This window comes from Neomonachus schauinslandi, chromosome 3, assembly GCF_002201575.2.
Source record: "Neomonachus schauinslandi chromosome 3, ASM220157v2, whole genome shotgun sequence".
Classification (NCBI taxonomy): Eukaryota; Metazoa; Chordata; class Mammalia; order Carnivora; family Phocidae; genus Neomonachus; species Neomonachus schauinslandi.
The window spans coordinates 127985464-128129642 of NC_058405.1; the positions used below are offsets into that span (position 1 = coordinate 127985464).

The 144179-nt window shown below is 37.1% G+C and overlaps 2 protein-coding genes across 2 annotated transcripts in view; both read right to left on the reverse strand.

The window, feature by feature from the left end:
* Positions 1-20546: 20546 nt before the first annotated feature.
* TTC21B (tetratricopeptide repeat domain 21B) lies at positions 20547-96977 on the reverse strand. Its single transcript, XM_021703143.2, has 29 exons — positions 96845-96977; positions 93224-93353; positions 93022-93132; positions 89769-89935; positions 87103-87225; positions 84009-84166; positions 79024-79108; positions 77567-77665; positions 75468-75660; positions 74700-74797; positions 74175-74375; positions 70397-70526; positions 66942-67099; positions 65031-65252; positions 63039-63277; positions 61358-61430; positions 60767-60877; positions 59906-60044; positions 55843-55949; positions 48562-48750; positions 47025-47135; positions 45722-45803; positions 38035-38185; positions 37675-37836; positions 35477-35672; positions 31510-31734; positions 26319-26439; positions 22636-22703; positions 20547-21202 (listed from the first exon to the last, which is right to left on the reverse strand). Exons 1-29 carry the CDS (start codon positions 96863-96865, stop codon positions 21125-21127), a joined length of 3948 nt encoding a protein of 1315 aa, XP_021558818.1. The 5' UTR covers positions 96866-96977; the 3' UTR covers positions 20547-21124.
* Positions 96978-118767: 21790 nt separating this feature from the next.
* LOC110592180 (sodium channel protein type 1 subunit alpha) overlaps positions 118768-144179 on the reverse strand; it is a 144736-nt gene continuing 119324 nt past the window's right edge. Inside the window, exons 19-27 of the mRNA XM_021703128.1 lie at positions 142702-142856; positions 140543-140716; positions 138091-138213; positions 130744-131025; positions 128306-128359; positions 126649-126786; positions 124460-124564; positions 122655-122925; positions 118768-120532 (exon numbers count right to left, since the gene is read on the reverse strand). Of these exons, the coding sequence (XP_021558803.1) occupies positions 119355-120532; positions 122655-122925; positions 124460-124564; positions 126649-126786; positions 128306-128359; positions 130744-131025; positions 138091-138213; positions 140543-140716; positions 142702-142856 (2480 nt within the window). The 3' untranslated portion in view covers positions 118768-119354. The remainder of the gene's footprint in view (positions 120533-122654; positions 122926-124459; positions 124565-126648; positions 126787-128305; positions 128360-130743; positions 131026-138090; positions 138214-140542; positions 140717-142701; positions 142857-144179) is intronic.

The following is a 144179-nucleotide window of genomic DNA, read 5'->3' on the forward strand; positions in this document are numbered from 1 at the left end:
ATTTGAGGTCCCCCAAAAGACAACTAGAAATGCTGTGGAATGAAGCTTTATTATTATTGGCTAAAGACCTTATGTTGATCTGGGATATTTGAATTTAAAAATGGGTACCCAACTTTTTACTGGAAAGAAGAGTCACATCAGGATAATGCACTCTCAAATGCTGAGGGAAATAGAGATTTTTTTTTTTTCTAAAAATAAAGTGGGCAATTTCTTAGATTTGTACTTGGAGAAAACACAGTGACAAATATTTTGGCAAGGTGTTAGAACTTGTGCATTAGTCTTGTCTTAATGGAAGAGAATCTGATGAAATCATTACATTTAAGCAGAGCAATCTTATAGTAGATGACGCTCTATCTATGTATAAACAGCCAAAAGAGACTTTCAGCCTAGGTTTCATGGTGCATCCCACTTATATACTCTCTAACCAAGGACTGTGGGAACATACTCAGGTCTATGTGAATATCCAGCTCAACAAGGCAGGGCACACCAATGGAATTTTTTTTTAATCCCAGTCAATCTGAGTTCACAAGGAAGAAATTACAAGGAATAGTTGACATATGTCTTTTCCAAACAATTACACATATTTGACATAGTTTAGACATGTGATTCAGAATACATTTTCAATCTAGCATTTTAGAACTCACTTAGGAAGTCACAAATTATAAATGAATGAATGAATAAACAAATAAACCAACGAAAGCAAGGCAAACAAAAATAGAAAATACAAGGTACATGTCTTTGCTATAAATACAATTATCACCATTGGCTATGAATTTGAGGGAGTATGTCCCACAATAAATGCTATCATTTGGCTGAAAATGATTTTTGCCTATTTTGAAAAGTAGCAGATAGATGGAGGATAAAGAAAAGGTGAGTAAGAAATTTAATGACACAGAGAACATTAGCATGGACACTATGCAAGGATGACACATAAATTCGCAAGTGTCCCATATTAAAAAAAAAAAAAGGAAATTACTCCATTTATCTATACCTTTGGGGCATGATGAGATGTTTTATGTAAGTGATTGATCACTTAACCTGATGACTACTTTTTTTTTTAGTTCACCCACCTCTTTTTCTTAATGTAAACACTTTCTGTGGAATATTCTAGTTTGTACAGTGGATAGAAATTAATGATATACCTTTAGGCATAAGATCTCCAGGTATCCATCAACTCTGATGTAACACAGTAATGTCTGTAAGGGCCTTCGGGGTGTAAAGCCTTAGCATCATATATATAGCCCTGAACTCCACGTTTACAAAACTAGTCTGCCTTTTATTTGTATCTTCCTTCTCAGTCTTCTGTCGTTTCCTCCTGCCATGATTGTTTTAGCTGTTCTACCCTTTCTTGGCCATCCCCATGCCTACCACATTCACATCCTCTCCCATCGGAAAAGAATCCACGGACTTTGTGACAACCATGTAGAGTAGCTATTCTCTTCTTACTTCCTGGTGTGTGTATCCAACTCGAATACCCAAGGCAAATTCTAAAAGCGTAGTGGTACCCAGACTAGAAAATCCTTTCTGACTGAAATTATTTTAAATCAAACTGTCATGGTTTTTATTAGGATTTTCCTGTCTACTAATAGGTAAATGTGTCCCATTTGGAGTTTATAGTTCATTTCATTCTACAAGGTGATCCACCAAAACACCAGATATAATTTTATCCATACCTATTTTATTGTGCTCCTCCTGCATTTTACTAGGGAGTTCGAGATAAGTTTTTTTTTCCTCTTTGCTCTCTTCTGCTAACTCCAAAATTTCCCAGAGGCTAATAAAATCTGAAACTTAATAAGTTCCTAGTTATAGCAACAGCAAAATTTTAGCATAGCTTAAGAGATATGAATAAAACTTCCCAGGCTTTTTTCTCATTAGAATGCTACTCTCCAGATACATAGAATAAGCCTCATGAATGAAGCTATGCTTAACAGTAGAACTGTAACAAAATTTCAGCGAGCAGCTTTTCATTGGAGGCCCTCTGAAGTTGAGCCTTTCACATGGCCCACAGTGTATAAACTATGACCTACAAACATAAGCCTTTCAAACACTAAATACAATGCCCTGTTCCTAGTAGGTACTTTATAAATAGTAGAGCACCATTTCCCTCTCTTTACTCCTTAAAATAACCTTAACCAGTAAACATTTCAACCCCATTTTTCTGAATGGAAATTAAAAATAACAATAACCACTTGGCCCTACTTGGTCAGAATGAAAAAAGCTACATCTGCCTACCCAGGCTGATTACAGAAGCTTAGCGGTAAAACTATTTCTGAACTGGTCTGCGTTCTTCCAACTTAGAGGCCTCCTTAAGTATCAGCCACCATCCTGCTTTGCAGGACTGTAATTGCTCGAGTTGAGGAAGGGTTGGGTGGTCTGGGCTGTGCACCATGTCATGCACTGCCAAGTCAATCAAACGGCCATCAGGACAGTGTGAGGACAACTGAATGCCTATGTGAGTAATTCGGAGTCTGTAAGCACAGAGTGTACACAGGAGAACAACCCTTAAACGGCCTAAAAAGCATAAACTGCAATATGCTGGACTCCCACAGTCACACTCCAATTCAGTAATGTTTTCAATCAGTATTAATGAAAGGTCCTTTTTTCAGGGGCTCACATGTTATTTTCCTGAAAGGAACAAAACATGCTAGAAGACTATCTTCTAATTCCTATCTTTGTTTCTTTAATATTATTAAATAATAATGTACAGTAAAATCTGATGTCATACTGAGACAATACTTCTGTAAATCTAACATTTTTATTACACTCTCAAGGCACAAATATGGTCATATCACAAATTTACATGTAATGCATAGTCCCCAAAGAAAGAACTCCATTCCCTAAAAAAGCGACAAAGCATTTGGGCATATTTCTGAGCAAGAACATTCAAATCAAAATTATCAACAAGTGGAAAGTGACCGTTTTCAATGAAGAAAACTATAGAAAATAATCGAATCAGTTTACCATTTATAGCAAAAATAAAATAATCCATACCTGATGCATTCTGTGATACTTTAGAAACTTTCCAATCATGGCATTTGCAAAAAGAAACCTATGTGTATCTAATATTTTTCTTCTGATATACATATAAAGTACAAGAACAATCATGGCAATCAAAAGTTTTATGTAATTTTTAAATTTGATTTAAGAATGTCCAGTGGAAAGCCACTTTTAAAGCATATCACAACAATTAAAACATCTACAGTTCATTAAATTTAAAAATATTCTTTTACTTTCCACCTGAAAGGTCAACAATTAATCCATGTTATTATAATTTATTTTGTAATCTACCTCAATTTAATACTTGCAGGATTAACTTATCTGCAACTTTTCTTTAATATTCTGGGATTCAAAGTTCTTTCTAAAAGATTTCTGAAAATATTGGTATCTTTCTTCCCCTTGTATAAGAGGAGTTACTTTTTTTGGAAGGGGGGCAGTTGCTTTAAAAAAAACCACATGAAATGTGAGTGGGCACCCAGTTACACACTGTTTTAGTTTTAAAATAGGAGGGGATGGTGGTAGGAAATACTCACAAAAAGATACCTGTGATGCAGACTCTTCAATTCGTTCATTTTATGTTTTCTTTCTTTTTTTTCCTCCTTAATGAATGAGAGGAAAATAAATCTTTGACATTCCAAGGAAGTGATTCTGAAGTGTAACCTCCATCAGATCATCTAGAAGATCAACTGTCCAACAACATTATATTAAAGGCAGTAAGTAAGGTTGTTCCAAAGACCAGTCGAAAGCTGGAGCTTCTGTCAATGGCCATGACTGAAGCTCATCATGGTTTGGACGCTGCAGTGGAAACCTCAAGCCTTATGCCCTGAGCAACAATGAAGATATTGTACAATCAACTAGGATTACAGTGAAGAAAAACAAAGTGCTTTCAGATCATAAAAGAAATGATTATCACGAGGAAAGAGAAGGGACTGTTGGATTTAAAAGGCAACCAGAGAAAAATAAAAACAAAAGTAAATATAAAACATCAGCACCCTACCCCCGAGGATGTTAAAATCACAAAGAATTTCCAAAGGAAATATAATAAGCTCACAGATGAAAAAGCATTTACACAATCCATTTCAGGATGTACACTTTGCTAAATGGTCTGCAAAATAAGAAAAAGAAACTGATTCATTGTAGAGGTGCATTATCTGAAGAGTACACAGTGTCCAGAAATTCTGTTGCTTCTTTCATAAGAATCAGTGTGAGGTTTGCATTAGTAAAGACGGTGAAGTCATTTTATAAGAAGGAGGAGGAGGAGGAGGGGAAGGAGGAGGGGGAGAAGGAGGAGGAGGGGGGAAAAGAAAGCTAGAGAACTAGTATCAAGCCAAGAAGCAAAAGGGAGTGTCAGCAATGTTTATTTCCAAATATGGAGAGGACTTATTGCAATATAATAAAGTGCCTCCTTTTTCCTTCAACTAAGATGGAAAGTTAAAAATCTCCAGTATTCCTGAAAAGAGATGGTTTCTGCAAATGATGCACTTTTTAAACACCTTTCAATAGCTACTGTTGAAATTTGGCTCAGGAAAAAGTTGCCAGAGGGGAGGGCAAAAGAGGTGAAGAGGAACCGGAGGTACAGGCTTCCAGTTAGGGAATGAAAAAGTCATGGAGCTCCAAGTCACAGAGTAGGGAATATTGTCAATGGCATTGTAACTGCGCTGTATGGTGACAGATGGGAGCTATACTTATAGTGAGCATGGAATAGACTTGTCCAACCACTATGTCGGACACCTGAAGCTATTATAACATTGCGTGTCAACTATTCTTCAGTATAAAAAAAAAGGTAAAAAAAAAAAAAGCTGCAGTTACATTTTTCATGAGGCAAATGACACTAGGCACACCAGTTAGTTGTGCAATGTCTTGCCACTGTTTTGTTTCAGGTACACTTGTGTCAAAATTTGTAACAGTGTTTCTTATCCTCTTATGTCCCAATACACCTGATGTAAATGTTATTCTCCTATCAGTAACAGGCATCACTGCAGTAATCATGAATCCTTTCAGAGAAGATGATGTTGAGTGTTAAAACGCTTCTCTAGTGGGAAGCTGAGAAGGGGCCACAGCTTTAAACACCTTGTTCAGGAGCTTCTGATAGGACCCCCAGGGGGTGTAAATCTCTTCCCCTTTTGAGAATCACTAATCTTCTCAAAGGTTTATAAACTCCTTTCCCCCTTAAGAATAACTGATCTTTGAATGAAGATAAAGAATTTATAGATTTTTTTCTCCATGCCAAGTTAGCAAGCTTCCAAAAACTTATACAGTCGAATAAGCCAAAGGTCATACACTCATATGGTGTATATATGCTGGATTCACCAAGGTCATTCAGTAACCCACATTTGGTAGGGCTTGCACTTTGAGATATACATATATATATATATACATATATATATATATATATGTATTTTTTTTTTTCCCTTGTAGCAATGAAAGATTTATACCTATCCATCACTTTATTGTGATCACCAGCAGAGGAAAGTTGTCTGGGGTTAAGGGTGTAGACAGGCCATGGGATAGAGTGAAGTTTCACTTTGGCTTATCTGCTCAGCAATTCTTACCAAAGCTAATAAACCATAGATCAAAGTCATATGTTTACAGTAATATTAATGGCAACCTCAGTTTTAAGTAAATTATCTGGGCCTTTCACTCAGATGTGTGGATCTTAGGAAGATGAAGGAGGTCAGACAAGCCTTGGCCGTGACAACATTCACTAGTATGACTAGCAACTAACACAATTAGCTTTAGTAGCCACGTAAGTCTTTAAGTGCTTAATGACTATTTTTCTATCCCAATGACTGAAAAACTATATAAAAAAGTAATCTCCTTATACGTAGGCATTGCATCCCACCAGTGGATTCTGTAGTAGGCACCGTCTTCCTCTTCAGGATCAAAGCATTCCTTCCCCCAGCTGCAGGATGTTGGCTGCTGGTGGCTCACAGCTAAGCCCTTTTTTAGGAATTATCCTTGGCCAAAGATTATACCCCTTACTGGAGTGGGGGAGGGATAGCCTGCGTACAATGCAGGGCCAAGAGGAAGGTGGAGCAAGTGAGGAATGGGCCTTGCCACAAAACTCAGTAATCAAGCGAAATAGTATCTTCATGCGCTATTTTTAAAAATAAAAAATATGAAGAATCCACGGTGATCAAATATGACAATTTTAAATAAAGACAGCATCGGTAAGAACCAATTTCTCTTTCGGCCTGAGGCTCCAATGTGGGTCCACACAACACTCCTACTGATCCCATCTTTATTTAATATGGTTCAATATTTTGTTCTTTGTGGATGTTGTATTAATTTAGATTTCTAGAAATAGTGCATTAAAATATGTATCTTGGTTACTGAGTTTTTTGGCACCCCTAAATTTTATCCTTGAGCAGAGCGCCGCCCTTACCTCACCCTAGTCCCAACCCTGGCAGGTGGTACCATTGCTTGGCTCATCTGCCCTATGGAGGGACAATGTTGAAGGGCCATCCCAGCAACAGAATCCCTGTGGGACTGGCTGAAGCCTTTCTTGTGACTTCATTGAAGTCCAATCCTGTTTCTCTCATTCCCTTCCCAGTGTTATTCCGAAGAACACCCTTACGGGCAAGTCTCTGTCTCTGTGTGTGTTTCCCCTAAAACGTCCCCATAGAAGAGAGGTGAAAATCAAAACTCAGAGAAGCTGTGGGACTTGCCCAGGTTCTCCAAGCTCCTGAGTGGTGGAGATGAGAACCCAGATATGTCTAACTTGAAGCCAGGGCTACTCTTTGTAACACCCATAGACTAAGACCAGAATTTAGGACTACAGTCAAATAAGCCAAAGGTCAAACCCAGATACCAACAATCCCCATGCATTTACCTGATAGTGAACTGGAAATCGGGCTGATTTCCAGGAAGTAAGCCTCTGCTTATGTCAGACGCTGCAGCATACAGAATAATGCCCGCCCCACCCCACAACAAAGATATCTACCTCCTAATCCCTAGAACCTAGGAATATGTTAACTGACATGGGAAAATGGATTTTTCATCTGTCATTAAGTTAAGGATCTCGAGATGGGCAGATTATACTGCATTTCCAGGTGGCCCAATATAAGCACAAGGGGCCTTTTAGGGAAAGAGTTGTGAAGATGGAAGCAGAGGTCAGAGGGGTGTGACCATGAGCCAAAGAATGCGGGCATCCTCTAGAATCTGGAAAAGTCAAGGAACAGATTCTCCCCTAGAGCCTCCAAAAGAAACACAGTTCTCCTTGACCTTGATTTTAGCCCCATAAAAGCCATTTGGACTTCTGACCTCCAGCAGTATGAGAAAATACGTTCATGCTCTTTCAAGCCACTCCGTTTGTGGTAATTTGTTACAGCAGCAATACGAAAGGAAAACAGATCCCAAAGGTGGCATCTTTGCCCTCACATCATGGCCCTGCTCACCACACTCAGAGGTGGAATGCATCCCTAACAGAAATCACACAGAACCAGCAGTGGAATTTAACAAATGACTTCTCAGTCGTGTTATATAGAAACAAAATTTTTTTAAAGAACTTGGATATGTGAAAGGATTGATGATCTTGTTCTGGCTCCAGATGGTCATGTTCTCCTAATGACAGATGGAAGTCAGGACAGGCGGGCTCCTCTACATGGAAGAGAGAAATGATTAATATAAGAAGGCCAGCAAGATCCAAGATCTCTTTAAAGCAAGCTTCTTTCTTTTCAGATTCTTCATTAATTCTCTTTGAATTGTGAATATTATATTCCTAATATTTTACAATGGAACAAACTACTCTTGTTTTTCTTCTCTTTATTTGCTGCACTTGAAGAGTTTAGAGTTTAAGCTTCTGCACTGAAACAACAACAGACATTTTTGTTGTTCTTGATGATCAGATTTGGGGTCTGATGTGCCATCAATTTTATTATAAAAAAGCTGAATATTGGGGTGCCTGGGTGGCTCAGTTGGTTACACCTCTGCCTTCAGCTCAGGTCATGGTCCCAGGGTCCTGGAATGGAGCCCTGCATGGGGCTCCCTGCTCAGCGGGAAGCCTGCTTCTCCCTCTCCCACTCCCTCTGCTTGTGTTCCCTCTTTCGCCGTGTCTCTCTCTGTCAGATAAATAAATAAAACCTTAAAAAAAATTTAAAAAGCTGAATATTAAAGAGGTTTTTGTTTGTTTTTTAAGACTCATTAGAAGAAAGGGACAAAATAGCTCAGCTAGAAGCCAAAACAGGAGAATTTGGGGCACCAAGAAAATATCTTGAACAGAAACAGAAAACAGTAGGGCTTCACTACAGGTAGGAAAGGGGTCCTGTCATGGGGACAGACAAGAAGAGAGAGGAAAGTACCAGTACCTTGTGTATGTAAATCAGGGGTGGGACGGGGAGGAAAAGGGGCAAGGGGAGGCAGTTATACCTAAGCAGATGGGACCTGGAGCAGCCTCGCCATCAGAGTCTTGCATCAAGTGTGTCCCCACGAGATGCAGTACCACGAGCGACCTCACAGGAGCAGTCCTCGCTGGCGAGTGTTAGCTTTCAGCCAAGTGAGCGTCTCCTGCCTCTGCAGCCCCCCTTGGCTTTACTAACTTGCCTTCCGCTTCAGCTGAAGATTTCGCTCCATCAGCTAGCATCTTGTTGGCGGCCACCCTGAAGAAATGATGCAGATCCATTTCCTTAAATTTTGCTTGGTTTCTGCCTAATTGGGTCTTACCTCACATTGCCTCAGGACATAATGTGAGCCCAAGAGAGGTAGGCTGGAGTCCTGGAGACTTAATGGGATAGCACAGCAAAAAATCCTTGGGAGCTAAATGGAACCAGCTTAATTTGTTACCCCCTCCCCCAGTACGTCTTTCACATGAGATGGGATAATGTTTAATGGCCTCCTTTTACACGATAATAGATTAACGTGTAAATATAAGGGCCATCCTGCACAGAAGGAATATGCAGGTCAAAGGTCTTGTTATAGATCAACATGGTCTTTGAAATAGCTTACTCATCAGTATGGAGGAGCACTGGTCATTATGGTTGTTTTTCCCCTGCTGTGGAAAAGCATCGGCCTGGACAGTTATGGAGTCACTGAGACTCTCAGCAAGGTAGGCCCCCTGCACTCCTAGTTAGCACTGAAGTGGTGCAGAGCTTGGTAGGTCCTCGGCTGGGTTTTTTAGACATCTGGTAGAAAGCAACCAGATGAAAGAATTATGATTTTTTTTTTTAAAGATTTTATTTATTTATTTGAGAGAGAGAGGATGAGAGACAGAGAGCATGAGAGGGGGGAGGGTCAGAGGGAGAAGCAGACTCCCCGCCGAGCAGGGAGCCCGATGTGGGACTCGATCCCGGGACTCCAGGATCATGACCTGAGCCGAAGGCAGTCGCTTAACCAACTGAGCCACCCAGGCGCCCCAAGAATTATGATTTTGAACAAATAATTTACCATGTTAAAAATTAGTTTATCAGTGGGGCGCCTGGGTGGCTCAGTTGGTTAAGCGACTGCCTTCGGCTCAGGTCATGATCCTGGAGTCCCGGGATCGAGTCCCGCATCGGGCTCCCTGCTCGGCAGGGAGCCTGCTTCTCCCTCTGACCCTCCCCCTCTCTCATGTGCTCTCTGTCTCTCTCATTCTCTCTGTCTCAAATAAATAAATAAAAAAAAAAAAAAAAAATTAGTTTATCAGTGAAACTTGAGGACTTTTTCCCATTATTTAACTGAAGTGTGTGCTTTTTTATGTAGATGGTCAGCTATGCTAGTGTCCGAATGACTTTTAAAAAAATATACTGTATTAAATACTATGGAGGGAGATGCGCAAAAAGATCAGAGGGCTGCCTGCCCAGAGCTTTCTGAGCCAAAGAGGGAGACTTGGGTAGCCTGTTTCACTGGGCGACCTCTCTCGTGGCCAGAATGGGAGAGAGATGGGACCAAGGGGCTGTATGTCCGTCCCTGCATGTGGCTAAATGTGGACCACGGGAGCAGGGAAATGTCCCTGAGAAATGGAGAAGAGCACGTCTGCTCTGTTTGACGTTCTCTTGCCTGGCGCAGAAGATGTCTTCAGTGAGCATTTGTTGAATGTCTTGAATTAGTAAATGGCTGGATGGAAGGATGAATACAGACATGCAGAAAAGAGCAGAGGAAAAGGGGTAGAGTCCTGCCCACATTCCAATTCATGGTTCCAGTTCCTTCCCACCTCCTAGCTCCGGTGCTGACCTTCATAGCCCTCCATGAGGTCCTAAGAACCTCATGTGTAACTTGGGCCATTCTGTGTTGGTTTCTGTTACTTGCAAATTGTAATCACTAATGATAATGGGGAGTTTGGAGTCTCCTTTGAGACAAACATAAAAAAAAAATCTGTAAGACTTATTCTCCTTATATATGTGTATATTTATATGAGTGTATGTGTGTGCATGTGTATGTATATACAGCATCATGTACATATATAGAGCTCCAAATGAGCTGGATCAATTAATCAGTGTCCCTGAGCTCTCTTCCTTATATGTAAAATGAAGGGATTAGACTAAATGATCTGAATTTTTAAGAGGTAATGCTTTCTAGGAATTATGCCAATGATTTGTATAGAAGATATAATGTTGCCAGAAAACAGTGCCCAAGAGAGGCACTTGGGAAATTCTTACACTTTCCATGTTGTGTCGTTGCTGAAAACAGTTTGGCGGCTCTTTTGGAAGTGCATTTGGAGGTGGTCGCCCACTATTTGAACTCCCTCCACTGAGACAGACCTCCAGTTTGATGAAAGGGTGACTGAGGGTGTTGGCAACACCAATTTGGGCAGAAAGCAATATCTGGCTGTACAATAGCAGTTTTCCCATGACCTGGCCCTGGAGGCAGACCCCAGGGCGAGCCGTGTCATAGGGATGGAGTATCCGTGACAATGACAAACCAAATTGGAATGTCTGGAGGCGGGAAGGGGGATAACCTGCAGGCGTCACTCACACGTGGCTGCCCTCTTTCCGGCTGGGGCCTCGGGATCCCTCTCACATTGAGCATGATGCTGGGCCCATACCGTGTGTTCAATAAGTGCCGGGTGATTGACGGAGCCAGATTCATAGCGACAGCCAGGTCGCTTTACATAGATTTTCTTACTTCACACTGTCAACAGTCTCCTTTTTAGGCCCATTTCAAATGTTAGGAAAGAGACGTCAGGGACTTAAGCAACTTGTCCCAAATCCCACCACTAGCAAGCGGCAGAGGACTGAAGCCAGGCTGTCTGACTCCAGAGCCTGCTATGGTCTCCTGCCTCCCCCTTCTCGGCCATAATTGGAGGCAAGCGAGAATGGCACAAGGCATTTTACCCTCTACCTGATTTAACTAGCAATCATGAAGACTCTCCATTAACTAATATTGATCTGAGCCATAATATTCTCCTGAACAGCATCGTCTGCCTAGAAAATAAAGTTAGGGGATCATAAATGGTTCCAAACATTGCCCGTCAATATTTTCACAATGTGAAAATAACATGCATTTCTAGCTGTTATTTTTATTTTCCGAATGTCTGAAAGGGCAGCGTATCTTCTAGAATACTCTTCTCTACGTGTCTCTGCTGCCCATGTGGGCTTACACTGGCATTGCATTATCGTCCCCTCCTTCTCTTATGTGCCTTCAGTTAGGGCAATTCTGCCACCCATTGAAGTTCAGTTCTAAAAAGCAAATAGCTTTGGCAAAACAGCACAGAGGGGTTAGTTATTTTTTTTTTCAAGTTAGTGTGGAGAAAAGGGAATAGAACAGGTTCTTCCCAGCTGCCTGATTTCCAGTCAGCAAGCTGCATGAATCCCTAGTTGAACACATTTCAGCCATCCTGTGCCTAAGGAGAAAACCACCACTCTTGCCTGCGTCGCTATGGTAACTGATGCTCAGCAGGCAGTTTCATTTAACATAACTGGCTTTTAGAACTTGAGGGGAAAGTATGCTTTCATGTAAGAGAAAGGGAAAGGCGAGTGGTTTAATTAACGTGTCTCGATTTAACATAGGGATACAGGTCACTTCCACTGTTTGACCATAGCGTGTGTAGCTCTGTTTTATATCTGTACCAGATCTAAGGCATCAAAGGATGGAATATTGCTCTCATCATGTGTGAAGTGTACAAAGTGGGCAGAAAAGCAGAGACGGGTTGTGTTGGACCCTTTGCGAAAGGTTTTTCACTTTATAAAACCATCTCGGCTTGAGAGTGTATAGAAGAATTGCTTCCTCTTCTCGCATCCACAAAGGAGGCCTGAGAGATGGGTTGCTAGGCAACCTCACACCGAAGACTGGGGCTCTTTGAAATTAACATAGCTGACCTCCCTGTCAGCTCTGCAGCTCTGCTATTCAAAACCATTTTGTGAGGCCGTAGGACGCAATAAAATAGCTATAAAATGTAAATACAAAAATAAAGACTAAGGGAAATACATCTAACTTTTTCCAGCAAAGACCAGGATTCTCTCAATGAAAAAGGCAACAGTATGAAAGGGCAGGTTGAGGGGAAAAGGGTGTTAGTGGCTATAAATCTAGAAACTTGTATTTTGAGTAATCTAGGAAGTAAAAGTAATCTAGGAAGCAAAATCTGTTTTTAGAGATGTTTATAACTGCCACATAAACTATCATAGCAAAGGGTCTGAAAATACGTGAGGGCAAACACAAATCAGTTTATGATAATAAGATCTGCTACGTATTTTTAACAAAACGCTCAACTCTCAGTCCTCAGAACGTGATGTTTTGCTGAAGCTCCAGAGTCTCCTATTCTCCTTCCTGCCACTACATCATTAATATGACACTGGTTAGTGTGGGAAGGGATGGCATTTATTTTCCAAGTAGATGAATATTTGGAGGGAGATTGCAAAGCTGGTTTATGGAGCAAAGCATACACTCTTGTCAGCAATAAATTATTTAGTTTGATTTTTAAAATACCTCATACCACTGCAAAATGCTTATGGCAACACTTTAAGATAGGTTGTTAAATTTATCAACATTAAAATCAATCAAAATTGGTGGTGCTGAGGAAGGTGGGGGACAGCAAACAAATCTTGAGGTCTTTAGTAGGTTTGTTTTCTGTCATGAGTGTTGGGTGAAGCAATTCTGAAACTATTTTAGATGGATTATAGGATTGAAGAAATGAACAAATATGTTGAGGTTGCTGGGACTCAAGGTCTCACTGTGGAAGAAGGGAGGTACAAATGAAGACTGGGGGAAAACAAGAAAGAACCCAAGATGATAAATCGGAATTGGAGAAATGGATGTAGTTTTGTGATTTCTAAAATATGTGTGTATTTATTTGTGCATTCATGTGTATGTGCACACATATATGTGTATACATGTGTACGTGTGCATATGCATGCATGTTTTTTATTTGCTCAAAGTGTTTACATTTCTTTTTAGAAGATTTATTTATTTGAGAAAGAGAGAGAGAGCAAGGGGAGGGGCAGAGGGAGAGGGAGAGAATCTCAAACAGACTCCCCGCTGAGTGCAGAACCTGACACAGGGCTCTATCTCATGACCGTGAGATCGTGACCTGAGCTGAAACCAGGAGTCAGACACTTAACCGACTGAGCCCCCAAGGCGCCCCTGCTCAGAGTGTTTAGAAACAATTCACCCTAGTAGCAGTGAGCACTTTAGCAGTAAGATCTTGATCTCTAACACCATCCCCTCACTAAAGGGAACCAGGGCTCCTTGGAGAAACTGCTGACTGCAGGGCTGGGGAAGGGCAATTAGAAGTTCAACCTAAGACATTTTGTTATACTAGAAAGTAGGGAAGTGCTCAAAAAGAAAAAAAAAAAAAATGATGGGGGCATGTCCCAAGGCCAGAGGAGCCAGCTTAATGCAGGTCCCGCTGGCCAAATCTGAAACAATTCAAGCACCAAAATAAGGACATTAGTGACTTATGAGTCATTGGGGGGGGGGGAATAAAAAGAATTCATGAATCCATAAATAATAGATTAATTCATAAAAAGTAAAAAATAATAAGTAAGAAAGGGAGGGGCTCTTGCTTACAGTAAAATGCTGAGGGCTGACTGGCTGGTACATGTGGAGAATGTGCTGATGACAGACGGGACTGTCTTTTATAACCATCATGGTTAAGAAGAGATCAGGAAAGAATCATGCTAACCTAGGGAATATTTTTGAAGAAGAGTAGACTATTTGTATGATCTAAAAGTATCTCCTCACAGATTGGTTACTAGGTACAAGGGAAAACACTAACAACTCCAGAGTGGGAAAATTTGACTGGGTAATCAAAATTAATGTCATCAACCAGGACAGATGGACACTGTGTGCTTCCAGAGGATACCCTAAGGACAAGGCATTACTTATATAGGATTATGGCCAGGTGTGCTCAATGTAAATCTAACCGTGAAGAGCTATCAGACTATCCCCAAATGAGGAACAACTCTACAATAAAGAAAAGGGCTGGATGACTGTATCCTTCAGACATGGCTGTGTTACAAAAGACAGAGAAAGGTTGTGGGAATTGCCCCAGCTTTAAACAAGACTAAAGAGGCATGACAAGCAATGCAGTCCCCGATCCCAGAGTGGAACCGGATTGGAGGAAAAGGATGCTATGGGATAGAGGACATTATGGCACCAACTGGCAGTAGAGTGGGAGATTAAAATTCCTGTGTCGATGTTAAATATACTCAAGCTCACGACTGTACTGTGACTGGAGAAGGATTTCCATTCTTGGGAAATACATAAGAAAGTACTTAGGAGAACAGGGGCATGTATAATATATGCAACTTACTCTCAAAATGCTCAGAAAAAAATTCTATGTATGGGTATGAGTATCTAAGTGTGTATGCATCAACGTATACAGAAACATACGTAACCACACAGAGAAGGCACACAGGATGGAGCCTTGAGGTAAGACAGTGGCAATATTTTTATATCTGAGTAAACGGCAGGTGGGTAGTCTTTGTACTTTTCTTATTCATGCAACTTCTGTAAGTCTGAAAAGATTTCCAAATGAAAAGTTAAAGTCAACCAAAAAAGCAAAAAAAATTCTCTTTTTGTGAAAATAAAAACAATCTGCACTGGAACTAAAATAATGAATATTTGACATTTTAAGAAATCTATGAAAACAACAATAACAAAAGCATACAAAAAGATCCGACACTATAACTTAAGAGTTATGTGTTTAGCACAGAGAAGTGCTAGCAGGATCCAGACACACCCTGTTTGTAACATTTCTTCCTCTTGCCTCTTTGTGGGGCATATGTTCAATCATTTTAACTTTGCTCTTGGGTGTTCTCAAAATCCTGGACTTTCCCAATTCCTAAATTCCCCTCCAAATGTCCTCTGCACTTTGTGACTTAAGTCAATGTGAAAAATCGGTCAGACGTTTTTCAAGAAATTGTATGTCAGGGGAGAAGTTTTTATTCATTAACTAGAGCAATTTCAAGTATTTAACTTAAAGTGTTTGAAAAGAGCATTTATATAACTGCTTAGCATTTTAGCACATTTTTTTTCCTTCCAAGTTTTTAAACTTAGTTTTTCAAAGAAAGTTTAATATCTAACTGGGGAGCAGAACCTCTTACCCTGGCCCATTAAAAGTGAGCATACTACTACTTCCCAGCTCTGTTTGTGATTTAAAAAAAAAAATTTTTTTTTAAACTTCTTACATCATTTACCCATTAAAAATAAAAGTAGCCTGCCTTTGGCGGAAACTGAAATAGTAATTACCTTCTTAAAATACCCTTATTTTTTTTTTTTTAAACAGAATTTCTTTTACGTTGCCAAAACAATTTGTTTGAAGAAAGATAAAAATAACATGCACACTATTTGAAAACAGTTTGGTTTAAAGATTGCCATAGCTTCTAAGGTTATACCACTCGGAAGGAAGACATTTAGAACCTGCTCATTACTCAGCTTTCATTTATGGGATCAAATTGCTTTTGTGGGCATGGTGCCAGATTCATTTATGTGCACTGTAAGGCAGATTGTAGAGTGAAGCATTTTTCTAGAAAACATCTGGTTCTTAAGAAGAGTATTAAAAGGTGGGTAGCACTTTTTTCCGCCCATAACTATGATTTATTATGTTACAGTAACCCCCCTCTAATCTGGCAGGCAGACTTCCAGCAACCACCACCAGGAACCTGGAAGTAAGTGAAAAATACTTCAGAGCCCAAGGAAAACAGAGGCCCCCAAATTCCATGCATATGAAGCAGTGGTACTGCATTTAGGTCAAAGTCCATTTTATTTATTACAAAATTATTGGAGCCAATTAGCATAAGGGCTCCCGAGGCCACCTTTATCTGTCAGACCTCTTTTCTGCAGTTTTTTGGTTCTGATATTCTCCTTACAAAAATCACACATCCCTGCAAACTCTTATTCTTCTAAACGCCCCCGGACCCTCACCCTTTTCCTACTCCAGTTTTCCCCTCTTCTCTTTCTTGTACCTTCAATATCTGTTGGCTTTAAATATTCCAAGATGCTCAAGTCGCTCCTATCTTAGAAACCAGAAAAACGAAGCAAGACACTGGTCACGTCACAGGGCTCTGCAGCCGGCATGCCCCCCAAGCCCTTACCCTCAGCTCTGTATCTGAACATTTCCTAGGCTGTCTGCTGTCTGTAACTCCTCACCTTCCATTCACAGGGCTGTTACTAACCTACAAGGAATCTTTGTTCAGATTAGAAGAGGGGGCCCTCTTCCTCCAAGGGGGGGGGAGGTTCAGGACACAAAACTGAACCACCACACTTTGTGGCCCTGTGTGAGTTCAGTTATTTCCACTGGCTTCTTATTAAATTTGGTAGGATCATCACTAGAACTTTATTAGAATATGAGCTAAAACTGCAGAGAACTGTCTTTGCTCTCAATTTTTCTGCAGTTGCGAGACTGTGCTCTTTACCCATTTTGACGAGAGAAACTTCTAGCCTCTTTAGTAATCCCATGTTCTCCTATTATCATGGCTATTACCACCCCTGTTAACATTTCCCGCAGTCTTTTTTTATCTTCTACATCCTGAATCTTTTCCTCTGACAAGTGAAATAAACCAGATTACATTCTGCATAAACAATTAGTAGTAAAGTGTGGGTGTTAAGAGTTGAAAGAATGTTAGCTTTTGTTTAGTTTTTCCTACTCATCTTTGCTCAGCTAAAGAACTTTAAACAGTCAGCAAGAAGCAAGTTTGAGAACGTTATTCTCTAAAAAAAAAAAACCACAAACTTTTTTAGTGTATATGTTCATTGCAGCTAACTTGTAAAATAAATACATTTCTGATTATTACAGCACTCAGATATAATGAGTTAAAATTTGGGTTAATTTCTTTAAAAAAAAAAAAGATTTATTTATTTGAGAGAGAGCATGAGTCGGGCAGGGGGGGGGGGGGGGTGGAGGGAGAGTTCGGAGAAGCAGAGTCCCCGCTAAGCAGGGAGCCTGACGTGGGGCTCGATCTCAGGACCCTGGGATGATGACCTGAGCCGAAGGCAGACGCTTAACTGACTGAGCCACCCAAGCGCCTCCCCAAAATTGGGTTAGTTTCCTCTGGTTTTGTATGTATTTATATCCATGCATCTATTTTTTTCCAAGTTAATATTTTATATGGAGTTATGTTTCCTGCTATTTTGCTTATTATTTTGTGAGAACTTTAGCAGTTAAAAATCTTTGAGAAGTTTTAAAAAACACATAAAAACATCTTTGAAAATAGTTTTGATGACTACATAGTATTCCATTATTGGGTAAACTTTAATATATTTGACCACTTCCTTTATGTTGAGTGTTTTGGTAACAACAACAACAACAACAACAACAACAAACCCAAAAAACAAAAAATAAGCTTTCTGCTGTTACATTTTTTTTAACTGAAAAATTTTGAGAAATTTCTGAATATCTCCCATGAAAAACTTTTCTAAGTGTCATTACTCAAAGGACAAGCTCTTAATTCATGCTGCCGAATGCCCTTCAGGAAGGCTGACTACACTGTGCCAGCAGAGTATGAACGTGTTAGCTTCCCCGCACCTTTGCCAGTCCTTCATGTATTACTTCATCAGCGCTAGCAGTGCTATATAATCCTATTATAAGGCTAGTCTCTTGTCTCCAGTCCCAAACTAAAAGTTTCTGTCAGTCTTAATTGGTCATTTGGTTTCCACAGCGACTCTACTACTCTAGTAGGAACTAGATGTACCCTAATGCAAGGTTCAACGTAGCTTCCTCAGCTGTGCATGCGGAAAACCTTTCCAGAACTGCTCTAGGTTCTTGACTTCTAGGGAAGAAAGCTATTTCTTCTTGGGACCCAGTTCATACTAGCTGGCTTAAGGTCAAAGTGCATTAAACCTGTAACTGCTTCCTCACCATGAGGGGATGCTATTCTGATCCGAGGTTGATAGAAAATTCTTTCATGTTGTGCTCCTCTGCTCTCTGTCCTTAGCACAGCCCCCAAACTCTCATTTCACCTGATTCCTTCAACTAGCAGTTTGAGTTCCCGCTTTCCTCGATATGTGATCTTGGGTATGTCACCTAAGGCCTGGTCATAAACCACGCCTCAGTGAACAAGAAGACATCAGAGACTGGTTAAGCGCTAAACAGTTTAAAAAGGGTGATAAGATACAGCATGACAGGATGGCTACTTTAGACTGTGGGCCCGGACGTGGACATGGCCTCTGATGAGGTGACAATAAACTGACACCTGAAAGAAAGAAAGAATAAGCCTAGAGCAGGAAGCTCGGAGACAGGAAGCAGGGTAAGGGAGAGGAGAGCAGGGAGAGAACCCCAGGTTAGAGGAGGCTAGAGCAAAGGCAGAGATGGATGAAAAGAGATTATGCATGTAAAGAGTACAGCACAGTGTTTAGTGTGGGGAGGGGAGAGGACAGAGGGGAAAAAAGAAGGAGTAAGGTGGGGAGGAGGGCGAGCATGAATGAGAACCCTGAATCCCGTTCAGCTGAGCGGTCTTGGGGAACTCACTTGTCCTTTTTATCTCACCTTGGACTTCATTTTTTTCTTCTGTGAAGGTTTTTCTCAGTTGCAGTTACTACTTGGCCCTGTTCCACTCATAAGAAATAAGTAGAGCCACTGTTCATTAAGAGCCTAAGTGAGTCAGGTTCATTACACGTTTTATGTATGTTTTCTCATTTAATCCTCACAACGACCTGAGGCAGATTATCCTTATACGCTTCTTTATGGATGAGAAAACAGAAGCTCAGAGAACCTACATAACTTGAGAAAGATTAAACACCTAGTAAGTGGTAGAGCCCAGCTGAAACCCAGGCTGGTCTGATTTCAAATCCATGTACTTAACTGCCGCACTACACTACTCCTCAGCTAGACTTCCTTTCGGTAATTTCACGTTTGTAAGAACTGTTCACTCCACTCAGTTCATCTTGTTCCTCATTACTTGACTAGCTCTGTGATAGAACACTTAGTTTCTTCTGCTGGCCAGATGTAGACAAGAGAATTTTTTCTTATAGACACAATCCCTCTTACTGATGCAAAATGTCCTAATATAGGAAACAGGGCGTGAGCTTTGAAGTTGTCTGGGTCAGTATGGCATCCAGATTCTGACACTTTTTCTGTGACCTTGGGCAAATCATTTAGCTTGAAACTCCATCCTCCTCATCTGAAAAATAAGAGTATTATTTCTCTGGGAAGCTGAGTGTGAATTAGAAGACATAATGTAAGTAAAGTTCTTAGAATAGTACCTCACAAATGGCAGGTGCAAAATATTAAGTGGTTGCTAAAGAAACAAAAACAAACTCCCCATTTTACAGATAGGAAGACTGATCTGGAAGTGTCTTGCTGGGAGAAGAGATGTTCTACTTTCTCTATCCAATTTCCAGGACTCTAGCATTCCATGATGCAAATTCACTGGAACTACTTAAGGTACTCTGTTATATAATATCCTTAACAACGTCCATTCAGGCTGAATTACAAAGAAAGAGCTAATCTGCCGCAGTTCCAGAATCACACATTCTAGGGTTCTGGTGATCAACTGTAATAAGACACATGAAAGTGTTCTAACAGATATGAAATGCTTCATAAATGCTCTTAAATATTTTCATGAAATGCCATAAATAAGGTAGGTGAAAAAGAAGAATGATGAGAATTTTATGACGTATAACTGGAATTAGAAGGACTTTGGAAAATTGCAGAAGTAGTCAAAAACAAGAGAATATAGCTCAAAAAAAATAAACATAGGACACTTACAAGCAACAAGCGACTTAAAAATACTCTGTATTTATTGGAAATGCAAATGAAAGAGTAGACCCTATTTATGGTATTCTTAAAGACAACTGAAAAAGATGTAGACAACAAGTCAGAAATAATGCTGAACACTGAGTTGATTAAGATTAGGTTAAATTTAACCTGAGAGGCTGAGAGCCGCTATGCCAGAGGGTGGCAGGCATGGTAAGGGAAGCAGCTGTTTTCACAGGGTGTGCCTGGGAGTCCCTGCTGACCAAAACTGTCCTGTCGCCCTTCCCGGCCAGATGTTACCGTGTCTCAAGTGCCATCAAGAGATCTAGTCTTCGGGCTAAGGTGAATTATTGCTCTGAGAGTTTACCTATTTCAACTGATTTCACATTCAGATTATTTCTTAAGATCACACTGGCATCGAAAGCAGAAAGAATGAGTTCAACAAAGGGAATGGAAGCTCCCATTCTTTACACTTTTCCAAAAAGATTTTTCTAGGAATGTCACATATTCCAACTACTCATTAACAGTGCAAATTGTTTAGGGGGCTTACCCTGATTTTGCAAAACTTACCACGTCTTTTGAGTTCCAACAGCAATACAAACCATACATTTATAAAGTTTTTATTAAAATATACTTCTTCTTTTCATACATTATTTACAAGAACATTTTCTCAAACCTTTCAAACAACAGAGAATGTTACAAAAAATTTTAACAAAGAACAAAAGCATTTTGAATGTATTTCCTGAAATAAACAACTAATATTCCTTAGAAAAGATATAGGATACTTAATTACCTCGTATTTAACAAAATATTCTTTATAGAAATGGGTTATAATCTTTACCACAGAGACACCAAATCTGCTCCTAATCAAGAAAGTCAATCAAATAAACCAGCTCCCACTGACCTTCTCCATCAGAAACCCAGCCATTTGACATAGCATTTCTCTTTATATACAATAGCAGCCTCTGCTGGAGAAAGAAAAGTATGCTTCTGTTACAAAGTTTTAGCTCAAACCTATTCTGAACTATAAGAACTGAGACCTGTCATCTCCTGCATAACCAACAAACTAAATTAAACTACTTTTCAAGGCCTCAAAGATATACGGGCCTTATCAAGTATATCCTTCCTGATTTTTGGATAAGTTGGATGTGCTTCAAGAACCTGCAAAAACAAAAAAACAAAAAACAAAACTAAAGCACGAGAACTTGTAAATGATTACTGAGAACTGGAGAGCTACAAAACTTGCTGGAAATGAGCATTACAGTTGAGATTTCATTGTATTAATACTACAAATATAACAACCCTTCTTAAAGGTGACAGCTGAAATGTGACATAACTCATAGTAATAGTAATTAGATGACAACAATAGAATACAAATACATGTGGGAAATACAACAAATATACTTACTTCCTTAATAGATCAGTTGCAAAAAAACAAGTATGTATCAATGATTTTAAGTATTTAGAAAATTTAGGCTATTCATATGATATTTAAAAAACCCTTACAGAGTTATTTTTGACCAGGAGCACACATCAGATGTACCTGGAGGGATTTTGAAACATAAATTTCCAGGTCTACTGAGTCTAGGAGTGGGGAGATAGTCATTTTTAAAAGAATTCCACAAATGATTCTAATGTATAACTTACATTAATGCACAACCTTAACCTTAATGTGAAATACTGCCTTACAGAGTTCAGTAATCAATAGCAATCACTGAAGCCACGTATTTGCTATAATGATGCTGAGACAGCGATCTGGGGTAGGAGACATTACATAATTCTTTTCTAAGGAGCTTTTCTTGGAGCTCCTAACCATGTTGAATATAATGCCTTATCTGGAACAATGGGGCAATGCCTTATATATCAGCGAGACAATGTATATATAAAGAAGCTGCCAATTCTAGGGGCGCCTGGGTGGCTCAGTCATTAAGCGTCTGCCTTCGGCTCAGGTCATGATCCCAGGGTCCTGGGATCGAGCCCCGCATCGGGCTCCCTGCTCGGCAGGAAGCCTGCTTCTCCCTCTCCCACTCCCCCTGCTTGTGTTCCCTCTCTCACTGTGTCTCTCTCTGTCAAATAAATAAAATCTTTAAAAAACAAAACAAAACAATGTATATATAAAGAAGCTGCAAATTCTAGAAGTGTAACTTAAGTATTTGTCATTTTAGTAAGGGATCGTTTAGTTAGGGATCAATTACAGAAATGTAATCGAATGACTTCTAAATAACAGAAATACCTCTTATCTCTAATTTATAAATCTGAATTCTCTACTAACCAGACTTGGACACATTCACAAGAACTTCATTCAGAACAATGGCTTGGAGAATCAGTAGTTTTATTTCACATGCTTCTCCTCTAGCCTCTTTCACTTGATAGAAACATTTTATTATTGGAGCCCCACCCAATTAAAAACATGTTTAAGGAAACTTGATCATTTTCTAAACTTGGAAAGGTGGTAATCTCTCTCAGATGTATCTGATGAGTCATTTAACCAAAACACAACATCCTCTACCTCTATTCATGTACATCTTGAGATGAACTAAAAGTAGGAAATCGTGCAGCTGAAAAGTTTTAAGACATCTAAATTGAAGTGTTACCTGGTGACATATGTCAATGGCATCCACATATCTTTTTGCTTTTAAGTAATTAAATGCCAGTTTGTATCCTGTTAAGACAAAAAAAAAAAAAAAAGAAAACCATAATGATGTAGTACTATTTACAGAGCACACGGCTAGCATCACCTTTTTTGCCTCCTCCTTTGTTTGCTTACTCACGGGAGAAGTCTAAAAGAAGGCTGGTGAGCACACTAGAAGAGAGAGGTGGTGGGATGATGGGAGGGAGAACAGGTACAACAGAAAATGGAGCTGGAAAAAGGCCTGCAGTGAGAAGACTGTCATCCTGCAAGATGGCTTTTGTAACTTACTAACAAAGTCCCATTTATGTCAGGTTACAGTGCAGACTCATCACCGGACAGTAAACGATACCACAGCTATCCATTTGGATAGCACAGATTTGTTTCGCCCTTAACATGTCAGGCACACTGTTCCGACAGGCAGGAGGTTTGCAGTCTATTAGGAAATAATGTAGGTTGTTTAAATAATCACGCAAGTAAGTTACCACTTTCAAAAGTGAGATAAATGGTATGAAAGCAAGGTACGGGCCAAGACCCCTTGAGTAGGAAACCTGGATGGGGAGAGGGCGGGTATCAGGCAACGCTTGCAGTCAGAAGGAGGCGGCCCGCACTGAAGCGTGAACACTTTTAGGCAGAGGAAGCTGCTCTGATAACAGGCAGTGGTGGGAGCCACAGGAATGGAACGGACCGGAGCACAATGTGACGGGGCAGAGCAGTTAGGACAGCCGCCCAGAAGAGGGGAGAGTAGTCGCCAGACATTCCACATCAACCATAAGTGACAACTATCGCAAGTACTGATACTGAAGTGCCAGGGTTCAAATACATTTAAAATGAGGTTTTAAGACAGTCTTAAAGGACTGCTGTTTTTCCATAAGAACGCGATGAGAGTTAGCAAACAGAAGGAGATAAGAAAGTAACAGTGGCATTGTACCCCACAAATGCGAAGTGATTGATATACCACGGTGTAAAATAATATGTAAAAATTCATAAAGTTGGTATTTCACTTTACGTCTTACAAATATAAATTAGGTACATTTGAATGCTGCTCCTGGGCCCTAATAAAAGTACCAAAGCATTTTTTTTTTTAATTTCAAACAAATATTTGAAAAGAATTACTGGCTAATGTAATCATAAGGTAGTGAACAGTAAGAGAGAGGAATTACCTAAAATTCATAATATTTGATATAAACACACATAAACATACATGCCTATAAAACTGTCAATGATGAAAACAGTAAGTTTCAGAGAGTTAAACTTGGTATCATTACCAAGGAAATGTAAAACAGGCTAAAAATAAAGTCGGTGACATTTAAAAAGGAAAACAATTTAAGATGTCATGCCATGTCAATCATACTTTACATGGAAACTAGAGCCAAAAAGTCTGGATTTCAGTTTTGGCTTCTGGCTTCCTGACTAGCTTGGAGACCTGAGCAAGTCAGGTGAGCTGTCAATTTCAAGTTTCCTCACCAGAACCCCACCCCCAACTCCTAGTGCGATTTTAAGATCAAATGAAATACTTGTGAAATGCTTTTAAAAGTTTTAGAGTGCCACACATATATTAGCAATTTAGTCAATTACTAAATTGGAAGCACAAAGTTTTAATGTTGGAAGAAACTTGATGGATCATCTTGCCCAAAAAATCTGAGAGAGGAAATAAAGGGCCAGAAATGGCGAAAAAAATGTGCACTGCTGTCACATTACACCTGTCAAGCTTATAAAAATTCAACACTATGTAATCGGCGGGGGGGGGGAAGGTAGCAGGGGAGGGGAGTGGAGAGAGGAACATGAACACTGCGAACAGTCTCGTTAGTGGTGCCCTGTGCCCCCAGAATGGGTGCAGAGGGGCAGACACAGATGTGTTTTCTTCCTGGCTCTCCGTTCCTGGTGCTTCTCACAGTGATAGCACTCAAGCCTGAATCTTACGGAAAGAACAAGACCATGATTTGAAGGATTTCCTGACAACTGAAAAAGTGAAATGCACTGTTAACTTGGCCAGGCAACTGCGGGTGTTAGATGTAATGACCACCTTAAGGAAGAAACTAAAGAATGAATTAAGAGCCTCAGAGAAAACTTACCAATGAGAAGTCCCCAGGGAAATTGATAAAATCATCTATAAAATACACAGATGACACAATGGAAGAACTAATGAGTTAGAATCTCTATATTTGCTGAAGTCTTCCAAGGAATAGAATGTTTAAATAATTTAACTTCTAAATGTATACCTTCTATGGAATAAAGTATCAAAATTACATATATTTTTAAAGACATTTAGGGAATTTTCATTTTACAAGCTGACTTGATTCTGTAGGATACAGGATACTTGAGAAGGAAAAATACCATCAACAAATGGTACTGTATTAGTTCCTCTGCCCTATACAAGTCTAGTAAAGTAACAGAACCCAGAAAAATACATGGTGGGGGAAGTCCTGAACTAACAGCAGTTAATGTAAAGATGACCTATCGGACTGCAAATTAAATCTGAGTCCATACCATGACATGGCTACTAAAGACAGATGCCACCTTAAGGCCGAGTTAACAACTACTAAAATGCCTGATAAAAAAACCAGCTTGATTATACATAATCTTAAGTATAATTCAGGAACTTGTTCATTTCTAGTACAACAGGTCAGGAGGGGCATGGACCAGTAAAACGGCCTTTTCCAAACTCATCTGGCCATGAAATCTAATCTCCTCATACTCAACTCTCTCTTTTCATTTGTTCTTTTTTGTAAAGAAATAACTATTAATATCTCACCAAGTATTCCAAAGCACAGATTGGGAAGCACTATTTTAGAGTTTCCAGGAGACAGCAACAAGGAGGGTGAAAGATTTGGAAGCAAGTCTCAGGAAAAATGGGCGAGTAACTGAGATAGTTTGAAGAGATGCGTTCGGAGAGACAGGACAGAAAGCTGAATTAGAGTATACCACACGTGTAAGAAGGAAAGGGCTCTGTGGGTTGCTCCAGAAAGAAGACCTGGCAGCTTCAATGCAGCACATTTCAGCTCAGTACAAAGAAAGGGAAGAACATAGGGATGAGCTCCCTCACAATGTGGGGGGAGGCTAGTCACTAAGTATATCCTGGATCTGCCTATCTGGTAGGGATGTTGGAGAGCGCATTCCTTGAGTCTATCACTGGAACAAGCTGATGTTTCTCGATGCTCAGGAAAAAAAAAAAAAAATGTCTATGGTCATACTATCAGGGGAAACATGTTCCCTCTGTGACATCCATCACCATTTACATTAGTGTATAAAAGCACAAAGAAGTCCTGCAATAAAGAAACCTACAGAACTTGATTTAATGAAATGTTTTCCTAACTGACCTGACACGGGAACACTTCTCCCCCCCCAGCATTACCATTCAGAAATGGCTGAGGGTTAAGGGAGAGAAAGGGGCAGAATTAGATTAGATTTTTTAAGGCTTTAAGGTGACTGAGGACCAGTTTGAATCTCAAGAAATTATACTTAATAACTATTAAGTTAATAATCTATTATGAATATAAAATTTATTTTTTCAGAAGGACTAATAAAGGAAGTTGGCTCTTAATGTATATTTTGTTCTTAAAAAGAAATCAAATGCATTTAAATGAAGATTTACAAACAGAACCCAAGTTTCCAGTGAAAACCTTGTACCTAATTTGTTAAACTCACCGACTGTTGGATTTGTCTGATTGCCATGTTTCCACGCCATCTCATAGTTTAAGGCAGCATCTGTGTATGCTTGCTCTTTTTCCATAATGTACCCCATATATTCATAAGCTTTGCAGCAAGACTGAAGGAAAATGGAAGATGTATTAATAGATTAAACTTGATTTGATGGGGTGCTTAGGACTGTAGAGGTCGACCACATTAAGTCATTTAATGGGCTCATAAAACAATGTTTTTCAACCTTGGCTATGCAATCAAATCATCTATGGGACTTAATAAAAGATTCTAATCAAGCCCGACTCCCATTCCCCCCAGAGTCAGGATTTTTAGGGGACAGGCAAGGGAATGTATATTTTACATATATACATACACAGTTTTTATTACAAATAATTTCAAGTTAAAATTTACAGTGTAATGAACCCCATGAACCTCTATCTTCAACAATTAAATCACGACTAATACTGTTTTAACATCTACCTCCCCATACTCGTCCTTCTGTATTAGCAAATAAAAAATCCTCAGATACTGTACCATCTCATTCATAAATATTTTAGTATGCTTCTTTAAATATAAGGACTTCCTTTAAACAGAACCACAGTTTATCATACCTAAAACGTAACAACTCCTTGGTATTACCAAATATCCAGTCATTATTCAAATTCCAACTGGTCTCAATATAATTTTGTTTTGTCTTTAGTTTGTTAGGATGATGAGCCAAACAAGGCCCACATGTTGTGACTGGCTAAAATGTCTCTTAATTTTCCTTTGAGTTAGAGGTTTCCCTTCATTTCTCTCCAGGTCTCCTTTCTTGCGGTTAAATGTAGCAAACAAGAATTTTTATCCTTGAGTTTGTCACAGCCCAGATTTAGTTGAGTGCATCCTTGCAGTGCTTATGTAATGTATTCCCATGTCACCGATATCTGGAAATTATAATTAGACCTAGAGGTTTAAATTTGATTTCGATCTTTGGGGACAGAGGTGAAAGGACTTCAGAGGTCAGTTGCCCTGCTGAGCCACATTGGAGCCTGAGGCAAAAGGAAAAATGTATACATGTTTTTGTGATTTTTTTAATTGCTAATTTTTTCCCAATCATTAATTTTTACAAATCAAACTGAAAAGCGGGGATGTTGAAATTCACATTTTAAATCTGGATATTTTCTTTATACCCAGACAAAATTTATTATTTTATTTTCCTGCCTTTAATGGGAGTAAATATGTCAATAATATTTTCATTAAAATCATTACCCATTGAAAAATACATAAAAACATGGATATGGAGGCATACATTTCCCCTTTTGTTTCTGGCTTCAAAGCGTTCAGCACAGCACCGTCAGATGCTATTTATTTGCCATTTTGATTTAAAAAATATTGCATTAAATTATTTATTAGGGGCGCCTGGGTGGCTCAGTTGTTACGCGTCTGCCTTCGGCTCAGGTCATGATCCCAGGGTCCCAGGATCGAGCCCCGCGTCGGGCTCCCTGCTCGGCGGGGAGTCTGCTTCTCCCTTTGACCCTCCCCCCTCTCGTGTGCTCTCTCTCATTCTCTCTCTCTCTGTCAAAATAAATAAATAAAATCTTAAAAAAAATTATTTATTATAATAATTTTTATTATAATCTGTTATAATATTCTATAATAATCTTGATTAAATGCTTATCTACAGTGGACTGGATGTTTAAAAAATTCATACATTGAAACCCTCACCTCCAGCGTGATGGTACTAGGAGACGGGGTCTTTGTGAGGGAATTCGGTCGCGAGGATGGAGCTCTCACGAATGGGACCAGTGTCCTTACGAAAGAGACCCAGACAGTTCTCTCACCCTCTCCTTCCACCATGTGAGGATAAAACAAAAAGTTGCTGGTCTGCAACCCAGAAGAAAGCCTCACCAGAACTGAACCAGGCTGGCATCCTGATCTTAGACTTCCAGCCTCTAGAACCGGGGGAGAAATCAATTTCTGCTGTTTATAAGACACCCGGTCTATAGGACTTTGTTATAGTAGCACCAGCTGCTGAAGATAATTCCTGAGACTTAAAGTGCCCTTTTAAATTCTGGACCCCAAGTGAGGGTTTGACTTGCTCACCCCGGTCCGGCCCCGTCAGAGATGGCATGTTCTTCCCTCAGGAGGCACATAGTACCAGATTCTCTTTTTATGATGTTAAATCCATTCATTAATTTATCAGGGATGGAAAATGGTGATAGTCTATCACTCTTCATTTATTAGCTGGAAAATATCTATCATGAGAAATGTCTCCTTTTATGCTCTATTGTTGCCCAGTAGTATAGTTCACACAGAAAAGGTAGGCTAAGTGCTTAATGCCTTCCCTTTATTTGCTGGCTTCAGAAATATCAGTTCATGAGCATAGTTCAGTGGTGACCAATTAGGTTTTTGATTTCTTTTTTTCTTTTTTGGATCTTTGTAAACTCATGGGATTTAAACTTATTTGGTGTGTTTCAATCCACTGCAGTTACTATTCTTACTGATAGTTAATGTGTTCCAACTTTGAGTGTGAGTGTCTTCAAGTTGGCTCCTAAGTCCTTGACGTGACTCTAATCATCTTCGATAGCTTCCTTGCCATCTGGTATGACAAGATGGTCTAGTATCATCTTGTACATTTCTGTCCCAGATCTGGATGATCTCCATCTTTTAATTATACAATTCAAGGTTTCTAAGCTCTAGTTCCTGAATCTCATGCTTCCAATATTGACATGTCTAATCAGCCAAACTGGCGCCTCTGAAGTAGCCATCGTGTTCAACCATGCAATATATCGCTGTCAGTGTTCTGGCAAACTGAAATTCTATCTGTACTGAAACCCTAATTCCCCCGTAATCTTGCTTAATCCTAGACTAGGCATGTAAGGGTCAGCCATCTGGCAGTTTACATTTTTCTTTTTCCTTTTTTTTTTAATTGAAGTATAGTTGACCCACAATGTTACATTAATTTCAGGTGTACAACAGAGTGATTTAACAAGTCTATACCTTATGCTATGCTCATCACAAGTGCAGCTACCATCTGTTATCATACAATACTATTACAATATCACATATTCCCTATGCTGTACCTTTTGTCCCCATGACTTATTCATCCCATAACTGGAAGTCTGTATCTCCCATTTCTCTTCACCCATTTTGCCCATCCCCTTACTCCCGAGCCCTCTGGCAACCATTAGTTTGTTCTTTGAACTTATGAGTATGTTTATTGTTGTTGTTGTTTGTTTAGATTCCACATATAAGTGAAATCTATGGTATTTGTCTTTCTCTGACTTATTTCACTTAGCATAATACCCTCTAGGGTCATCCATGTTGCCACAAATGGCAAGGACTCATTCTGTTTTATGGCTGATAATATTCCATTGTATATATATGCCACATCTTCTTTATTCGTTCATCTATCAATGTACACTTGGATCACTTCTTTTTATTTTTTTTTAAAGATTTATTTATTTATTTACTTAGAGAGAGAGAGAGAGAGAGAGAGAAAACATGAGTGGGGGGAGGGGCAGAGGGCCTAGAGTGGGGGGGAGAGAGAGAGAGAGAGAGAGAAGCAGACTCCCTGAATTAGTACTTTCATTTTCTTTGGGTAAATACCCAGTAGTGGAATTATTGGATCATATGGTATTTCTACTTTTAATTTTTTTGGGAACGTCCATACTGTTTTCCATAGTGGCTGCACCAATACACATTCCCACCAAAAAAAAAAAGGAAAAAGAAAAATGTAAACTGACAGATGGCTGACCCTTACGTGCCTAGTCTAGGATTAAGCAAGATTACAGGGGAATTAGGGTTTCAGTACAGACAGAATTTCAGTTTTCCATAGTGGCTGCACCAATACACATTCCCACCATCACATTCCCACAAGAGTTTCCTTACCTCCACATACTCGCCAACACTTGTTATTTTTTGTCTTTTCGAGTCTAGCCATTGTGACAAGTATAAAGTAATATTTCATCATGGTTTTGATTTGCATTTCCCTGATGGTTAGTGATATTGAGCATCTTTTCATGTGTCCGTTGTGGCCACCTGTATGTCTTCTTTGGAAAAAATGTCTATTCAGATCCTCTGCCCATTTTTAAATTGGATTATTTGGGGGTTTTTTGGTGTTGAGTTGTACAACTTGTCTGTATCTTTGGATAGTAATCTCTTACCAAATATATCATTGCAAATATCTTCTCCCACGTATAGACTGCCTTTTTGTTTTGTTGATGGTTTCCTTCTCTGTGCAGAAGCTTTTTATTTTGGTGTGATCCCAACAGTTTATTTTTGCTTTGTTTCCCCTGCCTGAGGGGTCTGGGAGTTTAGATTTTTGAAAACCTATTAATGAGAATCTGTTTTTCAAGCACAATTTAACTTAAAATTAGATGTACAGACTCTAAATTGATAAATGGCTTGATGTTTTAGGTTTTTAAAGTTCCTAAGAAAATAACTTAATAGCATTAGATGATCATAACTCTTTAAAAAACAAATGATCCACTTTGTAATCTAATATGCTGAAAATAAAACAGATTTACTATGATTAAAATGTTGAAGTAATTGCTATGAATCTGTAAAGATAAATATCCTCAAGTTTCTAAGTTAAGTACAATTATTTTTCAACAAATACTAACAAATTCTTAAAAAATGATAAAATAAAACCTTTTTTTGTGACTAAACACCAAAATGCACTGTTACTAAAAGGCCTTGGATTTCCACAGACTTGAAGATTTTCAGTTTCATACCTAAAGATAAGGACTTTTTAATAAACAAATTAAATGCTGAAAATACTTGTACCCACAAAATGTATTATGCATAGTGGATTCTAATAATGTGAAAACAACATGCAGCTGCGGTAAATTCATCTAGAGTATTTCTTAATAGGAGGGACAGACGTCCGCAATTAACATTCTTCTGCAATTTTCATTAGGTCTGGGATGAGCTCGATAATCACAGGCAAATGCTTGACATTCCATAAACACTCTCTGAAAGTGGGGCATACCACAGCTGAAACTTGAAACTGCATAAATCTCTATCTTTATTTTCAAGAGCAAACGGCTTCTTTCTTCTTATTAATGTTTATTCCCTGATTGTGGTAAGAATAAACATTTAATTTTCAAAAAACACACAGGAACCCTTAGAAATAGACCATCATTCTATAATAACCTATTACAGAAAACTTTTACTTCGAAGGTTAACAGTAATTTTTTACTCTTCGGTCACCTACCTTATTATGACGCAGGCACCGTTTCAGCAGCTCTTCCGCCATGTCGTATTTTGCTGATTGAATATAAATATCGGCAAGCAGCAGCCAACCCTTCTCAAAGTCCTCAGCATCAATAGGATTCCAGTTCATCTTCGCAATCCGCTTCAACTGGTTTCTGGCTCGTGGAGTCTGTTTCAAGATCATATAAGCTGTTGCCATTCCCAGAAGTGCTGGAATATGATCCTTCTGTAAGAACGCAAAACTTCAGACCCCCAGATCCACAAACACAGATGTCCTATGTTTAAAAGGAAACATGGCAAGTAGCAAGGGCCTGTGGACTCCGTATCTGGCTCCTCATAGATAACTGTGATATGGTCATTCTTTAATGCACCAAGTAACCTCAAGCTACCATGAAGAAACTTGGTCAGGCACCACGTGGTCAAAATAATCCAATAAATACGCAGATGCCATAACCACACGATTCAGACAATTAGGGCGACTTGATCTTTAATGGGACTGACTAGCTATTATGGTTTTATATAGAAACAGAAAAAAACAAAATTCTATTTCAACATAATCCTAACTGGAACATTTGTGTTTCAGATTCAGCATTTTGGCTTCTTAGTTCTTTCACTTGTAAAACAAGAATGAGATTGATTTACCTGCAAATGATATTCCTTACCTACACGAACTTGTACTGGCTTATCTATATTGACTTTTTATCAAAACTGACTTCTATTGCTCCTTTTCCCTTCCTACTTGTTTTATTCAAAAGCTTTTTCACTCGGGCGCCTGGGTGGCTCAGATGGTTAAGCATCTGCCTTCGGCTCAGGTCATGATCCCAGGGTCCTGGGATCGAGTCCCGCATCGGGCTTCCCGCTCCTTGGGAGCCTGCTTCTCCCTCTGTTTCTCTCTGTCTCTCATGAATAAATAAATAAAATCTTTAAAACAAAACAAAACAAAAACACAAAAGCTTTTTCACTCAATAAAGTTTGACCAATGAAATGTTATAAACAAGGCATGCGATTAATTAATCACTTGGAAATTATGAAATAAATTCATGCCTTAAAATACTTGTAGACTTGGAGTGCAGCTTCTTCATAGTGTCTGTAAAACACAATGTTCTTTTAGAGGGGAGTTCAGTGTCAGGAAATGTCACTCTGTGAAACCAACAAACTAATAAGAATTGGTATAAAATGGAAGCTATTGGTAATCTACCCAGGAAACCAAATTACCTAAGCAATATGTGTATATCCCTGATAAAACAAGGGTGGCTTCTTATATTTCAGCAGAGGGACTGTGATGTTTTTATAAAGGGGAAGGCTTCAGGTTAAAATACAAATAAAGGATGAGCAACTGTGATATAGAAATTATAATATCAAGACTATAATAAAGGTACACGGTGAGATAGAAAGTTTGGGTAACCAATAAGGAACACTGCAAAAGGAGAATAGAGCAGTTTGTTCATTGTCCAACACCAACCATGGTTGGAAGTCAGAAAAAACCCTGGAATAGAGAAGGACAATTCCTTAGAGCTTGATGAAAATAATTTTTCAGAAGATAAAACTTCTTTGGTTGTAATTCTATGCCTACCCACAAACTTCCAGTATGTGATTTGTCCTTCTAATTAAGGAATGGCAAAAAGGTTTGAGTGCCAAATCCAGCCAACTGGTAGTAGGTTTCGGAGACACGAGGGGTATATCATCCATTTATTGAGGACCCTTTCCCCCTGCCTCCTCCTGTAGAAAGGAAAGAAAGTAGAGGCCTGCTCTGAATTTGTCAGCCAGGTCCTAGAACATTCCAAGCCAAGAAGGGTCCTGTAAACATGTCCAGATCTAGTCACATGCTAAAAATATCCCACACTATACATTTAAAAATAAGCTCTCTGATTTTAAAATCCCACACCCTGAGTTTGAGTAGAATTACTCAATACCTCACAGCTTGATCACTACTGAATGAACTCAAGAATAGTTTCTAAAAGTACAAACCCGAGTTCCAACCCCTGCATTAGACCCGCGTGTCTTTTCTGGTGCAGACATCCTAAGGTGTTCAGCTGGCTTTCCTCTGTCTTTCTCAGTCACTCTGAGCTGCAACAACTTTAGATCACAGAGGACAATACAGCCATGTTATAAACAACACACCCTTCAGGTTCAAGGTGATAGGATGAAAGCAGGTGGAAACATTTTGCTTGGGTTTAAGGTATCTTGCACTGCTTCCTCCCCTGATTTCCTGTCACGTAACTCTTTTTCAATCAATCTGAATGCCACATAGTGTCGTGAACAGACAGGATGCATCCCTGCCTGCGTGCTTTTGTTCCTATCTTCCCCTGCCTCTAGAATGTATCTTCTCCATCTCTGCCTGTGGAAATGCAATTTATTGTGGTTCTTCTTAAATCATACTTCTCCACAAAAGGGCCTCCCCACTCTCCTAATATTGTTTCCTACAGCACTTTTACCTGCAACTCTAGAACAGAATGTAATAGATTTTGGTTTGTACACAGTCAGTATGCTTTGCCTCATCTTCCCTGGATTGTGATAAACTTGACAAAAGAGACTGTCCTTGGTTTATCTTTATGATTCCCCCACTGTCCTTAGCACCCACTGGCTGCTTAACGAATATTCATTATATTTAATACATGTAGCTTATGAGTTAAAAGGAAAAAATGCAAGATAAAATTCATTGTTTCTAAAACTTCATGCATCAGTCTTTGGCTGGTATGGTCAGTTGACAGATTTGAGGATAGCGTATTACTAATCACATATGTAAGAATGGTAAAAAAATAATGCAGTCTCATCAACACAAGAAACCGGTATTTCTAGGAAATAGCCACAATGTCACTCACAGCTTTTGGTGTTCTCTCAAACATCACACTTTAAACTCTCTCTCCTACTTCAGGTCTCCATTTGCCAGCCACTGTCATCCATCCGCTGCCCCGTGGCCTGCCCCCTGAGAACATGACTTCACAGGCAGCAGACGGGCCCTGCTCTAGGATGTCGTTGCTGCGGGAGCTACCTGCTGTTTAGTTCCAAGGTGGCTTACAGTGCTGATAAAATGCCATCTAGGATACATGTTCCGAAATGGCAACAGGAGCTGCAGGTTCCCCAAAGCTCTCCCGGGTCCCAGGAGGCAGGAGGAAGGGGCCCCGGTAGGGAGTTTTTAGTAGCTTACTGCCACCACTATGACCAGCGAACCGCAAGGAAACACAGCAAAGTTCTGTATATCCTCTGAGAGACACAAATTTTGAGTTTTCGGTGGCCTACAACACTGCTGAGTGGAAGAACACGAAATCCAGTGAGTACGCTCAGACCTAGCTATCGCCCACTGCTCATGGAGTGGGCACCTAGAACCCCTTCCTTAATATCAAGCCACTGGAGAAATACAGCACTATGTGAGGGAAGGAAAAACAGAGCACCCAGAGAGTGAGAAGGTGGATCTGAGTGAGTTGGAAAGAGAAGAAAGCCTCTGCTCTAATTATTATTATTGTTGTTACTACTATTATTATTGCAGGGGGTTATTTCAGTGTTGCTAAAAAACACCACCATTATTCGCATGACTGAATTATAAGCTGTCAGTACTGATCCCATTTAGCCTTAGAGCTGGAAACATTTCAAGTTTGCCTAAGTGAAAAAGGTGAGCTATCAATGCAGCCAGGCGTTTATTTTCACTTAGTCACTTAAGCGAAACAACACAGAAATTCTCCAGACAATAAAGCCATTCCTTTGAGAGTTAATTTATGCCCTTTTGAAGAAGAATTTTCCTTTCTCTAGAAGTTACCATTCTAATAGAAAAAATATATCAACATATCAAAATAGTAACAAAATACTATCTTCTAGAAACGAAGGTACGTTATGTAGAATTATGCCAAGGTATAGAGACAATTTTTACTTGTAATTAAGTCAATCTTCAGAAAATACACAGCTCATCGCAATACATATTTCTATACTGCCAAGGAAAGAGAATATAAAGCTGAAAAACAAAATCTACTGACCTCAGATGTTGCTATCTTGGTGAAGGTATTCAATGCTTGCTCAACGTTAGGCTTCTGTTTGGTAGCGACCAGGCAATAGTTTTCCAGGATGCGAAGCTGTACGTGACCCTGAATGGTCTGAGGTTTTAGTTCTTTAAGGAGTTTTTCTGCTGTTCTCACTGCTAACTGCACAGACTCTTGCTTTTCAGTTGAATTACTGTATACAATTAAAAATAAATCTCTTATGTCTATTACTCATGAAGTAAAACTCACTGAGATTAGACTGAGCCCCAGGGTACACTGGTTTCTTTTCTGTCACTAATTTGAAGTAATCCTTTTGCAGAATATCACTCATTCTCTTCTAATACAAAGCGAACCACAGATGTAATGCATTACATTTAAACAAAATTAATATAGCTTTAATAAAACACCATTAAACATTTACTCACTTTAGACCGAAGACAAAAATTGGACAGTATCTACATGTGGTAAGTGTGTTCATTTCTGCTAACATAAAACTAGAATTCAGGATAAGTAGAATCATATAATTATCAAGTAGTAGATCTACTCAGAAAATGAAAGAAAGGAGGGAGTAAAAACTGACCTTGCTAAAGCACCTACTATGTGCCAAGCACTGCAATATTTTTAGCTGCCTATCCGACTCTCAGAAGAGAAGCTCTGTATCTGGGGTGCCTGGGTGGCTCAGACAGTTAAGCATCTGCCTTCAGCTCAAGTCTCGGTAGCATCCACTTCTTGCTCAGCAGGGAGCCTGCTTCTCGCTCTGCCCCTCCCCCTGACCCTGCTCCTGTGTTCTCTCTCTCAAATAAATAAAATCTTAAAAAAAAAGAAACTATGTATCTGTCAAAAGGTTGTAAATTTCAAGTGCAATAACAATTCGAATATGTAGTATCAATTTTCTTATTTTTTTTTAAATATATAAATCAATTAATAAAAGGAGACTAAATTCTCAAAGCCCAATCACTAAAGCTGCTGGTCTTTTTCTTAGGCTTTAGGCTTTATCTTCTCTAAAACATTTCACACTGTTAGGTACCTTCTTCAAAGTTCCCCTCCTTTGCCTTTTGTAACATTACACGGTTCTGGGTCTCTTTCTACCACACCGATTGCCCTTTTCTGACCTCCCTTCCCCCTCCAATCCCCTTAAATGTCAGCATGCCCAAAATTTAGTTCTCAAACGTCTGTCACTGCATTCTATTTGCAAAGAGGCCATTCACTGGGTTCCAACTATCTACTCTGAGGATCCGTCCCCAAAACCTGTATCTCCAGCTGTGACCTCCCTCTTGTTTTGTTGTTTTGTATTTTCAACTATTTGCTAGAGATTTCCAGGAGGACAGCCTATAGTTGCACAACAGTACGTTACCCTAACGTACCCAAATCTGTCATTAAAACCTCTCAGCAGTCTGGTTCCAATTTTCTCTCACTCCTCTGTTCATTTTCCCCCGACTGCTTGGCGGCACTGCTACGATTTCTATGAATTCCTGTAACACTTAATATCCATTTTGCCCATTTCTGTTTTGTCAGAGACTGGCTTCAGATATTGTCTTGCCTCCTAGGTAAATTACTATGCTCCTGAAGGCAGAAACTACCTTATATACCCTGTACATCTACATCTTTACATACCCCCTATCATGCTTTGCCCAATTCTGGGAACAGCAACAAACATAGGTTGATAGCAATAACACCATTTATCTGCAGTGCACTACAGGGGCTCCCAGCAGGGGCTTCACGGTAACAGAGAAATTAATCCACATCTTGCCCCCACCCTTGACTACTACATTAGGTTAACTCTGAGCTTAGTTCACAACGCTGTTGCAGGGAACAAGTAAGACAATGCATATGAAGTATGAAGTGCAGGGTATGGCAAAGAACTACCATTTGCTAAGGGGTTACTATTATTGTGTGGGTAACTTTTGCTAACATAGTCACATTCTACAATTTACCCTGTTCTCAACAGAGTAACTAGGGGAGCGTCTTCGTAACATGCTTCTGATTTCGGAAACCTCCTAAAAGCATTTCATGCTTGTTTCAGAGAACAGCTATTCTAGCTATGATTTTTTCTTTTTTTTTAATTTTAACTACGATTTTTTTCATCTGACCTTTCATTAGTGCTGTCCTAGAATTGAGCCCTCTTTTAGAAGGTATCCTTGCCGATTATCCCTAGTGTTTCCAGAAAAGGGATAATTTGTCAAACGATAACTCACCCCAGGTCTCCATCCAGATTTTCAAATACTTCACCTCCAACAGTTTCATTATCTGGATTCAGACATATTTCTATCATATTATAAAGGGCATTTTGGCCCCAGTCACTGTCCTTCCGAGCTTTATTAAAATGTCGAAGGGCATCATTTGGTTCTCCAGTATACCTTGTTAGATGTTTAAAAAAAAAAATCACTTATTTCAATTGTTGACTACAAACTTTAAGTCATTTATAATCTCTTTGGTAAATAAAATTATTAACATTTTTTAAAATGTAGATCTATCTTAAGACAAGGAAATTTATTCTACTTTATTCACAATGAGAAAAAATCTATTACATAGGATTTATTCACCAACAGATTTACCAAAGATATAGTCCTTTACAGTATTGAAATCCTGGCTCCAATTTTGCTCTGGAGTTACGTTTTTCAGCCATTAAGAAAAATCTTGGTACATCCTCAAGTTTTCCACATCGTCTCAGGAAATCAATTAAACGAGATAATGTCATATAATTATCTAGAAACAAAGAATATTTTGGATATAGACAACATTTTTTACCTCTTGTTTTGACAGTTATAATCCTACTTCATTCAAGTATAGTTTACTTCAAATGAAGTAGAATTTAAATACAATCAAAAGGAATGCCTTAGGGGTTATAAATCCCTAAAGAGACTATATGGGCAACTGGATAAGGGTTTGGTTGGTCTGGACAGTGAAAGAAGCTAATCTATAAAATACAATCCAATCTATAAAAATGTACATTTGTTGTAACTTAATTTTCAACTGTTCCTGGGAACAAAACCTAAAAACAGTCTCTGCATTGGTCATCTAAACTCTTAACTGTAAAATTCAGGAGGGTTGATGAGATTGCACAGGCTGAGTCTATCTCTGACGTCCTTATTCACTGCAGCCAGGAAGGGGGTGAGAACACTACCTTTTGATTATAATGTTTGGGGTAGGCAATTAGAAATTTTACTCCAGACTTTCCTTAATATGCGTATGTGACTAATGTACTAGATGCTAGCTTACCATAATATAACTGTAATAAATTAGTCCCAGTATTTTTTTTTTAAAGATTTTATTTATTTGACACAGAGAGAGACACAGCGTGAGAGAGGGAATACAAGCAGGGGAAATGGGAGAGGGAGAAGCAGGCCTCCCGCTGAGCAGGGAGCCCGATGCGGGGCTCGATCCCAGGACCCTGGGATCATGATCTGAGCTGAAGGCAGACGCTTAATGACTGAGCCACCCAGGTGCCCCTAGTCCCAGTATTTTAATCCTATTTTATCTTCTCCTAAGAAAAAAGAATTAATTTAGTTCTTTGCTGTCAGGTATAATTTCCTGGCAGTTTCCTAGAAAGCCTTCTTCTCCCAACTCTATCTAGTTCTTTTGCATCACTAAAATACTAAGTTTTGAGAAAAAATTAGTATTTTTAAGATTGTAAAAATAATGCAGACACTTTAGAAAATTTGGAAAAACAAAGAAAAGGAGAAGTATAAAGAAGAAAAAAAAATCACTCATATTCCCACCAGCTAAAGATTACCACATTTTGGTACGTTTCCTTTCATATAGTTATGAGTGAAAATCATCCTATCGATCTTTAAAACATATTTCTTTGCTTATATATATACAAAGTTGAAGTCACACTTTGGGTTTTAATTTTGGCTCAACACTGGTACAGTAAACGTTTCCCAAATGTCAATAAATGGTCTTCAAAAACATGAGTTAAATGGCTGCATAAGAGTCTATTATATTGATGACTCACATTTTATTTCTCTGTAGTTGTCCTTTGTAGATAATTTGGGCTCTCAAGTTTCAGTTAGCACAGGATTCATAATAGGGGATTTGCAAAAATTCTCATTATATAAGCTATGCTGATCTTGTTTGTAGGGTTAGAATTAAAACACACAAAAACTTCTTAAGCAATTTATCTTTGATTTTATGTTCTAAGAGAAAATATCATATGATCCAGCAAGTCCACTTCTGGGTATATATTCAAGAGAACCGAAAGCAGGGAATCAAGCAAACATTTGTGCACCAGTATCTACAGCAGCATTACTCCCAGTAGCCAAAAGTAGAAACAACCCCGAGTTCATCATCAGATGAATGAATAAATAAAAATATGGTGTATATATACACAGCGGGATATTATTTGGCCTTAAAAAGGAAGGGAATTCTGACACATGCTACAACACGAATGAACCTTGAAAACATTCTACTAAGTGAAATAAGCCAGGCACAAAAGGACAAATACCATATGGTTCCACTTTATATAAAGTATCTATAGGAGTCAAATTCATAGACAGGTAGAATGGTGGTTGCCAGGGGATGGGGAGAGAGAAGAGGGGGAGTTAGTGTTTAGCAGGTACAGAATGTTAGCTTGGAATGATGAAAAAGTTCTGAAGATGAATAATGGTGATGGTTACAAAAATAATTTGAACGTACTTAATGTCCTTTAACTGTACACTTAAAAATGGCTAAAATGGGAAACTTTATGTTATGTATTTTATGTTATCGCAATAAAAAATATTTAAAAAAAGAACTTCTGTAGGCTTTGTATCTACTCTATTGTATGATGTCAAGATAATCCAGGTTATGATGACAACATCATCATTCATCTTCCTTGACCTATAAACTTGGGTATCAAGATTTTGTTCTTCCTGCCTCCTGGCATCACTAAAAAGCAGAGGATGATAAGACTATAGCTTCAGAAAGAGAGGATTCAAATATCGGTCTTGTATTTTAGCTATGCAAATTCCAGCAAATTATTCAAATTCTCTGAGTCAAGAAATACTTATTTTCTTAAAAGAGAATTATAATCTTGACCCTCAAAATGTCATTGAGACCAAATAAAATAAGGTCATGAAAGAGCTTTAAAAATACAATGGTCATTAGGAATATTTACAACTCCAAAAGTTTTGATAGGACCTAGGGATAACTACCTAGAATAAAGTCACAGAAACTAGAAGCTGTACTGGATTAGGCAGGACATAAAGGTTAAAATTTCAGGCTAAAGTTTTTTTGTATGATATTGCTAATATGTGCGATGCATGATATTGCTAATATTATCTAAAGTCAACCTTGGGAGGCCAGGTAATAATTATCACCTTCTAATATTACTGAAATGTATTATTAGTTTAAATTATAATTACCACTGGTAGATTAAATTACATTAACTTGTCTCTTAGTTAACCATGAAATTTGACAGCAGGCAAATTTCTGTACTTAAGGAATCCATTGAAGACTGAAATGTATTACATTCTAAAAAAACATAGCCCATACTTATTGATGGATAGTGAGAAAATATCAAAATACAGTGTGATGTGATGCAGCAGGAATAAAGTGCGAGGGAATTACAACGCATGGAATTCTTCACCTTTGCCTGGGGGAGGCAGGAGGTTTCGCACAGAATCAGACTTGCGGGCAGCCTGAAGGCTAAGAGGAGGATCTTGCCAGACAAAGACATTCCAAGAGGCAGATGGTGTGTGCAGGGACAGAGCAGCAGAGCCCAGGGAGTGCTGCTAAGTCCAAGGTTACTAGATATTAAAGTGGAGGAAGAGGGCTGAGAAATACAAATGGACCAATAATTTAGGGCCATCTTATTTTCAAAATAATGCTATGATTTTAGACTCTACCCTGGAGAGCCATCCTAATTTTTTAAGCAAAGGACTAGCTTCTGATTTATAAAAGTGATATGACAGTCCTATGAAGGTGTGGGGCAGCAAGAAACGAGAGGCTGGAAGGTGAATGGGGGACTGCACCGGGCTGGGTCAGAGGGGATAGTGGCCCTAATTTGAGCCAGGGGCTAGGACAGGGTGGCCTGCGTGTGACAGCAGGCTCTTCAGCACAGAGAACTGATGGGACTTGTTCAGCAGTTAGTGTCGGGGAGGGAAAACCCAGGATGATGTGGAGATTTTGAGAGAGAAGAAGTGTCACCTGTCAAGAGAAGAGTAATTCTACCTATAAGAAGGATTCTCTACTAGCTAGGTTAAGTCAAATTAGACAGTACATTTCTGAAGTAAGCTAAAATACAGCATTAACTTAAGGTATAACATGTGCTGCTAAGGATGACCTATAATTCATGCAGAAAGTATAGATACATAATTCTGATAAAACAGATCTGTGAATGGAGTCCTATTAGGAATAAAGCATAGACTACATAAAATATGACATAGACGACAATCTTAACATTTTGTATTTTTAAATGACTAGGTATTTGAGTCATTCATTGATCCATGCAACCAATTAACATTTCTTCTGCACCATCTTACATGTCAGGCAATGTGTCTGACGCCAGGGATGTAAGATGGGTATGACATGATCCCTGCAAACATGAGGAGTTTGCAGTCTCATGGAGAAGACAAATGTATGCATACATATTTTCAGAAAAACGCTAGAAGAGATAAAGAGGTATGGATGAAGTTTCCAGGATTGGGGTGATCCACTCCTCCCAGGTGGTTGAGACTTTCCTTCTTTTAGGATCAGAAGTCCTGCATTGTCCAGGAGATCCCCCCCCGTCTCAGGCAAATTGAGGCATCGCATAAGGCATCTTAAAACGTCGTAGGTGATGGAAGTAAGACCTAGGCTTCTGTTTTTGGCAAGGGGTGAGTAGATTTTAGATTATGTGTTGGGAAAGACAGAGAAGAAGAAGGAAGGCAAAGTACACTAAGGGCAAGAGGAAACAGAAACACGCAAAGATTGGGAGGGGTGGATGGATGTCATTTGATACTTGATATTTCTGGAGTACAAGATCCTTACACTGATGAGCTTACAAATAATTTACTTCGTATTTGTTTATAAACAGTCCAAAGTTTCCAGTCGACTAAGCCAATTTGACTATTGTTTATTTTAAAAGAATGCTGATGCTAAGTTACCTGGCTGAGACGAAATTCACACAACAGATGAGGGCTTCTTCAAATCTTCCATGTGAACACACACTAGTGTCATCAATGGCTTAAAAGATTTGCAAGGGCGGAGGTGTGTTTTTAAAGAAGCCAGGTTGGATTATTCTCTCAGAGGGAAGTGCTACAATATGCGAACAGCTTAAGACAGAATGTAAATAGTATGTATATCCCCTTAAGAGGCAATTCAGAGAAGAAGAAAAGGACACAACTGAGTCTGGAACCCAGGAGAGGAATGCACGAGAAAAATAACTTAGGCTTAGAGAAAGCAAGAATCCACTTTGGGCAACTGGGCGGGTAGGACAGGCCTGTATTTTGGAGTCCTAGAGAGTAGAAGAGGTAAGGTGCTGATGTAATCAACACGGAGCAGAAGCTGGGACCAACGAGGCCAAGAAACAACCGCATGGCCTGAGGCAATCCAGAGGTGGGCGAACATTTAAAAAGACAATAAAAATAATACAAAGAAAAATGTTGATATTACTACAAAGACAGATAGGACCTTTTTCCTTTCAATCTTGACCCTAGCTAGGGGTACTTTATTCGTAAGCAGAAAGTGTTGTTCTCAAATACAAACTTTTTTAAAGGTATAAACATTAGTAAGTACAACACGGAGAGGACAGCTGGTGCTTTGAGTTGCCCTACTTGAAGGAGATAATGTGTGTCCCATGTGTCCACGCCGCCTGAACCAGGCAGCTCTGACTGCCCGATCATCCCGCCACGGAGGCGTCAGGGTTTACAAGAACTGAATGACAGCTCTAGGGCTCCTCTGGGACTTCAAATTCTCCTTGGTAAAAACATAAGTAACGCACATGACTGTTTCTACCTTCCTTTCCTGTTTTCCCCTTCCTTCCCCTCGCTCCTCTCCTTTGCTCCTTCCACTCTTCTTTCTGTTCAATATTCACTGAGCACCGAGCCAGCCAGATACGGTTCTAAATCCTGGAAACACAGCAACGAAGACAAACTTCGTGGCCACTTGATGCTTATGTTCAATGATTTATAATTTTTGTTTTGTTTTGTTTTACAAGGGTGATATAAGACAACAAAACGCAAGATAGAGAGATGGAGAGCAGTAAGAGGTGCTGTTGATACAGGATGGCCGCGGAAGGGCGCTCTCAGGAAGTGGCATTCTGGCGCCACACCCTGAAAGAACGAAGTAGCCGCCACCGGGCTGTTTGGGAGAAGCATATTTCAGGAAGGGGGAAGGGCAACTCTCAAGTCTCTGGGCACTAACCTGCTCAGACTGTTGCCTACCTAACATCTACTATCCCTTTCTTCCTCACTACCAGAATTCTGACTTTATACAACGTGGCACTGGGTTCAGGGAAAGGATGACATTTCCCACCATCTTTGGCAGCCATGGAGGTGCTTTTAGAAAGGAGTTTTTTAAAGAAAAAAAAAAAAAAAAGATGGTTCACTGGGGAGCTCTGCCTTTTGGCCCACCTCTATCCCAGCCTTCCTTCCCCACCCAGGCCCTGGAACATTGACGCTAGAGCTGCAGTCATCCTGGACCGTGAGGTGATCCTCGGAATGGAAGTTAGGCTGGTGACGACTGAAGAAAAAGGCAGAGGACTCAGGCGTCCTGATGATACTGTGGAACCTCCGTGCTACTCCCTACATAACCTACTTTTAAATTTCTTTCACATAAGAGAAAGACAAAAAGCCATAATTATTTAGGCCACTGGAATTTCGAGGGGGGGGAGGCTCTGCTACTTTCAGCTGAAAGCATTTCTAAACTGTCCAGAGGCAAGGAACAGAAACTGGGTGCATTACGAGAACGGAGCAGTAATAATCGACAGGAGAGCTGATGATGGGCAGCTGAGCCCCGGTGGCAGCAGCAGCACAGGAGGTAAAAGGTGATGGGATCCCAGACAGACCCTGAAGGTAGAGGAAAGAGGGATCTGCTGACAGGCGGCATGTGGTACAGACAAAGATGAGCCAAAGGCCACTGTAAGAATTAGGGCCTGACAAAGTGGGTAAACGGTGCTGCTATTTACTGAGGTGAGAAATGGAGAAGGAGCGGATTTGAAGGGACAGAAAGATCAACCGTTCTCCGTGGGCATGTTAAGCTGGAGATCCTCCGGGACAGCTAAGTGGGAACGTAAACAGACGGTGGTGTGTGTGAGGCAGGACGGGAGATGCACATCTGCAAGACACCAGCACGCACACAGGACGTAAAGCCACGGGCCTGCATGAAGTCACCCAGCGGGCTGAATGTATAAAAAAAGAGAAAAAGTTCAAGAGCCGAGGTCTAGAACGTTCTGAGATTTACAGGTCACAAAGAGAAAACAGATCGAGCAAAGGGGTGGGGCAGCGGAAAGCAGAAAACCCAGGGAAGCCTAGCACCCCGGCAGACAAGTGGAGAAAGTCCTTCCGGAGGGCGGGGAGAATAATAAGCACGACGGCAGGCCGAGCAGGCGGACAGCTGAGACCTGAACGTGGGCCTGGCAGCACGGAAGCGGCTGGCTGCCCTGCAGGAGCAGCTTCCCTGGACTGTAGGAGCGGAGCAGACTGAGGGGACGCAGCTTCGAGGCAATTTGCTGGAAAGGGAGATGGAAGAATGGAGCCATCATTGGGAGGAGGGTTAAGAATTGGTTTTTATTTATTAACGTATTTAGCATGTTTGTGTGCGGACAGGGGAAACAATGGTGGTGCAGGAGAGAGAGGTGTCAGGAGAGAAGCGCTCTAGGAGGTGAGGGGTGGCGTCCCGAGCCCACGGGGAGATGATGGCACACCTGGGGAGGGCGATGGCTGGGAGCAGGCAGACTTTGTGACAGGTGGATGCAGACATTCTCTTTCAGTTGCTCATATTTTCCTACTCAAGTAGGAGGCAACATTTTTAGCTGAGGACAAGGAAGGGGCAGAGTGGACTGGAGGCTTGAGGAGGGAGGAGAAAGTGTAAAAAGTACTTAGAGGGAGCGAAATCATTAGAGAAATACAGCAGGACGGCCAGGCAGCATCTGAGGGCCCACTGGGGTCTGTGGTCATCATTTAAGGCGAGGCCAGTCCATGCTGTTGCATTTTCCTTACAGCTATTTCTGCTGCTCAAGGGCAAGTGTGGACTAAGTAGACAGTTGGATTCAACCGAGGTTTCCATAATAGCCAAAAAGAGGCTATTATGCATTAGAAAAAAACATAATCAGTGGATATTTACCTGGTTTGCGTTCTAAAAGCTGCTGTAAATGAAACACTGCTTGTTCATAATCCTGTTTTCTGAACATGAGATCTGCCATCATCTGTAAAGGTAAAAGTTGGTTCTAAAAATATTGCCATTATGTTTTAGAAAACACATCTTTCCTATCAAATAGATTTAGGGCTATGCAAACACATACAAAAAACACGAGGGGGGCAAAGATTATAAAAAGGAGCCATTTAAAATTCAAGTATACCTTAAGCAAATTAGCACTGATATCAGCCTAACAGAAGATAATTAAGGATGTGAAACAGATCGCTCTATTCACAAAACTTTATTTTCAGCAGAAAATATGTTCCAAGTAGTTATTTTAAAAACAGAAATTTGAAGGGAATTGCACACTCTATGTGTTATCATTGAAAAGATGCCTCCCTGGACTTGGCTAAAATGACGGGAAGATTTAAAAAAACCCAAAACACTCTTAAACCCTCAATATTTCAAAAGAATTTAAAATGAGCAAAATCTACTGAGCCTTTCTTATTGTGTGTTTTAAAAGGGATACTTTTTATATTTCTTTTTAGTTATAACTTTCAGTGAACCTCACACACTGTCATCTATGTAGCTGTTTGAAAGCTAATGAATACCTCAACCCAGGCAAAACTGAGAAAGCAAAAGCAAAACTCTGAAACACACCATCTTAGAATGATATATGAAGTCTTCCTCTGAAACTCCAAAGTCCCACAGAAACTTTTAACTGAGTTCAGCATGTCTGGGTAAGTACTTAAGACCTAGTCTTTTGCAAGTTATAGCTTTATCACATGAACTCCTCCTGACCAAGTATATCCTCTTTATATCCTCTTCGGCATAAAGAAAAATTAACTAGGCCCGCCAGGGCAAGTAAAGATCTGATCAGGTTTACCATTCTTTTTTTTTTTAAAGATTTTTATTTATTTATTTGAGACAGAGAGAATGAGAGACAGAGAGCATGAGAGGGAGGAGGGTCAGAGGGAGAAGCAGACTCCCTGCCGAGCAGGGAGCCCAATGCGGGACTCGATCCCGGGACCCCAGGATCATGACCTGAGCCGAAGGCAGTCGCTTAACCAACTGAGCCACCCAGGCGCCCCAGGTTTACCATTCTTATAAAACAAAAAGACTCTTGGTCTTTACTGGTAAAATGAACTAATAATGTTAAAAATATTATTTCCTCCAAAAGCCAACATGAGCTAGGTCTCTCTAGTATTAGTTTTATCTGGTAAAACTGAAAACTTCCCCATGGAATATAAAACACAACGGCCCTTATGGCACTGAAGTCTCGTGGACTGACCATGGTGGCAGCCTCACTGTCCTGGTCACTCTGGAGAAGGAGGGTACAGTGCCGCAGGCAGGCATCGGGGTCATCCTGTGCCAGGTATAATCGTGCCAGCTCCAACAGTATCTACAGAAAAAGCGCAACATCAGTCAGAAACTGTCTGGAATAAAACATGAGTAAGGAAAATGTCTGGACACAGATTACATCTTAGTTGATCAGAACTGATTGCAATAAAAATGCCAAGCCTGAGAGGCAGGAAAGCTATGGCTATGTTCGGCTCTACTTTCTCTTATACTGGAAAAGAAGGGGAAAAACAGGTAGCAACTCACTCGAAAGGCAGAGAGACACAAAGCACTGTGAAAAGAACACTGGTCTTAAATCAGGGATTAGATTCTGGTCCAGGCTTCTCCACGATGGGCGTAAGTCCCTGTTACCTCTCTAAACCTGTTTTCCCATTTGAAAAATAAAAAGCTTGGAGCAGATGATTTCCAAGGTATGCTTCCAGATTTCAAACCATGATTCCAACTTCCTCAGCCACCACTAAACAAGGTACCTGTTTGGTTATGCCTTAAAGGTTACTTCTGCCTTACATCTGAGTTGTATTCATTTTAAAATATTCAATTTAAAACCTTAAATTCTAACATATGGCTGTCTTTTGTTCCACACCATGAAATAAGTCAGTCAGAGAAAGACAAATACCATATGACTTCACTCATATGTGGAATTTAAGAAACAAAACAAACAAGCAAAGGGAAAAAAAAGAAGAGAAAGAGGAAAACCAAGAAAGACTCAACCACAGAGAACACACTGCTGGTTACCAGAGGGGAGGTGTGTGTGGGGGGGATGGGTGATGGGGATTAAGGAGGGCACTTGTTATGATGAGCACAGGGTGACGTATGGAAGTGTTGAATCACTGTATTGTACACTGGAAACTAATATTACACTGTATGTTAACTAGAATTTAAATTTAAAAAAAAGGAAAAAAGAAGTATTTAGCCATATATAAGTTTTTTAAAAAAATTAATCTATCAAGATCTGAAAGAGTAACAGGATTTTAATTTACATAAGCAGAGACGTAAAGAAGTTTTCTATACCAGTATTATCCTTACATTATTCTCATGCTGAACCACTTGAGGTAAGAGATTCAATCTAGTCACCTTTTTTTGCATATCCAGCACCAAACAGCAATTGAAATACAGAGGTATACAACAACAGTTTAGTAAAGTGAACCGAATCATCTAGATCCAGATATTCGAGATTGAGAAATTGTTTTAAAGTGATTATTAAAACACAGATTAATATCAACAAAACCAAAGAGCTTGCAGATTTACTTTATATCACTTGTTCTATAATAACCTTAAAACTCTAACATTATTAAGGCATCGTATAAGTATTTCAAAGAATTTCTAGAAACGATATTTATTTTTTAGCTTATGTTTTTATTACATTTCCTTTTTTACAAATAAACTGGTAAGAATTTTACATTTGGGGCAACAATGTAACAGATGACATCTGGAATAAAAGGTGGTGAAAACTGTATAAAGGTACTGACCTTATTATCTGTTTCACAATGAACAAGAGCCTCTCTATAAAACTTAATTGCTTTTTCATAGTCTCGCTGAGCAACAGAATGTTTTGCAATCCCTGCACAAATTTCAGCCGCTAAGTGTTTCTGTGCAGGAGCTGCGTCTGGCTGTTCCATCTGAACACGTTTTAGTACCCGAGCTTGTAATTCTCGAGCCTAGAAAAAAAATAAGGATAAAAAAGAATTTAAAAAAGAAAGAGAAAATAAATGATTCTCAATAACTCACACATAGCATAATTGTACAGAAGATGTATTTAAGCATTACTGGCCCTCAATCTAACAAAGCCTGATCCAAAGAAAATGTCTTAATTAAGGTCTTAAACATGCGCTTGTTTGCAAATGAGCCAGCGTGCACGTATCTTTCCAACCAAAGTATAAGAACATTACTGGGTCTTTTCCCACTGTTAGAAGGATTATGTACAGAAAGCTCATGAAGGAGGAAATGCCGCCATGAAACAAGTATTTGAAAAAGAATCTAGATGCTGTAATTAAATAAGTGGAAATGTAAAATGTTTATTAAATTAATAAACTAGTATCTAAAAATTATTAAATCAAATATTGGCAGGTTTCAGAGAGTAAGTACATCCACATATTGTTAATGGCATACGAATGAGTCCAATCTTTCTAGAGAGCACCCTAAACAAAACATGCCAACTTGATAAAACTAACCAGACTATTGAACTTAGTTGTTCCACTCTTAGGAAGGTATTATGGAGGGGCACCTGGGTGGCTCAGTCATTAAGCATCTGCCTTCAGCTCAGGTCATGATCCCAGGGTCCTGGGATCGAGTCCCACATAGGGCTCCCTGCTCTGAGGGAAGCCTGCTTCTCCCTCTCCCACTCCCCCTGCTTGTGTTCCCTCTCTCGCTGTCTCTGTCAAATAAATAAATAAAATCTTAAAAAAAAATAATCTTTAAAAAAAAAAAAAGGAAGGTATCATGGATATTACATAGAAGAAAAAAGGAAACATGTTATCTGTTATAAGGAAAAAACAATCTCTGTTATTTGTTGTAAAAAGAAAAAAAGAAACAACAACAAAAAACCAGAAATCTGAAAGCAACTCAAATGTCTAATGACGGGGAAATGACTAATCAATTGATGGTGTCTATATGAGGTCCAATGCTATATAGAAACCCAGAAAGAAGGCAGGGGCCTCCTTCAAAGTAAGAATGTGGAGTAGGCTGCTAAACGGGGAAAAGTATCAGCCTTATCACCTATATGTTTGATTTCTGAAACACTGAGACCTTCCTTTTGTAAGTGACAGAGAAATCCTATGTTTTAGGCCTTCACAATAAAATTTAACTTTGAGCTATAGATAAGCATCCACTAATGCATTCATGCATTCATTTAACAAAGAGTAAAATGCCCACCATCTGCCACACATTCTGCTACACACAGGGAGCCCTTCTGGGGACTCCTGTCAAAATGTTGGTTGACAACTGGTATTCGATGAAGATGGTCTAAAGCTGAGTATTGTTCAGAACCACGGGTCATAAAATTAATTTAAGGCATCATAATAAGCATTCTTTTGGAAATGAAAGAGGAAAGATTAGAAAATAATGGTGTATATAGCATGTGGTGAAGGTTGATACTGTTTCATGGAATTTTTACTTTGGTTATATTAATGTGTGCTTATTTTAAGTACAGAGATATGTGCACATTTGTGTATTTCATGTTTTTTTTATATATGTAAATATTGGTGTGTATGGTTTTGCACAGAGGTGCACAAATGCACACACTCAATGACAAAAAACTCTGAAACAACCGGTCTAAATAGAGTGATCGCATCCTTCCATTTCGCAGTACCTTTTATACCTGTTGTTCCAGCTTAATTCTGCCTTCTTCCCTTTCAAAAGTATTTTGACTTGAATGATAAATTCTATGGTCACCCTAGGTCTAAAGGATATACAATTCATTCTCTAGATAGTCTAATTTTTATCTCTGCATCAACTAAATCTCTACAAAGTCAGGTAAGACCTCATTAGCTTAACTTCCTAGAGAAACACATTTATAAGTTAGATTTTGTGATGTTTTGCATTTTTTCTTTTTTTTGTTAAAAGATTTTATTTGAGAGGGAGAGAGAAAGAGAGAGAGAGAGAGAGAGAGAGAGAGCATGAGTTGGGGGAGTGGGAGAGGGAGAAGCAGGCTTCCCGCCAAGCAGGGAGCCCGATGCGGGGCTCAATCCCAGGACCCTGAGACCATGACCTGAGCTGAAGGCAGATGCTTAACCGACTAAGCCATCCAGGTGCAAAGAAATGCTTTGCATTTCTTAAAGGTAAATAATCAGGGCAGATATTTTGGGCAAAATTCTTTTGCATTTCTTATTAAAGGCATTTCATAAAAGAACGCTCAATTATTTTAAGTATATACAATGATCATTATGAAACATTTTCACACAGAATAAAATTTTCTTCAAGAATTGATACCATTCCCTATGTTTTTCCTTGGATTCCAGAAAGATCAGAACTAAATTTAATTATCTATTACAATAACTATGTTAACCTTGATTGTCAATGCATTTACATTTCTCAGGGGTGCCTGGTAGCTCAGGTGGTTAAGCGTCTGCCTTCGGCTCTGGTCATGATCCCAGGGTCCTGGGATCGAGCCCCGCATCAGGCTCTCTGCTCAGCAGGAAGCCTGCTTCTCCCTCTGCCTACCCACCACTCTTCCTATCTGTGCTCTCTCTGTGTAAAATAAATAAATAAAATATTTTTAAAAAATCAAATATCACATTACTTTTTATATGATGAATTGTAAGTGACAGAGAAATCCTATGTTTTAGGCCTTCACAATAAAATTTAACTTTGAGGTATAAATAAGCATCCACTAATGCATTCATGCATTTATTTAACAAAGAGTAAATGGACCTATATAGACATAATGGAAAAATCCACACAAATGAATGTTAAGTGAAAGAAGCAAAAATAATCTGTATTATTTAAAACTATATAAAGTTAGAAAGTCATAAAATTCTTAGTATTTTATGGCATATGGGTTGTTTATATATGATTTATTTAATTTTATTTTCACAGAAAAGATGGTTAATTTAATATGTCAAAAAGTGATTTTTTCCCTGTAATTTTCCTGCAACTAAAAAATTAAAATAATGTATGGTTTCCTTTCAGTCATTCAACTAAAATTTCAAGCACCTATCATGGTTGACAGATTTTAAGAGGACTCCCATGATCCTCACCTCTTGGTCTTCACTACCTTGTATAATCACCCCCTTTGTGTGAGGTGCGACCTGTAACTTGCTTGTAACCAACGGAATATGGCAAATATGATGGAATGTCACTCCCATGATTACATCATGTAAGACTGTCTTGTTAGCAGACTCATTCTACAGCCTTTCTCCCTTGCTGGCTTTGAAGAACTAAGTAGTCATATTAGCCGGCCTATCAGGCAGGGTGCTGATGAACCTCTAGGGTGTGAGAACCTCTAGGATCTGCAACAAGAAGCAAAGAAGAAGCTGGAGCCCTAAGTCTTACAGCCTTGAGGAAATGAATTCTGCTAATAACCTATGTAAGCTTGGAAGTAGATCCTCCACCAGACAAGTCTCTAGATAAGAACCCAACTCTGGCCATACCTTGACTATCTTTTTTTTTTTTTTTAAGATTTTATTTATTTATTTATTTATTTAATTGACAGAGAGAGGGAGAGAGACAGCTAGAGAGGGAACACAAGCAGCGGGAGTAGGAGAGGGAGAAGCAGGCTTCCCACCAAGCAGGGAGCCCGATGTGGTGCTTGATCCCAGGACTCTGGGATTATGACCTGAGCTGAAGGCAGCCACTCAACCAACTGGGCCACCCTGGTGCCCCCACACCTTGACTATCCTGACACCTTGTAGAGGACCCAGCTAACACGTGCCCAGAATATGGACCCACAGAAACTGTGAAAAAATAAATGTATGTATTGTTTGCATCGACTAAAATTTGTGGTAATTTGCTACACAGCACAGAAAACTAATGAGGCAAGCATTTGCTAGGGTCACAAAACATGGGACTATACCTACTCTCATGGAAATTTTAATATAAGCAGAAAGATAGATAATAAAATAATTACAGCAAATTATGAGGAGTTTTACGACTGGGAAATACCACTTCCCATGGGAGTACATAATATGAGACCTAACCTAGTCTTGGAGGTGAAGTGAGATATAAAGAATTACTGGTAGTTACATCCATGTTGAGTTTGAGAAAAGAAAGGAGATGGAACCAGAGTACAGACATTAGGAATTACAGGTGAAGGAAAGAAGGTAAGGGATACTATTGTTTGACTAAAGAATTAGAAGGAAAAATGGCTAGAAATACAGAGAAAATTTACATCAGGTAAGTTCGTTAAATAATTTGCTTTTTATTCTAGAGGGCAGTTTTTCCTACAGAGCAGTTACTACTACATGTTTATAAGCAATGGAATAACAAGATTAGGTCTGCCTTTCAGACCGATTACACTGGTGTTGTGGAGAACTACCTGGAATGAAACAAGATTGGAAGAGGATAGGGATCAGTCAGGAGGCTACTGGAGGAGTCTGGGCAAAAGATAATGCTGGACAGGGCTAAAAGGTGACAGAGATGACAGAGATGGAAAAGTGTGGAGTTATTTCAGAAATCTGAAGTTTTTAAAAAGTAAATTAATTAAGACTTGGGGATTCCCTAAATGTAGCAGTTCTGCCACTGCCTAAAATGTTTAGCAACTATGCAAAAATACTACGATGGAACTCCTACTAAATTTCTACACTGTGGGGATTAGGCTCAATAAATGGTTCCTGAATAAATGAGCTTTAAATACCAAAAACTATGATTACATGTATAAGTTTCTGTTGGAACTGTAACTCAAGATTTATCTTTTTGGAGACCTGAATGCAGAGAATGTTAACAATTGGGAAGAATTTTATGGCTCTTTAAATTTTATTAAAGATGAATAATCTCCGTGCTATAACATATAAACTTAAAATTAATTAAATTTGGTTCACTAGCATAGTCTAACCATGTATACTGTTTATCCTCTTCTTAGTGTTGCTTGAAATATCTGCTCATATAACATAAGGACTCACATAACCAGGGCAGCTGGGACTAGTAATATTCATAAAAAGGTAAAATGGGCCAAATTCACTTCTAAAATATTTTAAACATCTAAATTTACTGAAATTACACTTCCTTTGTAGCTAATGGTAGCTAACCTAGGATTAGGTATAATTTTCTTACCATGGGATCAGAATATAAGGATAAAACACACCAACAATTAAGGATAAGATATTAACATTTTAAAGATGACATGTTGTAATGAAATCATAAATTTAGATGGGTATCACAGAAATCAAATGGCCCAAGCTCAATTCATTCAAAAAAGCCCAAGCTTTTTTTCATTCATGTCAGAAAAAAAATTGGACATATTGGACAAATTATTGAAATGTTATTTTCCACACACATACACACACCCCACTGTTAGCTAAAGCTCAAATTCAAAACATTTAATAAATTATTTGGAGAATGCAGAACTCTTCTGGGTACATGAAAATTAGGTCAAAAGGTGGCAAGTAGTGTGGTATTCTAGAAAGCATACAGGATTACTAGTGAAGTACTCTATGTTCTACTTCAAGCTCTGAGAAGATGGAGGACAGATCAATTCACAAACCTGACTTAACTACCACATATTGAACTAAGCACTCAGTAATGCCAGAAACACATTATTTCAAATCCACATGGAACCTATAGCAAAACTGATTATAATATAGGACAGAGAGCAAGTTTTAACAAATATCAAAGGATTGAATTGTTCAAAGTATGTCTTTGACCACAGTGGCATTAAACTAGAAATCAATATCCAAAAGATAACAAGGACTCAAATACAGAGAACTGGTGGTTGCCAGAAAGGATGGGGCGGAGGGATGGACAAAATAGGTGAAAGGGATTAAGAGGTACCAAAAAAAAAAAAAAAAAGATAACAAGAAAATTAGAACTGCCTGGAAATAACCCATGGGTTAAAGAAGCAATCAAAGTAGAAAGGAGGAATATTATGAACAGAGTAATAATAAACTTGTGGGAGGTAGCTAAAGCAATGCTTGAGAAAAATTATCACCTTAAATGAGTAAGAACAGAATTAAGGCTAACTAATCCATTACCTAACATACTATTTCAATAAGCTAGGCAAAGATCAACAAACCAAACCCAAAAAGAAAGTAGAAGAAACTAATTAATGAGATAAAAGGAAAACATTTAATGAAGCCAGAAAAGGCAAAAGTTGGTTCTTTGAAAATATTAAGATGATAAACTCCCGGAATAATTGATCATTAACAGTAGAACGAAAATAAAATAAAATCACCAATATCAGGGCCATAAAAAAAGACATTTTTATAGCACTTACAGACATTCAAAAATAAGAAGATATAATGAACAAATTTAAAAATACAGCCGTTCAACCTAATGTAAGAAGTTTAAAAATAATCAGTCTGAATTCTAAAGATGTTGAATCCACTAATAAAAACCTTCCATCAATGAAGCCTCAAGGTCCAAATGGTTTTAACTGAATTGTTCCAAACATTAAAGAAACAGCAATAGTCTTAGAGATCCAAACACCTTCATGAACATAGATATACAAATTTTGCACAAAATACTAGTATCTTTAAATTCCAGCAATATCTTTTTAAAAATCACAATAAAGTGACATTTAAGAAATATAAGGGTGGTTTAGCATTTGAAAATCAATTTAATACACCACATTAACCGGGAACAAAATAATAGGAGAAAAGTCACCTGATGACCTTGAAAACTGTGGAGTGCTGTAGATAAAATTTAAGTCATCTATAAAAAAATTGTTAACAAACTAGAAATTGAAAAATCATCAAAAACCATCAGCTGCTTAGGAATACATCGAAGCAAATGTATATAAAACCTCTCCTTAGAAAAACCTCGAAATATTAAGAGAAATTAAGAAAGATATAAGTAAGCAAAAGAGAAAAAAAATGAGTTCACATCCTGCCTATGACCCTATTCGTGTGACTTTACACAAATTATTAAACCAAGCTTCCTCAGCTATAAGAGATTAAAAATATCAACTTGCTCTAATTGTTATATTAATTAGCAATAACACATTTAAGCAGTACAATCCATTCGCATTCAATCACTATTTCTATTTTGGCTTATTTTCTGTGGCAGTTGAGCAGAAATAAATAGTCTTCCTCTTACACATAGCATTTTGCCTTCTTCTCCCACCTCCCACCCCATAACCACTCACAACCAAACACATTTACCTGTTGTAATGAAGTGATTGCATCTCCAGGTCTTTCCATTTTACTATAGACTTTCGCTAGAAGAACATGAGAACGTCCATCTTCCATGAGAGTGGACAGTTCATTTACTAGGAGAGAAGATATTGGGAACAAATATTCATTTTAATGAACATTTACATTCTTCTACAAGTTTTGAAACTGCTCTTTAGGAAGAATGACTTTGAACAATAGTGAATAAAGTTGAAAAATTTTTAGTCAGTTAACTGAAGGTTGGTCAAATTAAAAAAGAAAAGATTTAGGATGAAACTAGCTAGAAAAAAAGTTAAAGAACTGGATAACAACAAGGTTTTCTTAAACATATATTAAGAGATAACAATGTAACAACATACATATAAATTTCAACTTACATTTTTAAGTCTGTAAACATCTTTGTTTACTGAAGTCATTAAAAAATAATACAGACTAGTTGCTATGGGCAATTAAGAAGATAACTGCTGTTTTTAAAATAATAGATACTCGACAAGCGATGAAGTATGGTCCTTAAGAGCACCGACTCTGATAGCAATCTGTCTGGTTTCAAATCTAGGCCTTCTCACTTACTAGCTATTTAACCTTGTACAAGGTACTTTTCCATTTTGTGCTTCTTGTTCATCTGTAAAACAGTGGAAACAATAGTACCTATCTCAGAGGGTTGTTGTAAAATTTAAAAAGTTCGTAAGTTATTGGGCGCCTGGGTGGCTCTGTTGGTTGGGCGACTGCCTTCGGCTTGGGTCATGATCCTGGAGTCCTGGGATCGGGTCCCGCATCGGGCTCCCTGCTCAGCGGGGTGTCTGCTTCTCCCTCTGACCTCCCCCCTCTCATGCTCTCTCTCTCTCTCATTCTCTCTCAAATAAATAAATAACATCTTAAAAAAAAAAGTTCGTGAGTTATGAAACAAGTTCACATATGCAATTAAAATATTCTAGTACATGGTAAGTGCTATTTAAATACTTGGTATTATTATTTTGTGATTTAAGAGCAATAAAAGAACCCTAGATAAATAACAAAAATATATTTCTTCCAGTATCTATCCAGTGCATGGTCTGTGCCACACATGTATCAAAGTGGTTTATATATATTGTTTCTTTAAAATCTCAGGAGGGGCAGGTTTTGTTATTGCTACTTTACAGGTAAGAGAAACTGTGAGAAGGCACAAGGAACAAGGAGACTGTCACAGTGGGCCAGAGGAGCAATGTCGCACACATGAGAAGGGCCCCAGGCCCCACTGTGAAGACTTCGGCTTAACTCTGAGGGAAATGGGAGATGGCAGGGAGCTTGAGCAGACAAGAGCAGACCTACTCTGCTTAAAACGCTCAGTGCTGCAGCTGTGGAGGGAGGCTACAGCAGGGGCTTGGGGCTGAGGACGGGCTAGGGAGGCCAGCTGGAAGGTCACTGCCAGAATCCACTTGCGACGATGGTGGCTTGTACAAGGCGACAGCTGTGGAACTAGTGGGACAGAGTGGGGTTCGGAATATATTCACAAGGTAGAATCAACAGGATTTCCTACGGTCAGGGACAAGGGTGACGGCTAGGATTGGGGCTCTCAGCAATGGCTAAGAGGGATGAAGCTGTTCCTGAGACGAAGAAGGCTGCGTGCAGAACAGATGTGAGGAGGCAGAGGAGGCATTTTGACTAGACACGCCAAGTTTAAGATGCTTATTAGAACCCAGGTGCTACTTCAGCTAGATGAAGGTGGATATGTCAACAAAACTGAGCCTTAGATTGCTGATTTAAAGATGGGGGTAATTGTAATCACCTCAAAAACAAATGTGGACATTAAGGAAATTATAATGAAATGCTCAACAAATATTTATTATATGAAAGCATTTATGTTACATAAATGTAATAAACTTAACACTCACACAAGTAGAACGTGCTACTTGAGTCTCTCTTCTTTTATACCCTTTCCAAAAATGCATATGCACATGCAAGGCCATCTGCAGTGTTTCAAGCAAGGTCTAACAGACCCAGGCAAACATTTTTATGGAACCAATAACACTTTATGTAGTAAATGCATCCCAAATTAGAAGAATTTAAACACCAACTTCCTCAAAGCTAAATTAAAAGACCACTTTGAAAATACTAGAAAACTCAAGAGTTGGGCTGACCTTATCAGGTATCCAAACACATTTACAGTGACTAGAACACAGGCAAAAGCAAAATAACTCAGGGTAAGAAAATGAAGATTCCCAGAATCAGCCATACACATAAATAAGTTTATTATACAGTAAAGGTGGCATCTCAATACATGGCACTGAAATAAAACTGTTCTCCATTTGGGAAACTATATAGTAAAAACTGTATGGGGATTAAAGCACATGGATTAATGTTCTATAAAAATTCCAGAAAAATATAAAAGAATATTTTTACAATGTTAGGATGAGGGAAGTTTTTCTGAGCATGATAGGAAATTCAGGACTCAAGAAAAGAAAAGACTGGTATATATAATAATTAAGTATTCTATTTGACTGAAGAAATAATAAATTCAATTGAAAAAAAACAAAAAAAGGAACAGGTTGGGAGAAAAATGTCTCCAAATGAGTAACAGGTGACAGATGATGAATCAGAGGTTCAGGGTCAAAGACAAAGGATATGAACAAAAACATCCTAGAAGAAAATGTGATCTACAGACATAAAATAATGCCTAGCCTTATCAATCATCAAAAAAATGCAAATTAAAGTGGTTTTCCCTCCTCTGATTAATACTACACAATTATGGGACATTTTTGGCCTTAAGAAAGAACCATGGGGCATGACTCAATTCTAGGAAGCACACAGAGGTATATAAACAAGGACTCAGTCTCACTACTGTCTCCAACTTTTCTTCAATCTAAATGTCTATCAATAGGAGACTCATCAAATAAATTCTGATATCAACATATAGTAGAATGCTCTACCTGTGCTAAAGAAAATAAAGAAGAACTACATTTACCAACATGGAGAGAAGCTACTAAGCGAAAAATGCCTACTGCAGATGTGCAGCATAATATGATCCCATCTTGGTAGGAAAAATGTGGTAATTACGTGAGAGAGAGAGAGAGGCATGGTGGGGACACTAATTAGAATGATACACAATGTAAATGTGGTTTTCTCTGGAGAGTGGGACAACACAACTTGCATTCACTTCTGTAATCTTTAAATTCTGGGGATGAGTAAGTGCTAGATTTTAATTTAAAATAAAGATCTTTAAAAAGCAAACTTGTAAGAAGGCAATTTATAGTATCCAGTTATGTTTTCAATGCATGTAGTTTTTGACTTAGCATCTTGCTCCTAAGAAATAGAAGCAAGTATATACCAACGAATGAGATACAAGGATATTTACTGTAACATAGTTTATTAATATCAAAAGAACGGAAAACCAACTAAATGCCCAATAATTGAAGGGAAGTTTAAAAAACACTATGGAGTTATAAACAAAACAAAACAAAAACTATGGAGTTATAGAATATTATGATGGCATTAGAATGATATGAATGTACTAACATCAAATGATATCTGGCACATGCTGTCTGTGAAAAAAAATTACAGGATGGGAAAAACAATCCATTTGAAAAGAAAATTATGCATATTACACTTATATATTTACAAATACACTAAAACACAAAAATGGTTACCTCTAGGGAGGCAGTTTGAGAACAGGGCAAGTAGAATTCACAGGAGAAATTGGAGACTTACACATTATATTCTTTTAGAGTGTTGAATTTTTAAAAAAACTTAAAAGAGGAGTAAAGATTATAAAGGTGTTTACTTGATGTATAAAAATATCAGATGTAGTTGTAATTTAAAGGAAACTCCCTTTATATCATTTTGGAAAGTAAATCTTTCTATAACACAATTAGCTGTTTCATAAATCTGTTATTAGATTAGTCAAATATTTTAATAGAGTGACATGCTCATAAATGAAATAATCAACCTCACACATATAATACTGAAAATACATATAATACTGAGAATACAAATAAACATTTATACAATATAAAAATAAAATAGATCAGACCTATCAGGTATGGTATATATATTTTTCAAATCAGAAAGACTTTCATACCAGGTTCATGAGCTAGAGCATGTTGAAGAACTTTTTCTGCTTTGTCATACCATTTCAATCTTAATAGAAGCTCAGCCAGGTCATAGCAAAGATAATTTTGTTGTCCACTTTTCAGAGCAGCTTCATAGTAAGTGATTGCCTAAACAAAATGCATTTCAGTTAGGAAAATAAGGCAATGAGAATGGTGTTAAGCATAGATATTTTATACATTACAGACTTAAAGCATATAAAAATTGGAAAAAACTTAGGAGAAGCTTAGGCATGTACCTGCCTGTCAGTTAAGTATGCCATTTTTCTTAGACAATCAAACATCAGACAAGGCAACGAGCATTTCTTATGAAAAGCAGCTAACGAAAAGTGCTTGGTGAAACTGTTTTTACCAGTTTTAGTCCAGAGGCCAGTGAACTTCAGTGTATGCAAATACTCTGCTAGCGGCTGTATATATGTTCAGTAGTGACCAGGGATAGAACAAGACATTAACAACTAAAGGAAAATCCATTACCCCTACTAGAGGGGGGAAAAAAAAGCACACAGCTTATCAAAACTGGTTCAACAGAAAGGACATCTGTTATGCTTTGTCATAGAATGAAAAAGATGTAACCACAGCAATTTCATCGTAATTGGCTGCAGGGTTTAGGTGTAAGATGATGTCGGAAGTAAACTTCAGGGCCCAAATAGTCTTGGCAAAATGCAGCGATGAAGAGACACTGAGAAAGTCTTTAACATAAATTCCTGTTTGTGAATATAAATTTGGAGTTTACAACCATCAGGATGTAAACAGTGCTTGCTAAAGACTTCTCATAAAGCAGGGTTTGAAACATTGAATCCAATAGACATATTTCAAACATATAAAGTGCTTACCTTCGAATAGTTGTGGGTTTTGACAAGTGCTTTCCCAATTTTGCTTGCCAGTGTTCCATCTTTGGGATTCTGATTTAATGCTTGCTCATACGCTACTATGGCTTCTTCAGGCTAATATTGGCGGATACAAAAAATAAGCAATGAATAAACAGCTTAGCTGGATCCCATTAAAGGACAACATTTCTATAATTAAGCTCTATACCTGGAGTATTCACTCAGTGAGACAAATAAAGCACATATTTAAGTCTAGAAACGTTAACAATTTCAGAGAGGTGACAGTCACTACTGGTAGGTGTAACTCATTAGTAAACACCATTTTGGCCACTAGCTCTCTTCATTCTTCCACTTAAAAGACTCTCTTAACTTGCTTCTGGTACCATCTCTATTTCAAATGATAGTGCTGAATTATTGCATCTCAATTTGAAAACAACTTTTTTATTGTAATGGTTATTTCCTTTTACAGTGATGACTGGATTGTCATATATTAAATTACATTAAAAAATTCCTTTTAAGAGACTATGAAGCTAATCACAAAAAAGTGTTTTACCATTTTTTAAAAAAATCTGAGTTCAGTAGTATCAGGAACTTTACCTCTTGTATATTCATGTATGCATCACCAAGGAGAAGAAAAGAACGAGGGCTGGGCATTCTCTCAGCAATTTCTCTAGAAATCAGACCAACTCTATTTAGTAGACTGAATACAAGTATCTTCTTCTACACCAGCTAAATACAAGGTAAGCTCACTTATTTCAATTAACCAATAGCCTTCAGAGTACCTTCTACATTTTCAACAGTGTAACATTGTAAAAGAAAAAAACCACCTACCCATACCCACACCCAGATTATTTATGCTAGATCAACTCTTTTTTTTTCTTTTTTTCATTCAATCTTTCCATTTTCTGAAATGCAGGTAACAAGAGTACTCGTAGACAGTAAACATATCAATTATACAGAAACAGGTTTTGTTATCTCTAATTCTGAAATGATGTGAGTGAAGGCACAAAAATATCATGTGATGCTATTGCAACGTATGGTTTCTCATTCAATTGGTCCAAAAACTATTTGAGAAGTATAATTTTATAGATGTTGCTGAAGAACTGAAGTCTACAACTAATGTGTCAGATCTGCCTGAAACAAAGCCTGTGCTTTTAACTATGATATTAGAGAGTATTCAAAACAAAGCGACCCTATTTTAAAATATTTTTCTATCATGAGAGATGACAGTTAGTGCTGATCTTTTGGAAACATCATAGAAAATATGATCTAGGACCTCTAGTTCATCCATCTATACATGGGATGCTGCTCAGTTTCTTTGAATCACTCAGCACCTACAAAGAACCTGAGCAGAGTTCCAAGTTTGGGTATTTACATAATATAGATGAACCAATGACTGAATTCATCAACATGTTGCTGTGTTCTCAACAGATAAAAATGTTGATTTTCTGTTACATAAAGTGTGTGCTTGTATGTTTATCTTTTTGTTTGGGGAGAAAAGTAAGAGCAGCCCGTGTGTATGTCTGTGCACACACATGCACATGCACGCACATGAATGTGTGTATCCCAATAACCCCTAAGGGCACCAGTGTATAATATAACTGTTAAAGTCCCTGCCCTTTCACCAAGGAAAATTTGTAATCCATACCTTGGTGTGGTAACATACTAAGCCATAATTTTGTATTGCTAGAGCTGTCACGCTGAGCATTAAAAATGGCCCTGAGGGGCGCCTGGGTGGCTCAGATGGTTAAGTGTCTGCCTTCGGCTCAGGTCATGATCCCAGGGTCCTGGGATCGAGCCCCGCATTGGGCTTCTGGCTCAGCGGGGAGCCTGCTTCTCCCTCTCCCTCTGCCTCTCTCCCTGCTCATGCTCTCTCTCTCTCTCAATCTTTGTGTCTCAAATGAATAAATAAAGTCTTTAAAAAAAAAAAAAAATGGCCCTGAACTGTTGTTACATTACACAGCTTTCTTAAGCTATTAGAATACACATAACTTGCTCTTGCCCATCCCAAACAGGAAGATTAAAGTGAAATCACATCTAAGGAAGGAGGACAGCTAAGAATCCAGAGTAAGCCACAGGTTGAAATAATCATAATCACTACGGCTTATGTCTTAGGGAGACTGAGTTACTTGGTTAGTGTGATTGTGGTTGGTAGTTGAACATATTAGGGAAAGGGTCTATACGTTAAAGCAGTTAAAAGAAAAGAAAAACAGAAATTTGGGGATTAATTTTAAGAAGTAAGTGTGTCAAAATACAATGGGTTAAAATAATCACTTACCTATAACAAGTAATATATAACATTTTCTCTTTTCTGTGCTTCAGATAAATATCTGCCATTTTCTCTTTGGCCTCTGTGAAATAAGGCTGCTCAGCTGTAACGTTCCGAAGCATGCTTAAAGCCCGCTCCACATCTCCTTGCGCCAGAGCTAGGTCTGCGTTAGCGATGGTAACACGTAATTCTTCAGACGTCCCAGAAAATTCATGGATGGCATCTTGTAAAACTTTTGCTGCCTCGTGCTGTAAAGATGAAGTTAAAATAACACTCTTTCAAAATATTCAACAAATTACATTAGAAATGAAGATTTTCTCCAAATCCAGAATGAACAGTAAATGTTAGGATCTTCATGAAATATTGACAGATTTTTGAAAAACACAAAAATTTAAAATTAAACTCAGAGACCAAATTCAGATGACTGTATAAATATCTGTTGGCTGAAAAGTGTTTTCATGACCGGGACAATGGGGGTTGCTACACGAGAGCTGCTGCTACTGCAATTTAATAAGCATTTACTTTGCATCCAGCATCTAATTCTCATAGAAATTCTCTGAAGTAGTTACTATCATTATCCCCACCGTGCAGGAGGAAACTGAAATTTGGAGAGTGAAGAAGTTAACAAATGACAGACTCAGAACCCAAACTCAGGCAGCTTGACCCCAGAGCTTAAACTCTTAGCCATGCTCATTACTGCCTCCTTGATGGGATCCAGTCCACAATCCTCCCCTGCACCAAATGGCTCTTCATTAACTAGCAGATTACTTTATTCCCTATGCCAGGACCTCATTTCTGTTATGTCTCAGCTGAATACATTCCCTCAGTTCCAAATCTGTACCTCGATGAATCTAAAATGTCATTTATTTTAGGATTCATCTCAACTTAAGAGATTATAAGACATTTTGATTTCAGAAATGTTAACATGTGAAAAAAAATAGTGCATTCTGGAATCAACTATCTATGGTAGAACTGGTTCTTCTTAAATATATATTTAGGTTAATGTATTAGTGAAATAGAAATTATTTTGAGATTTGGCAAGTATCTAGACACAGCCTTCTTAATTTCCACTAAAATATGAAAATAACTGATGAGCAACTGTTGCAATCTAAAAAACAGATATAAATGTTAAGTTCCTCATTTTTTTTTTTTTTTAGATTTTACTTATTTATTTATTTGACACAGAGAGAGAGACAGCAAGAGAGGGAACACAAGCAGGGGGAGTGGGAGAGGGAGAGGCAGGCTCCCCGCTGAGCAGGGAGCCCGATGCAGGGGCTTGATCCCAGGACTCCGGGATCATGACCTGAGCCGAAGGCAGACGTTTAATGACTGAGCCACCCAGGCGCCCCAGGTTCCTCATTTTTTATAAGGCTTTAACTCTTCTCTCAAAAGTGCATGCTTGCTTGCTTTCTACTTATTATTATTATATGTATTATTTTAAGTATTTGATTTTACGATCATCCTATGAATTTACCAAAGCTGTATTCATCAAGTGGTTCTTTCGTTTTGTCAACTACTAGAATTTCAGGTTGGTACTTTCATTTGATTCCAGTAGCACTTGTGTGTACATGGACATGTGTGTGTGCGTGTGTGTGACTCTTTCAGGAGTCTACAGAATGATAACCATGTTATATTATTACCTTTCATGGTAGCCAAGGTCATCGAAGATTATATTACTACATACATCATATTACACTGATACATTTCATGGTACATAGTAATTTATATTATTACTCATATTAGATCACACATAGATTGTATTACTATATTGCCTGGTAGCTAATGAAAGCACACTGTTACCTAAGGTCATCCAGCTGCAAATTATGTTTAACGTCAGGGGTTTGCAGAAAGGACATGATTTGGTTCAAAGTAATGAGAAATAAATTTTCTAAACTCGGCCAGTTAAGCAAGAAAATAATTTCAGCTTTTTCATTTCCTACTAATATATATACTTGTCTAACAAGGTTCAGAGCTGAACCACTGAATTAAAACTTGACTTACCTGTTCTCCATTTAAGCGGTGAACCTCTACCAACTCGAGAAAGATTGATAAACGATGGTTTGCATCAACTTCAGTTTTTCTGTATTTTGATTTTGAGGAAGCTCCAATTCTCATTCCTGGTAAACTCATTGCCATATGTAGAGTTTTAATTGCTTCTGCTATTTCACCCATTTTCTTTTGTGACTGAGCTTTTATCAAATGATATAAAGGGTATTCTCTCACCTGAAAAAAAATAATATTTAGAAATATTTCCTTGGAGTGCTTACAATGCCAACACATAATTTACAATTCACCAGACATTAAAATAACAGAATCTCTGAGGATAGTCTACCTGTGATTGTATACATGAGGTCTATTTCTGTCTTTTTATTAACTTTCTGATCATTTATGGTGTTAAATCAGATTCAGGCAACCTGCCACTACCCAGCATCCTCCTGGATGACAAACAAGGTGATTAAGGGCTTTTACCATGATAGAAGAGAAAATACAAAAAAAAGCTTGTAAGGCTAGCAAATATATTCTAGGAAATTTAGTTTTCAGGAAAGGAATTTATCTGGGACTTCTTTTTTTTTTTTTTTTTTTAAGATTTTATTTATTTATTTGACAGAGAGATAGACAGAAGAGCACAAGCAGAGGGAGTGGCAGAGGGAGAGGGAGAAGCAGGCTCTGCACCGAGCAGGGAGCCCGATGCGGGACTCGATCCCAGGACCCTGAGATCATGACCTGCGCCGAAGGCAGTCGTCTAACCGTCTGAGCCACCCAGGCGCCCCTATCTGGGACTTCTAATACTGGTGTCAAGTCATTAGATTTCTAGAAACAGTTTTTTCCCTTTCTTTTATTTTTTAGTTTTAAGATTAAAAATCTCAGAACACTTTAGTCAAACTTGGTTTTACCCTTTGATACTACTCTGAAACACCTAGTTATGAAGACGCTATCTTTATTTTGGGTACCAAAAGTGTATACAGAAAAAATAAGAAAACGACAAAAAGATCGAAGAAGGAGTCAAAGGAGATGAGCACGTCTAGGAAGGCTCCAATCATCCTTACAGCTATGGCTGTAAGCCTGAGCTAGGCATCACATTTTGTGGTGGGCTCCGTGTAAATACTCATGATTCTGCTCTTCTCTCAGAGACTTCGAGTCACTGGGATGGGGTCCTGGCACTAGGGTGGGTAACGCACCACGAGTCTTGAGAACTACCGACCAAGAAGCAGGCACCGTCTTCTGCAAATCCTGAATTCTCCAGTCCACTGAAGGGTCCTCACGTAACAGGGTTCAAAACCCTGTGAACCAAAGGAAAAGTCTGAGGAGCTCCTCCACGACTGCAGGTAGTTCAGGAAGCATCTGAACCTGTGATTTCCCCTAATGCTTAGGGATATGGGATGTAACACAGAGTGTCTTGGCTAGAAATCTAACGTGTTTATATCCCCAAACCACACACGAACTTTCAAAATGACTAGGTGTTCTTTGATGATGACTCTAAAAAGTTATTAAAACCCACAATCCAAGAAAGAAACAAGCAATAAATAAGAGTCACATAAAAATATTTGGCATAATGCTCTACAGTTTACAATTATTTTTATTTACATCGATTACTGCATTTAATGCCCACTATAACTGTAAGGTGTTATTACATGAGTTTTATAGAGAAGAAAACAGGTTCAGAGAGAGAAAAGTGGAAAAACCAGACACTGACCCCCAGGTCCTCTGTCTCCAAGTTCATATAGTTTTTTTAATTACACAATAGCTGCCTCCACTTTTTCTCCTGCTTGTGAATCCAAACTTTTTTCCACGAAAAATAAATTTATTAGCAAAACATTATAGGCAAAAATACAAAACAGGTGAATATGTAGACACTTGCTAAAGGTTCAAGGAGGGTGATATGTTTTATCCACCTGAATCTGGAATACGTACCTTAAAATTATAGCTCAGACAAAGTTCAAGTGACTGAGAACACAATTTGAATTTTTCCTGAGACAAATAAACCTGAGCTATCAGGAGATGAGCATCTGCATAAGAAGGGTTGTGTTCTAGGCAATGCTGCAGGTTATTATAAGCCGCTTCAATGTCACCTAATAAGAGAAACAAAGCATTATAATTCAAATGGTTGAGAGAGAGAGATGTGAGAGAGAAGAGGGACATGAATAGTTTATGGATAGTTCCATGCCTACCTGCCCCAGGTAGCCCCTTTCTAGTCTTCATGAAAGAATATACCTGTAAGTCAGGCCAGCCATAAGGAGCAAACCAGGGAAAGCTGTGAAAGGATCAGAGTCAATCACCATTGCTACTTCTGAGAGGACTATAAATGTACCTTTATTTATTTTCCTGATCAAAAAACTTTTTACTTAAAATTTCATTACAGTAAGTTTTACAAAACACAGACATTTAAATAGCTAGAATTCTGTACTGTCACTTATACTAACAAAGAGGATATATAGTCTTATAATCATCCTTGGCCAGAAATTTTACCACTGTATTTAAAATAACAAAAAAAGCATTAAGGATATATTCCAGACATTCAGAAATAGGAGCTATTGATTTAATATGCCTTTAAATGCCAAGTGTAATAGCTAATGTTTTGGACACACATCCTCTGTACATCTACGAGTCTTAGATGGAAGAAATGATCAAAATTAAAGTGACAGGAATGGTGGAATCTGTTAGGCTTGGGCTGGTAGATGGGGTAGAAAGAGGCTCTTCAGAGAAGGAAGAGTATAAACTCTAGGTCCTAGAAGAAATTTCTAGTGATATAACCCACAGTATTCCGCCTAAAGCCATCTCACAGACTGTGTTAAGTAGGTATAGGATCCCAGCTCCCCATTCAACCTTGCTAGGAGCACCAGGGAAGAACAGACCCTAAATTACTCTCTGTTCCATTACGCTCCTTAACCTCACCTGATACCTCAATAGACCAAACGAGGCTTACAGTTAGGGCTTCCAGTTCCCAAAGGCCCAACCTACCCATGACAGAATCCATCTACACAGAAAACAGTTTTCTTACAGACATAGGATTAATAAACAAGTAACAGGCTGAGGCTGCATAAAAACATACTAAACATAGTATCAAAATTTATCAATCAACCAACAAACATAATAAATAATATTGGATTATTTATTGCTGTGATACACTCTAACACTCAAGAACTGAGCAGGCAGAAAAGGAAATAGGAAATGGGAACGTTAAGTATAATAAACTGGTGTGCAAATTACCACCCCCATGTTCTTTAAGGAGGAAAAGGATTAAGGAGATAGCTTGAAGGTTACTGCTAAGGGGGAAAGCACACAGGAAAAGAATCAGGGTTTACAAATAAGAGACTGAAGAATATGAGGACTGAATGAATAATTGAGATCAGAATCTTTTAAGTGTGATGAGGGGGCAAAGATGCGTGGTTAGTATTTAGAAGGTCACTAAATATTTAAAAATGAGAAATGGGTAATAACTGTTGCGGAAAATAGCCATATTAAAAAAGAACACAACAATATAACATTTTAATCTAAGAGCAGCCTAATTTCCTTTAAGGGAAAAATGAAAGACATTTCTGTCCTGCATGTATGTCTTTGTAACATAGAATTTGGCTGGTCTTTGTCCCAGGTTCTTGGGACAGAGTCTTAAAATCTTGGAATTTCCTGAGTGAGAGAAGTATCTTTGTTGTTTGAGGTTGGCTTTGACAATTTATATAAGTGAGAAGATGAAGAGTAAGCCCTAGATAGCTTATGTTCAGAATATGACTCAATGGGGACCAGCCATGCCAGAAAGACCAACCAAGCAGAGGATGGTGTTATCTACCTGAACTGGGGAGCAGGACCCTGGAGCCTGACTTCAATCACATGCCCAATGATTCCATATCCATGCCTATATAATGAACCTGGGGTGAGCTTCCCTAGTTGTTAATGCTCTCTACGTACTGTCATATATACATGTGTTGGATTGTTGATGTGTACCAACCCCACAGACTGAACAATGGCAGCTTCACATTTGGAACCCTCCCAGGCCTTTGCCCTGTGCATCTCTCCCTTTTGCTAGTTTGTATTAGTATTCTTTTGCTATACTAAAACTCTAATTATATGTATAGCAATTTCCTGAATTCTAGGAGTCGTTCTAGTGAACTTGAACCTGAGGGGTCATAGAAACCCCGAATTTGTAGCCAGCTAGTCAGAAGTTCAGGTGGCCTTGGCAACCCCGGAACTTATGGCTCATGTCTGTGCCCTTAACCTGTGAAGTCTGGTCCACCTCCGGGTAGTTCTGGGGTTAGAAGTCATTGTAGTTGGCAGTTTTATCAGGATACCGCTATTCGGACATACGGCAGCACTATTTCAAATGATTTAAGGCTGCTGTTTTTAAAAATGGGGTCAATATAGGAGACTTTCACTTCTAGAGACTTTGGCAATTAAGAATTACTACACTGAGACTGATTTATATCAATTTTCAAAATAACAGATGTCTAATAAATTAATCACAGAACTCAAAGTCCCAGTTTAATTATTTAGTAGATAATACCATTTCAACTCGGAGGAAAGTAGAAATTTCATGTGGCTCAACAGAACCTAACCGGAAGAAGGTATAATAGAGCCACTTCTTACATCTAGAGTATTTTAGAGATACGAGCTTTTGAGATCATCTAGTTTGTTTGTTTTTTTAACAGTTAAAATTGAGGTACAAAAAATTAGCAAAGTCAATCTTCTAACTCTCTCCATTACATATAAGAAATAATTGTTTAGGATGATACCTTTAAGTTGGTTTCTACCCCTTATGATTTTACAAACTTAATTTATTTTGCATGGTATTCATCTAGAAAAGGTACATAAATAGAAGCCCCAAAGGTTGGTCTACTATGTATATAGTCACAAACCCATTTGTGTCCTAAAAGAAGAAGGTTATATATCTGGGGTTATTTATTTATTTTTTTTTGCTATACATAATCACAGAAACTAAACAGGAATTAATCAGTACATTTCATAAAGGCCCCAAACCTGGTAAACCTTGCATCTGGCTCTGCCAGTGAGTCAGTAACTATGGACTAAAGACTATAAATTCTTACTGCCATCTAAGTATCTGACGGACTTTTTTTTTAAGTGGTACCACTGCATTTTCCCAGCAATTCACTTGATCAACAAATATTATATTTATTGTAATTTTTAAAGAATTAAATAGTACAGAATATTATGCAATTTGTGCATAATTTATTTATTTGTGCACAAGTAAAATGCATTTTATGTGACTGTTCTCCATATATATACTTATTTGTTTGTGCACAAGTAAAATGCATTTTATGTGACTGTTCTCCATATATATACTTAGTTTATTTCCCTTTTGTTTTTGTCAACATCAGAATAAAAAAGTTATTTTAAGTTTTTAAGGTATATTCTACCTGATAAGTATTTCATTTTTGCTATTAGGAAGACAGCTTGCAGAAGACCTGGTACAGTTCTTACTATAGTCTCCAGGATTGAGGTACAACGTCTGAGAAGTGGAGAGAGAGGTTGCCCAGGACTTGCAGGCTATAAACAAAACAAATTAGCATATCATTTTATAAGTTTTAGTATTTAGTTAAAAGTGAACACACACATTAAATTTTAGTATAACTAGCAAAACTATGAATTTTTCCAAAATTTCTGTTATTCTACTTTTGCATCTCTTTACCATAATGTGACTAATACTAATTTATCTGCCTGGGATCTATGAACAAACCATGTAAATAACAGCTTTTATTCAGCAAAATAGTTATGAATTACACAATTACTGATCTGATAACACGAAAGGAGTGTATTTGTTCAAAAACTGTAAAGGAAACATATTCAAAGGAAAGATAACTAAGAGGCAGAATTTCTTGCTGGAATTGAGAGTCAAGGCAATGTGAATTCTAATTCTAGACCTGCCTTGTGATTTATTCAGTTCAGTAACTTGCATTGCCCCCTAGAGTACTGTAAGATCAGTTTCTGAAAATTCTTTTTTTTCCTAGTAGATATCAGAAGGTAGAAAACACTCATGTGCACTACACCAAATGTCTCATACCTTCACATTTTCTGCTTCTCTGCCTGGCATGCTGGAGGTCCTCAAAGGTTTTTGTTGTTGTTTTTTTCTCTTTTTATTAATATGCAGTAAATATAACTAAAAGAGTACTAGAAATTTATTGTCTTAATGGCTGTCTTAATCAATGATTACCCACTCACAAGCTAAAATGTGATATTAGAATTTAAATGTCAAATGTTCATTCTCCCTGCTTTGCCCTACTAATGCTGCTTCCAATCTTCCCCATTGTGCCCCTATGCCCCACAAGTATATAGTCTTAGCTAGAGTATGGTCTCTTACTGACAATCACTTCTACCACGAGACGTTGTTATTGACAAGAAAGTGCCACATCTCTTTGCTACCTTGCGGCACAAAAAAATGCGCAAAAATTTCAAAAGGAATTTCAAAATATGACCATTGGTGCCTAGAACACCTCAACTTCTTTAAATTTCTACAGCACTTATAATCTGTGTAATAAAATTTAGCATTCTATATTATCTTATACAATCCCATAGTAGTTTCATATTTTGTTTTGCTTCTCTTATAGGGCTAGGGTGCCTTGAAGATTGGAATTTTACACGTTTTCAAACAGTAATGAATACAGAGTAAACTCTTCAAAAGTATTTTTTTCACTTGAAAACAGTGAAAGTGTAGGTGATATAGTGAGGTTAAGGTTCTTTGCCATCTGCTAAGAATTATTTATTGAAAAAAATTATTATTTGAGAACCACCATCATTTTTACTGTAAATGCTTTCAGAGTAAAGCATATATGGACAATCTCTAAGATAACATCTGTTTGATTAAAAAAAAACCTATATAAAAGGGGCAAGGAACAGAGCTGGAGCGACAGACAAGTCTGTCTTTCTGATATTTCCCTATGAAAACAGCATTGTAAGTGCTAATTAGGTGCTATCACGCTGACAAAGGTTATATTGCAGGAACACAGAATGTCGTGGACTAGGGACACAATTACCACTTTACCACATTACCACATTATTTCTTTCTCCACCTACAATTAATTCTTAGCATAGCTGCCAGAGAAATCCTTTTAACCTGTTGAAGTCAGATCATGCTGGAAACCTTTTGCTGGCTCCTCACTGTGCTCAGAGTTGATGCTGGGGAAGTGACAACAACTTCTAAGGCCCCACGTGGTCTTGTATCCTCTCCTGTGACCTCCTCCTCACTCCCTCCCGGTCACATGAGTCTCCTGTGTCCCTCGAGGCCACAGCACAAGTGTTCCTGTGCCTGAGACAATCCATACCGTATTTCCACAGGAACACTTCAAGTTTTTGTTCAACTTTTACCATCTCAAAGAGGCCTAACCAGACCATCTTATCCAAAATTACCACCCCCGACCCTAGTCTGTTATTTTCTATTACATAATTGACTTGACTATATTATCTGTCTCCTCTGGCTAGTTATATATGCTTCAAGAGGGCAAAGGCTGTGGTTTATTCTTACACGACCACCTCACCAGCTCCAAGCGGAGTCCTGGGTACTCTACAAGCATTTGTTGAGTGAATTCTGAATACTGCACAAGTACTGAAAAATGTATTCTGACTCTAAGCAACTGAGAACAGATCACGACAGGGGAGACTGGGATCAATCCTAGGTGTTATTCCAGAAGGGTTAATTTATTTTTCTTTCTTTTCAAGTTTTTATTTAAATTCTAGTTAGTTAACATACACTGCAATATGGTTTTAGGTGTAGAATTTAGTGATTCATCACTTACATATAACACCCAGCGCTCATCATAACAAGTGCCCTCCTTAATCCCCATCACCCATCTAGCCCATCCCCCACCCACCTCCCCTCCAGCAACCCTCAGTTTGTTCTCTATAGTTAAGAAGGGTTAATTTAAAACACATTATGAAAGTCTGTAAAAGGACTTGGTGATCAAAACAGCAGCATGGCTTCCCTAAAGAAAGGCCATTATCTTCATTTCTTCCAACACAAGGAAGCTGTAAATCAGGGAGAATGCTAAGTATTATGCTTTTAGCAATGAGGTATTTGATAGTCCCTCTTAGGATATTCCTGTGCTGAATTGTGAGCTGAGTATACTAATGTTAAGTCATCTGCTTACTGTCTGTAATAAAAAGAGTGCTGACTAATGGACCCACATAAATTTGGAAAGAACTCTCTGAGAATACAATAAAAGTTTCCATATTCAGTTCTATTCAGAGGTAGATGAGGCAGATAATGGAGGACAGTAAAGATCCATATAAAGCAGATGACAATCAGGATCTAAAAGAATATGGTAATCTGGAATTATGCATCTGAGGAGATAAAATTTCCTAGGGATAGAGTCTACACGTGGGTCCTCAGTTGCAGTGAATAATAGATCCAAGGACTTTATTTAACTATTAATTCAATAGGGGTCAATAATATAATTCACAAAAGAAAGCTAGAGGAACACCCAGAATTAGGGAGGAAGAGGACCTGTCAAGGCCAAACCCATATACGGAATAGTGAGCTTACTGAGAGCTTACTAACAAAATAAAGGCTGTCCTCAGGCTCACGGCCAGGGTTCTAACTATGTCATATAAAAAATAAATGGCTAAAAACCTGGAATTGTTTAGGGGGACTAATTTCTAAAATCCAAAGGTCTGTGTTATGAATGAGGAATAATCCTTGCTTTGGCGAAGTAACTGGACTTGCTCTGTGCCACTCGAGAGAGCAGGAGGCGGACCAGGAAATGGGTGAATTTTTTTTTTAACACAAAGTTGAGTCTGACAACATCGGAAATACAGTCTAATAGTCATAGTCGCACAGTAAGAACTGCATTTTTGAATGCACCCCAGGGTTGGATGGACACGTAATGTGGATGCTGTGGAGTAGATTCAAATCACATGCATGTCTGAATTAAATGACTTCTAGTATTTCTTCTAAACTGAAGATATTAAGATTTTATGAACCGTAAGTGAATATTTGTAAACCAATACTTATTATTTGATAGCAGTCACTGGTGTAAGTACTCTGATTTAAAAACTATTTCAACTAATAGAGATATAAATACGACCATTAAGATGCTGATATAATCTAACATGTGAAAGACAATTTATTAGCACGTTTTATAAAACATCATATAAGTGATGTTGAAAATATTTTCGTTGAAAATAAGTCCCAGGATTACTTACCTGCATTGGACAGAAATTCAGATATTCGGTAATAATTTCTAGCAAGAAATCAGGATTTAAGTTCTCAAAATACTGTATGCCAAGTGGTAGATCTTCTAACTGTGAAAAATGAGTGTCCAGAACATCGTTTAACAAATTAATAACTTCCTCTTGTTGTTTATTTTTCTTCATAGCAAGAATTGCATGTAAATAGGTTAATTCCTAGAAATTAAGTAGTTGTCATTAATTACCCCATTCAGTTGTAAAGCCATTTATTTCTACTTAGATTTCAAACATTTATGAAGTGCTATTTATGTGCATTATCTGTTCGAATTTAAGTATTAGCCTGGACAAACTTTTAGAATCTTAATACAAGAATATTTAAAGTCTAATTCTGTGTGGAGGTAAGTTAGTAAATGCAATTATATATTAAAATTAGTGTATATGTTAAAATTAGTGAAAGCCATTACTATTACTAAAATTTAAAATCTCGTATTTTATAAACAGTACCTAGGATCTACCATCTGATAAAATAAAACACTGTACCGCAGATTTTCCAATAGACTGCTGAATTTCCCTAAGGAATTCTAGCTGCTGATCTGCATCCTGTAACTGCCCTTCAATTAATCGACATCGGATAAATCCTAAAACCAAACAGGACAAAAACAGTCAAAGTCCACCTCAATTCAGGCATGTACACTTCAAGCTAACACAAACATTAATGAAACAGATTTTCCCTCCATAATAAAGTATTAATCATTATAATAAAGTATAATAGACTAAAGTAATACTACTTCCGATTTAAGAAAAAAAGAATAAAAGAAAATAAAATGGGCAGCTTTGTACCCAGATAAAATCAGTTACTAAGAAATTCAAAATTTATAGGAACTATCTCATAAAAATCTATTCTCTCAGACGATGGACTCTGAAAAACAAACTAAGGGTCCTAGAGGGGAGGAGGGTGGGGGGATGGGTTAGCCTGGTGATGGGTATTAAAGAGGGCACGTTTTGCATGGAGCACTGGGTGTTATGCACAAACAATGAATCATGGAACACTACATCTAAAACTAATGATGTAATGTATGGGGATTAACATAAGAATAAAAAAAAAGGAAAAAAAAATCTATTCTCTCAAGATATTTAAGAAATAAAAACTTCATTTTTAAAGACATGTTTTTTTTTCTATTGTGGATAATGAAGGACAGTTTAATTTTAGAAAACCACAACATACATTTTTTTCTCCTTTAACAGCATGTATTAAAAGGAATTATGACTTGCATCTCTCTGAGGAACATTTAGAAAGAGCTGTCATACCAGTCAGTGCAGGGATGCTAGTTTCATCAAGTGTCATGGCAGTCTTATACCACTTCAATGCCTCCTTAACTTTTCCTTGCAAAAGCATTTGGTATCCAAGTTCTGCAGCAAATTCTGATTGCTGAGGGGCTAAACTAAAAGCTCTTTCTAGTAATGTCTGAATTTTTTGAAGAATGAGTTGACTTCGCCCACACTAAAAAGAAAAAAGAAATTTTAGACTAGAAAGTCAAACACTTCTACTCAGGTGGGAGGATTATTTTTTCCTAAAGATACAAATTATTTGTACTTCATAGAAATAGAATGAAAAAATAAAGTACTTAATAATCAAATAAAACTTCTCTATTTACTATCTAGACAGTACAGCAAAAGTTTATATCCTAGCAGAACTTAAAATCCTAATGAGCTATTTTAAACAATAGCTTCTTGAAAAGTATACTCTAATGAAGTTGCTGTACATTTTTTAGAACTTTTTCTACTTTTCATACTTTTTAAAACTGTCTCATGATTGTTTTACAAATTAGACAAGAAAATTGTTAAAGGTTTATATATATATATACATATATACATATATATATATATGAATCTAATCAAAACTTAAGACAAGGATTTGCTTTCCCCCTAAGGAGAAGGTATGCCACCAGGGAGAATATTTTAAAAGATCACGCATTAGAATCTTTATGAAAAAAGCTTCAAAAAAATTTTAAGAAATGGCAACTCTGCTGAAGTATGTAATGTTCTAACAATAACTTTTAAGAGTAAAATACTAAACTGCTTGAATTTTTGTAAGCTTGTTTAAAAACTAATCAAAATAAATTATCTGGCAATAAAGTAGATAAAAAAGGTAAATATCTTCCTTAATTCAAACTCTTGTAATAGCACAGGATTTTTTTCCCTCTACATTTCACACAATCTGACAATCTGTTTTTTTAACAAAAGAATTCAGTTTCAGTGTCATTTAATAATTAAGATCCTTGATTTTTTCTTTCAATTTTATGTCTAGTATTTCACTTGTGTATACCATTTTCCTTATTTTTTTCTAGTTTAATTAAGAACTTTTCAATCCTCTCATTCCTTGTATTGAGATTCTGCAGTATTTTTCTGTTCCATTCCTGATGACCTTCTTATTGGATGTTGTAATAGAAACATTTCTTTACTACTATTATTAAAAAAAAAAAATCCCAGCCATTTTCCCCACCAAAATTGTCTCCCACCCATGTTAAAACTGTTTTTCAAATACAGTTGACCCTTGAATAACGCAGGGGTGAGGGTGCTGTCACCCATGCCCTACCCCCCTCTCCCGCACCACACAGTTGAAAATCTGCATATAGGGGCGCCTGGGTGGCTCAGTCGTTAAGTGTCTGCCTTTGGCTCAGGTCATGATCCCAGGGTCCTAGAATTGAGCCCCACATTGGGATCCCTGTTCAGCAGGAAGCCTGCTTCTCCCTTTCCCACTCCCCTGCTTGTGTTCCCTCTCTTGCTGTCTCTGTCAAATAAATAAATAAAATTTAAAAAAAAAGAAAAAAGAAAAAAGAAAATCTGCATATAATTTTTGACTTCCCAAACACTTAACTATTAATAGCCTACATTGACCACACCTTCCTGATAACCGAAACAAGTCTATTAACACATATTTTGTATGTTATATATTCTTACAATAAAATTATAGAAAAGAAAATCATAAGGAAAATACATTTACAATACTGTATTGATTGAACACATCTGCATTAAGTGGACTCACACAGTTCAAACTTGTGTTGTTCAAGGGTCAACTGTAGTTTCAAAAAACAAAATAAAGAATAACCCTAGTTATAAATACTATGCTCTGATTAATAAATGACTTCCCACTTCCTTTGGAATTTCCCACGTCCCTATCCTTAAAGGCTCCACAAGGGCTACTTCTATGAAGGCTCCATTATGCCTTCTTATGGTTGGAAATCATATCTCCTCTGAACTGACTTTCCTACGAATGTATCACATATTTACATACGTATGGTATTTTCATTCTAGGCCATATGCTCTTTGATGCCTCAACCTTTGTGACTTGTTTTATATTCCCAGCCACAGATAACAGAGCTCTGTTACATAGCAGGCTCTCTTACAGTTCTGCTGAAGGCTACTGTGATCTTATAAAAAAGTTGAGCATTCTGTGGTTCCATGGCATCCAATGCATTCTCTAAGTTTTCCAGCTTGGTGGCAGCCTAAAACAAAAGTATCAGTATAATTTTAAAATAAGAAAAAAAGAATACATGACATATACACTAATAAGTATTAATATTAAAAAAATCTTTGCTTTTACAAATTCCCTCTTGTCCAGTGAAATCTTCTATGCTGCGAAATGTATTAAAAGTTCTTTTAAAAAGCTCAAGAATTATGAATAAAGACTTGAGTTTTAAGATGTGTTTTTTAGGGGTCCCTGGCTGACTCAGTCAGAGAGCATGCGACTCTTGATCTCGGGGTCATGAGTTCAAGTCCCACATTGGGTATGGAAATTACTTATATAAATAAAACTTAAAATAAAATAAAATAAATAAAATGTGTTTTTAAAATATTTGTTATTAAATGGAAACCTCTGGGTAGATAAAGATACCCATAATATTCAATTAACTATATACGTGAAGCTCCCTCTCCAATAATTAGTTCATGACACACATGAGATGAAAAATAACATATGATTATAAACATTAATATTATATGAGATCAGATTCTGGATTACCTATATAGTCTGGTTTATATTTAAAATATTTTCTAGAATAGAAAAATCATTAAGACACTGTAAGTAATTTCAATACCTGGAAAATTTACTGAAGAGTTGCCCCTAGTAAAATTCCTCTGGTATTTACTGAAGAACTTATTAGTTGCCATCACATTTAACAATTTACCCAGAACGAAACACGATTCAAATCTACTACTTGTTATAATACTATTTTATTTTATTTATTTTTTTTTTTGAAGATTTTATTTATTTATTTGACAGAGAAAGACACAGCGAGAGAAGGAACACAAACAGGGAGTGGGAGAGGGAGAAGCAGACTCCCTGCCGAGCAGGGAGCCCTATGCGGGACTCGATCCCGGGACTCCAGGATCATGACCTGAGCTGAAGGCAGACGCTTAATGACTGAGCCACCCAGGCACCCCGAAACATGAATCTTATTATAAGGTCCGGTCCAATGGGATGTCATCCTAAGCCCATTTAAATGATGCAAACTCAGTTAAACTGTAAAAAAAACGAAGATTTATATTTTGCATATATATCCTTCCATACCTAGCATCACCAGTTACATTAATCATGTATAGGAGTTTTATATAGAAAACCACATATACTGTAATAAATGATTTAAGGAATTTTCAAGGTATTTTAAGTATTCAATATTTTTGCTTTATTAGTTGATTTAAGAAGCTCATCACTATATTAAAGTGCATTTCTAGGAATCAAGCAAAAACTACCATGGCATACATTCTGAAAGAGCTCTTCAAGCTCTTCAAGGCTCTAATGTACAGGCATATGTGTGTGTAACTACATTTTTTTAATACAGGAAACTTAAATAATACAACTTACCTTCTCTATGTCCCCCTCCCTACACAAATAGTAAAGAGCCAGGATCCTTAGCGCTTCCACATTTTGATTATCCTGAAGCATTAACCTGCAGAAAAACATTTCACTTAATGTTGAAATAAACTTAATGCGTTTTTTTTTTTAAGATTTTATTTATTTATTTGACAGAGAGAGACACAGCGAGAGAGGAAACACAAGCAGGGGGAGTGGGAGAGGGAGAAGCAGGCTTCCCGCCGAGCAGGGAGCCCGATGCGGGGCTCGATCCCAGGACCCTGGGATCATGACCTGAGCCGAAGGCAGACACTTAACCAACTGAGCCACCCAGGCACCCCTTAATGTGGTTTCTTTTATTTGAGGGTTTGAAAAGGCAGTTTGCTGGTCTGACTATCCCACTGTCTAAATAAGAATTTTAATTAGTAAGATAGCATATCCTTTATGAAAATTATCAACGTCATTATTTAAGCTAAAAAAAAATTTCTGAATCTTTAATATGTTTTAAAAAGATATGAATAGATTGTATCAGTCTTTAAATCCTTTGGCAATCCAGGGTGCCTGGGTGGCTCAGTTGGTTAAGCGTCTGCCTTCGGCTTGGGTCGTGATTCCAGGGTCCTGGGATCGAGCCCCACGTTGGGCTCCCTGCTCCGCGGGAAGCCTGCTTCTCCCTCTCCCACTCCCCCTACTTGTGTTCCTTCTCTCACTGTGTCATTCTCTGTCAAATAAATAAATAAAATCTTTAAAAAAAAAAAATCCGTTGGCAATCCTAAATAAAGTATTAGTTAACCATATCCAACAGTATATTAAAAGAATAATTTGGGGCACCTGGGTAGCTCAGTTGGTTAAGTGTCCGATTCTTGATTTCAGCTCAGGTCATGATCTCAGGGTTATGAGATCGAGCCCTACATGAGGCTCTGCGTGCTGTGTGGAGCCTGCTTAAGATTCTCTCTCTCCCTCCCCCCATCACCCTCTCCCTCTCAGAAAAAAAAAAGAATAATTCACCCTGACCAGGAAGATGTATTACAAGAATTTCAGGAATGAAAAGATGGGTTAAACATTTAAAAATCTGTTAATGTAATTCACAACATTAAAACAGATTCCTATGTGATAAAAACAAATCAGAAAAAAATTAGTAACAACTCCCCTTTCCCAAAAAAGACATAAACTTAGTAAAAAATATGCAAAAGCTATATAAATTCCTAAACTTTACGCAAGGACATTTGAAAAACTGAACAAATGGGGTAACTAACACACTAGGTTTCTTCTTATCATGAATGGTGTGGTACATTGAATTATTAGCTTCAATCTTCCCACCTTCCATTAATACATGCTTTCCGCCATGAAAGTGAGCAGTTCCTCCCATAAATGCTGACATGTACTTTACTGCTTCTTGGCTATGGACCTGGACATTTTCCTTATATTGGTCAATGGAACGTGAGTAAGAATGGAAGTGTGCCACCCCAAAGTTTCAGAGGCACTGAATATTTCTGCCTGTCCTCTTGCATCTCTGCTATCACCATGAGAAGAGTTTCCTCTGGGTAGCTGCTGCTCTCTGGCTTGAGCCCAGAGAAGAACACCCCTAGAGCTGACCAGAGACCAAACTGCAACGAGGTGCTACACTCAGCCAGCTGGATCTAAAATTTGAAGCAGAATCCTGGGCAAGCCTGGTCGAGGTCAGATGATCCTTACCAAAGTGAGAAATGAGTGCTTATAGTCATATGCCCTGAGATCTGTAGTTGTTTGCTATGCCCCGATAGCTGCCCCATGCTAATACTCATCTTTGGTTAAAAAATATTTTTCCCCAAATAATCTATAGATTTAATGCAATTCAAACCAAAATCTTATAAGGTTTTTTTTTTTTTTTTTTAACTTGGTAAGTTAATTCTGACAGTCAATTGCAAAAGAAGAGCCAAGAAAACTATCAAAAAAGAAACATGATAGAGAACTTGCCCTAAAAAATAGAAAAATCCATTAGAAATATAGGAAAGGCTAGACCCAGTTTAAAAAAAAAAAAAAAAGGACCAGTCAGCATGGGGGGGGCTCAGCGAATAGCTTTTGGTATTAAAAAGATGCTCAATCTCAACATAATTGAAGAAATGAAAATAAAAATAAGGTTTGATTCTACCAGATTCTACCACTTTTATTCTATCAGATTGTTAAAAACAAAAACAAAAACACCACACCAATAATAGCCAGAATTAATAAAGAAGGGGGAGGGGGCATCCAGGAGACTACTGATGGGAGTATAAATTAGCATAAATTCTTAGGAGAACAATTTGGTAGTGTGTTCCAGAATTTCAAACATGCATACCTGAGGTAGAGACTGCAATCTGTCCCCTCAAATCCATTCTCTCTTTATTTGCTTGGGCACACAGCTAGCCTACATTTTCCTGCCACCTTTGCAATTAGATGTGGCCCATGGGAGACAAAGCACTGTATGCCACTTCTGGGCCTGGGCTTTTAAGAAAAGTGGAATGACTCCACCCTCTTTCCCTTTGTACCAGCTGGATAGCAATGTCGTGAGGTTTTAGGACAAGGCAGAGTTGCAAGATGGAAAGGGACTAGGTCCCTTAATGATGGTGTGGAGGAAGGCTGCTTGATCAAGATTTACACCCACTCAAAATAGTTACATATCACAAGAAAAATTCTATTATGTGTTTAGATCTTTTTTTTTTTTAATAGGAGCTTAGTCTATCCTAACAAATATGATTCCCTTTAACTCAGTAATCCCTTATTTGGGAAACATCCTCCAGAAATACACCTATTTGTGTATAAAGGGGTGTGTGTGTGTATAGGCCTAAATGTCTACCAATGAGAAAAGATAAACTATTTGTATGTTTATTTTATAGATGTTTTCATTGTTAAAAAAGAATTATGTATATCTGTGTGAATGGATATAAAAGAACATCCACAAAATACTAGGTTAAAGAAAAATCAAGTTTAGGGGCACCTGGGTGGCGCAGTTGGTTAAGTATCTAACTCTTGGTTTCAGCTCAGGTAGTGATCTCAGGGTTGTGAGATCAAGCCCTGCATTGGGCTCCATGCTCAGCACTGAGTCTGCTTGAGTTTCTTTCTCCCTCTCCCTCTGCCCCTCCCCACCACAACATGTACTCTTTCTCTCTCTAAAATAAATCTTTAAAAAAAAAAAATCAAGTTTATAAACTATGTAACAAGTCTGTTTTTTACACACATCCCCCAAAATATATTTTTTATATATTGATTATCCCCTCACCCCCTCACTCACACAGTGCCTAGAAATCTAGAAAAATATAAATATCAAAGAGTTACTAATGTCCAAATTGTGGCCTCCAAATATCATTTCCCACTAAAAGGGATTAGACTGCATTCCACAATGGCTAATACCTGTTTGGGGCAGTAAATATACAAAATGACCCTAGTATATCTTGCTGTATACCAAATAGCAAGGAAACTATCAAAGACTACTAGGATCATATGAAAAGAACTTAAAAACTAACTTGAGGAGGCTACTAAGAGCCAAAGATGAGACAATTTGAGCAATTATAATAACCAAAATGGTTAGAAACATGTAAGTTTAATCTATGTCATATAAACAAATCCAAACTACTGATCAGTCACTACTGCAGGATGCCAGGGAATTTTTAAACTTTTTTTGGTTTTTGAAACCCAGAAATAAAAGACTCAAGCACTTATCCAATTTTTCTCATATGAACTATAGCACCAGATAACCACCAGTAGATTAGAAGGTTTTTGTTTTTTTTTTTAAATAGTATTCCAGCTAAGAAATGAAGAAAGAATGATATAACCATATTAATCCTACAGCACCCACATACTGAGCATAAATTTCTGAGCCACCTGGGTGGCTCAGTCAGTTAAGTGTCCAACTCTGGATTTTGGCTCAGGTCATGGTCTTGGGGCTGGGAGATCGAGCCCCGCACTGGGTGTGGAGGCTGCTTAGGATTCTCTCTCTCCCTCTGCCCCTCCCCCCACTACCTCTCTTAAAAAAAGAGAATTCTGCTAATAGCACAAAAAGACAAGCACAGATTATGTCCCTTTGATGAAAGAACACATCACCACTTACTAAATAATTGCAAAAAAAAAAAAAATGAACATGAATCTAACCAAGCCTCTATATCCAGTACCAATTTATAGGAAATTCATAGGATAGCAACAAGTTATGTGGTACATGGCATGTAGTCAATAAAATTCGTATGGAAAACCTACAGGATAAAAGACTAGTTTCTTTAACTTACACATCAAAAAAAAAAAAAAGGGGTGGGAGAAGTGGGAGGCAGGTGGAGGGAGAAAAAAGGAGAGAGAAAAGGAACCCTCCAATGACTTCACACTTCAGAAGAAAAATCCAAATCCTTAAGATGACCAAGACCTTTCATATCCTGGCTCCCTAAGACCTTTCACATCCTGGCTCCCCAGCTCCACCCTTCTGCTCTGACTTCACTGTCCAGTCATTTTATCCCCTCCTACTCCTTAAAAATATGACACAAACTTTTGCCTCAAGGTTTTTGCACTTGTTTTTCCTTCTTTCTGCAAAGTCTTCTTCCAGATATCTGCATGGCTTGCTCCCTTAGTTCAAACGCCATCTGCTCACTGAGGCCTTCTCTGGTCATCCCATCAAATGGAACCCTTCCACCCACTCCCTATTTCCTTCCCAGCTTTATCTTGTTCTCCATAGCAAACTCTCTAAAATACTACATAACCTCTTATTTGTTCTGCTTTTTATGTGGTTCCTCTCATTTGAATATAAGCTTCACAAGGGCAGGGTCATTTTCCATAAAAGAGTGTCTTAGAACAGCTATTCAGATATTTACATAAATCAATAAATTGAGTTTTTAAAAATCATGCAATGTTAAGTTCTTCAATTCTATATTGTTTGAAAACATTAAACTTAAAATATGAAAAAATCAAACTTAAAATATGATAAAAATATATAGTTGGTTTTTTTTCCTGGAAATTATAACCAGATCCAAAGGTACTTGTATTATATTTTTTTACTTAACCTCTGTGCTGTTTCAACAGTCTGGTCCCAATCCTGTAAGGCAAGTTGTAGTTTCATTTTCTTTACAAAAGCAGGAAGGAAACTTGGAAAGTTCACTATTATCTGGTTCACAGTCTCCAGAGCACCGGAGTAATTCTGGCGCATCTCAAGGCATTGCGCCTAATGGGAGAAAAAACGTGATATCAAAACTCTGATCATATTATACCAAGGTTCTCACAAAAGTTATCCTGGAAGAGGTACAATACTAGTGTTTAACACATTCTATATTTTTGTTTTCTGACTTTTCTGTAGGGAACAGTTATTTTTATAATGAGAAATACAAAATAAGTTTTTAACAAAACAAAAATTTTAAAACATTACAGAACAATAAAAATATTTTATGTAATTGACTTCGTTATAAAACCCTAATTTAAATAACTAGAACAGAAAAATTATCTTTTAGAATAAAATATTTCTAGGTTATTTGCAAAAAGCATCTAAAATGAAGAGATTTTGTATGTTTTTTTAAAAAAATTACTTTCAGGCTAAAGAAGATAAGACTTTAAAAAATAAGCAAAATAAAGTTCAAGCAACTCCTTCTAGCTCAACATTTTCAATTCTAGAAAGTATTTTAAGGAAATAACTGAATAAGACCACAAAAAAATATAGATTAATGGCAGATTTCTAATAGATATAATGGAAAAAATAAAAATAATCCAAAATGTCCATACAGGATTAAATTATAGCCTATCTATTTAATCAAATTTTAGGTGGTTATATGGATTTGTAGATCTATATTTACTGACATGAAGAGATGTCATTTATAATGCAATAGTTTAACTAGTTATCTTTAATGGTGATATTTATTCTTAATTCAGATATTACTGAATTGTGAATATTTTTTACAATGTCTATGTATTACTTTCATAGTCAGAAAAAATAAAGCTATAGAGTTACTGCTTTAAGAAAAGATATGAGGCATATTTATCACATATCAGATTTTTTTTTTTTTTAAGATTTTATTTATTTATTTGACAGAGACAGAGATAGCGAGAGCAGGAACATAAGCAGCGGGAGGGGGAGAGGGAGAAGCAGGCTTTCCCCTGAGGAGGGAGCCCGATGTGGGACTCGATCCCAGGACCCTGGGATCATGACCTGAGCCGAAGGCAGATGCTTAACGACTGAGCCACCCAGGCGCCCCACATATCAGATTTTTAAAAATTTGCTTCGAGATCTCCTTTAGGAATAAATTTAGTCCTGGAATATCTCAGTTCAAAATGAGCATCCAGTCTCAAAAGATGCAATATAATCCTAAAATTGGTTTGAGATTATATTTTCATGTATATTCCCATATAATTAAAGTCTGAGAACCATCCAAAGATGCCATTATGTCAAAATAAATTACTATTAAAATTTCTAAATAGCTGAGAAAGATTAATGCAGAGCATTTTTTCAAATTACATATATCTTTAGAATCTGTCTAAATAGCTGGTAATGTAAAAAAAGAAAATCATGTTAAAAGACCACATCTATTACTCCCTTAGACTATCATCTCCCATATGATGCCACATACATATTAAATGAAACTAAATTTGCTGTGTATTTGGTTCACATCATTCCAAGTTGGAATTAGGCTAATGCAAACATCCTCTATTGAATTAATTGAAAAATAAATACATAATTGGGATGAGTTGTAGCAGAAAAAGAATTTAAACCAATCTTAAGTATTGGATGAAAAAGGTAAGTCCCTCCTAAAATATATTAACACCTGAAATTGCCCCACCTTAAGAGATTATCAACTAGCTTTTCTTTAAGAAATAGGGAGGAGGAGAAACGATCAAAAAAAACTTTTTAAAAACTTGATAAATACTCAATTCCTCTAGCAGTGCCTTTAGGTAAAACTTGACTCCAATCAGCTGGAATGCTAGTGTATACCATAGGTGCATATCTGAACAAGCTCACTAGCCACAGAAATTGACAAGAGCGATGAGGGGATATTAACAACAGCCAAGACACTAATAATCCTCTCCTCTTCCTTTTTATCCCCCAATTACTGCTTATCTAACAAGGTGTTTTCCTAACATATACATTTTATTTCTTGTTGCCAAATCAAAAATATGAAAAATTTTAAGGCGTTCTAAAGGCATCAATGGAACTGAAGAAAGGCCCGAATTATACATTTCTACCTACCAATGATTTCTAATGACTCTGTCAATTAATTGCTCATCCCTCACAATATAAGTCAGGTCATACTGTTTCTCTTTTCATCGGCTGCCTATCTGGTTCAAATTAAAAGCCAAAGGCTTTATACAATCAGCCCTGCCTCTCCTCATTCCCCCTATGCCCACCTGCCCCCACACCCACCTTCTTTTCCTCTAGCCTCCACTTCTAACCTCCGCTTTGCTCATTCCACTTTCATGTCCTGGTCTCCCAGCAATATCCTGAACATGCCTTAAGGTATTTCAACTTATTATCCCCTCTATTTGTAATGCTCTCCTGCAGGAGCCCACAGAGCTTCAACTCTCACCTCCTATATATGTCTTTGCTCAAATGTCACTTTCTCTGACCACATCATTTAAACCTACAAATTCATAACCCAGCTCTACATCCCCCCCTTTACCTGATTTATTTATTTTTCCATTGCACTTATCACCTTCTAATACGCTACATAATTTACTTATTTTTTTATTATGTTATGTTAATCACCATACATTACATCATTAGTTTTTGAGGTTTACTTATTTATTTTATTGTCTGTCTCCAACAACAGAGTATAAGCTCCAAAAAGCAAGAAGTTTTATTTTGCTTCAGGGTATCCCTAGTATCTGGAGTGATGCCTTGCACATATTAGACTATAAATGTTTAGTGAGTAAATAACATAGGAACCACCAACAACAACAAAACCAATCAAGATTTAGGAATTTGGTAAGGAATACATCTCTCTAGTTTCTTGTTCACTGTCCTGTACAAATAAAATCCAAGTCCCTCCCATAACTGAGAGCTGATAAAAGTAACATGACAATTATTATCTTTTTTGGGCTACTCATTTTGTTGGGTTTCAAATATATTATGAATAAATTTTAAAACATGATTTATTTACCCTCACTCCAACTCACCTTACCCAGCAGAGCAAAAATATCATTTCCGTCTTGTAATCCCTCCTCAAAATATCTCAGTGCTTTTTTAGTATAAGGTTCTTTTCCTCTTGTGATATCAAGCCATGCTCTCAAAACCTGTCCCTGTAGAATGAAAAATTCTAATCATACTTTCATTTTATTGGAAATGAAAGAAATAAATGTTGATGAAAGAGGTAAACCTAACATCCTTTTTTGTGATTAGTAACAAAAAAATCACTCTGTCAAAAATGTTATGAATAATAAAAGAGTGTTCAGTAAAACTGTTTTCAAACCCTTTCCAGCCTAAGTCTTAGGAACTGTTAGGTATTTCAGCCCTTAAGGTTACAACATATTCAATATTAATATTAAACTTATCAAACATTCCATTAATCCTAAATAACCAATATTCTTACCTGGGACTTTGCTAGAAAATTACTTTAGTAATTTGTGCCACTGAAGCGAGCACTAGTAAATTATTAATAGTAATTGTTAAACATGTAATTCAATACACAAACAAGAATCCATTACCTCTTTTTTTGGGCAAACAGACCAAGTGAACTAAGATGGAAAAATAGAAGTGTCTTGCTTGATACATATTAAAAATTAAGATAATCTGGCAACTATCTTAATCCTTGTGACTCGTCCAGTGAGTTTCAAATGAAAGGACAAATGGCCTCAGAAATCAAAGACTGAAGAAGTCATGGATGTTTACTTTCAGAAATGCTAGTGAGTCAGCAGGTTATAAGGTTTATAGGATTAGAAAGAAGATGGATACATGTTACTGTACTTTTCAGTGTCCAAAAAAATTGTGAAATCTGTTCTTCTATCAAAAAATTTCTAGGTTAACTCATAAACTTATAAATCTTTAAGATTATATTTACCTCCCTGCATTTCACTTGAAAAGAAAGATATGAATACTAGAACAATGCTATTTCTCTCTTTTTTAAAGATTTTATTTACTTGAGAGGGCAAGCATGCGCATGTGTGCAGAAGCGGGGGTGGGGGCAAAGAGAGAGGGAGAGGGACAGCAGGCCCCTCACTGAGCAGGGAGCTGGATGCAGGGCTAGATCCCAGGACCCCAGGATCATGAACTGAGCCGAAGGTAGAGATTTAACCCACTGAGCCACCCAGGTGCCCCTAAAACAATGCTATTTCTATTCACTAGATCAATGTCTGTATTTGAATCATTTCAACTATTGTCTCTGTGTGGATGATGCCCAGCCTTTTTTCTAGTCCAATACCTCGTCTAAACTTTTCTTTTTCCAAAAGCTCATCTACTATCTCCATCACACTGTTCTACCAGAGATGGAAACACAGCATGTCTGGAACCAAATATACTACCCCCTCCAAGATTACCTTCTCATCCCAACATTCTCTGTTCATGTTAACCTGAACCATGGTCTCTGAACTGTCCAGGCTTAAGACCTCAGAGAGACATCCTTGATATCTGACACCTCAAAATCTTGCCCCTGCCACTTATAATCAGTGGACAGCTCCTGTGGGTACTTAATAATTCTCAAACTCATACCCATGGTACAATATTTTAGTCTAGGCTCACAAAACCTTCTGTCAGAAAGCATGTACTACCATTTTTGGGGCTGCACTCTAGTTTCTCCCCACACCAGTTCATCCTATAAACCATCATTAAATCAGTCTTGTGAATTTGCACTCTAATAATACCACTGCCACGATTAAAAACCTCAATAACGGGGAGGTCTGAGTGGCTCAGTTGGTTAAGCGTCTGCCTTCGGCTCAGGTCATAATCCCAGGGTCCTGGGATTGAGTCCCGCATCGGGCTCCCTGCTCAGTGAGGAGCCTGCTTCTCCCTCTGCCTGCCATTCCCCCTGCATGTGCTCACTCTCTCTCTCTCTCTCTCTGACAAATAAATAAAAATCTTTAAAAAAAAAAACAAAACACCTCAATGACCTCTCCATTGCCTATCAAATTAGATATAAAAATGTGTACACATCTCCTTGTTTTTCTTATTTCCATTTATTATTTCCCACCTTGGGAGTACTGCTTCCCTTTTCCATCATCTTTGCATTTGGAAACTGTATCCATCTTTCAGGTTTCAGCTCAAATGCTACTTCCTTCAAGAAATTCTTCCTCATTCTCCTAACACTTATAGATGCAATCTCTCCTTAAATTCTTAGAACAATGCCTAGCACAAAGTAAGTGAGCAATAACTTAATTACTATTTTATATTTTAATCACATGTCTCTCATACCACTTATAAATGTTCTCATAATATTAGCTGGGTATGTGCTCTATGACACTATTAGACTGATCCATCCATGTAAGTAAGGTTTATGTATTCCTGATCTTTGTATCATTAAGAGTGCAAATATCAGCGCCTTGTATCTAGAGTTCGAAAAGGAAAGTGAGAGGAAAGGACAGATAAGGAAGGAAGGGAGGAAAGGGACCAGGGAGGAATCTTTTAAAGAGTTAATAAATAGCATAAAAACAAACAACCTCAGACAACCACAATTTTACAAAATAAAGCTTTTACAATCTTTTACAATAGTTTTGTAATATTTACAATATTTACAAAATATTAAAATAAAGCTATTTATAAAATGAGAATAGAGTAGAATAATAAGGAATACTACTGAAAATATAAGCTTCTTTTACTAGTGTATCTATTTCAAAATAAGAAACCCAGTTACCTCTTTATTGCCATTTGACATTTTGATCATTCTGTCAATATACTCTCTAGCCTTGTCGTGACGGCCAATGTGCCATAGAAATAAGCCTGCATGGTACAAAGCTTTCGGCCCAGCTCCTTTACGTTGCTCCTTCACTCTGGCATCTGATTCCAGAATAGCTTCTCTATCTAGGAGGGGAAAAAAGGCATTAAATGAAAATCAAATTCTAGATCAAGTGTTCATAATGGGTCAATTAACAGAGCACAGAATATAGTTCTTCTCTCTATAGCACCACTGTCTAATAGAAATAAAATACAAGCCACATTTGTAATTTAAAATTTCCTAGTAGCCACATCAAAGTAGCAAAAAGAAACAAGTAAAATTGATTTCAATAATATATTTTATTTAACCTAATATATCCAAGTTATCATTCCAACACAAAATTGACATGAAAATTGAGATACTTTATTAAATTTTTAAAATCTATGTATCTTATACAAAGTATATCTAAATTATGATGCTAAATTTTCTTCAAAAATACTTGATTTGGGGCGCCTGGGTGGCTTAGTCTGTTAAGCATCTGCCTTCAGCTCAGGTTATGATCCCAGGGTCCTGGGATCGAGCCCTGTGTCAGGCACCCTGCTCAGCAGGGAGTCTGCTTCTCCCTCTGCCCCTCCCCCTCTCATGCTCTCTCTCTCTCTCTCTCTCTCTCTCTCTCTAATAAAAAGTTTAACAAAAAAATACTTGATTTGTACTTAGAGTCCATAAAATTTATAGCTAAAAATAGCAGATTCATATATTCACTATTCCAAACATAACTTTTCTAATAACTGAATCAAGTATCAGTTTTTAAACTTACATTTAATTAGAATTAAATGTGTATTTTAAATTTAGTCTCTCAAACTAGATACATTTCAAGTACTCAGCAGCCACGTGTGGTTAATGATCACTGTAATGTACACTATAGTTCTACAGTTTATGTCATTCTCAAGATCTAAAGGCTAAATATGCAAATTTTTTTAAATAATAAGACTTGAAAAAATTAGCAGTGATTCTAAAATTATTAGGGGCAAATCCAAAACTAGTACTCAAATTACCCAACTCCCTAATCCAATTCTAAAATATGTAAACATTCCTGGCTATTGTCATAGGCCAGTGAAAAGTAATATAATTACTATTATTTACATGGTTTAATACTGACTGCTTGGCAGCTCCCTTACAAAGACAGTCTACCTCTAATAACTCTAACCATTAAATCTATTAGGTACGTACTTAGGACACAAATGTCAATTGGATCCAAATCCTGAATTGAATCAGAATATGGATCAGCTATGCAATAAGTTATAAGAAATGTCAAAGTTGAAGGCTGTGATTCTAACCAACTACCTTTCTGGAAATACCAGAAAACGGTATTATCTCTTCCTTTTATCTCTAATGATACCAATGTAAACTTACATTATGGTCACGAAACAAAATTGTTTTTGGAAGGCTACAGATTGCCTGGCAAGAAGACCCTCCAACACTCCCACTTGAACACCTTCATAAGTTTTCATTAAATAGTCATGATACAGAAAGAGAACTCATCAGGGCAGGGGCAGGATTTGTACTTTCCTGCTAGATGTCCATCAAGTCCCATGTGGGGCATCTGTTAGCTGTGACACCATCTGCACAAAGCTGGCTCTTACCAGATATCAGCTCAAGTTCTTAAAGCACGACAGCCCTTTTATAATCAGGGCTTATGCCAGCATTTAGGAAGAATGAACGTGAACAATCAAGGGCCTTCCTAGGCAATACTGATGGACATCTGGGTCTCTCCTGAGCTTAAGCCCACTCAGAATCATCTACGGCAGAAAGTAGAGTCAGTACTCAGGTGTTTCTACACAGTATTTCTGCCTCCATCTTTTTACTGTCCTGGAAATCACATTTCCCAACAGAACCAACACCCCTTGAGAATAACCAATTAAATGAAACGTGATTCTAAGAGGAAAATATTTTGTACTAATTTGTTTTTTAGATTTACTGGCTATATCTCTCCATGCAAATTCTCTGCTCTACCTAATACACTCCTGCTGGATCAGAGACCCATACAAGAGCCTAATCCTGAACCACTTCAACATATTTCCCATCGATTTAGCCTGACAAATATGCTTTATATTCAAATCCTACTTGTCCTTCAAAGACCAGATTAAGGCCCCACAAAACCTCCACAGCCTTCTACGGATTAACAGTACATAATCATTTTCAGTTAATTATGGACTCATTTGTTTTCTCATAATTTTATTTAATAGTAACATTAGCATTTAACCTTTGTGGGTTTTACATTTTCTTTTCTTCACTAGACTATAAACTTGATGTCACAGACCACTTTTTACAATTCTTTTGTATTCTCTAACTATATTTGACATAGTCCCTTGCAGAAAGTAAGCATCTAGTCATTAGATTTGTTTACTTGTTACACATATTAATGTTTTAAATAACTTTTTGTTCATTTGTGCAAGTGTATGTGAGGTGAAGGAGGTATGTGATACTTTGCTAAGGAAAAAATTTTCTAATATTAAGAAAAAATTCTGTGACATCTGATTATTGTCTAATTATTTGAAACATGATCTATATTTACAATGCTATTAGCTGTTAGTGAATGTATATAAAAGAATACAATACTATTTCCTCTTTATTACCTATAATTATGATATTCTGCTTCCACCATTAAGATCCACCATATATTGATAGTTCACACAATTTTAATTGCTGGTTTATGCATAAAGTTCTCTCTATAATTTACTTATACTTTCCAGCCGACTACTGGATAAAAATTTACTGTATATCTTCCAAGAGCTAGCAAGCCCCCTGTGGGGATGTGTACAGGCCTTGAAGAAGCTTAAGATACAGTGGAAGAGATAAATTGCATATAGCTATAGATTTGCACATAACAAGCTATAAAGTTGGCTGCTGCAGAGCAATTTCCGCATATACCTCTTGCGCTGTCCTTTGCTTAATAACTGCCAATATACATTCAACTTGATATTAATTCCAATGATCCCTATATATAAATGACCCTTCTGTCGTAAGATATATGGAATATGAAAGGGATATAAGACACATATTTCTTGTGCTTGACATATTTGTAACCTTGTCAGGGAAGATAAGACAAATTGATAAAATAGTATTCACAGAAAATTATAGTATTATTAGACTAAGTGCAATGGTAATTGAGAAAAATCAAAATGAATTGAGTAGAAAAAATTGTCTTAAGCCTTATACTTAAATACTATACCTGGATTAGGACTCATTTTATGGGCATATATCAGTGCAATTAGAGAACAAAGCGATACATCTTGTTTATTTTTAATAGCCTCAAATTCGCGAAGAGCTTCTTGAGTTTTACCTGAAAATCAAAATTATAATGTGAAAAACTGTTCATACTACAAAACAAGAACTTAAAAACGTATGGAACATGTTTAATAATTAGCACGTACCTTCCATTAATGTACCATAGGCATGATAAAACCTGAACACTGGGTCATTGCCATACCTCTTAACTCCTTCACTGGCAGTAAGTAACACATGATGGAAATATTTCTCTTGACAATAGTAATTAATCAAAGTCTAAAAGGAAATAAGGACTAAATGTTAAAAGAAATTTTGCTGTTCTGAAATACCGTAAGAAACAGATATTTACCTAAAATCTTGAATAATCTAAAATTCAGATGTGATTTTTTTTTTTCTTCCAAGTTCCTGAAAATATTGTTAAAGACTAGCACTTAACACTAAGGAATGCAAAACACAATGAACACAAAATTTTTGAAAAAACTCAATGTTTCCTAATAATTTCAGTCTTCTTTTTCTAAATTGTTAACAATACTGAAGTTGGGCTACTTTCACCTCTCTCCTTTCCTTTGCCCATATTTTCTTAAAGGTTTTAGAAAATGGGAAAACAGACAAAAAAACAGGAATAATAAGAGGCTTCCATTGCCAGACCATAGGATTCTTTTTTAAAAAATCTTGCTTCTATTTTGTTGTTATAGCATTACAAAGTAATAACAAACTGAATTCAGCAATTCACTGTCAAATGTTGTCTTGTTCTCTGAGTTCTACAACAAATAACTGTCAGTAAGAACAAATGATCTAAACTGTTTCTTAATGGAAATTACTATCTTTAAGCCCTTTCTGAAATTGTTCTATTTAGATTTACATGGCAGAAAACTATTATCGGGAGATACTAAGTTCTGATTAATTGGGTCTATGCTTTACACCTTTTGCTCAGGATCATGTGTAAGGCTTGGTTGCTAACCTAATCAAAGAGGGAAGTCAGATTCACTATCGCTGAGATACACCTGATTCACCTCCATTAACCAATCTGGGCCATCCCATACTCACCTACTGACTCTGAAGCTGGTACAGCAGGGGCGAGAAATAAGGATGAAGCAGCAACTGACAGGATTGGAATATGAGTGTCTAAACTGCTCTTTTTTTTACAGTCTGTTGTTTCTAAAGGGCTACAGTCCACATGCTTCTCTAGAGCAGTTAGGCAAACATTCTCTGTAACTTCTACTCTGCTTCCCTCCTTGCGGTTACTGCTCTCTAGTTCCTGTGCCCCCCACAGCACACTTCAGTAAAGTGCAGTTTTGCTCCAGTGCCCTTCCCTAAGATCGCAGATGACCTCTTAGTTTGCCACAACTGAGGACTTCCGTTCGGCATTTAAGCACCTACAACTCTCCTGAAAGGTATCATAAAAAGGACATGGATTTAAAGGTGAAAAGAACTGTTTTTAAATTTCTGGTCCATCTTACAGCGCCTTAGTTTGCTCATTTGTAAAAAGGCTGTTAATTATTTACAGATCATTGTGAGGATTAATTATGACATTATACTGTAAAGCTCCTAAAAAAATAAGTTCCTCTGAACCCCATACGTTGATGAAGTGGAAAACGTAGTATCCAATCAAGACCTCTCATCTAAGCTCCAGATTCATCTTTCCATTTGCCCCTGCTACCCAAGCCCGAAATCAAGTCATGGCATCCTCCCTTCCAGTTTGCCCAGTCCCCCGATTCTAACCAGTCAGTAAGGCTCTTCTGTTTCTCTAGCCTACGGCCTACTCTCCATACCTTACCACTCCTTGGTTTGTTCAGTCCAACAAACATTTGCTGCCTACCAGTGCCAGGCACTGGGCTAGATGCTGTGAATGTGAAGATGAGTAAAATATGGTTCCTAACCCAGAAAAGCTTAAATTCTCCAACTGAGACTAGAATCTAAAGACTAACAAATACAATGCAGTAAATGCAAGCAAGAAAAGAGCTTAGAAAGTGCTTTAGGGATGTCGGGGAATGAGGCTGGGGTACGGGAGGATGGAAGAATAAAAGTAAGGGAAAGATTCTCTGGGAGGACTTCAGAACTGCCTCTTGACTCGTGAACTCCTCACTCTCCCTCCACACATACACATTCTCCCTATTTCCCTTTCGAGATCCTCGAGGAAGACAGAAGACTTAGCCAGGCACGGTAACCTCAAAAACAGACATAAGAAATCAGCAACGATACACAAGGATGGGGTGGGGATGGAGAGGACTGAAAGCCATTTTATTTTGTAGAGCAGAGACTGGCAAACTATGGCCTGCTGCATCTCTTTGTACGGGCAGCAAACTAAGAATGGTTTGTACATTTTCAAATGGTTGAGGGGGAAAAAGAAAAAAAAAGCAAAAGAAGAAAAAAATACTCATAATGTGAAAATTTTAAGAAATTCAAACTTTAGTGTCCATAAATAAAGTTTTATTGGAACAGGGCTGTGCTCATTTGTTTAAGTATGTCTATGGCTGCTTTCAAGCTACAGTGACAGATTAGATGACGGAGACACTCTGGCCTGAAAAACCCAAGAAAATGTACTATTTGACCCTTTATAGGAAAAGTTTGCCATTCCCTGTTTTAGAGTTTTAAGAAAACAGATAATAGAATGAGGAGGTTGGAGAGAAAGGTAGGGTCTAGCAGGGCCTCATATTAAGTCCTTGGATTTGCTCCTCTAGTCTCAGTGATGAGGAATCACATAACTGTATTTAGCATGAAAGTGTTTTTATTAAAGATTTCATTTGGGTGGTAGTGGAAAGGATAAATTAAAGTGATGAAAAAAATTAAGTAGATGGGGAAAGGTAGCTCAGGCAAAAAAAGCTGCCAGCGCTCCCTATCACTGCCAAATTGTCCTTCATCCACTTATCTCCACCTAACATTGTACTTCCGTGTCTCTCACCCTACTCAAATGTAAGCTCCAAGACTGGGAGAATTTTTCTTAGTTTTAATATTGCAGGGCTGATTATCTTCAGGGCCTAGAATAGTGCCAGCAATATAGCGTGCAGTCAATACATATTTATTTACGAACAAGTATTTATTGGGTTAATTTAAGGTTTTTGTCCAGCATTAGACTGTAAAATCTGTGAAGGCAAGGACTGTCTCCAGCTTCTAGTGGACATAGAGTGAGCCCTCCATCAACATGTGCTGAACGACTTAATCAGTGAACAAATGGAGACTATCACCCTACAAAAAAACTTGTAATTCTCAAGCCTCATGCCCCTGTTTTTAGATCATTTCTTAAGTGGTCCGTCATAAAATATTTGCTTAATAGATGATCAGTGACTGAGAGGACCATCACCCTCAAATACTCTTCCACTTTCAAGCCTCTGTCTTTGTTTTCATGTAATCTTTCCGTGCCCCTTTCTGTCCAACAGGTTTACTGACATGACTTTGCTTAATTAAGTCCTTAAAAATCGCACCGGGAGGCGCCGTTGGTGTTACTCGTTGACCAAGCTTTCTGAGCCGACGGGAAACAAAGTACAAGTACACACCACAAACCGGGTGGGACAAGCACCCGAACGGCGATTCCTTAGCAGCTTGGCGCGCGGGCTGCCCTGGACCTCAAGATTTCAAAGCAGGGCCCACGGAGGTGGCCCGAGTGATGCAGCTATAGGCCCACACGCCACGCTGGCGCACCTGGCGAACTGGGGCAGCAAAAGCACAGCAGGGTAATGACGCCCTCGCTAATTCTGCCCCTCCCCAGGCTCCCCGGCCCCCACGCTACCGGCAAAGGCAGCTCGCGTCCAGGCCCGCGGCCCGCTCACCTTCAGCCCCTGCGAATCCATGGCTCCCACGGGTTTGGGTCGCAGGCCTCCAGGTCAAGCGCCCGGTGGAGCCCAGCCGAGAAGCCCGGAGCTCAGCGGCCCCCCAGCCCAGGCCCAAGCCCCGCTCGCGCTCCAGGACGCGGCGGGAGGGGCGGGGCGGGCCCGCGCTGCCATTGGCTGCCGGTGGCAGGGGGCGGGCTCTCAACGCAGGGATTTGCGGGGAGGAGGTGTTGAGAGGGAGGAGGTGCTGCGAGGGAGGAGGTGCTGCGAGGGAGGAGGTGCTGCGAGGACCCGGAGGAAGGGCTGCGGGTGGGAAAGGGGGAGCGACCTGATGGTGCGGAAGGCGAAGGGGTTTCAGACGAGGGAACGGCCCAAGGAGGACAGCGGGTGGGCGGGCCCGAGGATTTGGAAGGAAGGAATTAAGGAACTAGGGCAGGAAGTAGGAAAAAGAGCAGTGTTTCCCATCTCTGGCTACAAAGAAAGACACCATTTTCTGCCCGTTTGTGTAGAGGCCAGTTTCCGCAATGCGGCAGTTTGGAGGCCTGACCGGCGCAGAGAAAAACCTTTAACTTTCACGTGTAGTAGTTGTATTACCGCCGCAAGGTGGCGCAGAAAAGTCACAGTTCTTAACAGAAGGGTGATAAGCTTCTTGAGCTCTTTACAGACATTGCTGCAATCCCGTGTTTGTTAGAATACGCTTTAAATTAGTCTTTTTTTCTCTCAGATAATGATAGAGGCATTTTTTCCAGGATTTTAAGTTGACAATAAAATTACTTCCTGTGCATGGGGCGCCTGGCTGGCTCAGACGTAGAGCATGTGACTCTTGGTCTCCCGGTCCCGAGTTCTAGACCCACGTTGGGTGTAGAACTTACTTAAAAAAAAAATTCATTCCTGTGCAAACTATTATGTTTGCACCCATTAGGCAACTCTATCAGCTGCTCATAGATTTCTTCAGGTCAGAGAATTAAATTGAATTATAATGAAGTAAGAGATTTCCTATTTCTGCTTCAAGATACTTTAAAAATAGTGGTAAAGATTTGAGGTTTAAGTGTTCTTTGTAGATTCCAAATTTCCATACCATTGTTAATTATCTTACTTTAGTTGATATATTTGGAAGTTGCCATAATCAAATTTTAAATTTGTTGAGCAGGAGGGGCACCTAGGTGGCTCCACTGGTTGAGCTTCTGACCCCAGGTTTGGGCTCAGGTCATGATCTCAGGGTGGTGAGATCCAGGCCAGTGCTTAGCTCTGTACTAGCTCCTGCTCTCTCTCTCTCTCTCTCTCAAATAAATAAATCAATCTTAAAAAAAATTGTTGAGGAGACAATGAACATTAGCTTTTTTCCATGCTAGTAGGTTAGGTAATGACAATCTAGAAGGAAAAAGTGGTTACTTTCCCATACTTCAAGCCTAGTAATATTTTTCGTTGGTTTCCTTTTAAAGACTGCTCCACCCAAAAAGGCACATACTGTTTTCATGAGGATTATCTTTTTTGTTTTCCATATTCATAGTCAAGCTAAACAGTTGTGGACAACTTGTAAGTGCTGGTCTGATTTTCAAAGCATGTGCTCTTTGTATGCAGCAGAAAATACCACAAGCCATGGTGCTCATTAAAGTTTATAATCTTGAACTCTTTGGTTTTGGTTCCAAGTGAAAAGTTCATCTGAAAGAAAATATCTAAGGCTGTGATTAAAGGAACAGGTGGTCAGCTACCTTTCTGAGAACTTTAAAGTTGTTTTTTTTTTTTTTTAAGATTTTATTTATTTATTTGACAGAGAGAGACACAGCGAGAGCAGGAACACAAGCAGGGGGAGTGGGAGAGGAAGAAGCAGGCTTCCCGCTGAGCAGGGAGCCCGATGCGGGGCTCGATCCCAGGACTCTGGGATCGTGACCTGAGTGGAAGGCAGACACTTAACGACTGAGCCAGCCAGCCCCAGAACTTTAAAGTCTAAACTTCGACTGTAAGACCATTGGAAGCCTGCATGCTTGGACCATATTAATTTAGCCCTTTACAGAATTTCCTTCATTGAATTTTGTTCTAAGGTTAAATTATTTAACACAAAACACCATGCCTAGCACTCCATGAGTGTCTGTTGGATTAAATCCACTTTGGGAATTTGCTTTGACACTCCTGGCAACTTGATGTTCTCCGCATAAGGTAAAAATTGTCTTTTGGATCTCAGGCCAGGAAAAACTGTCTTCCCTGAAAAACCACGGAATGTGTTCCTCAGCTCGGACATTTTTATTGGCTCACTTTTGCCTACCAACATTTGAGTATGGCATCTAAGACCCTTCACCTCATTGTCTTTTCCAACCTGCTTCACCCTTCTCAGAGCCTTTATTCCAGGCAAACGGGACAACCATTCTTTCTTCTGGGAATGCTTTCCCCTACTCTGAGCTCTTTCTTCATCTGAGAAAATCTACTCTTGATTCAGAGTTCATCTCAAATCTCATTCTGTAGGAAGGCTTTAGGATCACCGTAACTGGATGGATGTGAGAGATTGCATGGGATAGTAGCAAGAATATGGTCTCCCAGACCTAAGGTAGAGCTCTTGTCTGTTTACTTTTGTGACTTAGAAAGAAGTAATTTCCTGAGCCTTAATTTCCTTATTTACCAAAGAAACTAAACACTTAACATACATGGAAAGTTCCTGACATATACTAGGCATTCTACAACCAGTAATTTCCATTAAACATACGGTGCCCTGCAAGACCTACAGCACTTGTATATTCTTTGTATTATGGTCTTGGTGTGCTGTTTGCTAATTTAATCTTGTTTATTATATGGTGAGCACCTTAAGGCCATGCATGTAGTGTAGTGGGTAAGAGCTTAGTTCCTAGAGATAAATCATCTGGGATCATATCTTAATACTATTATTCACTAGTTGTTCATTTGGAAAAATTACTTAACCTCTCTGTGTTTCAGCTATAAACTGAGACTAATACTTCAGAGAGTTGTTAAGAAGATTAAATGAGTTAATATTTAATGGACCCAGCAGTATTAGGTACATGGTAAGCAATGAATAACTTTAACCTATAATTATTTGTACTCCCAACTTCTCCAAATATAGAATATAGTATTGATTCTGTAAGCATTTAGTAAATCTTATGAGGACTGTTGGGGCCCTTCAATTGTGTCTCTGTTTAGCTTTCTTTTCTCCCATTCTTAAACTAAGCTACTTTTATCTATATTATTTCATTATATATTCTAGAAGTTAAAGGAAAACATTTAGGAAAAAGAAGTGGTTCTGGTGAAAATAAAAGTAAAAGTAAGAAAAAATAAAACAGAGATATGGAATTTGGAATCTGGTAAGAACTTTAGAAACGATTGTCCAACTTCTTTATTTTACAAAGGAGTAGAATGAAGTCCAAAAATACAAAGTAACTCACCCAAGGTCTCACAGTTTTCTATTTCCAATCTAGCCTCCAAAGCAGTTATGAATAATGGACAAGATGAAGTGTTTTTCTTTTTTCTTAAGGCTATTACTCTAAAGTTGAAACAGGAGATAAAGAGTTTAAAAATGTATGAAATCCAAATAAACTAGCACACAGTTCAGTCTCAGAGGTGACATCATGGGAAAGTTAGAGATTAATGAAGTCAGGAATTAGAGTTATGGCTCTGACCCTTAATAACTCTGCAACTCCAGGCAAGTGGTTAATCTTTCTCTGCTTTAGTTGATATGTTTACAATTGGAGTAATTGGAAATAGGATCATAATATTTACTTTGTCAATGTATAGACTAAATGAGATTATAGTAAGGTCATTGAAAAATTGAAAAACTCTGTGTAAAAGTTCATATCACATTTACAGGAAAACTTCATAGCACAGTTACAAGAAAGCTCCTTAAGTCATGAGCTGTTTGACTATGGGGCAGCCACCTTACTTCTCTGAGTTTAGGATCCAACCTTTCATATACTGTCTAGTGCTCTTTTCTTTTCCAAATAACACAGTACAAAAGTACCATATTTTTGAATCATGTATGAAGCATGGTATCTGCTGACATAAAAAATATGATTGTCATAACTCATCCATTTATTTATTTTTATTTTTATATTTTTTATAATGTTATATTAGTCACCATACAGTACATCATTAGTTTTTGATGTAGTGTTCCATGATTCATTGTTTGCGTATAACACCCAGTGCTCCATGCAGTACGTCCCTTCTTTAATACCCATCACCAGGCTAACCCATCCCCCCACCCTCCTCCCCTCTAGAACCCTCAGTTTCTTTCTTGGAGTCCACAGTCTCTCATGATTCGTCTCCCCCTCCAATTTCATTCCCTCTTCATTTTCCCCTCCCTTCTCCTAATGTCCTCCATGCTATTCCTTATGTTCCACAAATAAGTGAAACCATGTGATAATTGACTTTCTCTGCTTGACCTATTTCACTTAGCATAATCTCCTCCAGTCCCATCCATGCTGATGCAAAAGTTGGGTATTCATCCTTTCTGATGCCTGAGTAATGTTCCATTGTATTTATGGACCACATCTTCTTTATCCATTCGTCTGTTGAAGGGCATCTCGGCTCTTTCCACAGTTTGGCTATTGCAGACATTGCTGCTATGAACATTGGGGTGCATATGGCCCTTCTTTTCACTACATCTGTGTTTTGGGGGTAAATACCCAGGAGTGCAATTACTGGGTCATAGGGTAGCTCTATTTTTAATTTTTTGAGGAACCTCCACACTGGAGAAAGGGGAACTCTCTTACACTGTTGGTGGGAATGCAATTTGGTACAGCCACTTTGGAAAACAGTGTGGAGGTTCCTCAAAAAACAACTCATCCATTTAAAATTCTACAATTTTACTCATTTAAGTTAGGGAGAAGACAGTAATGGTCAGGCACATGCCTTTCACATTTCTTTTGCTTAATAACACTATAGAGGAAGTTGAAGATGTGATCTAACTTCTAACAATATATTGTTTAATCATTTATTCATTTCATTCAGCCAAACATTTAATGAGTGCCTATGACTGAGAACAAAATTCTTGTTCCCACCCTCTTATACTTTAAAGTCTAGTAAAGGTAGACAGACATTGAATAGGTAGTCACAAAAGGAAATGAATAAATTACAATTAGTGACAGCTTTAATAGCTGTTTTAGGAAGGCAGTTAAACAAGAGACTAAATTGAGTGGTCTCTTCACAATTTAGGGATTAGTATATTAAGAATGAAGTGAAATTAACATCACTTGTTACAGTCCAGAGACTCCTTCTAGTCAATTCCTACAATTGACTTCAACCACTGATACTTTGTTTTTCTTCAAAATGACCCAGACAGCTCAGATATCTGGCTAAGAACTTCCTGATAACAGAAAAATTTGCTTCTTGCTCACCTATCAGATGTAGTGACTGTTTCCACTCAAATACCATGATGGAGACCTACCAGGAAAGTTATTTTTTCTTGGGTTTCTTGATTATATCTTGACATTTCATCTATGCAAAAGTAGGAGAGAGAAGATACAGAAAAATACTTTTCAGAAGAGTCTGGTATTTTGAAATAGAAATAATGAATTATTTAATTGTTTACAACCACAATATACAGAACATCTTCACGAGATGCCATTTGTCATTCTTTCTACTCCTTTCAAGAACTTTATATGGTTATAAAATAAGAATGAAGAATAGTGATAACTCCCCCCTCAGCCTAGAATTTACTCACTTAGGTTCAAGTTCACATCTGAAAAATCTTACCCAACATCAGATTCACACTGCCGTCTTCCTAGACACTCTATTATTTCTGGATATAAGATAACCAGAGGTCTGTTCTACTTTTTATCCGAAGGTTGAGAAAAATCAGGCCTTAGCTTTATAGGTGTCTCTTGATAACTTTGTTTATAGCAGAGTTTCCAACTAGTCACCAGCATTCCTTAGAGGCAATACATGCTAATGTAAAATGTTGAGTTTGCAAAAATAAGTGAGGGAACAGTGGCTTCATGCCCAGTACACTTGAGGTCATGAAGGATGCTATGCTCTAATGCAATTGTCTTTGAGTATGTTGGATATAATTTTTCTCAGCAACTTTCCTTTCTCTGCCTTTCCCATCAGTCTCTCTTCCCTGCATCCACTTCAGCATCTGTGTGACAGGCATTGTATGATCCCTCTGCTCCCCACTGAATTGCCTCTCCCAGCTTGTCATTCCAATGTTCTTATCCTAAATACCTCTTATTCTTCCAACTTTGACTTCTTTATCTACCAGAAATCAGGCCAGAAGCTCGTTAGAGTGTCACCTTACTCAGAGGCACATGGCATTCCCTCCACAGTGGAGGCACCTGAGTCCATCTCCCTTAGGAAGAGCACCTTTCTCATTCAGAGTGATGCCTGGAAGCAGAGCTTCCCTCTGACAGCTGAGGAGATTTTTTTTTTCCTCACCTCAAAGCATCCAGGTTTTCTCTTTTCGCATCCAACTCCTAGCTTCTCCTTCACGTGGCCCTCCTCATCGGCCCCTACCACTTATCTGAATTAGCTGAATTAAAACAGCTGGAGCTCACACCGCTGGATCCCTGCTCATAAATCCATTTATAACTAGCTTTAATTTGTGGCAGTGTATTTTTCCCCAGACCTTTACTTTGAGAATGTTCAAACATGTGAAAAGTTGAACAATAAAATGAACACTCCTATACTCATCCCCAGAGAACTTTTCTGAGATGCTCTTTTGTATTGCTCTCCAGATTTTCCATTCTCTTTGATTTATGTAGACAACTAGGTCATTAGTATTTTGTAGCAGGGTGGAAGCAAAAGTCTTCAGAAATGTGTTGCCCAATAAAGTAGCCACTAGCCACATGAGGCTGTTTACATAGTTAACATTGAACACTACATCAAAAACTAATGATGCACAATATGTTGGCTAACTGAACATAATTTAAAAAATAAAAATAAATAAAATGAATGATTATATAAAGAAAAAGAAAATAATGGATGCACTAAAATCTGTAAGTGAATTATAATACATATTTGAACAGTATATACAGAAAAGTGGAACCCATTAACAGGCTATTTCTTAGGGGATGGGGAGAGGGATTGAGAGAACAATTGCATTTTCTGCATTACACACATCTAAATGTTTGAAATGCATTTAAATCAAGTTTTTAAATGTCAGAGAAAAAAATAAAAAAAAATAAATTTACACAGTTAAAATAAAAATTAAATTCATCAGTTGCTCTAGACACGTTTCAGATACTCAAGAGCCCCATGTGTAGTGGACAGCACACAGAGAGGACAATTTTGTCATCTCAAGAAATTCAATTTTACAGCACTTTAGAAGACTTTGGGATCTTTTGTAAAGTAAAAATCTTTTTATAAAGGATCTGGGTTTCTTGGTGGGTAGTAGGGGCCAGAGAAGTGCCACTCAGGCAAGAGAAGGAGGAGCACTTTCCAGAAACAGAGACAGAGACAAAAGTCAATAGGGTCCTGTAATTTCAGGCATCCACCCCCTGATCTGTGGCAGTGCACCCAGAGGGAGATGAAACTTGAGATAAATGGTGGCATGGTGTACCCAGTAGAGCTGCTGTTTATAGGTGTCTCTTGATAACTTTGTTTATAGCAGAGTTTCCAACTAGTCACCAGCATTCCTTAGAGGCAATACATGCTAATGTAAAATGTTGAGTTTGCAAAAATAAGTGAGGGAACAGTGGCTTCATGCCCAGTACACTTGATTCTACAATACTGACCTGACTATAATATTGACCACTTTAGCTGGGACAAGGAGGATGTCATCAGAAGCTGTCTTGGACCGGAGGGTCAAGAAACTTCTCCATTTTCTGAACACCGTATGAGCCTCTTGGATTCTGGTTGAGTCCTGGGAGAGGAGGATGTTAATACCAAGTGGAATGCATTTCCTGGCAATCCAATGGACTGATGCTAAGCTTTGGATTTTATTAGATTTAAAAGAAGAAATAGAAATTTTCTGCACACGTGAATTTTGGGACTGAATTTCAAGCCCACTAAAAATAGTGAACATTTTCTTTGGTAATTATTTAAAATATATACATGTATTTACATAGTGTGTGGGTTTTTGGCCACTGGGGGACATTGTTGCCCCATGCACAAGACAAACAGTGGTTCTCGAACTTGAGCATGCATCAAAATTACCTGGAGGGCTTGTTCAAACACAGATTGTTAGGTTGCCACCTACAAAGGTTCTAGTTCAATTTGGGGGCGGGGGGACTCAAAAATATGAATTTCTAACACATTCTCACATGATGCTGATGCTGCTGGTCTGGGGACCATGCTTTGAAACCTACTGCTTTAGTAAAAATTGTAAAATATGACATTAAGACTACTTATCAATCAAACTTGCTTCATCATTACAATATTATAACGGACACAGAGAACAATTTAGATGCTGTAATAATAACTGGCCTTAGTCTAGCATAGGAATGTCGTGTGGTATTTCAATAGTTAGTAAGAGCACTTTAGGAAGTCATAGTTTCTATACAGTTGAAGTTCATAGTTCTGTATAGTGCAGTGGTTGGAATGAAGTTCAAGAACAAAAAACTTCATGGCTTCTGAAGCCTAAATTAGCTTAGGTCTAGACAAAACTTGATTTCCAAGTAATTGATTTAGAAGATGCCTCAAGATGCATACCTGAAAATTACAGACCCTAAAACATGATAATTTATTTCCAAATAGTAATTCAGACAATGTCAAAGACACTTGATTTGGCAGGATAATCCGGGGTGAGGTTCTGTTTTAGAGTTGTATTGGAGACTGGAACATAAGCTCTCTCATGAAATACAGCCTTCCAAAGCAGAAAGAAAATCATTTTTCATGTGTTCCTAATAACTGGTGGTCTTTCTATAATGTTGTATCTTTTTCTCCTCCAGTTATTATATCAAAATCAATGTGTAGATAGCAGTCATCCCTTCTCCTGAAAAATCCTTTGTATATTGTCTTAAAAGCCTAGAAAACTAATGTAAGGTTTACTTGATTTACCATGTTAATTATGGTAGTTTATTGTTTTATGCTACCAGAATTGGTTTTATTCTCAGAAAAATAATGTTTTGAAACTAGAATGGACCTTGAAAATTCATGTCTTTTCAAACCCTGCATTTTGTAAGTGAGATTCCAATGTTCAGGAAGGTTAAATGATGAGTTCAAAGCGTTACAGATTTTACTAGAAGAACAATATTTCTGGTCTTCTGGAAGAGTGATTGACAAACAGTAGCTTAGGAAGTTTGAAAGGTTAAGTAAATGTTTGGATCTAATGTTACATGTAGTAAAAAGTTATGAAAAAATGTAAACCAAGTTTTAGCAATATTTGTCTTTGGGCTTCTCATTTTCTGCTGTGTAAATTTTATAGGCTTGATTTTGTTACAATAATCATGTTTTACTATTGTAATGAAAGACTAAGATAATTTCTATTTCAGAAATAAATGTAGCAGTACTTTTCAATATTTTAAAAGAAAAACTATATTGCTGAATGAGATAGCTTATTTTAAGTATAATTGTTCATAGATAATTAATTTAAATTACATTCTTTATTTATCATTCATAGGCTATGTAGGAATTGAATAGCATCATCTGGGCTAATAGTGTTTGCCATAACTCCTCATTTTCATTCTCAAGTAGGCATTTTCTTTGAATAATAATGTGATGATATGTGGCTCCTATCATCTGAAATATGGCATTGTTAAGCATGCTGCTTTGTGTTGGGTTCACTGCAAAAAAAAATGTATTATTGGCTTTATGTTTTTGATCCTAAATTTTAAGATGTTGTGAGAAAAGTTTTCAGCTTGCAATATCTATCCAAGTTGGTAGGTTATTAATTTATACAACTTTTAAAAAAGTACAGTGCTGGCATTATTCTATACCATGTGAGATGACTGTGGCTCCTGGCCTTAGAGGTCTTTTGGTTGTAGAAGTGTTTGTCCTGGAAGAGATGTTGGGAGATGAAAAATTAAAGAGTATCCTTTGATGGCCCCTGCTTCAAGGAGAAGCACCTACACCTAACCCAAATGTCTAATATAAACATGGAAAATGTGAATATCTTTGACCTAGAAAACTCAATTTCAGAAATCTATCCAACAGAAATACTTACAGATTTCACAAAAATACCAGAACAAAGATATTCATTACAGCCTTGTTAGCTGCAAAGCGAAATTGGAAAAATCTAAATGTGCATCAAGAAGTGACCCATTAATTACATCTATAGAACGGAATGCTATGCACCACTTAAAAAGAATGAGGTAGATTTAAAAAATATTTTTTAAAGATTTACCTATTTGAGAGAGAGAGAGAGTGCATATGTGAGTTGGGGGAGGGGCAGAGGGAGAGGGAGAAAGAAAATCCCAAGCAGACTCCCCATTGAGCTCAGAGCCTGACATGGGGCTCCATCTCACTGCCCTGAGATCATGACTTAAGCCAAAATCAAGAGTTGGATGTTTAACCGACTAAGCCACCCAAGTGCCCCAAGAATGAGGTAGATTTATATGTGCCAATTGGAAATATACCCAAGATATATTAATTAAAAGGGCAAGTTGCAGAACGACGTGATATGTATACAACATGATATGTATACAATGGTATGCATGCAACAATGCCTGGAGCGTTACTCAAGAAACTGTTCAAAGAAGAGAGCGGGAAAATAAGATTTTATACCTTTCTGTGCTGGTTTAGTTCTTTTTCTGAAATAAAAGCCATGTTTTGTTTTTATAGCCCAATCAAAAACAAACAAACAAAACCACATCACACTTCAATAAAGTTTACAAAGACCAATAGGTACTGGTCCCTATCCCTATCATAACTTTTTAATTCTCATGTTTATCATAAGATGCCATTTGAGTAGGAAAAAAGGTTCCATAGCCCTAAAATATTAGAATGGTCATTGGAGTAGAAGTTAATCTTCCCTGTGTGATCTCTCTTGGTATTGGTAGTCTGTATCAATAAATGACCATTCATGGTTCAGATTGTCCTGCACCAAGATACCATGTCCCAATTGCCAAATTCTTTATCCGAGGGCACAGCTGTTTACCCCAGAGGAGAAAGGGGGATCTTTCTTAATTTTTACAAAGGTCTGTGTGAGCTAATTGTGTCCCTGATGTTCAAATTTATCATATGTGCTGAAGTTTAACTATTTTGTTCTGTTTATTCAGCCCAGATTGCTGGGAAGTCTTGCACCTCGAAGTATCATACTGAATCAAACTCTAACTCGGGGGTGATCCTTGTGCCAGCACATTCTGACCACTAAATTTTTTATTGGTTAAGTACTCTTACCAACTAATGATGAGTTCCTGAAGTCCTGGAAACTTACCAGGCTGCCTACCCCTAAGCAAGGGTTTCACAGACTTGCTAATCATAAGACTCTCCTGGGGAGCTTACCATAGCTTTCTCCTGCCTCATTCTAACAGCATAGCTCAGTAGATATTTTTTTCTAGAGATTTTGATATAATTTGAGCTGAGGCTTAAAACTGTATTTTAGCTATTGCCCTGGTAGGTTTTTAGAATTAGGTAAGTTTTAAAAAAAGAAAGAAAAGAAAGGAAAACTGCCCTAGGATTGTTGAAAGGGAAGAGAGGTTATGTGATAGGCCCAGAGACTTAGAGCCACCATATTGAAGTTATCCTAGGATTGATTTGGACACTTAAGGCAGAGTCCAGGGAGAATGCCATGGAAATACCTAGGTTTTGGTGTGGAAAAGAGAGAGTGTCTTAAAGTTGTAAGACATACCTGGATAGTATACTAAATTTCATGCAATTAACTGCATACTGAGTTTTATTTTAGCAAATCATACAACCTCTGCTGTATTTGAATGAAGTCCTTCCTCACTCTCCTTGTCTCTGAAGAAAATTATTTTCAGGTATTTTCACCGTTCTCCATAAATCCTATTATCCATTTCCTTACGTATTTATATGATCACAATCTTATAGTTACTATCTATAGTTTGCTCTAGCATTGCACCTATTTTAGGTTATCAGTCAGTATAACTCAACAGACTTTTCCCTAAGGTCAGGCAAATGGTTGCACTCTACAGTTGAGGTTGATCAAAGGCACAATCTGTTTGCCTTTAGAAATTTGTGTTTTCTATGACTGCAGGAAATACTGCTGAACAAGACATTTCTTCACCATCTTTGATGAAAGATGAGCATTAATAATGCAGGTAAGAATCAGGCCAAGTGATGTTGAAGAGAAAACAAGGTCCAGAAGCCCTAATTCCTTTTAGAGGAATAAATTTAAAATAGCAAGCTCAATAGTTCCACTCTAGCAAATAATGGGGTGAGTATTATACAATCCTTAAGTTCTAAAGAGTTAAAAATCAATTTATGAACTCTTATACCTTGGAAATATTTATGTATATACATATCTATACCTATATCTATTCTTTTTCTTTATAGGTAGTAGAGAGGTAGTGTACGTACTCTTATGGATGGATATAATCCTCATCCACTTAAATATTTATTATATATATCCAATATTACTAAAATATACTAACACTGATCTTCATTTGTAACTCTTGCGATGTCTTTTTATTACCTTATATATCTTGTGTATAATGATAGCCCTCTGATATTATAGTATATAAGTAAAGAGGAAAATATCTTAGAGGGGTAAATAATTCTTGAAAATAGAACTATTTTGAGCAATGCTAAAAATTAATTAATTTGTTCATTTGCTAAATACCTACTGAAAATGTTCTGTGGGTAAAGCGCTATAGAGGATAGAAGGCATTTAAAGCCCGTCTCTGCCTATCAGACATTATCTGCTGTGTGTGTTCCTGTGGCGGAAGCGGAGAGGGAGGGTGGTCAGAGGAAGCATCCACATTCCAAACCACTGCATCCTGGCAGTTTAAGTGCCATATGAATGACATATATGAGGTGATCTTATGTCCTGGTTTGCCTGGAAGAGTCTGTTTTTATGCCTGTTGCTTCTGCATAATTGCTAATAGTCTCCTCCTCCTCCTAATAGCACTCTCAAAACTGTTTGGGTTTGGACATATACAGCAAAATCCCATGGAGGTTCATAGGAGAGAAAATCAAGAGATTACAAGGGAGCTATCGCTGAATCCCAGAGTTTGGGTTTGGTTTCAGTGGGAGGAAGTGAGATGAGGAAGGTACGTAAGGCTAGTGGTGTCTCATCATTGCTTTCCTGTAGCTTCTCAAATTATGTCTCTGCTTTCCCTTTCCTTTTCCTTAAAGTCAAAATCTTCTCTAGCATTTTCACTTCTACCTTAACTTATTTGACAAATATCTTAATGATTCTTCATTACTACACGTTGGAGCCAAAGTCCTGATATGCACTTAGGGCCCTTTATTATCTGACTCCTGCTTGCCTCTCAGTTGCTGTCAATACTCACTTTTCAAGGCGCCTGGGTGGCTCAGTCAGTTAAGTGTCTGCCTTTGGCTCAGGTCATGATCCCAGGGTCCTGGGATCGAGTCCCACGTTGGGCTCCCTGCTCGGTAGAGGAGTCTGCTTCTCCCTCTCCCTCTGGCCCTCCCCCCAGGTGTGGTCTCACTCACTCACTCTCTCTCTGTCTCTCAAATAAATAAATAAAACATTTTAAAAAAATACTCACTTTCACTTTATCGTGAATGCTCTGAATGTGCCATGCTGTTTCCCATTTCCATATGTGTCTTGGTCATCATCAGCTGGGCAAACATGTGTATAGTAATTACTATATGCTTGGAACTGTTGATCTAAAAGCTTTATTTGTATTAACTTATTTGATCCTCATAAAAATTATTATTACCATTTTACAGATGACAAAATTGAGGCAACAAAGGGTTAAGAAACTTTTCAAGGTTGTTCAGCTAGTAAGCAGTATAGCTGATATTTGAATCCAGGCAATCTGTCTCCAGAATCTATCATTTTGACCACTATTCTATAATATTTCTGCTGTTCAGACTGCCCTTCCCCTCTTATTCTTCAAACCCAGGCCAGGATTTTCTGTCATAGTTATTCCTATATCCTCCCTTAGAGTTACTCATCTATCCCTCTGTATACTCTGTAATGTGTACTTACTTATTTTGCTGAATTAGAAGGCTAACCCACACAATAACAGATATTGGGAAAGCAGGTTGATTCTGGGTAGTTTTGTTGGTGGCTGAGAGGAACAAAATGTAGTCAAATCACTTTGGCCTTATTAAGTAGAAAGTGATAGTTGAATATGCAAATATAAAAGACAAATAGAAAGTTGAAATTTCAGCATCAGCTCAGCAAAAGAGCTGATGGTGCTGTATAAATACAAAAGGAGAGAAAAAGTTAAATGGTAAAGGCAAAGAATCTAAAATATAGGAAGAGACCTAGAATAGTTTTATGGAAGGCAAAGGAAGATGCGGTTTAATAAAGGTGTTGATGATGATCAACATCAAACTCTAATAATCTGTCAAATATAATAACGACTGAATAAAGATCAATGAATTTGGCTAATTGTAGCCTGGCAGGAATAGGACCCAGATTTGAGAGCATTAAAGAGAGAAAGAAGGTGTTTTGGAAGAATAAATATCAGCATTGGTTTAGTTTTGAATCTTTTAGAGTCACAATTTATATCAAACAGCTTGATGAAGAAAGATAAAACCTGTATCTTAATGCTTTCCCAAAATGCGCATGCCTGTGCACGTGTGTGCGCATGAACACACACACATTTTGGCAACTTTAGCACAGGATAGTGAATTCATTAATATCTTAATGAGCAAATTAAAATTTCTATAACAATATATTTTTTCATGAAAAATTTACACTTAAAATATAACTTCCTATAAGTTATAAGAAGGTATTTACAAATGACATATCTGATAAAAGGTTAGTATCCAAAATATATAAAGAACTTATAAAACTCAACACCCAAAAAACACATAATCCAGTTAAAAATGGGCAGAAAACATGAGTAGACATTTTTCCAAAGAAGACATCCAGAGGGTCAACAGACACATGCAAAGATGTTCAACGTCACTCATCATCGGAGAAATACAAAACAAAACTATAATGAGATATCACCACACACCTGTCATAATGGCTAAAATTAACACAGTTAAACAACAGGTTTTGGCAAGGATGTGGAGAAAGGGGAACCCTCTTATGCTATTGGTAGGAAGGCAAACTGGTACCGCCACTCTGGAAGACATAGAGTTTCCTCAAAAAATTAAAAATAGAACTACCCCAGGAATTGCACTACTAGGTATTTACTCAAAGGATACGAAGATATTAATTCAAAGGGATACATGTACTTCAATGTTTATAGCAGCATTATCAACAATAGCCAAATTATGGAAAGAGCCCAAATTTCCATCAACTGATGAATGGATAAAGAAGGTGTGTATATATAAGTATATATAATGGACTATTACTCAGCCATAAAAAGAATGAAATCTTGCCATTTGCAATGTTGTGGATAGAGCTAGAGAGTATACGCTAAGTGAAATAAGTCAGAGAAAAACAAATACCGTACAATTTCACTCATATGTGGAATTTAAGAAACCAAAGAAATGGACATGGGGGGAAAAAGAGAGGCAAACCAAGAAACAAACTCTTAACTATAGAGAACAAACAGGGTTACCAGAGGGGAGGTGGGTGGGTGGGCGGGATGGGTTAAATAGGTGATGGGAATTAAGGAGGGCACTTGTTGTGATGAGCACTGGGTGTTGTATGTAAGTGTTGAATCACTAATTTCTACACCTGAAACTGTTACGCTATATGTTAACTACCTGGAATTTAAAACATAACTTTGGGAAAAAAAAGAACTTTTTGGTCTCCATCCCTTATAAGTAAAGGCTACATTCCTAGAAAACAAAACAAACAAAATGCTGCAGTTAACAGTTGAATAGCTCTGTGGATGTCTTTCCCTTCTAAGTAAAGATTAAATAGAGAAGAGGTAATTCATGATAACCAGGAATAGAGTATGTACATCTTTGCTCCATGTGGGTAATGTTCTTTGTTCCTATATCTACCTTTTGTAAGTATTTTCATCTTCTCCTCATAATGTTATTGATAATAGTCAGCATAACACTTTGAAAACTCAATGTGCTTATGTCAACAAGATTTTTTTTAGGTAATCTCTACACTCAACATGAGGTTCAAACTTACAACCCTGAGATCAAGAGTCACATACTCTACCAACTGAGCTAGCCAGGTGCCCTCAACAAGATTATTCACAGCCAAGTTTCCTCATCAGCATGACTGGGACCTGTATTTCATTTAATTTTAGCCAAGAGTGAAGGTGGTGAGTACAGATCCCTGATTTCAGAAGGTAAATTTTTAAAGGAATGAGATAATGGAACAGTGCATAAAGATGCGTCAGAGTTGAGCAAATTTAGTTTTCAAGATTGGAAGAACCAGTTTTGAAAGTGCAAAGCCTGACAGAAAGGATCAATCAAAAAGAGAGAATAAAGATATGAGAGAAGGTAAAGAGCTTATGGAGCAAGTTATCAGAGTGTGTAAAAATGAATGGGGAGAAATATCTCTGGACAGATAAAGGAAGGGAAAAGAGGCAGGGAGAGAAGGAAGGAGAAAGGAAGGAAAGCAAAGACAAGGAGCAAAAAAGGGAATGGAAGGAAAAAAAGGAAAAGGAAAGGGAAGGGAAGGGGAGGGAAGGAAGACATTTTTCACTGGAGAGGAAAGAATTTGAGAAAGTTCATGACAATGTCCTCGTGTTTCTTGGTGAGTAAGAGGCAGAGCTCTCCGCAAATATGAGGAGTGTTCTGAGGGGATGATAAAGCACTTGAACAACACTGAGTATGCATTTGGCATTGCAGATTATTCAGCTGTGATGGTAAGCATTTCTTGGTGATGCAACTTCTCCAGCAACACTCGACTGCCTGGAGTATTTTCCTCCTCCAGTGCCAGTTCATTGATAACCTCAAAGAATATTCCCAGGTTCCAGGGAGAACAGTCCTATCAGCTGCACCTGATTGAAGCAATAATATTTTTGATTATAAATATTTTAATAAATTTATGGTGATCGAGAAACATTTCTTTTCTTATAATAATATGAAATTCCAGTGCACACATGATAGAATATGCAATTACAGGACATATTTGCTGTCTTTAATACAGTTTCTATAGTTCTAAGGTAACTTTTTGGTACACACATATACAAATTTATGAGGTCAAGTAGTATTTGTCTACCCCAATGGTTCCTAGAATTTTGAATTCATGTACCAATAAAATACAAATGAGAGGACCAACACACAGTCACCAATTTTTAATGTGGTCAAATAAAATATTAAAACAAATAACCCACTATTGTCTATTCTCACTGTAATTTCTTTCTTTTTAAAGTTTTTTGTTTGTTAGTTTATTTGTTTATTTGAGAGAGAAAGAGAAAGAGAGAGTGCTCAAGTGTGAGCAGGCAGGGGGAGGGGCAGAGGGAAAGGGAGAGAGAGAATCTCAAGCAGATTCTGTGCCCAGCACAGAGCGCAGACACAGGGCTCAATCCCACAACCCTGAGATCATGACCTGAGCCAAAACCAAGAGTTGGGTGCTCAACCGACTGAGCCACCCAGGTTCATCCTTAATTTCTAAAAAAAACATTTTAACATAAAAATGATTTTAGTCTTTGAAAATAATATAAAAGTCACATTTTTACAATGACATTCTTTAAATTGAGTACATTAAGCTTTATAAATATTTATGACGTTATTCTTAATTTTCTGGCTTAACTCTAGGCATATGAAAACCTTGTCATGGGTGTGCTGGTCTGTGGAACTGTGTTTGGACTATTACTTCATACCTACAATGTCTTGTCCCAGCTCAGACAGCCAATAAGCTGCTTTCTTTTATGATATGGATAAAATCACCAGAGTTTAGATCATAAAGTTCCAATTTAGGTCTATCTAGTTTCAAATACAGATGTCTTAACCAGTAGGTCACATATGTCTTTTAAAGTCTTCTTTTTTTGACAATATAAGGATTATCATAAAGGGCAAGAAATGTAATCATTTAAGTGACTTTAGAAAGATGACTTCCAGAAAAAAAGAATTGTAGTTAAAATACAGTATTCTTTGAAGTAATTAGAGATAGGATTTCTAATTTTGAGGGTAGAAATAATCAATTCTAGGACACAAAAATCAAGTGATAGAGTGAACACACATACATACACACTTCAGTAACTTAACAGGAACAAAAAATTCCTCCCTTCCCCAAAGATATATCATGTTTATTTCTATATCTATCTATATATTAAATATACACATATACACATAATTCATTTTCCTTTGAACATATTTTCTTTTGAGAGTGAGTTGTAGACATCATCCCATTCACGCCTAAATACTTTAGTGTACATTTTCCAAGAAGAAGGACATTACTGACAGTTATGTAATAGCTGCCTTAGACTTAATAAAATGAGAAAAATCAACGTTCATATATTAATTAATCAACAGTCCATATTCAAACTTAGTTTTCCCAACAATATCCATAATCGATGTTATTTTCCCAGTCTAATATCCAATACAGAATCACGGATTGTGTTTAGTTCTCAGGCAGTTCCTGACCTTTCTTTGTTTTTCATGACCATAACATTTTGAAGAATTCAATTCAGTTATTTTTCAGAATGCCTTCAATTTGATTGAATTATATAGTTATATATAATTATAGTTAAATTATAGTTAAATTCCTTATTTCTGGATAGTGTGATGTATCTTTTTCAGTGTAGTTGGCCCTGTAATTGATGATATCTTTGAAGGTAGTATCTTCTGGGTTTCTCCACTATAAACTCTTCTTAAAAATTTTTAATTAATGAAAAAGAGATACTTTGAGGCAATGTTAATTTTCCTATTCCCCATCAAACTTTCATTCATGAGTTTAGTGTTCATTATTCTTGCATGAATCAGTTGTCATTATCACGGTTGCCAAATGGTGATTTTCTAACTCCAGTATTTCTCTTACACTTGTTAGTTAACTTTCACCTGTAAGAAAGAGATTTTTGCTTTTTTCCATTTATTTATATCAGCATATACTTGTAGATTCTTATTTTATTAAATGGGTTATAATCTACTACTATCGTTATTTATTTTGATTCTCAAATTCCCCTGGGTTTGGCCAGTGGGAACCCCCTTCAACCTAGTGTCTTTGTCCCACTGATGTGACTCATTATTCTATGAGCCTTATGTTACTTTCTGGCACAACAAATATTGTGCAAAATAATACCAAAAGGAATAGGGTAATTTATGATTATGTTTCACCAGCTCTTTTTGTATTTTGAAAAATACCAGTAAGTGTGGTGCGGATATGGAGTATTAAAGAAAAAAAAATCTGTAGAGATTCTCCTATAATCCTTATTTGTGTTGTTGGAAATTATTTTCAGCCACTAATAAATCAGAATTAATTGTCGTGATATTATGAAGGGATGAGGCAATAAGTGTAGAAGGATAGGAGAAGCACTGTGCATGACTGCTCCTTTGCCCGTCAGGGCCGTGTCCCCCCTTCTAGATTCACAACAGAGGTTTTACTACCCTGATGACAAGTGAAGGCTTCTCTTTCCTCATACATTTAGATAAGTTTTTTAGACTGTCAATCTTACTGTTGGGACCGCTCTGGTAACATTTCTATGATCTCTATGAATAGAATTCTTTGCTTGGCTTTATTGTAGTCCCCCAGTTCCAATTCCTTTATCTACTTTTATCTACCATAGCCAGTTAGGTTGAGTCTCCAAGCAGACCTAAAGCAAATCTTCGCCATTTGTCCCATTAAGGAAGCTATGTAATTACTGTGTCATCCAGACAGGTGACAGATGAAACAGAGAATGTTTTCATGAAGGGGCCATTTGAAAGGGTGTCGGCAAGATTGGGGGAAAGCTGCCAGGAACAGGGAAGTCCAGCCCCAGGTCTAAGGGAACAAGTAGGGGAGTGATGACCACACCCCAGAGCAGCTTTTGTTGTAGAATGCGATTGTCTGACCCAAAGTATATATGTTGATGAATGCACCACTGCCAACTGAGGGCAACTCAGCAAAGAAGGATCTGGGGAATAAACACCCAAGTTCACTCTCTCCCACTGGTGCTTTCTTTGCTGGTGCTTCCCAGTTGGGAGCCAGAGGGCAATGGAGCCCAGTGATGTAATGCACAAAATCACCCTCCCACAGAGCAGGATGGAGAGGCATGGAGAGTGGTTCTAGAGGAGCAAACAAAATATCCACAAGGCAACTTTTAATTTTGGAAATATAGATTTAAGGGCTTCTTTTTGTACCTCAAAGGGCCATCCACCATTGCTCTGGCTCCCATACTTCTTTTTCACGTAGAGCCACCGGCTTATGCTCTGGTATTGGTTCCTTCTAGCAGAGCTCACACCCTACTGCTCGTAGACCCTGGGAGGTCATTCTTCCCAGTCCCATTTCTACCCCAGTTTTCTTACTGTCAGCTCAGGTAGACCTGTTTGTGTGTATATTTCCCTTTCTCCCCTAATTTGTAGAATAAAATACCTTCATCTTCTCATAAAATGCTTTTAACAAAAAGTAACTGGGCAAACAATAAAATAAAAAATGTAATCTTTATTAGTTTTGCACATTTTTAATGTTGGTTAGCATCATTTAGGGTAATAGTAGCATTTTTCAGCATGCAGTTCACGAATACAGTTTATCTAAGTAATTTTAAGAAAAAAGAGGAGCCTATGGTTTGCTTCTGTAAGAAACACAAAATGTCCTGATGTAATTGTCTCTGTAAGTTCACTACTCTCTGTTCTTGTGGGAAAAAAAAAATTGCAAAACCCGCATTATATTTAGAGCAATCTAGAGCAGCATGACTCCAAAGCAATGAAAACATGAACAGAAGTTAGAACGAAAAGGACAAAAATGAAAAAAAAAAAAAAAAAGCATTACCTTCAATCAGTTTGTGCAGGCACTACCAAAAATGTAAATAAAATTTTATACCCTTTTCCAATTGCAGAGCATAATTTGGACGTGACTTGTGAACATATATTGCCCCTTAAAATTATGAAATAAGCTAGAATTAGCAAATGTAATAAAAAAGCAGAAATCTACAACTACCCAGTCGTGTTTTTCTTTTCTTATTTAGCAAATGTCTTCCATGAAAAAGTACTATGGACAGAAAGTAAGAAAAGTGCTTGTGGTATCAACCCGAAGATAATTTCCTCTTTATATTTATGTACATAATGCTGAAAAACAAAATAAAATGACTTTGTACAGTATTTATATTTGCTTATAAAATCCTAAACACATTTTTTAACAGGTTAAGCAGTGTTTGTTGTTGTTGTTGTTTTAAACATGTCTGTACAGTCTGGCTATACACCATATGTTATTCACTTAAAATTTAAAAATAACCAAAAAGCTGTTAAAGTGCTGCAAACTATTGCTTAATGACTTAAAGAAATGAGATCCGTTGAACAATTTCCTTGACTTTACCACTGACATATGGTTTCTCATAAACGAGATTCTGAGCAGCGGGAGAAAGCAGATACAGCAGCATGGTAATATAAACATGCACTGATAGCATCCAGATTATCTATAATGGTACAGAATACATTATATTACCTGTGTAAAGCTTGCACTCTACATTTCTTGTGGTACATATTTGATGCAATAAATACTGTGCTTAGGTCATTATTTGTTTGCCCAAACGTGCACCACAGGGTAAAATGACTATTTACATAATAAATAGCATTTCATTAACATACACAGTTGTCAACCTTGCTGAGCTGAAGACGGCTAACCAAAGTGCAGGATTAAGCAGAAATTTATAAAGGGTTCTTTTGGTCAGTCTTCAGGGGAGAAACAATGCTCATTTCTCAGTTTTGTTTTGTTTTGTTTTTAAATACAATAAACAGAAACACAACATTTATGACTCCAGACAGTTGAAGGAAGTTTGCACCTGCTAAGATTTAATGGCCTACCCCCCAGAAATGATCTACTTGGTCTGGGGGCTGGATTTGACAAAACAAGATCAGCAAAGCACCTCCAATTATCACCCAATTACCCCTCCCAGAAACATGGATGGAATTTAAGAACTCATTGTTTTCCTTGTGACTTGTTTTTTCATGCATGATCTCTAAGTGCAGCATGCCCTCATGCACACCACACCTTTGTGCAGATGGGAGGCCGTGTGATTGCGCTAACCCCCAGTGGCTTACCTATTGAAGAGGCCCTTTGTCTATTTCACAACAGAAACCCCATTTACAAAAATAGTCACATATAATAAACAACATATGGATTAAAAAAAAGATGAATCCCCTAACAGATTTTGTAAAAATGTGACAAATGTGGCAGTTGAAATGCAAAGAGTGGATACAATTACTACACTAAAGTGTTTCATGTTAAACAACCCACAAATTATAGGTTTGCACCCCTTTGAACTGGTCCTTATAGTCTGAGTAGCCATTTTGTCTCATCTTCAGCAGTGTCAGCTGGTAGTGAGAACAGTAACCTCCTGTTGAGGTCGTCTTCCCTTTACACAGAGTTACAGTTTTCTGACAAGGGGTCACTGTCTTATTGTAGGCACAGACCTTAAGTAGATTTGTGTAAAAACAGTCAGTTTGGCATTGACCTCCCAAAGGAGTCCTGTTGACAAAAATACATCACCTTCACAGGCTGTAAACAATTTGTCACCCAATTATTCTTATTTATTTTCATTTATTTCCCTTTGCCTTTTTCATCTTTGCCTTCTTGCTCATGTTTTTCCACGATTGGCTTTGTTACCCGATCATAGGAAGGTGGACAAGCTGCTGTGGACATGGTCAGTTCAGTTTTTTCCGTAATCGAGTTTTCGTTTATTCTGTCAATTATCAGGTCTTCTTTTACAAGAAGATTAGCCCCACCTTTGATTTTATTTTTATTATACGTAAATGAAGCTTGTTTTACAGTTCGCTTTAGAAGGTGGCGCCTGTAAGCACGCTGAATAATCACGGCAGACACCTCCTCTTGTTTCCGTTTTAAAGTCGTAGTTATTGGCTGATAAGAGACCTTTGATGGGTTGGAAGCCATGAATCGCTCTTCCATCTGTATTCGGAGAGCATCCATCTCTCCACTCTCTCCCAGAACCCGCTTTGTAAAAGCAAATAAGATGTCAAGACAGTGGATTCGGTCACCACTGACCATAGGCAAATCCATGGCAATGAGCTGGAGTTTGTTCGGTTGTGGCAAATTGAGGGGGGGTTCGAGAGCAGCGGCAAACTGAGATAGTTTTTCAAATTCCATAAACTGGGTGGCATCAGGATCAAACTTCTCCCAAACCTCGTAGAACATCTCAAAGTCATCCTCACTCAGGGGCTCTGCACTTTCCTCGGTAGCAACACTGAAGTTCTCCAGGATGACAGCAATGTACATGTTCACCACAACCAGAAATGATATGATGATGTAACTGACAAAAAAGAAAATCCCCACAGAGGGGTTTCCACAATCTCCCTTAACTGAGCTTCCAGGGTTAACTTTATTAGGATCACAATCAGGGGGCTTACTGTTGAGAATAGGTGCTAGCAATCCGTCCCAGCCAGCAGAGGTGGTAATTTGGAACAGGCAGATCATGCTGTTGCCAAAGGTCTCAAAGTTGAACATGTCATCAATTCCAACTTCCCTCTTGACATAGGCAAAGTTGGACATTCCAAAGATGGCGTAGATGAACATGACCAGGAAGAGCAGGAGGCCGATATTAAACAAGGCAGGAAGGGACATCATCAGAGCAAAGAGCAGCGTGCGGATCCCCTTGGCCCCTTTGATCAGACGCAAGATTCGACCAATCCTGGCGAGCCGGATCACTCGGAACAGGGTAGGGGACACAAAGTATTTTTCTATCAGCTCAGCCAGAAACATGCCTATGGATAAAAAATGAGAATATCAACCATTGAAGAAGTTATCCATTAAAATAACAATTACAGTTCTGTTAAGTCTCCAAGGTAAAGTTTAGAGACTGAAATTCAGTTACATAACCTTAAATGTGACATGCATGTAATATATATAACTGTATATAATATATATTATAAATAAACCTTAATTTTGATATTCCATATTAAACTCAACTCGGTATTTGTTATAGACTAAATTGTGTCCCTTCTTCCTCACTGCCCCTCCCAATTCATGTTTTAACATATGAATTATTTAACATATGAATTATATGAATTTAAGCCCTAACTCTCCAATGCCTGGTATTTGGAGATAGGGTTTTGAGGAGATAATTAGGTTTAGATGAGGTCATGAGAATGGGGCTTTCATGATAGGATTAGTTCCCTTATGAGAAGAAACACTGGAGAACTTTCTCTCTCCCTGCCATATGAGGACATAGTGAGAAGGTAGCCATCTACCAGCTAGGAGGAGAGCTCGCACCAGAAACCCACCATGCTGGCAGCTTGATCTTAGACTTCTAGCCTCTAGAACTGTGAGAAAATAAATTTCTGTTGTTTAAGCCACCCAGTCTGTGGTAATTTGTTATGTCTCTCCAAGCTCAGACAATATTCAATAACAATTTTACAATACTTTTTGTCTTTGAGGGATGTCTAAAGACTACCTTTAGCTTATACAAAATCCCAAGACTAAATCTAAAATAAATAAGTTAAAAATTATGAAGTCTGTCTGAACAGCAGTGGCCAAGGGTATAAGTACACACTTATATGAATACATTTTTTTTTTCTGAAATTGCCTATTGAATCCTTATCTATCTAAAAGTATCTGCAATTTTTAATGCTATTTTCATCTCTCCATGAACCTGATACTTGCCTAAACTTCCATTATATATATACACACACACACACACTCTGGTACATTTCTAAAATGATCCTAGCTGAAGCTCTTACTGGTCTCCTGTGTCTAATGTTAGTCTCTCAGCCTGTTTCTTTTAAGCCTTTTTCTCCAATTGCCTTTTAAATGATGAAATAACGATTGAACTGAAGAGGAGTTCAGGAAGCCAAGTGCTTTCAAGTTACACTGTCTCATTCTATAAAGAGTAAGTTAGTCTAAGTATGTGTGGGTGTGTGAGAGAGGGAGAGAAAGAGGAAGACGGAGTAAGACAGAGAAGAGAGGTGAATACAACCTTAGTACCCTTTCCACAACTGATTACACCATAGATTGGTGTGGAAATCAAAGGCTACCTGCAACATATGGGTTAGATATAAGACCAACTTCTTCAGAGGGGGTAATGGAAGTGAAAATCTACCCAACAGAAGTGCCCCATATTGAATGGTAACGTGTTGGCCCAATCATATTATCTGGTTTAGGGAAGAATGAATACTTCAGGCCCCCAGATAGACTTCATCACTTCCCTGGAGCTAGAGTTGTATCTTTAATGAGATGAGCTATTGCTCATGTGATGTGTTGTACATTCCTGACTTTGAAGTGTATGACTGATAAAATGATGTCCTATACCAGCTCACATCCTCTTGTGCATCATTGCTATAACCCTATTTCAAAGTTACCTAGAAAATCTCTACCTGATACCCTTAAAGAAACTACCATCTGTATTTGCTAACATTTTGTTCTTATCTTTATTTTCTTTCACTCTATGCCTTTCTTTATCTTGCCACCAGCTTCCACTCCTATCTATATCCTGATGGCTCTATGTCTGTATATCCAATGTAGTGTCTCTCTCGAGTACCAGACTCAATTTCTAGTTCTCTTCTCAACAGAGCATTTAGATGTTATACAAATTACTCAATCTCGACATGTCACAAACATTTTTATCTTAGTTAATAGCACATTCCTAGTTCAAATGAATGGGAATTTACCATTAGATTCACCATAATCTAAAATGGTTAGGCTAGGATACAATTCTGTACATATAGTAGGAGCCTCATTTTGTAAGAAAAATAAACACACCTGGATGAAATACATAAAAAATTTCAGAGGAGTTATTTCTGAGTGGTGGCATGACCTCTAATTTAAACTTGAATGTTCCAACTTTTACTTTTCTTAAACAGAACTTAAGAGATTTTAAATACTTCTTACCCACAATGGAGAGAATGACAACCACAAAATCAAAAATATTCCAGCCTATGGTAAAATAATAATGGCGGAGGGAGATGAGCTTCAGCACACACTCTCCAGTGAACAACACAATAAACACCAGGTTGATGCGTGACAAAATGCTAGTCACATATTCACTCTGGTCATCTGTTTCTACCATCATTGTGACCATGTTGAGACAGATAAGAATCATGATGCTTATGTCAAAAACTTGTCTGGTTACAAAGTCAAAGACCATTCCTTGAAATTTGTTCTGTAGGGAAACAGAAATGCTTTCAGCAACAAAGGAGTTTTCCTGTACATAATAGCATCTGCATAAGCACTTTCTGCATTGATTAACTTTCTAATATCACACATAGTAACCACTGACCCTGAATTTTGTAAAAGATGGCTTACACATTAATTTCTTAAACTTAGCTATCGAAATTTCTATTTACCAATATGTATTCCACAGAATAACAATCCTTGTCAAAAGGGGATTTCTGATAAGAAACATTGCATACTATACACTTCACTCAGAGGCACAAAATGCATATTAACATATTAAGATTATGAGAAGTTAAGAAACCTGCTTAATTTTGTTTTACCAGAATATCCCATGATCAGTTGGACCATGCAGCCATTTCAAAACATAATATCTATTAACATTCCATCTGTCTTATTCTCAAAGATTTGTTAAGGGGAGCTTGGAATTTCAAGAACACATTTACAACATTATGCATTTAAAGCCTATGTATGGCAATATTGATGTTCTTTCACCAAACAGTCCTTGCTGCTTGACACAGAATGCTGAGCCTACACAGGAATAATCAGACCAGAATGACATTCCTTATTCTTTGATGTCAAAAATTATGTCTCTGTCAATGATCTGTGGCTCTGCTCCCCATTTCTACCACTTTTAGTCCCTGCAGGCCATTGTCTGGCTCATTTTCCAAAGCCGCTCAGGAACTCTGAAGATATCTTCTAGCTTACATTTTCCTACACATAGTTCACCATTTCTACTTCCAGTGTTAAGGCTTACCAGAGAACAGTATGTATTTCTCATCATTTTCAAGAAGGCAACTGTCGGCTAGCACAATATGAATGTTCACTACTATTTTGTTCCGTAATGTACCCCAGGAATTATTTTAAATTCACAGATCATCATCACAAAAATCAATACAGTGTGGGATAAGCCTTCTCCATTTCACTGAGTTGTTTGGTTGGTTCATCACGGAAACATGAGAATTGTTATTTATCATCATGAATTGTATTTATTGACCCTGACTTCTGAAGACATTAGTAACTTCTAACTTTACAGCCATATATACGAACAGTAGATACTAGAATTCTTTTGTTCCCCACTCAGTACCTCTAATGGAAAATAAAATGGAAGTAAGATGTTATTTCACTCAACACTGTCAGTTTGTTAATCAAGCAGAAAATTGCGTGTGTTTTAACCCCATCCAAGGTTTACTCCTCTCTTTAAGGTTACTTGGCAACTACTCTTGAATTATATGATCAACTTTTTCTTGTACATATCACCTACTTATGTGTCTTTGCCATTTAGTTTGGATTCTAGTTGTGTAATTAGAAATCCCCTGAAAATAGGGTGCATTTTTCTGTTTCTTCTTTTTTTTGGTGGTCTCTCCCTTTTTAAAAATTTTTTACCATTACCATAAAAGGTATTAATTAATGAAGCTCTAATTTTTGCTGCTGGAAATGTTAGTTGCTATCTCTTCCGAGAGAAAACCCATGCAATTTTTTGTTTTTGTTTATTTTTTCCCATATCATTTGGTATTTCTTACTCCTGGTCGAGGTATAGGCTTTTGTGGCTTTTTCGATCCTAATTTTTTCATTGCATTATAGTATTTCTTCTGTTCTTCTGTCATAAAGATGTCTTGGCCTCCAAAGTATAGAAAAGAAAAATAAAAAACTGGTTAAAACTGTGTCCTTTTGCACATGATTTTTCAATGTTAAACTTAAAACAGGAAAGGGACAGTTAAAAAAAGAAATGGATAACATAATTATGCTTAGAATTTTGAATTTGAAAAATAAGAAATCTATTTTTTAGGTACTACAATATTATTTAATTCTCTAATTATCCAAAATTGACTTTATTATTTTCATTATTATTTTATGGCAGAAAAAAACCCAGAAACTGAGAGGCTAAATATTTTCCCCAATACCATATACTCAGTGAGTGGTAAAATTTGATTCACTGAGAAATGAAATGCTCAGTTCCTAACACTATACATACTGCTTTTCAGAAGTTAAAGACAATGATTTTCTTACTCCAGTGTAGCAGTGCATTATAGTATGTATATTGCAAGATGGGTTAAAGTTACTCATAAAAAGCCACTTTCACTCTGCCAAGAATTGGAACAAATGGATAAAAAGGAAATGGGCTAAGTTGGTAGAAGAGTTGGGGATACATCAGAGATCATTAGTATGGCAAGGATGTGATAGGCTGGGAGATACAGAGGATTGCAACTCAGGCTAATAAGTGAAATAAAAGCCTGACATTGACCATAGAATATTAATAACAATAAAAGGGGATGGGGACAGGAATGTTCTATAAGCATCTCATACAACAGAAGCACTCATAATAAGAAAATATACTGAATAAATAAGATGAAGGAATAGTAAGCAAAGGAAGAAATAAAAATGGCAAAAAGCACTCAAAAATATGTTTAAACCTACTAGGAATAAAAGACATAAAAATTAAAATTAAAAGCAAATTTTCATTTATCAGATATGAAGTATTAAAAAATAGAATGTTTGATGCCTGTAAATTAACAGTGACCTGGGCACATCTGTACGGATGTTATTATGAGTATGATTATGAGTATGATCAGGCATATTATTTGGGGGAAGCAAAATACTTCAGAAATTAGTCAAGAAAATAATTAAAGACTCATTTTTTTTATTAAGACTTTTGACAAGACACTACTTAAATCATTAAAGATTAGAAACAACATAACTCATCAATTTGTTGGGAGATGGTTAGGTAAATTACGTTAATGTATATACAAAGACTTAACAGAATGGAAAAATACTTACGTTAAGTCAAAAAGAGAATTTGTAATTATATGCAACACCTTTTTTTTTGTTTTGTTAGTAGTCTCCACGCTCAGCGTGAGCTCAACATCGAGCCCAGCACTGGGCTTGAACTCATGATCCTGAGGGATCAAGAGTCAGAGGCCTAACTGACTAAGCCACTCAGGTGCCCCAAGAATTTATAATTATAGATAAAATAATTTTGATACTAAGAACATATGTAGAAAAAGTATGAACAGAAAAGCATAAAATGTGAACAGAAAAGCATAAAAGTGTACATTACTCCCAAGTAATGATATTTCTTTACTTTTCATATTTTCCATATTGTACAGATATAATTAGGATGATAAAATGGGCTTTATAAACGATAATAATAAAATAAAGAGCTATTCAATTCAACCTGGAACTAATAGTTTATAATTAAATATCAGGGAGAAGGAAGTGGAAATTATACAAGGAACCAATGAAGGAAAAGAAACACTAGGGGAAGTTTATGTCTTAGGCTTAATTTATTGCAAACATTCTAAGGGCTTTCACTAGAATGTATAGTTTTAGGAGGGGAATTACAGGCATAAAACAAGTTGACCTTGGAAAAGGGGCATATATGCTTGGGTTCTTTTCTAGTTTTTTTTTTTTATTATTAAAAAAATTATTCTTTTCCAAAGGATTGAAAATGTGGCCCCTGGCTCTAAAAAAAAAAAAAAAAAAAAAGAGGCGAGAGGTTTTGTGAAGTTATGTACAGGAATATGGAGCACAGTTGTTCTTGACTTTCTATAGTCTGAAAGAGATGGGCAGTGGGTGGCAGAAGGGAAGGATGCAAAATAGATTTTAAAATATATGCTCACTTGGCTTCTGAATCAAAGTACTCATTTAGGGGAGAAAACATTTCAAATAATTTTATGATCTTAGTGGGAGAGAAAATATTAGAAATACTTATCTTCTTTTTTTGCTGGTTGAAATTATCTATGATGACACCAATAAACAGGTTCAAGGTGAAGAAGGACCCAAAGATGATGAAAATAACAAAGTAAAGATACATGTATAGACTTTCCTCATACTTAGGCTGGAGTTCCACCTACCAAAGGAGAAGAGTTTGTAAAATATCACAATACAATTTGTTGCTGGAAGTCGTTGGTGCTCTTTTGCGAGAATAGAAAAGAAAATGCCTAGTAATACTTAGCAGTACTTTTCTTTTTCCCTCTGAATCAGCTACAAAGTCTCTGAAATTAGCCTTTAGAGGTATTTTCATGTAAAAAAAATGTAATTATTAGAACACTTTAGAATCTATTTTTATAATTATAAATATAACTAGTATCTTGCTATTCAGATAGTAGAGTGGTAAATTTGGTAAATTTTTTTAGTACTGAATTTCAATAATTTAAAAATTATTAGTGAAAAATTTTATTTCAGAAAATATGTATAGACTATCTTAGACACAACCATTTGTGTATGCATGAATTTATTTGGCAAATGAGAATTGAGTTATTCATTTAGATGTTCAGCATCATACCTTTAACATTACAATAGTCATTGAATTTTTTAGATTAAGTAAACATAACTGGACATCCATCTTATGAATCCTCAATTGATAATTTAGTCTTTGGATTGTACTTACAGTAAGTTTTCAGTAAGCTACCACATATCACATAATAAAGGGTAAATCAGTCACGATAGGTAGTTCCCTAAAAATTCATGTCCTTCTAAAGATAACAGAGTTAAAACCAACCAAACACACAAAACAAAATTGTGGTAACAAATGAAATAACATAACTCTGGAGGCTATCAGGAAGGTACTCAACATAAAACTAAAGCCACTTACGGAAAGTGTACACCAAAAAAGATAAGTGAGCTCTATCGGGTCAGTTAAAGATTACAAAGACAGAAATTATTTTTTGTGATAACAGACTAAACAGATTGGATTTCGGAACAGAATGATGAAGACTAATAAAACATACTAAATTTTTACAAAGTTTTGAAGAGCAGAGTTGGAATAAGCATGGATTTCAACTCTCTCTTTGAAGCCTGGAAGAGGCTATTATAGGAGAAACCAAATAAAGTAGGTCTTTCCCTTGGTGATACAAACTTAAAGGAAATGTTGACCACTGAAGTGATAACATCATTGGTGAAGGCTCCAGTACATTTATGGATGCTAAAATCATGTAAAAAAAATGAATTTGAAAGGGATTATTATAGAAATCTAAGGCTGTGTGGACAACATCCCTAACTTTTTACATTGTCTACTTATGGCGATTAACTATACATTTCAACTACTGATAGCAATCATATATTTTTTCACATTTGCTCCTACACACCAAAGCTATTGTTGATTATATAATTAGTAGATTAAAAAGAAAGCAAAATAGAAAAATATTCAACAGAAGGATATTCGTCACTTATCAAAAGAATTTGTTTTGATTTATTTTAGTAAGATCTTTCTGATAAACACTGTTATACTTGAATATTAATTTGAGTCATATTTTTTCCTTTTTAAAAATAGTCTTCATAGAATCATCCCATTTGGCTGCTATGCTCTGTTGAATTAATTTTGGTACCTAACCAATATTATAAAAAGGCAGGATATAAGGAATACTTACATTTCTGGAGTCAACTGCTGCATACATTATATCCATCCATCCCTTAAATGTGGCCTATTAAAAAGGACATGCATGCTTTACTTTGGAATAATTCAGACTTGATGTTTAATAAATATTCTTACTTATCTATTTTTTTAAAAGGAACACTTTTGAAAGACATTTCAAAACAAATTTTACATGGATTTTGGACAAATACCATATCTTAGTGCGGCTTTTCATTTCTAAAACACATAATAAACAAAATGGTTATTTGAAATATCCTCCTGCTTGATAACCAACTCACAAATACTTCTCAATTCCTTAGAGTTAATGGAATAATGCTAATTTGAAGTAGAAATTTGGTGGAATACTTTTAGAAAGCTTCACAAATGCCAACACACTTGACAATATGTGTGGCAACAAAACAATTACAATTTAGATCTCCAATCCTCCGCTGAAATCTATCGGCCAGGTGATGACACTGACTGAAAGTTTAACATTTCTCCTGATCATAACACTCTGAGGATCATATGGGATTATATAAAGTCACAATTGCAACAATTCTTTTAAGAATTTTGAAGCATAGCATCCAGAAATAGTTCTTTATTCTATTTTTTTCCTCTGTAGTTTTTAATGAAAGTGAGTTAATATGGGCAAAAATGGAAAAAATACAGTAGACACTTGATGTTCCAGATTCAAGATAGATCCTAAGTCTAATAACTTATAGTAATTTATTATTTGTCATAGGACATACATTTTAACCCTGGAAGCCTGAGAGGATTGTTCTTAGGCAGTAAACAAGTCTAGCAAAGCTTTCGGCAACTGTATCCCAACACATCTTTGTTTTCATAACACTAACACTTGTGAAGTGGCGATGTCATGGGAAGAAAGCCAAGGACGGGTGCGTGTGATGGCAGTGAGGAGAAACTAATGATTCTTAGCTATAAAACAGAAGCTGTTTATATGTCAGAGAGGGAAATGTTGAATGTCAATGGCTGAGAACAAGTCCATTACACACTAGGTATAGGAATAGAAAGTGATTCAAAGAAACATTTCAGTGAGTTGCTCATCAACAGAGGTGATTCTGTATAAAGCCAACTATAAAGTAGTACTTTATAGAGTTTCTTCAGTGGTGGAATTTATTTAATGGCTTCATGCAAGAGCTTTACCCTACAATTCCAGAATTATTTAGCATTTTAAGGAACTGCTTGAAAATCTTTTTTTCTTTTCTCAATTTTATGGAGGAAGTGATATACTTTAGTGATATTTACAAGTGTGGTTATTAATTAAGGGTTAGGATAAACTCTCAAGAAAATGTCATCGAGTGTCCACTATAATATTTAAAGAATTCATACTTGCCAGATTTTTGAAATCCCTATTTTAATTGCATAAACATTCAGAGTAAGTCAGAAACATCTAGAAGAGAAAGAGGAATTCCAACAAGAAGATGGGAAGAACGTGTAAAGGTATCATAGTACAAGGGGGTTTTGACCAGTGCAGGTTTGTTTGCTTGGTTAGTCTCCTGGCTGAGCAATTAAAAACATAATCCTGGTGAGTAGAAATGGATTTCTGCTCTAAAGCCTCTGTCGAAACACAAGAAAGAACTTTTATAGCCTTTTTTTTAAGCTGAGTTTTCAGGGGCCAAAATAGAGCAGGATCTTTCTGTGTTTTTCAAACAATCTAGATTCTGTTTTTAGCCACTGCTTTGTTGAGAGGCAGCTCCTGCCAAAAGCAGCATCAAATGCAAATCCTTAAAGGGCTACCACCTTTTGCGTTTTCATACACTGTGAACTATTTTTCTCTTGTGTAAATCAGGCTTAGAAACCCAGTAGTAAGAAGCATGAATATTTAGATAAAACAGACTTAAATAGTTGCACTGAAAGGCCATTTTATAGTGAGACCACAGCTGCTTGTATTTCATTTCTGTGTTCAGGTACTACCCTGTATTATTTCCATTTTACTATGAGGATCTAACCCTAAAACCTAAATATCATTCATTCCCTGATCTTCAATCCAAATCATACAACTCAGTAGCAGTTAATTGCCACCTATCAGTTAGAATCCAATCAGGTGTGTGAAGTGTGTATGTTTGGGGAGCGTGATCCATCAGCGAAAAAAGCTTTCCAGTTGCAATAGGAAAAATAATAGCAAACTTAATGATTAACCAACTTGTTCATATGGGAAGAGAGGGCAATATGAGCAGGAAGAGAATAAAACCTTTGGGAAGAACTGAAATAGCTCGTCACTATCAATTATGTCTGCACTGCATTTACAAGGACCCAAGGTGCCACCCATCTGGGCTCATACGCTTGTACTCATAAATCAAAATTAGAAATAAAGTATGTTATAAACTTTCTTTGTAATAACTAAACTCTTTTCTTAGTAACTTAGATGTACGTCATTACTTTGTTATTATTCCAAACAATAAACAAATTTCAGAGAAAAGAGTGTTCACTTACAACTTGAAGCAAAGAGAGATACCCAAATCCTACATTATCAAAGTTTACTTTCACATTTTTCCATCGGGCAGTCTCATTTCTTTCTATTAGTTCTAGGCAATCAGAATGATTATTCACTTCGGTGATGTCAAACATGTCACCAGTTGTGGTGTTAATACAGTGGTAGAATTTGCCAGCAAACAAATTTACGCCCATGATGCTGAAAATTAGCCAGAATATAAGACAAACCAGAAGCACATTCATGATGGATGGAATTGCTCCTAAAAGGGCATTCACAACCACCTAATACACAAATGGAAAAAAAGAAAAGTCAGAATTCTTGTTTGTTAAAAAGGAAAAGACATTCCCCTAGTAATCTTTAGTATTTCTTTTTCTTTTATTTTTATTTATTTATTTATTTATTTATTTATTTAGTATCGAGACTATTCTAGGACACTTAAAAGCAAAGTAAAAAAATCTTAAAATGAAATCCATTTGTTCTTAAGCAATACATTCAGGGAAACAAATACAGACGATATAAAAAAGAAACAAGAAAAAAAAGTTTAAAAAAGAGGGGGAAGTACCAAAAGGTTAAAGGAAAGGCAAAATCAGAGGAATTTGCTGCCAGATGAAATTAGAATATTTGTTGTTTATTAGAAAAAAGAGAAGTAGGAAACCTAATACAGAAGATTAATTTTAAAAAAGGCAATATATTAAATAATGAAACTAAAATATTGGACACAAGTTGGTTTGGCCAATATACTTTAATAAATTAAAAATTCAGATATATAAATATAAAAATATTGATAAATGCCTACTATAGTCTTGTCCTTAATTATTCATGCATTGCTAAGGCTAATAATAAGTTTTGCATAAGAAGCAAGACAATTTAGCATTATGTATTTCATTAGATCATCACATCGTTTATTTCAAGCTCCAGTCATGTCAGTTGTTTCATTTACTGAGTTTAATTCAATAAACTTATTTTAAATGAAACATAATAGAAATTGGTTTCTTAGGAAAAGAAGAAAAGGAGGGATGCCATATATAGATCCCAAATCTGATGTGATTAACATCAAATTCTGTACTAAATAATGATCTATTCTTTTTCTATGGGAGTATGTTTTTTTTTCCCTCTTATCTTAATTTTTGGATCCCAGATGAAAAGATCTGAGTTTTCATATTTGGCAACACTGTAGGGATGGCTGTCCTTGCTCGCTCCTTTACAGTGCCCATTGGAGCTGCATGGGAGTAGCTAAAGGGAAGACAAAGGTAGGCCCTAAGATGCTCATAAGTGGCAGAGGATGCCTCAGACTTGAACATTGATAACTAAGTTACTTCTACCTATGTACTTCTGTTATTCTTGTCAATTGTAAATAATAAGCATCAAAATATCTTCTATCTGCAATTTGATGCCAGTGTATTTTTAGAGCAAAGTTTTTTGATTGCCTGTCTGAAAAAAACAAATACATGAGCCAATTCCTTATGCTTCTGAGCTGTGTTTAAAGTTTACAAAGAACCCTAGACCTTCTGGGGCTCCAAAAACAGTGTGCTAAGTGGGCCTAAGGAAACAGTAAAACCACTGTTGGCAAAGGTAAGGAAATAGCATAAACATTTAGGTTGGTGGAGTCATCCAGGCAGATCCAGGTGATATAGCCTCTGCTGTCTACCAAACTGAAACATGGCACCTTACCTTATCTCATTTGCCTGTCTGCAGTAATACAGTTGATCAAATAAATCCTTATTTTATACTTCATTTTAAATGTGTGGATACACTTAGATTTCTCTTGGATTCAAAATTTGATACTTGGAATCAAGTTAGTTATTTCCCTCCTTTTCTGAATATTTTGCCTACCATCCAGATTAAAAAATAAAAATAAAAACACCTTATTTTTATTGTGTATACACAGAGTACACGTTAGAATGCACATTTTTACCTACAACAGCCAATATAGAGCCTGGGTAGAATACTGGTGACCTATACCTATTTCCTGAAGTTCTTTTCATGTCGATCTGTAGGTCCCACACTTCTTTCTTCAAGCCCTTTCTCACCTCTGTCACTTCTTTCCCGCTTTCACTGTTCATCCTAGCTCTGGCCTCTAATAATTCATATGGGCACTATTGTCAGAGTCCTCTAACTTTCTCCTTCCTTTCATCTATGTGATATGAATTTATCCTCCCTAAGTCTCACTTTAAAATTAATGGATCCCCACTGATCATCAGATATTTTCCTTATGTTGGTATTCAAATCACCCCACAATGTACATTTCTAGTTTAAACTTCCCTAGCCACCTACCCTCATGCCAACCCAAGTGATACAATTACCCGACAACTGAGATGCCTTTGAAATCCCTTGCCCAGTATCCCCCTTTCTGGAACATTCTTTCTTCTACAAGGTCTAGTTCACGTAGCACTTCTTTCATGGAGCCTCACTTCACCCTCCATGTTAGCTTCCAAAATAAAGATGAGCGTTTCCTCTTTTGAATTTAAGACTCAGAATTCCAGTGCTGGCCAGGACCATAGAGATAATTTAGTATGGTGTTCTCTGTTGGCAATGAGAAAAATGAGCTAAGATAGATTAAGTTCAGAAAGTAGACTAGAAGTATCATCTAGTGCTTGCTCGTTCCATTCTACCTCACTCATTCTCCTTAGAATTGCTTCCATTTATCTGGTTCCACATTGCTCTGGCTTCGAGTTAATTGCATTCCTGTAATCTTGACAGACAAGAGACTTTTTCTTTTTCTAACTTAAGATGCAAAAATATATTTGTGAATTCTCCAAGGTCTTGAATGCTTCGAATATGGGAATATAACAGGGTACTTTGAATATAGGGAAAAAATGGTTGAATGAATGAGTAAAGATTAGCTTAGCATTTACTGATGAAAGCAGAATTTTTAATGTTACTTTGTATATGAGATGAGAATAAAGAGCTGGGCACAACAAAAAATTAGGGGTTAGCCAATAAGTTTGAGAGGTTTGCTTTGAAACTGGGAATTAGTTTTGTGTTAAAATGAACTCTCTGTAATTCATGATGCAAGCACGTACTCTGAGGCAGCATCTTTCAGGAAATGATTTGCAACATTGGCCTACATTGGGTCCAGAGAAAAGGTTTATTTTTATGAAGATAAAAGAACTAAATGTTGGAAAACATTTGGCATAGTATTGGGAAAGTTACTATACAAAGGTCCAGCATATTTAAAATTTCATTAAATTAAGCAATAAAGGTCAGAGAAAGGATTGTCCCTTCCCAAGAGCCCCATGCCATTTCTTGGTTCAGCACAGAGGGAGGTGTATTAATTCTTTTCAGGCTCTAGGGAACTGCAGTAATTGGTTCCCAAGAGGTGAAGGCACTGGGCAGAAATGGCCTGAGTAAATTGGAAAGAACAGATTGAAGTCTCAGGATGCATAAAAGAAGATGTCTAAGGAAGGAACCGTCTTAATAAATTAATACTAGAGATTGCTTCTTCTCACAAATGTTTTGCAAAACGTCATCAATTGAATTTCTCTATTCTAGCACAATCCATTCTTATAAAAAACTCTTTCTGTATCTGGTTCATTATCTGCATTTTTATTAAATCAACACAAAATGAAGGATTGACAAGTATACAAATTAATGTTAAGAATTTTGATACATGTAGAAATGTCTTGTCTGAACAAATTATCTCTGAACTTCAAATAATACTACTCATGGGTTCTAATGCTTCTTTAATGTAAATACAAAAACTACACGAATAAAAATCAAAAGCAGGCAAAATAAAATCACACATTTTTAAGTATGAAGAAGAATAATGGGATCTTTTTTTAAATCTAATGACTACGTTTGTGTTGTGGGCTTTAAGATAATTATCTTAGAAAGACATGATACAATTATCCAACCAAATCTCCAACTTTATCTCTCTCAAAAATAAAAACTCTCCTTCTTCTACATTATTTTTAAACTTCAAGAATAAACAAAATATAGATTCATTTTTAAAGATTCATATTTATAGATTCAATTTATGTTTTCATTGTGACATCTTCTAAGATCCTAAAAAGTTATTTGGGAGTGATTTATGCCAAGAAGTGAGTTTATGCATTAAATTCTACTTGATACATATGATAAGACATTTCTGTTTTATTTCTATGTAGGTATTCTAGTCTGTATAATTCAAATATGCGGATCTCTTTACATTAACTTTTCCCCATTTAAAACACAAATCACGGGGGCTGACTCAACTCTTAATATATTTTTGCCTCATTACATTTTGAAAATAACCCTCATAACTTTTCACTTAATAAAAATGAATATGGTCACATCATCAATACCAGCCTTATGAAAGCTGGAATATTGAACCCTAGCATCTTCTCACACATACCAACAAGGCAGGGAATCCAATGCTGGTATCTGGAGGGCCGTTTTCAGGACCCAGACCAGTGTAAAAAAATGGCAAGGGTTTTTATGCTTCAAACAGCATCATCAATTGACAAGTTAAAGTTTTCACGCATTCATTCTAAACCCCCACCCTCACCGATCAGATAATCTCCCCATAAATGGATAAACTCCATATATACAAAACTAAATCATATTCAGTGAAACTTAGTAAAGATATCAACAGTTGGTGTCCAAATCCACAGAGGGTAAATTCACAAAGGTATTTTTCTCAAAAGAAAATGTAAGACAATTGAAAATAGGGGATTAGAATATAGTGTATTTTCCCTACTGTGGTGTGATAGGACCCTTCCCAACCCCTCCCTCATCCCACTACACAAAGGCACAGTGAAAGGATGAAAGGTAGCAAAAGGGGTAATACAGTACCCATAATAAAGGGCTGAGGGGAGGAACCAGCGCTCCACCCCATCCAAGTTGGAGCAAGATTATCCTATATAAAATAGAAATATATAGTTTGTTATTAGTTAGAAATCTGTTATGACAGAACATTTGGTGTTACTTTATGTATATGATGGTCTCTGTTTCCCTATCAATCCAGACTTGAGTTCTTTTGAAAAAGAAGATATCTAAGATTTCTTAGATTAGGAAAGTAAAAATACAAATTTAAGTACAAATTTTATTTTACTCTAGATATTCACGACATCAATTCACTCAGTTCAGTTTTACAAGTTGAAAAATTTGGACTGGAAATTTGAAATACAATAAATGTTTAAAAGCTGTCAGCCAGAAATGTGCATAAAACATGCAAAACATAAAGTGCAACGTGATGATAATTTATTACTTTCTAACTTCTTATCAAGCACTAAATACAACATGCTTTATTTGGTAATGTTGCATAAAAGCACATGCTTGAAAAAATGACAAGTCAACAAAAATAAAATGAGTGCTTGATTTACACCCTGACAAAGCTATTGTTATTTTATGCTGCTAGGGAGGGAAAAGAATAAAATGAGAGTTTCTGAATATATTCAAATATCACTTCCCAATTATATTCATCATTATTATCTCTATCCTCACCGTCATCCATGTTTACATTTTTTAGAAAGTAAAAAAAAAAAAAAAAAAATCCAAACACTAGAAACAAAAAAATAGAATCAAGAATCAGGTTATTTTGTCTCTACAATGCCAAACACATGTTGAAATGATCAGCCATTTTAGGGTTGTGTACATGCTGTCGCAGAGGCAAGTAACCATATTCATAAACCCTCTAACTTAAAGATGAGTTCATCTCCTATCAGCACCAATAAGTTTATGTTTTTAAAATCCTCAGGTGCAAACGTTAACCTCTCCTTATAATACAGAAAGTGTTATTGATTAATAATTACAGATAAGGTTATTTCTGTAAAAATCAAAGGTAGACCCACAAGACCAATGTCGTTATGGAAATAAAGTGTTAAACATGGGACTATCTGGCCACTTGAATCATGGATTTAGTACATTTTCAAAAGATTAAATTCGAAATGTTTATAACAGCTTCAAATACTTAGCATTGTTTGGATTTCAGAAGACATTTAAAAGGTATTACTTGGATTCAGGCAATATGTTTTCAAGTAGAATGTATAAAAATAATATTTTTCTCAAGAACTGAAATGGCCAGTCTGAAACAAAAGAAAGTGACATTTTAATTGGAAAATAAACTTAATTTTTACATACCCTGGAGAGAATTTCCTTTAACATTTTAGTAAAAATGTGAAGATCTCTGTGAGAAATAAAATAAGACTGTATTATATTGTGTTAAATTGTTTCTAGTGATGAAAAAACTTTCTACATATGTTAGGGAAATTAAAGACAAGTCTCATGTTCTTAAAAAGTGATATTTACAATAAATCTTATTTTAAAAGACCACGCAAGGCTATCAACAAACTAGAAGATGTAATTGGAAGTCTTCAACACAGCTCAATCTCCATAAACAACTAAACCCTAGGCAGGAAAAAAAAAGCAATGTTTTTCTACTGGTATCACACTTATTAAGCAGCTTTGTTTTGGTAAAAGAAAATTCGACTTTTTTTTTAAAAAAGGAACTACTTTTTTATGTTATACATCTTATATATCAATGCTTCATGAATTTTAACAAGGCATGGACAATAATAGGTCAATAATGGCAACATTTCTAATCTGTAATGAATCAGAAGGAATGGTAGAATATTTCCTTGAAAGGAATAGTGTAACATTTTCTGTACCTCAAGTGAAATTTGAGTTATGCTTAATTTACGAATCATCTGCGGTAATGAGTCAAAATTATATTTTCTATTCATTATATTATAAATGCTTTATTTATTGTCATGAAAAATTGTGTGGATTTACATATAATCTTTAAGTTAGTATTACTATTTATATCAATTAAAAAGATTAATGCAGTTATAAATTGAGGTTATATTAAACATAACTTTTTAAAAAAGTTTAAAATTCAGTCAATATTTAATAGCTACCCTTAAATATATTCAAATAATGCAAACTTTGGCATTATACAGACAAAATTTTGACACTTAAAAATGGTTTTCCTTTACTTTTATACTTAGGCACGTGTGTGATTCACATTATTTTTGATAAAACTCATTAAGTACAATTTAGGTCATCACAAATGAGAAGCATATAACGTAGACTTCAGTGGATTATTATCATATCATTACACATAGTACTTTAATAGTGCATTTGCTTCTTTTTGTATACAGGTTTGTAAGGAAACTCCCAAGATGGATTAGGAAATAAAGTCATTTTAATGAGCACAGCAGATAAATGATATTATATCATTTCAAGGGAGGCCTAAGTTCTCTTGCATATCACCCAGAAGTAAATATGCAACAGATAAAATGATAAAGTAGCAATTTTGCAAGGATTTGCCATTCCTTTTGCATGCATGGGTTTTCCTTTATAGAATTTAATGTAATTAATTTAATTTTTATTATATGTAATACTTCATGTTCTTTCATTTTCCTTACCCTCATCCCTTCAAATCGTGATAAGGCTCTCAGAGGTCTCAGAGCTCTTAGTGTCCTGAGAGATTTGATGGCGCCAAGTTCTGAGTAACCCAAGGCATTTGCTGTTAAACTGACCAATGAAACCTGCACCAATAAATAAGGAAATAAAATCATGATTCAATTTACTATATAATAAGTATGATTTTTGCTTATAATTACTCAGAAGATAAATGGTTGCGTATTTCCCATAAAGCTTTTAAAATTTTAAGGAAGTATTTTTAGCTTGATGCAAAAGAAGTGTTTTCAGGATGTTAATTAAAGGTAGTTGAATAAAAAAACCTTAAATGTCATATAATTTATTAATTGTTAAACTAATTTATTAGTAGAGCAATTAGTTAAAAAAACTAGATAAAAATTAATTTAAAAAAGGAAGAAATTCAGGTGTAAGAAAAGGTCATTGGCCATCCTTCTTTTATTTTATTAAGTTGTGGTGAATTTAGGGCTTTGTATGGCTAGTGATAAAATACAAAAGCAAGAAATTGCAATCCTGCATTGTATGTTCAACTAATTATAATTGATACTCTCAAAAATTAATAACTTGGCACATTGATTTTGCAGTTGATTTTTGAAGGTGAGTTTTTTGTTTGTCTTGCTAACACCTGTGTTTTCTCTAAAGTTTATTCTTGCGTAAACAATGTAACTTAATAAATAATTCCATCATAAAACTTCCTCAAATTTTTCTATACTAACTTACAGCTTCTGCCATGGTTACCTGGCTGAAAATGGATAATCAACAAATATTTGCCAAGTAAATAAATCAATGAATTTACTTAATTTGTATGAAATATGAAAGTACTAAGAAATAAAAATGTTAGGTGTCTATTCTCTAAATAAAAAATATACCAAAATTCCACATCCAGAATTATAATTTCTTTGGTTTGAAAGTGACTAATATCGGACAGTTTCACATACACTGGACACTATTTTTGCAAAATTTTCTATTTTTCAGTGTATTAAGTTGCCTTATATTTAAATATACTTTTTATATTACTTGCAACGTGCTATAATTTTTTTTGCATTTTTTAGAGAGATACGCTGATCCTTATGAAATAATTAAAATAGAACAATGAAAAATAAAATATTATTATTGCAAAATGACAAAATCTCTATAGAATTATTTTCTTAATATATTTCAGGCAATTAAATTTACTATGTTGTATACCTGAAACTAATGTAACATTGCATGTCAACTATACTTCAATAAAAAATAAGTAAAAAATAAAGTGCTTGTAATCTAGTAATTAAAAAAAATCCAACTTATAATTATAAAATCATCATTCTTTCCCTGAAATTTCAGACATGTAATAAGCGTAATAGAGAAAAGCAAAACTCACAGAGTTTCAAGAGTTAAATTATATTTAGATTTAAAATGTAGTGTGAAAAATTATGAGGAGTTGAAATATGATATAACTTCTAATGAAACCTCAATGTTAGAATTTTTTTTCTTTTGTAATGATGAAGCAATTATTCTTTTGAGGTTTTTCTCAATTTACTCATTTCATAGTAACATTATTAAGCTTTAAATAGCTCCGGCTTTGCCTTTGTTCAGAATTCAGGAGATGTAACATATGCATGACTCTTAGCTCTAGAAGTACTTTCCACAATAAACCTGCGTAGTCCTGCTGGATTATTATCTATTATCTTTTGGGGATAAAACTGTTGCCTATGAAATCTGCGATATTTTGGACATACTTTTCTGAAGCTGAAATTATGCCAAATTGATAGCATGAAACATTTTGTTTAATAAATCTCAGAGGCAGTCACCTGTTTTAGGGGAGATGAAGTATTATTAATCATTGGGCATGGAATTTCTGAGAAGGGCTGTTTGGCGTGTTACAGGCTTGCTGCGAATTGAGTCAACATCCTAGGGGAAGCTCCTGCTGCTGCATGAAGCAGAGGTGTTCCCTACACTCTGTACGCTTTACTGCCTCTAACGGAGTATAATCTATATAATCTACTCTTTAAACCTCCCCTTGAAAAACTTTGAGTATATCAAAGAGAATTTTTAAAAATTGACGGTAGCTCCCACCGTCCGTACTATTATCGTTTCAAGAGTCAAGAGCCAAGTAATTTACTCACTGGCACACGACCCATCAGCAATGGGACGGGATTTAAACGCAAGTCCGTCTGACTCACAATATAAGGAATTTAAGCCACATACCCTATTTCACCACTTTCCCTACAAACTGCTGTGTTGTTTTTCTTCTTATCCTAGACAACCACCATAGATCCCATCCCCCCAGTGCTAAACCAGTACTAAGCCTATTTCTTACTACAACACTATCATTCAGCAAATTAGGTTAGTGTCTAGTAGGTCAACACAGCATACTGGTCAGATTCACTGTTCTAGAATTAGTATATGGGTCAGACAAACTACTGTGAATGTAAAGACAAAGATACAGAGGATACCTACATCCACAATTAAGAAGTCCAGCCAACACCAGGCATTGGTGAAATATGTTTGATAGCCATATGCCACCCATTTTAGAAGCATTTCCAGGATGAAAATGTAAGTGAAAACCTTGTCAGCATATTCCAACATTGTCTTAATTGTCTTTCGCTGATCAATATATATATCTTCAAATGCCTATAAAGAAAAGTTATATATTTTAGCTTTCTAAAACTATTATACCTTCTAAGCTATTTTTCTGATCATATATATATACATATGATCAGAAACATATATATATGTTTTCCCTGATTTTATATATAATATATATATATATATGTATGACATCCCATTGGAGTAAGAGGGTAGAGGAGTAGCAGTTATTGCTGTTTTTAAAATTTTTTTCCTCTCAAAGGTCTTTTAATGAATCAGGGGAAAGTTATACTCTCTATTGATATTATAGTCGGAAGAAAGAGGTAAAAGCATAATTCTCATGATTTAATTTGACTTGTTCAGGAAACAGTTCTTGATGTCATATCCTGATGGTGCTACCCCAACTTGAAGTTATTTATTCCTTTTGTTCCATTTCTTTTGCTTTCTCCTGTTGATTTTTTTTTTGCCATAAAAAAGAGGTTGAAGAAATAAAAAGTGGAGGTTTATATTTTTCATAAAGCAGAAATTGTAATTGATCATCACATCGCCCAATTTTACTACATAGTTGGGCTCATTTGTCCCCCTCTCTCCCCTTCATTTTGTTGATCATTTATATTTCTCAGTAGAGATATGGTATGACAATGATGATAAGATGAAGATATATTTCATTTTAGATCATGATATGTGTGCTTCTAATATGAACCTCTCTCCTTTTCATCTAAGTCTCACATTTGTTTCAGGGGCAAAAGACTATTTCTTGTATAAAGTGGCATGCAGACAAAGTTTATGTAATCAGAGAAATATGGAGGAAAATATAGGCTTATGTTCTTTTTTTTAAAATTTTTTTTTATTTATTTGAGAGAGAGAGAATGAGAGAGAGAGAGAGAGCATGAGGGGGGGGAGGGTCAGAGGGAGAAGCAGACTCCTCGCTGAGCAAGGTGCCCGATGCGGGACTCGATCCTGGGACTCCAGGATCATGATCTGAGCCGAAGGCAGTTGCTTAACCAACTGAGCCACCCAGGCGCCCTATAGGCTTATGTTCTAATTATAAATGTAAGTTAAAGAAACTTAAGTGATTATATTTCAATCAGACAAGTTCATTTTATCTGTCATCTATCTACTTTATGACTTAAGTATTCTATTTGTGCCAGTGTTTCCCTAAAATGTTATCTATATGTTATGCTTTGTATTTTTGTAAGTGATTTTCATACAAATATAAATTGATTTGATGTAAAAACCATCTTCGTATAAAGAGAAAGCAATCTTTAAATGAATCACTTAGGCATGCTGCCCAATATTTTTTGTTACCAATATTCATTGTTTCCTGAGTAGCATAAGAATAGTGGACACAATTTAAAAGGGACAGAGAAGTGGTCCCTAAGGACTTACTGACTGTCCATAAAGAGATAATAATAATACCATTCAGAGGCAATATTCATCAGAATAGTTATATATTCTCCATCACAGGACTTCCATTAACTACACTGAGCTGCCATGCTTACCTTCTTGTTAAAATATGAGCAACTGAGTATTTGCATTCCTTGGTTATAATGAGCCAGAGAGACAAATTTTCTAGGTTACTTACTAGTAAGCAAAAGTTAATCAATAATTTATTAGAAATTGTATGTATATGTAGTAGAAATAAATCCAGAAATGCATAGTTAAAACATTAAGTCTATAATCTGGAAGATAGGATGTGGGGTAATGAAAAATGTGTTAGAGACAGGTAGAAAAGTGGGTGGGTGGGTGGACAGGAGGTAAGTGAATGGATGGATGGATGGATGGATGGATGGTTGGATATAGAGATGTATATATATTCAAGGAAGAAGTCCCAAGTAAAGATAACAGTTTGAGATTTATCAAACAGAGGTAATGGCTGACACTATGAAAATGAAAATGGATGCAGGATGAGGGTTGGGGAAAAAAATGCATTGGCTACTGTAACAGTGCATTAGAAATGATTAATAAGTCATCAGTATTAGATTATCTTAAACTTAATATTGTACCACTTTTGCTTAATATTCACTTACCAGTGCACCACTACTAAGGAGAATCATGAAGACAATGAAGGTCTCAAACCAATTATGTTCAACTATTCGGAAACACGTTCTTCTCAGGTTCCACCATTGTTTTCCCCTCCCTTCTTCCACACTGATTTGACAACATTTAAATCTTTGTACACAGCCTGCAAGTATAATGTTCAAACAGGAGTAGATGAAGTAACTTCTGTGGCTTTAGTAATATTCCTTAGCATGTCCCCGATTCATCTTCTCACTACAATTACCATCTCCATCTTGCTAGGTTAACTCTCTAAGCCTGGAGTAGTAAGAGCACATTCATTAGCTGTGTGAAGCTGTGAAAATTATTCAGCCTCCTTAAACAGTTCCCTGGCTAATAATACCTGCTTTTTCTGCCTCAACTCTTATTGTCCAAGAAAGAACTTTGTAAAGTACAAACAAGTGTAAAATAGCTTTGCTTTGTACTATGTCATTCTATTGCACTCTGTTGAAGTCACTCTAGTAGAGGAGTTCAAAATGAGGATTAGTGATAAATAGAGAACTTCCCTTTTAAAGAGGTTATGGAATAATAATGTAGAACTCCCCCAATAATGCTGGGTTTGTTACTGCTTTGTTTTCTTGTGGTGTTTCTAGAAAAGCTAATATAATTTTCAAAATTAATTTAGTCCATTAAAATATGATTGCTTGGCCCTGCTTTGATTTGTCATGCCTTCCTTACAGTGTTTTACTCACTCAAACTATCTGTGATTACCTTTGTAAGCACCATGGAAGATACAAATAACATTTTTTTTAAAAAGGCCAAAAAAAAAAAAAAAAAAAAAAAAAAAAAAACACAAACAACAAAAAACCTAAAATTCTTGTTTTAAAAAAAAAAATAAACCTCGGGAAACTCACCTCAAGGCAAAACAGAACAAAAAAACAAACTCTGCCCCCCCCAAAAAAAACAAAAACAAAAGAGGAAAAAGAAAAAGTCAAGTGTGCTGGAAGAAAAGAGAGGAAGGGAAGGAAGGAAGGGATGGAGAGAAAAAGACAGTAAAGATACATGCAACAGTTCAAAACAGAAAGAGAAGAGCTCTCATAAGATAATATACAAAAGTTATCAGGTGAATTAAATGGGTATATTTATTAATAGCTGTGGAGAGGCATAATAAGGAATAATAAGCTCTCTTCCACCATGGTCAGATGAAGGTAGTTTTGAGAAGGACTTTGAGTGATGTGTGGAATTTATATTGGGAAATGGAAACAATATTTATCCGGTCTATGAAGAAGAGATCACCAAATAGAGAATATGCAAATATATTCATATCTTCAAAAGTCAAATTCTTGGGAAAATCAGACCATGGGAAATGCTAGTCATGGGAAAAACAAAGCTCTTAAAACTGTTGTCCATATTGTACCAGGCTCAACTAGGTACCGTTCAGGTATCGGATATGGGCTGTGCTTATTTCCTGCTTTGTCCAGTAAGCTTTGGAAAATGATGATTTTGTTAA

What these genes read in the sequence shown, in the direction of transcription:
- TTC21B (XM_021703143.2), bottom strand. Translation starts at nt 96,865, where the DNA reads ATGGATTCGCAGGGGCTGAAG. An exon ending in AAACCCACAACTATTCGAAG is followed by an intron (nt 60,045 to 60,766) that starts GTAAGCACTTTA and finishes CATTTTGTTTAG; the next exon opens with GCAATCACTTACTATGAAGC. An exon ending in TGTAAAGGACTATATCTTTG is followed by an intron (nt 37,837 to 38,034) that starts GTAAATCTGTTG and finishes ACATCTAACAAG; the next exon opens with GTATACTGGAGAACCAAATG.